Here is a 144,179-nt window from a genome sequence, read left to right on the forward strand (position 1 = left end):
TTGAACAAGTGGAAAACTGGGCAAAATGCATAAAACGATAGATTTCAGATGTTGGCCAACATTGCTAAGAGATGGCAAATAAGACGGATCACAAGGTCAGGAGATCGAGACCATCCTGGCTAACATGGTGAAACCCCGTCTCTACTAAAAATACAAAAAACTAGCCGGGCGAGGTGGCGGGCGCCTGTAGTCCCAGCTACTCGGGAGGCTGAGGCAGGAGAATGGCGTGAACCCGGGAGGCGGAGCTTGCAGTGAGCTGAGACCCGGCCACTGCACTCCAGTCTGGGCGACAGAGCGAGACTCCGTCTCAAAAAAAAAAAAAAAAAAAAAAAAAAAAAACAAGGCTTAGAAGTGCCGTGTGCTTCCTGGAGAGTTTCTGGTCTGCAGCACAGGAGGATCCAAAGAGAGTCCAGTGAGCTCCCTGACTTGGGGAAACTGAGTTCAGAACTAGAGGAGCCGCAGTGTCTGGAATTTGCAGGACAAAATGCTGGAGAGGGAAAGAGGTCTGGAGATTTGTAGAGTGCTCTCCTCTGGTCTTTGATTTAGCACTGGATGAGCATGGATGGGTGGGATCTACTGAGAGTCTGGAAAGAGCCATCAGAAAGGAGCGGCCAAACAATCCCCACAGCTCACACCGTGTGTGTGATACAGCATGTGCAATTACACAATGTGTGTTATACAGTGTGTGCAATTGTGATACAGTATGTGTGCAGTCACACTGTGTGATACAGTGTGTGCAATTGCAGTGTGGTACAGTGTGTATGGTTATGCTGTGTGTGTGAGATACAGGGTGTGCAATGACACAGTGTGTGGTACAGTGTGTGTAATCACACCGTGTGTGATGCAGCGTGTGCAATTACAGTGTGTGATTGTGTGTAATCACACTGTAATGCAGTGTGTACAATTACACCGTGTGTGTGATACAGTGTGTGCAATTCACAGTGTGTGTGGAATTACAGTCTGTGATACATTGTGTGTAATTACACTGTGTGTAACAGTGTGACCATACAAATGCATTCATGCAGGTTCACACGAAATGGAGAGCACAGACCTCCTAACACATGGGCCACTGAATAGAATCTCAGAACGGTATTGCTTTAATGGGGCTACCGAAGTAGCCCCATACTACAGGCTGCTGGTTCTAACCAAACAAATCTTTTTTTTTTTTTTTTTTTTTTTTTTTTGAGACGGAGTCTCGCTGCGTCGCCCAGGCTGGAGTGCAGTGGCGCGATCTCAGCTCACTGCAAGCTCCGCCTCCCGGGTTCCCGCCATTCTCCTGCCTCAGCCTCCCGAGTAGCTGGGACTACAGGCGCCCACAACCGCGCCTGGCTAATTTTTTGTATTTTTAGTAGAGACGGGGTTTCACCGTGGTCTCGATCTCCTGACCTTGTGATCCGCCCGCCTCGGCCTCCCAAAGTGCTGGGATTACAGGCGTGAGCCACCGCGCCCGGCACCAAACAAATCTTAATAGCATACCTAAAAGACAAAAATGATTCTAAGTAACTTAATCGTGGCTCAGAAAAAGAGTTCAATATTTAAAAGAATATGAAAAATTTAGCAACCACACAGTAAAAAAAACACAAAAAACAAAAAAACTAGTGCCCAACATCCAATTAAAAATTACCAAGCAATCAAAGAAGCAGGAAAGTACGATCTACAGCCAGGAGATAAACTAACCCAGTAGAAGCAGACACATAAATAATTCAGGTGATGTCACCGTCAGAAAACAACGTTAAAACAACTACTATAAACATACTCGTGTTTAAGAAGGTGGAAGAAATGTTAACATGATGATCAAAGAACTGGACTATATAATGAAGCCAGAGATCAAACTTCTAGAGATGAAAAATATAATGTCTCAAGTAAAAAATGCTGATATAATTAAAGGCAGGTCACTGTGGAAGCAAAGATTAATTAACTTTTATGCATAATAATAGAAGCCATGCACTGTGAGAAGCAGACAACGCCTGGAAAAGCATGAAGTGTGTGCGTGAACTCAAAGACAACAGCAAACAGCTTAGTAAAACTGGAGTCCAGAAAAGAGGAGGGATACAAGGTGAAAGAAAAAAAATGTGAAGAAATCATAAGCCATGTTTTTCCAAGTTTGATGAAAACCCAGAACACCACAGATCCAAGATACCCAACAAAGCACAAGAAACACGGAGAAAACTGAACAAACCCTACGACATCCAGGAAAAAAGTACATACACAGGAACATATATAAAAATAAGAACACGCTCTGAGTAAAAAACTACCAAGTCAGCCGGGCGCAGTGGCTCAGGCCTGTAATCCCAGCACTCTGGGAGGCCGAGGCGGGCGGATCACGAGGTCAGGAGATCGAGACCATCCTGGCTAACATGGTGAAACCCCGTCTCTACTAAAAATACAAAAAATTAGCCGGGCGTGGTGATGGCGCCTGTAGTCCCAGCTACTCGGGAGGCTGAGGCAGGAGAATTACTTGAGCCTGGGAGGTGGAGGTTGCAGTGAGCTGAGATCACACCACTGCACTACAGCCTGGGTCACAGAGTGAGACTCTTTCTCAAAAACAAGCAAACAAACAAGCAAAAAAAGAGTACTAGAAATGATAAATATGTAGGTAAATACGGCTTTTCCCTTTGTATTTGGAATCTCTTTAAACGATCATTGCTATTAAAAATAATATATTGGGGGTTTGTAATATATATAAAAGTGGAATCTGTAACAAAGAAATATAACTAGTAACATAAAATGTAATTATTAATATTATTCAAATCCCTAAGAAGGTAAAGAAAAAGGGGGAAAAGGACAATGACCCTATAGGGCAAGCAGAAAATATGTAGCAAGATAATAGCTTAAACCCAACCCTAATAATGCATGCATTAATCATTGTAAGTGGTCAAAATGAGAAAAAAAAAAAAAAAGACCACCCGCTTCACATAATTCGAAGTAACCCATGAGGCAAAGAAGAAATTTCAGGACAAAATGCCTAAGCTTCTAGGCCCTCTTAGAGAATTCTGCACAAAGGACAATGACATAAATGACGCCGAATGAAGTACAGGACAAAATCAATATGCATAATTATTAATCGCATATAATGAGAGAGCACAAAATCAGAGTGGAAAATATTCAAAATAATCACACAAAGAAAAATGTATATGCAGATGAAAAAAGCCTCGAGGGTTTGGCGTGGGAATGACTTTGGTGGAGCACGGACAGGGATAGTGTAATAGTCAGCGTTCTCTAGAGGGACAGATCTAATAGTATATGTATTATATAAAATATATATAATATAAACTATATTATTAATACTTAAACTCCCCTTTATATTATATTCTCTCTATATATATGTATGTGGCAGCAGACAGGGAGGTGTTTAGATCAAACTAGCTCTGCCACACATGCGAGAGTGCCTGTATATATATAATGTATATTTTCCTCCATAACTGTAGGAAATAAATTCTCTTTCTTTATAAATTACCCAGTTGCAGGTATTCTGTTATAAGCTGTTACAAGCAACAGAACATGGACTGAGACAAAAGAAGTTTCCAGAAACATTTAGCTTTAGTTCTTTATAAACACAATTACCTAATTTTTAAAATGCATTTTCCTTCACCTTCTCACCTCTCACTTTTTTTGCTATGTGTTTTATTTTCCTGGCACAATTTTTGAGGGGGAGAGATGGCAGTCAACAACACAGACACTGCTCCTGCCCTCCTGCAGCTTGCGGTCCTATGGGGGAGTCAGACAGTGATGAAGAATTACAATTACGGTGAGGGCCTCCTCCCTGATGCTTGCAAGGCTCTTAAGCCATTACAAATTAGCATGTTGTTAGTACAAATGGGGTTTCACCGTGTTAGTCGGGATGATCTGGATCTCCTGGCCTCTTGATCCACCCGCCTCGGCCTGTTAAAGTGCTGGGATTACAGGCGTGAGCCACCACGCCCGGCCGCAAACTTGCAAACTTCTCGAAAGGACTTGCAAACTTCTTTTAAGGGTTACTTTTAGGTTATTGGAGTTGCTTCCTCTGTTGCACCAAGAGCCGGAAGTGTCTGGCAGTTCCATTTCCTTCCAGGTAGCCCATTTCCAATGGCTGACTGCTGAAAGGGGATGAAAGCCCAGCTTCTTTGCCTCAACATGCACCAAACTCCACAGTGAAATATATGTTCTGAGGCTTCTCGTGGGATCAGGCTGAGCCTTGAACTTTACCTTGTTTGGCTTATGTCCCCTCCTTTTCCTGCTTCTTCTACTTCCTACTACTAGGCATAACGTGTTAATAAATTACTTGCATAGAAATCCTTATTTTAGAATCTGCTTCTGGGGAATCTGAGCTAAGACTATAAAAATGTTTTGCTAACACATGTAGGTAATGTAGAATATCTATTTAGAAGAAAATCAAATTATATCTCCATTTTTCCCCATACAGAGGAATTTCTAATAAAGAACTGAATACCATATTTTAAAAATCAAATATAAGTAAATAATTTCATATAATCTTAGGATAGTCGTCTTTTCTAGGCATCAAATCAATGTCCAAGAGAAAAAATAGGAAATAGAACCACAAACTAATATAAAGTTTTCTAACAAGTAAAAGATGTTTTATGTTAAAAAAGATGAAAGACAGATTTTAAAAATATACACAAGGCTTTAAAACAGGTTACATAAATTATATACAAAAAAACCCCCTAAAAATAAAAAATAAACCAAGTAACCCAAAATGAGAAAAGATTTGTACATTTAATTCACAAATGGAATGTACTATACCACATTAATGAAAAAATGCAAATTAAAACTAAATATTCTGTGAATAGAATATTAGAAAAAATTATGATTTGCAAGAGGATGTAAAAATACATACTTATATCCACTTCTGCATAGAGAGAATTATATTGGTCAGTATCCATCAATATTTTAAATGTGCAAACCTATACCTCAGGAATGCCTCTTGTAAGAATTTATCTTACAGAAATATTTGCAAGATTGAAAAGATCTATAAATACACAGAAAAAATTGCAAAACCAATTGGAAATTAATTAAATGCAATATTGAGTAACTGATTGGATGTAATTTAAAGTTTCATTAATTGAGGAAATGCTGAAAAATATACAGTGATATACTTTACAGAGATCAAAGGAATGATAGGATTTACATAGGCTGATTTTGAAAGGTCTTTGATTCCTGAGCAAAAAATAGGCACGTTACAGAACAATGTGTAGTGTATGGGTCCGTTTGTATAGCAGCACCATCAACGACAAGACTTGCGTGTGCGAATGTGTGTGTGCACTTGCTTATGTATATACTGTAAGTTACCAGCTTGTGTCTTGGGTTGATGTGTGTCTTCTACTCCTCAATCACTGATCTGTGCTCCATAATTTGTATTAAGACCACCACACACATTTGTGATATTCAATGTCCCTTGCCTTTCTATTGTAGGAGCTATGAATATGGGTTTTGTAGTCAGCTTTATTAGGACGACAGCTCCACCACCTGAAAGCCATTGATCTTGGGCAAGTTCTTCAACTCCCTAAGCTTCAATTACCTCATTAGCTAAAAGTAGATTAAGAAGAATATCTCTACTTCTTTAGTGAGGTGAAATAAGAAATAAGATAAGGTCTGCAAATTGTCCTCCGAAAGCAACAGATATTTATCATCTCTACAGGAATTCGTTACTCCAGATTCTGTGGGGGAAAGAGGGGGATTTTGAATGAAGTCAGTATTCCCAAACATTTCTGAGGGAAAATAAAAGTTGAAGCCTTCCATTTCTAAAATATCTATTCAAGGTATAATGCAAAATTTTAGAGTAGTTTAATTCAAAACTCTGAAAAAATGGCAGTCACAATTGACCCGTTATTGGTCTCTTTTAGTTTCACCAACTCTGTTTAGCAAACCTCTTTAATCCTGTCATAGGAATACAAATAAGAGTTTCTTCTTAAGAACCAAGAAATTTCAATGCAATACTATATGAAAGAAAATAAGTAAATGTTGAAATAAGAGTTTGTAAGTTAGAGTAATAAACTAAAAGCACACAGCAAACATGCTAAATAGAAAAACTAACTAAATATCCAGGGAAGACAATGGTGTTGAATTACATAAATTGTGTAAAACCTTCACTTAACAATTGTTTAGCATTTAAGATTAATTATTGAAATTGCATTGCTACTTTTACAAAATTTTGTCTTCCTTTTACAACGTTATGACATTTAAATTATTTTATCAACTACGTAATCTGGTTACATAGCTCAGAAAGCAAAACGAAGATAAAAAAGCATGACTGTGGTTTTAGGAAGACCTGATACTAGCTGTGTGATTTTGGCCAAGTGCTTAACTCCTTTCCATCCCCTTTCTTCATCTCCAAGAGGTTTATCAATACCTCAACTTTGAGGGTTTTAATGAAGAGTAGATAAAATAAATGAGGAGCAGGTACACAAAACATGGTAGCTGATGCTCTTGAGAATCTTGGCATGCGTATTTTGAGACCTACTTTTTCCCTCAAAGAGCTGATAATGTTAGGGTAAAAAGAAATGTAAGCATGTAATAATAAAATTCCAGAATTCAGGCTTATGCAAACTCTCAAGGTCACCTAAGGAAATTGGTATTGTTTTCAGATGCCTGGGCTATCCTCCTCCCAATTTTTTTTTTAAGTATCTCAAAGATAAAACCCAGAAACTTCTTGCTTCGAGAGAATCTCAGCAACCCTAGGAATCTACTTCTATTCTGCTACTATCATTGGTCTAGTTCTAATTTTTCACATAGCAGTTCTCCCCATTTCATATCTTGTTTCCTGAATAAACATTCTCTCAATTCTCCCTCCTGTATGTTTTTTCCTCATCTACCATTAGAGCAGGCAATTGCCTCACACTTTTCTTCATTCAAGTCTCTCCACAGGGTAGTCCATATATATTTGTAAACAAATTTGGTCACTTGTCTGGTCATGGCTGAAATATTTCTTTTCTTTCTCTGATGCAGCCCCAATAGGCTTGGTACTTGTCTATTAGATCATACCACGTCAATGCTTCCTGTGGTGATTCTTGAAGGCCACTGCTATCATAGTCACTGCCAGCTAGCACCGCTGCTATTTCTGATTCCACAGTTTTATCATCCTCTATTCATGCAGCACTTTCTTGAAACCAAATGCATGTATTTATTTCTCCTAAAGTTCATCTCTTTACATTTGATCAATTTTTCTAACTTAAAAAAAAATTCCATCATCCAGGCACTCATGATCTTTTCAGCTGCAGCATCTGAATAAAACATGTAAAGTATCTGCTATATGTTCACTCACATCACTGGCTAACGTGTTGCCTGGTTTTCCCTCTGGTTCTCTGTGTTTTATACCTTCCCGGGTGGGTTAAGACCCATTGTATATTCATGTTATAATTCAAATATAAGCTTAACATTTTCTAACCAAATCATAACTCTTCCAGAATGAAGAGTGTGTGGGAGTGATAGGTAGATAGACAGGTGCAGATAGATAGGTTGGTGTCCTTGACACAAATTGAAAATGCTCAATAAATATTAGCTAAATGAATGGAAGAGCTGGCTGGTTGAACCAGATGACCGTGGACCATGTAGGAAATGGTCAAACCACAACTGTAATGTGATGTTTTTTCCAGTTAGGATCATCATTAGCTACAAAATGCTACAATTAACTAGTAAACGCAAATTTAAAATTTAGATGCAAAACAGGAGATGCTACCATTTAAACATATTTGGTTTTTACTGTGCTTTATTTGTACCTTTAAGTAGTAATTCTACCTTAAAAGAGTAGATCAAATATAATTATTCCTTATTATTATAAATAATTTTGAGGGTTACAATTAGCAAGGATAAATGGATAAATGTTATAGAACAGGCAGAAAAAATTATTGTACAAAAAGCTTTAAAAAGAATTCAGAAGCTGGGGATATATTTTATGGACTGATAGAGTTTGGATGTCTCCTTCAAATCGCGTGTTGAAATGGTGGGAGAAACACCTCCTACCAGGCCCCAGTGTTATAGAGATGGGGTCTGGTGGGAGGTGTTGAGATCATGGGGGTGTACCCCTCATGAATGGTTTAGTGCCATCCCCTTGGTGATGAGTGAGTTCATGCAAGATGTGGTTATTTAAAAGTGTGTGGGCCAGGCATATTGGCTCACGCCTGTAATCCCAGCACTTTGGGAGGCTGAGGTGGGAGGATCACAAGGTCAGGAGTTCAAGACCAGTCTGACCTATATGATGAAATCCCGTCTCTGTTAAAAATACAAAAAATTAGCTGGGTGTGGTGGCGCACACCTATAATCCAAGCTACTCAGGGGGCTGAGGCAGGAGAATTGCTTGAACCTGTGAGGTGGAGGTTGCAGTGAGCCAAGATCAAGCCACTGTACTCCAGCCTGGGCAACAGAGCAAGACTCCATCTCAAAAAAAAAAAAAAAATTGTGTGCACCTCCCATCCCCTCTCTTGCTTCAGCTCTCGCCATGTGATGTGTAAGCTCAGGCTTCTGCCATGAGTCGAAGCTCCCTGAGGCCTCCCCAGAAGCCAAGCAGACGCTGGCGCCATGCTTCCTCTACAGCCTGCAGAACGATGGGCCAATTAAAACTCTTTTCTTTATAAATTACCCAGCCTCAGATATTTCTTTATAGCAACATTAGAACAGACTGACACAAGGATAGTAAAGGAGTTTTTCTGAAGAAATTAAAACAACGTATAACCAGTTGATGATAAAGGTCTTTCTGTGGAGAAGAAATGTTTCTAGAGGTTTACATTTTTATGTTTTAATTTTCACTCCACCGCCCTCTCCTGTGAAAGCCCCAACCTCTCTAGACTCAAGTTATCGAATATATAAAATAATTTTCCAAGGTGACTTACTGAAATATCTTAGAAATCTGAGAGCTCTAAAATCTACCCAAATGCATTTAACTACTACTTATTCTATGTTTTTAAAAAGCCTTTGTCTTCACTTGAGGAATTTTGCTGCTAATTTCTCAAAATTTGGTGTTATTAGTTTTCAGCCAAAGTTTTGTTATTTATGGGAAAAAGTACAAGGTTGCAGCTGTAAGGATGAATAGGTCCAGGGACGTAACGTATACCATGAAGGCTATCATTAATAATATTGTATTGTATGCTGGAAATTTGCTAAGACAGTAGATTTTGGGTACTTTTATGACACACACAAAAAGGCAAGTATTGGGGAGGATAGATATGTTAATTTGCTTGACATTTCACTATGTATAGGTATATCAAAACATCATATTGTACACTTTAAATATATACAATAAAAATGTTTTGGAAGATAGTGAACAGTATAAAAAGAGTACAAATTCATTTTCAAGGAAATTTTATAGTTAAAGCTGGAAGTCAATGAAGGATTTCTCATATTTATAATCAGATACATGTAACACAGTTTCTTTTTCTACCATTTGTACCAAAATCACAACGTGATGTTTTTCTCTTTATTGCTCTTACTTGGTTGTTTACACCATGCTGTGACTTTACCCCTGATTGTGTGCTTCAGGAAGAGCTAAGAGGCAAATGAAACTTATATTCTGCGGTAGCTAAAGTGCCCATTTTATATTGTGTTGAGCAAGCCTTCTGAGCACAGGATTTCTAACAGAAGGGAGTACAAAAACGTGAGACCAAGTGAATTGTTTGTGCCTAAGAGAAATAAATGTGAAATATAGAGGCCATGATGACTAAATTGCACAAACCAACCTTTCTTCAATGTGAGGGTTTCTTGGGAACATTGTAATGGGAAATAGATGTGAGTCCTAAAACAAAAGTGTTTACTTCATGAAGAAAACAGCTGAGAAAGTGTGAGGTCAAAGACAGTCTACAGAGCTATTTCCGTACAATTAATGCCAGCTCAATAAGCGAGGCTTTGATTTGCTACCCAGGCAAGAAGGGAAGCCCAGAGATGCTGACCTCCCCTAGTTGGCAACATCTCAAAGACGAGTCACTGGCAAAGGCATTTGGAGTCCTCATCTTTCTTCTTTAAGTGTCTGTGTTTGAAGTTTACACACAGTCTATTCACCTTGGCCACATTTATAAATGTGCTTAACAGCATCTGTAAATCACTAAGTTTCTAAAGTATTTCACTTTAATATTTTTTTTCCATCAGTTCTCTCACACTCTCATTTCTAGACAAGTAATTATGCCTTTTGCAGTAAAAAGCAGCCTTATGAGGTACCTGCTGAGTTTCATAAAACTGAATATTGTCTTCACAAACAAGCTTCCTCTCTGTAGCTTCAGTGGAAGTGGTCATAAATCATATATAATTAGGTAAGTAGATTGTGCCATATTCAGCATTTGAGAAGAATACCATGAAATGGGAGGCAATTTTCTGTCTTTTTCCCTCAGTGAAAACATACCAAGTTTCAGTCCTCATTTTGAATGTCTTTAGATATACTAATTGGTTTTTATTTGTTTTTGTTTTTTCCTTCCAAGAGAAGAAAAGTAATCAAACATCATCTGGTGGCTGAGGGCATTTAAGCTGGCTGTGGGTAATGGTCATTGGCCAGGTGTTTGCAATCAACTGAAGGTCCCATGTAAAAGGCAGGGAAAAACCTCTGTGAAACATTTGGTTCCCTTCACTAAAAAGCTTGCAAAAGGACTGAAGGGTTCCTGATATAAATGTAAGGGCATCTGTGTCTATGTGTGTGTGCATGTGTCTGTGTGTTTGTGTGTTATTTTGGGTTTGAGTTCCTGTTATGAATATATATTTTTATTTGTGGATATTACCATAAATATTATTTAACTATGTATTTCTAATGATGTATATTTACTTATTTATAAATATATCCAATGTGTATACATTGATGTGTGTAAATATACACAATGTGTACACATTGATGTGATATATTATTTAACTATGCATTTCTAATAATATATAATAGTTTTTTTATATATAAATATACCCAATATATATACATTGTGTGTGTGTATATATACACATGCACACACACATATATATACACACACGTATATTTTTTCTCTTGCATGCCTGGCGAAAGACTACCAGAGCCTGGCATACAATGCTACAAGTTAATGTATATTAATATGTAAATTTTAATATTTTTCATAAATATCTTTCTGTATAAATTTGCATGTTATATATTTTTTATGTATTTTTATATGTGCAGCTTTAGTCACATGTGTGTATTTTCAGCTATGCCTTTACTTGTGTCTGTATGTGAACCACTGCATAGTGACAGACAGCAATGTGTGAATGTGTCTGTGGTTTTTATTTATAGATAGTATTTATATGTATTTTCTACATATATATTTTATTTATAGGTATTACATGTATATGCATACATGTAATCATATATGTATAATATGTTTTATTTCTGAATATATATAATATGCCTACACTAATGTGTGTCTATCAATCTGTATGTTTTCTTCTCACCTGCCTGAATAAAACTGCTCTAGATTGGCCAACAGCACTTCCAGTTCATATATACATATTTTAAGTACATTTTTACCTATTTGTAGATGTGTAAGTAAATGTGTAAAGTATTCCTTTACATATTTAAAGTACACAGCTGTGTTCATGTGTGTAGCTATAGTTTTAGTTATGTCTTTACTTGTGTCTGTACGTGTAAAGTACTCCAGAGTGACAGTGCTATGCTGTTTCTGGAGAGCAGCAGTTCTAAAACTCTGAGACCCCAAAGAGATTTGTCCCACCGATCTAGTGTGAGGACGCAGAAGTTCATTGGAATCCTGACTGCTGAGTCATTTGTTTTCTCAGTGTTTCAGTGCGGTCTAGCTCCAACTCTAGGAGAAAGCAGGGGACATTTGGGGGGTGTTTTGGGACAAATAAGGTCTCCTGAGCCTAACAGACCCAGTGACAACAAGTAGCCTTTCACTCAAATTCTATCTAATTGCAACCTCTCTGAGCTTTTAAGCAGAGAAGAAATATGGCTGTATTTTCTAGTGATGTCATACACTATTCAGCTTGGGTTGGAGACCAAAAGTTCTGGTCTATAGATCACAGTGCCTCTGGCCCAAGGCCAGATGGCTGACCCAGGGTCTCATGGTACCTTTTAGTTCTGTCACCTGCACAAACACTGACTCTATTTTCCAAGAGAAAATAACGGCCTCCTTCCCAGGTTTGTGGTTCATCACTAGTGTCAGTTCTCCGATGTGAAATCTAGTAGGAGGTTCTGCATAGTTACGGTATGACTGGTATCTCTTTAGTGTTAGAACATTAACATTGACTCGAAAGTAAACGATACCTGAAGACTTCCCTTCAGTCTTGACACTGAGAGGGATTTTCCCAGGGTGAAGGCTTACATGTGCCATCGCTATTGCTCTAAAAATAAAAGATTTATCATAATGTTTTGAATAACTTTTCAACTAAGAAATATTTGATATTTATCAAGAGGTTCCCAGTAAGACTTTCCTCTCATTTCCTGTTTGACAAGTTATTCCTTAATAAGTTTTCTTGTGCACGAGAAGGCTGGTGCTGGGCTGAATGTTTGTTTAAAGTGATTCTAGACCTAGATGTTCTACCAAGTGGAGTTTTTCTCATGTTGCTGAAGAATGAATTATAAATAAAGACACTGTCATACTGATGATAGAACTGAAGGTTCTCCTTCCTGATTCCCTAGTGTGTTTGCAGTTTTGATTTGTAGTTAAAGACTTACATTCATTATGTTAGCAGTTTGCATTTTCTCATGTCATTTATGATCAGACCACTTGTGTTAGTCTATTCTCACATTGCTATCAAGAACCATGTGAGACTGGGTAATTTATAAAAAGTAAAGTTTTGCTTGGCTCTGGGTTCCACAGGCTGTATAGGAAGCATGGCTGGGGAGACCTCATGAAACTTACAATCATGGCAGATGGCAAGGATGAAGGAGCCCCGTTTTACATGGCTGGAAAAGGAGGAAGAGAGAGAGAGAGAGAGAGTGGGAGAGGTGCTGCACACTTTTAAACAGCCAGGTCTCATGAGAACTCACTCACTGTCACAGGAGGAAATCTGCCCCTGTGATCTAATCACCTCCCATGAGGTCCCTCCTCTACATTGGAGATTACAATTTAACATGAGATTTTGGTGGGGACACAGATCCAAACCACATCATCACTTAATAAAGGCTTTGGTGCATAGTTTAAGTATGAATGAATGTGTTTATGTCAACTCAGGAGTAGGGATAACTGAAAAAATTTCCACACTGACTGTAGACAGTGTTTCTTCAATGTTGTAGTTTTCCACTGTGGTTAACTATTAAAACTATGGCTGAATTTTCATCCACACTAATTACATTTCTAACGCTATGTCATCGAAGTTCAGAATATTTTCTGAAGATATTTCTAATTGTCTCTTTGGTGTTGAGTTCTCTCATGCCATTTAAGGAAAGAATGGTGACTGGAGGATTTTCCACATAGACGACATCTACAAGGCTGCTCTCCAGTGTGAATTCTCTCATGTCATTCCAGGACCCAACTTTCACTGAAGCCTTTCCCACATAGCTTAATTCATATAGTTTCTCTCCTGTGTGAGTTTTCTCATGTTGTGTAAGGTGAGAACATTGAATGAAGGTTTTCCCACATGGAAGGTGTTCGTATGGTTTCTCTCCTGTGTGAGTTCTCTCAGGTTGCCTAATAACAACACACTGACTAAAGCCTTTCCCATATTGTTGACATTCATATGGTTTTCTCCAGTGTGAATTTCAGTGTGGTTTCTAAGAACAGAACTGTGACTGGAGGCTTTCCCACATAGATGCCATTCATATGGTTTCACCCTGGTGAGATTTCTCTCATGGCCTCTAAAATAAGAATGACTAAAGGCTTTCTCACATAGAAGGCATGAATGTTATATCACTGCAGTGTGAATTATCTTGTGCTTTCTAAGGCCAGAGTGTGACTACAGAATTTTCCACATTAATGGAATTCATGAAATGTATCTCCAGAGTGAGTTCTTTCTTCTTGCCTAAGGTTAGAATGTTGACTAAAGGCTTTTCCACACGGATACCATTGACATAATTGAACTTTAGTGTGAATTTGCTTATATTGATCGAAATGATTGGCCACTATAAGAATTTCCACTCTCTTTTCTGATACAAGCTTTCCTTCCTTCCTCCCTCCCTCCTTCCTTCCTTCCTTCGTCTTTCTTTCTTTCCTTCCTTCCTTCCTTCCTTCCTTCCTTCCTTCCTTCCTTCCTTCCTTCCTTCTTTCTTTCTTTCTTTCTTTCTTTCTTTCTTTCTTTCTTTCTTTCTTTCTTTCTTTCTTTCTTTCTTTCTCTCTCTCTCTCTTTCTTTCTTTCTTTCTTTCTTTCTTTCTTTCTTTCTTTCTTTCTTTCTTTCTCTCTCTCTCTCTCTCTTTCTCTCTCTCTCTCTCTTTCTTGTGTTAATAAAGTTTGAGTCAATATGGAGCTGTGAGTAAAATCTTCTCTCAAATCATGGCCTACAAAAGAATACTTTAGTGTGTAGTATTTCTGGTTTTGCATAGAGAGTGAAAAGTTATGAATGGTTTGCACACCTACATTCCATACATTCATTTATCTAAATATGAGTTCTAGAGTCATCATTCAGTGACAGGGCACAGTCAAAATTTTTTTCATGTTACTTGCAAATACATGTTGTGCTACTCGTTTGTAGGCATGGAGATGTTCTCTTTTGTAGCATGCCAACTACAGAGGTAGCAGATTAATTGGGAGGCCTTCAATACATTTCAAAGACTAGGAATATAAACAACGTTTACAGAATTCTCCCTTTTTTAAGATCTTAGGTTATAGTTTTGAGCACAGGTTAGTTTCTTCACTGTATTTAAACTGTGAAAAACTGTTGTTCAGAAAGCTCTTAATCCCAGCATAATAAAGCTTAAGCCATGTGCTCAGTTCCTAACTTCTTCTATTCCCAAGTCTTTAATTTGGATAACCAGTGTTCATTCCTATACAGCTTGGACGAGTCTTTCCTGCTGATATGATACATGAATGTAATTCCTTGTTTTTAAGCATATTTTCCCTTTCCCAAATTGAAAAAAAACATGAATAGTTAGAATGGCAACATGGGGATAAAAATGTTTGAAAAGCACCAAGGACTTTGTAGGTGTATTTCAAAAATTACACTTAGATGTGGCAAGGGTGTTAAATGAAGGAATACTTTAGGTGGAAACAGGTTATAGACTTAATAATTAGAACAGATTTTCAAGATTTTAACATAAAAAAAATTCACCAAGGATAATTGTCTTCAGCTCTGTCCATGTTGCTGCAAAGGACATGATTTTGTTCTCTTCATGGCTACATGCTATTCCACAGTGCATATGTATTAATACTACATTTTCTTTATCCAGTCCACCATTGATGGACTTCTAGGTTGATTCTATGACTTTGCTATAGTGAATAGTGCTGTAATGATCATACATGTGTATGTCTTTTCAGTAGAACAATCTCTATTCCTTTGAGTATACCCAGTAATAGGAATGCTGGGTTAAATGGTAGCTCTATTATTTAAGTACTCTGAAAAATCTCCAAACTGGTTTTCACAGTGGCTAAACTAACTTACATTCCCATGAACTGTGTATATGTGTTTCCTTTTCTCTGCAACCTTGCTGGTATCTGTTATTTTCTGACTTTTTAATAATAGCTATTCTGACTGTTGTGAGATGGTATTTCATTGTGGTTTTGATTTGCATTTCTCTAATGAGAGTGATGTTGAACATTTTTTCATATGCTTCTTGGCCATGTGTATGTCTTCTTTTGAGAAGTGTCTGTTCATGTCCTTTGCCCTTTTTAAAAAATGGTTTTTTTTTTTTTTGCTTATTGATTTAAGTTTCTTAGATTCTGGATATTAGACTTTTGTTGGATGCATGGCTTGCAAATATTTTTTCTCATGTGTAGATTGTCTGTTTACACTGTTGAGAGTTTCTTTTGCTGTGCAGAAGCTATTTTGTTTAACACAGGAACAGAAAACCAAATATTGCATATTCTCACGTATAAGTGGTAGCAAAACACTGAGTATCCATGGGCACAAAGAAGGAAACGATAGACACTGGGGCCTTCTTGGGGATGGAGGGTGGGAGGAGGGTGAGGATTAAAAACTACCAATTGGGTACTACACTCATTACCTGGGTAACAAAATAGTCTGTACACCAACCCTCTGCAACTTGTAGTTTACCTGTGTAACCTGCACATGTACCCCCTGAACCTAGAACAAAAGTTTGAAAGAAAAAAAGCTAGATCAACATAATAAAATCTTATGCACATAAAAATTTAAAAATTAAGGTGAAGGCAATATTTCAAATTAATAGGAAAAGAATGTAATGTTCAATAAATGATGTAAGAATTAGTTGGATTTTTGGAAAATTTAATAAACATTTCTGCCACATACAATGTACAAAAATATTCCAGGTTGATTAGACATTTTAATATTAAAAATAAAATATACTCTAAACAAAGAAAAAAATTAAAATGGAGATGATGTGTTGGGTAGGAGAAGTGAAGGAAAATATCCAATGGGAAGATCTGGATGAGAGGTAACTATGTGTTAGTTTAACTTCAATGGGTACAGGAATATTTTCTTTGCCAAAGCCAAAGCCAATGGCAAGAAGATACATAAAGATCAGCATATCAATAGAATAGTGATCACATTTCAAAAATTTTGATTGAATATTCTCTTATATGTTAGAAATTGTCTTACTTAAAATCATGAGTTAATATTTTTAAGAACATGTTCATTCACTGACAAAGTACCTCCTTGCATTGAAGCACGTGTCTCTTTTGTTCATCTAGAATGTAGCCTTGAGAAACCCTATTTCTTCCCGCCCAAGCTCTTCACTTTGCACAAACTGCAAAATCACATTTATTTGCATAGGTGGCATCATGTTTATGGAAAAAAGATATGTGGATTTTGAGTTCACTGTTAATAAATGTCCATCATCATCAAATCTAGGGCAATGAAGAATAAAAGAATTGTAGGTTAGTCCAGGCAAAAACACCTAGAACAAAGAAAACATTGAAGATCTGTCTTCAGACTAGAAGCAAATCCAGACCAAAGATCCCTCCTCAGATCAGGAATAAATCCCTCAAAGAAACAGCGAGAACCTATGGATGCTGATGTTAATAACCAATTTTAAAAGAGAATGCAGAATTCAGTCTTTTCAAATAGAAATGTCTTCTCAGTATCTTTAATACAGTTTTCAAAAGAAATGAATAAACATAAGCTTCCCAAGAATAATCTATGGTCTATGTGGACAAAGTCATGTCTATTATTTTTACTAATTTGGTCTCAGCCTTAGCATAGTGACTATAGTAGAATAGTTATTCAGAAAGTACTTTATTTTATACACTGAAAATATTAATTACCTTCCCAGCTTTGCTCTGTCAGAGATTGAGTAGCAAGGAAAACATGAAAATATTGTCAAGATTACATTCTGAGAGGCAAACTAAAAAAAGTAAAATATGCCCTACATGTTTTAGATTCTCTTTTATAACCCTGATGAAGATGTTGCTTCCATATCATTTTAACAACTTTGTTGCTGATGATGGGGTGGGGATGACGATTGTGTGTGTGGATATATATTTTATGTGTAAATGGTAAATGTCTGTGTAGTGTGAAGAAGAATCAGTAATTGTAGAGTGGAAATAATAAGCTTTTAATGTAAATACTTTTGACTATGTTAATGATGGAGAAATGAATCAGAGAGAGGGGAAGAGCAGAAGCACAGAAAAGGAAGGAGAGCAAAACAAGGGGCAGGAACAAGAGGAAGTTTTGTAAAAGGTAAGGGAAGAAGAGAGTTAGAAAACGGAGAAAAATTAGACTGACTCCCAGGATTGTAAAACCTCACTTTACATGGTTCATGATACAACGTCACAGGCATCTATACATAGACACACAAAAATGATAGTGTTTACTTTGAATAGAAGTCAGTATTTGGATTTTTATAATATCAGAGTAGATTTGGAGCTTAAGGCAATAATTATACAGCATCCTTTTGACATAATGTTTCTAAACCATTGTCAAAGACTGTATATATTCTGGTCCATTGTTCCAGAAATAGACATAGATTTTCACACCATCCATGCCAGTTGTCTGGTCCCCTGTTGTCACTAATGACCTACACCACCAAGATGGAAAACTGGAGTTGGGGTTTAGTACAAATCTATGCGACAAAACAAACCAATTGGCTTATCCACTGGCCAAACTCAGATATTATAAGTCTGTACCTGTCCATCCATTCCAGTGGTGCCACCACAGTCAGCAAGGAGTTCTGACATGTCATAGTAGCTGATAAACGCCCCATAAGCAGGCCTCTATGTTCTGGTTTCAGTAGAAGCATAAAGTATGGGAACTTCTGATAGGTGAGCTGTACTGGTAAGGCTATTTCCCTCCAATTATTTCTGGATTTTTTGTGGCATCAGTCAAGAAATCATGATGGGTCTTCACTTCAGTATAATCCAGGAGGTTGGAGCACTTGTGGTTTCCAAGTCTTGTGCTATCAGGGCTGAGGGTGAGCTCAAAGTTGGAAAGCTCTCTAGTGAACATCACGGGGAGCATGCCTATGATAAATCGAAATCATTGTTAACATTCAGGTAGCCAAGAATTTCAAACACTTTAAAATGCCTTTATCTCTTGAGAAAACAAGTGTGATAGAATATACTGCACAGCAGTGATGATCGAAGTGCTAAGGAGCCTAAGAACCCTGGGATTCCCTAGGAAGTTTTCAAGAGAACCATAAAAGCTATTTTCATAATGATACTAAGTTATTATTTGACTTTGCCACCCATATTCTCTCACAAGTGCAGTTTCTCAGAGGCTACAGGATATGATAAATTGGAATTGATTGACTGCAGAAGCAGAGAATCCAGTTATCTTCTGTTAAGTCAGACGTTAACAATACCTTCAAAAATATAAAAGTGCCACTCTTACTATTTTTTGTTTCATATCATAGTTTTTTAAAAAAGATGTATTTCATGTTAATATGTAATGTATTTATTTTTGTTATTTTTAGATAAGTGAATATTTAACAATTCCTCAGTTTTAACTTAAAATCCAGTAAATATTTATAGATATCACCCACATAAACAAAATGTCTTTGAGATTTTTCAATAATTTCTAAGATGTCCTGGACCATAAAAGTTGAAAACTGGTCATGCGTGGTGGCTGACGCCTGTAATCCCAGCACTTTGGGAGGTCGAGGTGGGCAGATCAGTTGAGGTCAGGTGTTGGAGACCAGCCTGGTCAACATAATGAAACCTTGTCTCTACTAAAAATACAAAAGTTAGCTGGGCATGGTGGAGCACACCTGTAATCCCAGCTGCTTGGGAGGCTGAGGCATGATAATCACTTAAACTTAGGAGGTGGAGGTTGCAACAAGCTGAGATCACACCACTGCACTCCAACCTGGGTAACAGAGCAAGACTGCCCCCTCAAAAGAAAAAAAAAAAAAGTTGAAAACTATCACCACTATATTGTACAAGCTAAGGACTGAAAATTTGTTCTGTAAAGGACCAAATAGTAAATATTTTAGGATTGTGGGCCTTGAGGTCTGTGTTGACTGTTCAGGGCTGCCATTCAGCATTCAGAGTGAAAGCCAGCACTGTGTGAAGGAATGAACGTAACTGTGTGCAATAAAACTTTATTCTGGGCAATGGATTTGAATTTCATACCATCTTCATGTGTCAAAAATAGTCTTCTATTGTTTTGTCTTTTTTTCCCAAACATTCAAAATATAAAACCCATTCCTAGCTTGCAAGCATCATCATACATCCACAAGGACACAATTTGAGGGACAGAAGGAAAAGTGACATCTGCCGTGCTGCTCATTTCTTCTATATACACAATGGCTTTGGTCACCTAGAAGGAAAATATATTTATCATTGATTAGTGAAACATGAGACTTTTGATGCTTCTACCATACGGGACAATACTCACGACGCCTGGCAAACCCGCGGCCTCATTATGATTAAACTTTTCATACTCAGAGCCCCTGGAGAGCAACGGGCCCGACGTGGCCTGCTGCTCATCACCCTGGCACCTTGTTCACATCTCTTGGTTCCAGGGGAGGGCACCCGAGCCCAGGGCAGGCAATCCAAAGGTTGGCCAGGGGCCCACTTGGTGTTTGGCTTCTAATTTTTTTTTCTTTAATTGTGATGACAGTAGCTAAACCTGTTCTGGGGTTGAGAAGGGAAATTTTATGAAGAAGTCAACTCGTTGATAGTGGGAGGAAAGCTGGAGGACATTCTGAGAAAAGGAAGACCACAGAGGGCATGGGACAGTGTGAGCCCTGATGAAGCAGATGCCAGTGATTAGCAACTCCTTAAAGCAGCCGGGGGCAGAAGGCACCGCCTGAAACCAGGCAGAGGAGAAGTTGAGTTCCAGGCAGAAGAGGAATCTGTGAACATCTGCTGCTGGGCACGGTGACAAGAACACTTTGCTGTGAACTTGCCCTGGCTCCAGAATGACCTTCCAATATCTGACTATATATCATAGTTTCCTGAACTATCTTTACATGTATTTACCTTTTTTTTTTTTTTTTTTTTTTTTTTAAGATGGAGTTTCACTCTTGTCACCTAGGCAAGCACAGTATCAACTCACTGCAACCTTCGCCTCCCAGGTTCAAGCGATTCTCCTGCCTCGGCCTCCTGAGTAGCTGGGATTACAGGCCTGCACCACAACGCCCGGCTGATTTTTAATAGAGACAGGGTTTCACCATGTTGGCCAGGCTTGTCTCAAACTCCTGTGCATGAATATTCTTAAAAGAAGCTTTCATCACTGGAAGTAATTTGAATGAATCTTTATTCTTTTTACTTAAAAGGATTTCAGATGCTACTCCATAAAAATATATATATATATAAAAGGTTCATCTTATGTGATCAAGATATAACACTACATTTGATAAAGATTTTCTGCCCATACTTGAATTTTAAATGACTTGATAAAAAGCAAGGCGCTGAAGTAGACAAACGATCAAGCAGTAAAGATTTAAAAAGTGATAGAAATATTTAAGGGAAAAAATTTCCCAGCTTGAACTCATACTAATAATGAAACAAATAAAGTAATATAATAAATTTAAGCAAATAAAACACCTTTTGCAGGACCCAGCTCTCAGTGCTATTGTTACTGACCCCAGGTTCTTGACCCTCCTGTAATACAAATTGACATGAGTCCGGAGAAAGTTTCCTAGACAAAGCTTTTATTTAGGGCCTTAGGTTCAAACATAAGGGAGGCAGCACAAGAGAGAATTCTCTGGCTGGCTCCCTGAAGACAGTCAGAAGGAGAGTGGGTGGGTTTTTTTGTTTGTTTGTTTGTTTGTTTTAGACAAGGTTTGGCTCTGTTGCCCAGGCTGGAGTGCGGTGGCACAATCTTGGCTCACTGCAACCTCCTGGGCTCAAGCCATCCTCCCACCTCAGTCTCCTAACTAGCTGGGGCTAGCACACACAACCATGACAGGCTAATTTTCATATTTTTTGTAGAGATGAAGTTGTGCCATGTTGCCCAGACCAGCCTCAGACCCCTCAAAGTGCTGGGATTATAGGCATGAGCCACCACACCCAACTCAGTATATTCTTATTAAATTTCAGTAATCAGTTGTGCCATTATCCCACTGGAAAAGTTAAATCAGAGAGAGACATGATGAACCTTCAGTTTGTAAATGAGTATTTTTCCATTCTCAAGTTGAGATGACCAGTGGTGGGCAGGTGGATTTGTGCTCCTGCTGCTGGGTTGCACTGAGGCGAGCACGGCATCAGCCTGGGGTGTTTCCACTAGGAATGCAGGATCTGCATCTGCTCTGGAGGAAACACGGGGCAGACCCAGTTTGGAAGTCATTTGCCAAAGCTGTGAAATTGAGGGGCAGCTCAAGTACATTCCAGAAAAAAGAAAACTGAATCCAAATAGAGATATTTTTCTCCCAGTTGGGGCAGGTGGTGAACTGAAATGAATCTGTGGATTAGATTGTCAGGTAGAAGCCTTGTGTTTCCTGATTTGGGAGTTATGTGGTGGTTAGCTGGGAGAGCTTCCTTGCTTTGGGTAAAATACACTGGAGTATTTTGCATGGAGTTGCAGTAACTGCTGGCAATCTGAGAGAAGGGATAAGTTATACTTTGCACTGCTAGTGCAAGAGTCCCAGAAGTATGAAATGACCGGAGAGTAAATTATAAACAATCACATCAATACCATGTCAGTAAAGCAGAGACAACATCAAACTTCATTACAGAAGCCAAGCCCGACCCAAGTCAAGGTCAGTGGAAGCTGTGTACCAAGCGCCCTGGTGAGAGTCTGGATGCTGTATCAGTGTTGCAGCTGACATGTTAATATTGCAGGCGTCACGTCAGTCTTGCAGGTGTCAGTATTATGGGTGTCATAAGAGTCTTAGGGTGTCACAGCAGTCTCGCAAGTGTCATAGCGGTATTGTAGATATCAGTATTGCCGGTGTCATATCTGTATTGCGAGTGTCATATCAGTATTGCGGGGGTCATATCTGTATTGCGGGGGTCATATCAGTATTGCGGGTGTCATATCTGTATTGCGGGTGTCATATCTGTATTGCGGGGGTCATATCTGTATTGCGGGTGTCATATCAGTATTGGGGGTGTCATATCTGTATGGTGGGGGTCATATCAGTATTGCGGGTGTCAGATCAGTCTTACAGGTGTCATCAGCATTGCAGGCATCATATCAGTCTTATGGGGGTGATATGAGTCTTAGGAGTGTCACAGGAATCTTGTGGGTGTCGTATCTGTATTGCGGGCATCACATCCGTCTTACGGGTGTCATGGCACTCCTGTGGGTGTCATCTGTATTGTGGGTGTCATATCAGTCTTGTGGGTGTCGTTCTGTATTGCGGGAATCACATCCGTCTTACGGGCGTCATGGCACTCCTGTGGGTGTCATCTGTATTGTGGATGTCCCATCAGTGTTGTGGGTGTCCCATCAGTGTTGTGGGTGTCCCGCCAGTCTTGTTGGTGTCACGGATGTCTTGTGAGTGTCACATCTGTGTTGCAGGTGTCACATTTGTATTGGGGTGTCACATCTGTATTGCAGGTGTTCTATCAGTCTTTGGATGTCACATCAGTATTGTGGGCATCATATCAGTCTTATGGGTGTCATATCAGTATGACAGTATGTCATGATATGTCACAGCAGTATGATACCTCTTCTGAAGACACCCTCACAGACATACCCAGACATAGTGCTTTAACAGCTCTCTGTGTATCCTTTATCCAGTCATGTTGACACCTAGACTTAACTATCACAGTAATTCATGGCAAAAATTTTAGAATTTAAAAAAATTGTATAATGAAATCTGGGCAACATAGCCAGACGCTGTCCCTACAAAAATATTTTTAACAATTAGCTGGTCGTGGTGGCACGCATGTGTAGTTCCAGTTACTCTGGAGGCTGAGGTGGGTGGATCTTTGGAGCCCAGGAGATTGAGGGCTGCAGAGCTAGTATCGTGCCACTGCATTCCAGCCTGGGCAACAGTGTGAGGCTCTCTCAGAAAATAATCAGCAATACTAATATTCTTAGGAATAAATTTAACCAAGGTACAAGGCTGGAACATGGAAAATGTCAAAACATTGCTGAAATAAATTCAAGAAAGCATAAATAAATGGAAAGACACCTCATGTTCATCAACTAGAAGACTTAATTTTTAAGATGACAGTACTACACAAAGCAACCTACAAATTTATTGTAATTCCTGTTAAAACCCCAAAGTCCTTCTGACAGAAATTCACAAGCTGATCTTAACATTTATATGAAATTTCAAGGGATCCAGAATAGTCAAAATAATGTCAGAAAAATGACCAACTCAGAGGCGCACATTTCCAAATTTCAAATCTTACTACAAAGCAACAGCAATAAAAACAGCATGACGCTGGCATAAGGACACATGTATAGATCAATGGAACCGAATGTTGAGTCCAGAAATAAACCCATACTGATTTTTTTTTTTTTTTTTTTTTTTTTGAGGCAGGGAGACTCACTCTGTCTCCCAGGCTGGAGTACACTGGCACGTTTATGGCTCACTGCAGCATCTGTCTCCTGGGCTCAAGTGATCCTCCTGCTTCAGCCTACCAAGTAGCTGGGACTACAGGTATGCACCACCACACGTGGCAAATTTTTTTATTTTTTTGTAGAGGTGGAATCTTGCTATCTTGCCCAGGCTGGCCTCGAACTCCTGGCCTCAAGTGATACTCCTCTCTTGGCCTCCCAAAGCATTGAGATGATGGGTGTTCTGGCCTGTTGATTTTTAAAAGTGGATTTTCTTTTCTTTTCTTTTCTTCTTTCTCTCCTCTCCTCTTTTTTTTTTTTTTTTTTTTTTTTTTTTTTTTTTTTTTTTTTTGAGGCAGGGATTCACTCTGTTGCCCAGGTTGGAGTGCAGTGGTGTGAACACGGCTTACTGCAGCCTCGACCTCCCAGGCTCAAGCAATCCTAACCTCCTCTGTCTCCTGAGTAACTAGTACTACAGACATGAACCACCACACTCAGCTAATTTTTAAATTATTTGTACAGACAGGGTTTTCTTGCGTTGCCCAGACTGACCTCAAACTCCTGGGTTCAAGCAAGCCTCCAACCTCAGCCTCTCAAAGTGCTGGGATTACAGGCATGAGCCACCACCTCCAGCCGGGAATTGTTTTCATAATTACATTCTCATGTTTGTTGCTAGTGTCTAGAAATACAACAGATTACCATGTGTTGACATTTTGTGCTGTAACTTGGCTGAATTTGTTCACTGGTTTAAATAATATTTTGGACGTTCCTCGTGATTTTCTGTACATAAGATAGATTGTGTGGTCTGTGAATGGACAGTTTTACTGCTTCCTTACAGGTATGAATGCTCTTTACTTCTTTTTCTCTCCTATTTGTTCTGGATGGAACTTCCAGTACAGTGTTGAATGCAGTGATGAAAATGAACATTGATGCCCTGTTCCTGATCTCAGGAGTAAGGCATTGGGCCCTAACAATGGAGATGGTGCTAGCTACGGGTTTGGCACAAAGGCCGATTGCTGTGTTAAGAAAATTCCTATCCCTAGTTTGTCAGGTGTTTTTATGATGAAATGGTGTTGACTTTGTTGAAAGTACTTCCTGCATCTATGGAGATGATTATGTGGATTTCTTCATTCTGTTTATTTGGTGTTTATTTGCAGGGATGGCTTTAGTATGCAAAACGAGCTTGATTTTCTGAGAAAAGTATTTAGTGATCATGGTGTGTAATTCTTTAAATATGTGCTAGTATCGATTATAATTATTTTGTTGAGCATTATTAATTGTATAATTATACCAGACATTGATCTATACTTTTCTGCTCTTGTGATGTCCTAGTGTGATTTAGTCTTAAATTGGGATGAGATTGAAAATGGGTTGGTTTAGTATTTAGAGTATTAAGGGTTAGAAGTTTGCAAGATAAAATTTAGCAGAAATGGGACGTACCTAAGGGATTGTGGGGAAGCGTGGGATGACGTCAGGGTCAGAGTCTGGGTGTAGGGGTGGGTAGCAAGACAGTGCCTGTAGCCTTCACCAACAGTAAATTGTAGCAGTCCTTTTTAATCTTGCAAATCAGGCAGGCACAGATGTTGCAGTGTTGTTTTAATTGTCACCTCCTTGAGTTTCTTGTTGAGGCTCAAACTCAACAGGAGTGCCTGGGAAGAAATTAGCATGCAAGAAGTGAGAAGACTGGAGTGCAACTTTGCGACAGTGCACCAGCCAGTGTCTGAACGGCAGGGGCTCCCAGCTTATCTTAAATTTAGAGGAAAAATAACATCTTTTATACTGTTATCACACAAAGAAGCTGGACTTTTTCAAATTTGTATGACTAATTTATATACTTTCGTTATTATATCATGTAACTAAAAGTTGGGTTTTTTTTTCCTGCTTGGGAAGTTGGCAGAGGGCATGTCTTTGCTGGTGAGTCTGCTCCATGTAAGACTTTCTGTATACTTTTTCATTCTTGTTTGATTTTAAGATTTTTATATAAATGCTGCTTCTTAGTGTCCTAAGATGTCATAAAATTATCTCACATAAAATTTGAAGAAACAGAGTTGTTAGAGGATTACGTAGAAGGCAAAAAGAATGTCGTTACTGAAAAGATTTTATAAAACATTTATTTCTAAAAAGTGAGATGTTACTACTAGGCTGTGCTTCTAACTATCCCTAATCATAAATTTTGTTTTATCCACTTTTGTTCACTCTGAAAATCAATTATATTATTAACGTTATATTTAAGAAGTTACATGTGATACCAATGCAATATTTTGAATTTCTGTTTAACTTTGAGGAAATATATCTTAAATCAAAATAGGTAAAACTGATTTGGTCTGAGTTTGACCTGAATCATAAAACAGTGGGAAAAAAAATTTTTACCAGGACTTTCAAACTGTCTCCTATTTCCTGTGTGCCTAAGTACATGAATTCATGTACATAATGGGTAAATTTGATGCCCTGTAAGGTGGTGAGAATGTGAAGGTCCCAGTGATTTAAATTATGACACAGAACTGAAGAGCAAATGTCTTGAGGCAAGATGGTGAAGTTGAAGTGTTGTCCTTATCAAATAAGAGTAGAAAGTTTGTGGTACTTATGGTTGCTTTGTGAACTGATTATATTCCTTGCTCATGTATCAGTTCTTTTATTGTAAAAACACAAGTGTTTTATTATTTATGTATGTTAATAAGTTTTCCAATAAGGTCAGTATATCAATATTGTCTTTTGTAATTCCTGTTGTTTTCTTTGAAGAATCTTCTACCACTTATCCATAAATGTTAATCTATATTTTCTTCTGAAATGTTTATTTGTATAATGGTTTCATTTAAAAGACTGAACACTTTTGTTAGTCTAAAGTGCTTTTTCCCGGAAGTTAGTTTATATTAACACTGTTTTACAAATGAGAAACCAAAACAGTGAAATTCAGAAATATTACAAATCTGTTAAGAGGTGGAATAGGCTTTGGTCTCAGTCAATATACCTTTAGTCCCAGGCTGTGCTCTTAGCCATGAGGCTTAGCCCCAATAATCTTTTTATTTGTGAAGTTAACAGAGCTGCACTGCAGAATTTTAAAAAATTTTTTTAAACTTTAGTTTTAAGTTCAGAGGCACATGTGCAGGTTTGTTACGTAGGTAAACTCATGTTATGGGTGTTCGTTCTACACACTGCAGAATTTTAGTCTTCAAACTTTAGTTCATTTGAAATAGGGCCTGAATACCATGACTATAAAACTATTATAAAACAAGACTTTTGTGGCTTAAGTTACAGATGCTATACATTTTTCAGATACATTTTTCAGTGACAGAATAGACAATATTAAGGCTTAATATATAGCATTAGGACCAGACATTCATTTTATTTTTTCTCTTTACTGAGACTTTACCGATATTCCTGCGCCAGAGAGCATAGCATAAGAAATCAGAGCTGTGAAATTCCAGAGTCCTTAGATATTCATCCTAAAACATTCCTGCTCAGCTATTTTACTATCTGTTTTGGAGTTTATTTTGGTATATGTGTTGTGACGTGTGTAGTCATGCCTTCTTCTTAGTTGATTTTTTCCTGAGCCATTTGTTTAATAATTCCTATTGAATCTCATTGGTTTGTATAGCTTCTGCTATGTTAGTAAGTTCTCGGCCTCCACATTGTTTTCCGTTGTTACCTAGTCTGTTGGCAACTTCTGAAACCATGGAGATCTTCTGGGGCCAGGGATGTGCAGCGATCAATAGGGGGATAAGGAGACAGAGCGAGACTGCGTCTCCAAAAAAATAAAATAAAATAAGATGGAGTCTCGCTCTGTCGCACAGGCTGGAGTGCAGTGGCTCAGTCTCGTCTCACTTCAACCTCTGCCTCCCGGGTTCAAGCGACTCTCTTGCCTCAGATTCCTGAGTAGTTGGGGACTACAGGCGTCCGCTACCACACGCAGCTATTTTGTATTTTTAGTAGAAACGGGGTTTCACCATGTTGCTCAGGCTGGTCTCGAACTCCGGACCTCAAATGATCCGCCCGCCTCGGCCTCCCAAAGGGTTGAGAAGACAGGCGTGAGCCACTGCGCCCGGCCCCACTTTCCACTCTTGGACCAAAGCGCCCACAGTCCGGGTGAAGCAGCCTCCGGGGCTGCGTGGCAGGAGGGTGGCGGCCCTGCTGTGGGTCCTGCGCCTGGAGCCGGGTCTGGCCTCGCAGCACTGGCAGAGTTCTGGGTCCCAGAACTTCCACACCCGGCTCCTTCTTCCTGCCGCCTCCTGCAGGTGCTCCTCCTCGGAGCTCACCGCCGGCCTGCTTAGAGGGTGGGCGGCAACTCCGCCCCTATGGCGCGCACGAAGCGCAGACCCCGGGCCGAAGCCCAGGCCGTGGCCCAGCCGGGTAGTTGGCCCCGCGGCAGCGGCACCAGGCGGGAACCAACCGCCCAGCCCCGACTTGGTGACCTCCGAGTGCCCAGCGCCCACGACCCCTGTGGTCTGGGCGGGGACCAAGGAAGAGCGGGCCCTCAGGCCGGGCGGGCTGCGCACCCCTGAATCTGAGGCTGGCTGAGGCGAGCCCTGCCCGCCAGTGACGCGGGAATGGCAGCCTCGCTGGCACGCAGAGCCACCGCCAGAGGGTCTGGCTTTCTCCAGAGGAGGCCTCGGCATTCTCAGGTTCCAGCCGCTCTAGCCCCGTCCTGCGTCGAGACAGCTTTCCCACAGGCCGCCTGTCCTTCTCCATGGCCCAAACGCTGGGCCAGCTCCCACGAGCTTTGGCAGAACGCAGGGCCGGTGACAAGCTGTCGCTGACACGGGTGACGCCAGAGCCTCGCGCGGGCACGCTCAGTTGCCGTTGACCGGCTCCGAGAGCCGTTGACCACCCACCGGAAGTTGCCGCCACGTGCAGTGAGGCCCCAGAGGCGCGCGCGCCGCTCGCTTGTAACTGCTGGGTTTGGTGCTACTCTTCGGCCGGTGTGGAAACTGCGTTTCCGGCTTGGAGGTGGTGGCTGAGGGGATGCATTCGATAGGAGGCTCCCGAGGCTGGGAAAAGCAGATGGGGACTGAGGTTTCTCAGAAGCCGACAACGTCTGCCTTGAAGACCTCTGGCTTTGGGAGCGGCGTGGGCAGGTGGTGCTGCCGCTGCTTCCCCTGCTGCGGGAGCTGCAGCCAGGACGGCGCGGGCGGCGGCGTGGAGCACTGTGACAGCGCCTTCCTGGAGCCTGGGTACGACGTCTGCCCGGAAGATCTCGACGATCTCCACAGAGCTGCCTGGTGGGGCACAGTCCCCAGAGTGGAGCTCATCCTCATGCTCAGGGACCCTGGCTTGGACAAGAGAGACAAGAAGAAGAGGTAACGGGCCGGGCGGGGGCTGGGAGGGTGGGGAACTGGGAGAAGCCCTCCCCTGGGGACGGGGTCAGGGAGCCCTCCTGTCACCGGCCCAGCTTCGTCGCCTCCGCAGGCCCCGCAGCACCGGGGATGTGGGAGCCTTGGAGGGGTCAGGGCCCGGGCCTCTTCATGAGCCCCAGAACGAAAACCACACGCTGCCATGGTTTCCCTGTAGTGCACTTCAGAGACGGCTTTAAAGTGATTTAACTTCCAAAATTAAGTCTATGTATTTTATTTTTTGTTTATTTTTTGAGACGGAATCTGGCTTTTGTCACCCAGGCTGGAGTGCAGTGGCCTGATTTCGGCCTCCCGGGTTCAAGCGATTCTCCTGCCTCAGCCTCCCAAGTACCTTTGACTACAGGCGCTCACCAACATGATTTTTTCCTCTTTTTAGAAGAGACGGGTTTTCACCATGTTGGCCAGGCTGGTCTCGAACTCCTGGCCTTCAGATGATCCCCGGCCCCCGCCCTCAGCCTCCTAAAGTGCTGGGATTACAGGCGCACACCAACCCGCCTGGCTATAACTTTTTCCTGCTTTTAGTAGAGACGAGGTTTTGCCATGTTGGCCAGGCTGGTCTCGTGCTCCTGACCTTCAGATGATCCGCTCCCCCTTGGCCTCCCAAAGTGCTGGGATTACAGGCGTGAGCCATTGCACCTGGCCCGATATTTTATTTTTCAAGTGCACACTTTAAAACATGTTATTCACATTATAGAAAAGTGTATGTAATGAGAGAAACAGTTCCCATAATATATTAACTTCTGGGCTAAAAATTCTTTGGATAAAATCCAATATCCATTTTATATCCATGTACCCCTACTGAGGAACCTTAGAAGGAAACATTAAAGTGGGAAGATGGTTCGTGTTCTTGAATAGGAAGAATTATTTCTTTCAAGATGGGAGCTCTTTCTGTGTTTATCAATGTCACCTACCCCAAAGAAAAACACCAAAGCTTTAACATTTAAAAATTGCACATGCTATATTTTATTGTTATGATGACATTAAAATTTTTTTGTAATGCAGTGAAAACCAATTTGCCTTCGCAGATATCAAAATGTGCTTTTAATTTCTACAAATGGTTTACTAACAGCTGGAAGACGTACATAAATGGAATAGAATACAAAATCCAGAAACACCCAAATATAAAAAAGAATATAGCACTTGATAATGGTGGCATTTCATATTAGTAGAAAAAGATGAATTATTTGTAAATGGAGTGCCTGCTGTTTGGCGAAAACTAGCTAAATATGTCACAAAAATAGGTTCTGGATGGAATGTAGATTAAAAAATGTTTCATATACAAAAAGAAAACTACTAGAAGAAAACACAAGTGGCCTGTTTATACAGACACATTTTTATGTTGACAAAGACCTTCCTAAGGAACTCACAAGCAAGCATTTTGAAGGTTGGTTTAGCAAAATAGAAATGGAAACACCCCATATATTAAAAAAAAATTGATAAAACGCAACATATTTGCAATGTATTTACAACGTACATGTATATACACATATCAGATGAACCATGTATTTTCATTTTACAGAGAATTCTTTGAAATCAACAAGGAAATAAGCTTAAAATTGGGCAAAGTACTTTTCTGCAGCTCTGCAGTTGACCTACACACATAGGAAAACACAGCTCTATAATTGACCTATGCACATATTTAGTGTTTCTAGTAAGAGAAGAAATTTAAGTTAAAAGAAGAATAAAATACTGTTTTTTATCTACAAAGTTGTGAGGATGAAGAGCATTGGTACTTATAAGGCTGAGTAAAAAGCGTTGCTGATGGCTTTTCAAATAGACAATTTGGTGGTAAGTGCTACATTAAAAATGTATATGCCCTTTGTGCACCAATTCCATGATACTGAAGTATCTTTAGGAAATTATTAGATACATGTAATTTGTTTTCCTTAGTACTGCTGAAAATAGCAATGTTTTAAGAAGAACTCATATAGTGGATTTTATCAACAAATTTCAGTGCACGCATAGGGTGGAATAATATGTAGCCATTGAAGGTGCCAATAGATACAGACATATTGAGGGAGAAGAAAAGGAAGAAATAGATAAACAGTTAAAGCTGGTCCTCAGGAATGCTGTCTGCCTGAAAAATCACAGCTACAGTGCACAGCTGCAAAATAGAGCAGCTTGGAGAAAAACTCAGACTGCAGAAGCTGCCTGCCTGTAGAATGACAGCCTGCAGTGCACCTGCCCAGATAAGCAGACAAGGCAGGCAAAGTCCCTTTGTTCTTTGTGTGATTAGCGAGGTCCCAGGAAAAAGTTTCCTCCACTTTTCAGGCATACACACGGTGGGAACCTGCACAGGGAGGCGGGGTGCCTACCTAAAACAAACCCACGGTTGTACAAACAAAAGAAGCAGTGCTTTATGCTTGTCTAGAGACATACCCACACCTACGTAGATGAGGGGGAGTTCTGAAGACAGTTTTATAGTTAAGAAAAGTTACTCAAGCAGTTACAGAAATGAGAGCAGTTTTTTATAAAATCTTTTTACTTCAACTGTAACCTGGCAGTCCACTCAGACACGCCTCTCCACTACAGAGAGCTTTATTCTTTGGCTTATTAAACTTTTGCCCCAACCTCACCCTTTGTGTCCGTGCTCCTTAATTTTCCTGGTCGTGGACCATAAGCTCTACTACTGTCAGGACCTTCCATCCTTAAAAACTTTGTGTGTACCTGCCTAGGCTGAGCAAGCTGAAGAGACTTAACATTGCAGTATGAGGAGTTCGTCCCAGTGGAAGCTTTTCCTCCCTCCTTTCGTACAAAAGCATTTCTGAAGGTAGAAAATAGTAAAAGAGAACCTTCAATTGCCATTTTGAAAATTTAAATCCTAGTATTTACATACATTCTGTAAATCTAAGTACCGAATTAAATAAGCCATAACTATTCATTTGAATCCAGAGTTTCTGTTGGCTTAAATATTTTTGAAAATAAAAATAGGAATTACTTTTTTTTTTCTTTTTTTTTAAATTTATTTATTATTATTATACTTCAAGTTGTAGGGTACATGTGCGTAACGTGCAGGTTTGTTACATATGTATACTTGTGCCATGTTGGTGTGCTGCACCCATCAACTCGTCATTTACATCAGGTATAACTCCCAATGCAATCCCTCGGAATTACTTGTTTAAAAAATTTGTTGTTGTTTTAACTCCAGCCCTCTTTTGCTATAGTACTTTTTAGAACTAAAATTTATTTAAATGCCAGTCATCTTGGTAGAACTGTCCTAGACCTATTGTATATATCATACTCTACTTAATGTGAGGTACCATGAATTGTATGATGCCCCATTAGTCTTATGTATTATTAATAAGGGAAATTTTTAAGTATTGCCAATTATAGTTATAATAAGTTATGAATTATAAGTGGCATACCAATGTGAGAAGTGTTGAAAATGAGCATGTTAGAATTATTGACATACAGCGTCAGCTCTAATCTTTAAAACATACCTCAAAATGTAGGTATAATTGTATTATTTTACTTAATTAAACTGTCTTTGTTAAGTAGTAGTAATGTAGCAGGATGAGTCGCAGACAAAACTCCTCAGACACTGAGTTAAAGAAGGAGGGGGTTTATTCGGCTGGGAGCATTGGTAAGACTCCTGTCTCAAGAGCCGAGCTCCCTGAGTGAGCAATTCCTGTCCCTTTTAAGGGCTCACAACTCTAAGAGGGTCCACGAGAGAGGGTCGTGATCGATTGAGCAAGCAGAGGGTACATGACTGGGGACTGCATGTACCGGTAATCAGATCAGAAGAGAACAGGACAGGGATTTTTACAGTGCTTCTCCATATAATGTGTGGAATTTATAGATAATATAACTGGTTAGGTCAGGGGTTGATCTTTAACTACTAGGCCCAGGGTGCAGCGCTGGGCTGTCTGCCTGTGGATTTCATTTCTGCCTTTGTAGTTTTTACTTCTTCTTTCTTTGGAGGCAGAAATTGGGCATAAGACAATATGAGGGGTGGTCTCCTCCCTTAGTAATAGCAAAAATTATAATATCTAATAATCATTGAGCTGTTACTTGTGCTGGGAACTGTTCTAATGCTTTGCATAAAGTCTCGTTTAGGCATCATAGTGGTTTTCAATGAGAGCGCTACTATTTTCATTCTCATTTTATTGATGAGGAAATTCAGGCACAAAATAGCTAAGCGATAGCTAGGAAGTAACAGAGTTTAATTTAAAGTAGGACTGCAGCCCAAGTTGAATGGAATCTGAGGGCCACAATCTTTCCGTTCAAATTGGCTGCTCTTTTATTAATGTAGTGAGTAGTAAAAGCTAATAAATGCTGTGCTTTTTTCACAAGAAAATTAAATATTTGTTTTGAAGGCAGAGGAATAGCAAGCTATTCAGTGTTTACAATGAATCATTGTATGTTTTTAGATCATGCACTATGACTAAAAAGTCTTCCCACTCTCAGGACGGCTCTACATTTGGCCTGTGCCAATGGCCATCCAGAAGTGGTAAAACTCCTGCTGCACAGACACTGTCAACTTCACGTCTTGGACGGGGAAAAGAGGACAGCTCTCATAAAGGTATATACTAGCCAACTATTTCAGCATGAGATGGATTTGAATTCAGTATATAGAATAAAAATGTATTTATCTCATATGAGTATAACTAGTTGGTCAAACCTGTGGAATGTTTGTTTTCACTTCCTAGAATTTACGATGTATTTCTTGGTCTAATACTGACAGGCTGTCCAATGTCAGGAAGAGGAATGTGCAAATATTTTGCTAGAACATGGCGCTGATCCAAATATCCCAGATGTCTATGGCAACACTACTCTACATTATGCCATCTATAATGAGGATAAATCAATGACAAAAATACTACTTTCTTATGGTGCAAATATTGAATCAGAAAACAAGGTATAGATCAACTAGTTTTGTTTTCAAAATATTTGAAATGCATTTATTTATTTTTAAACTTTTAATTTCCATGGATTTTCGGGGAACAGGTGGTATTTGGTTACATGAGTAAGTTCTTAGTAGTGGTGATGTGTGAGATTTTGGTGCACCCATCTCCCGAGCAGTATATACTGAACCCAATTTGTGGTCTTTTATCCCTCACTCCCTTCCCAGCCTTCCCCGCTGAGTCTCCAAAGTCCATTGTGTCATTCTTATGCCTCTGCATTCTCATAGCTTAGCTCCCATTATGACTGAGAACATAAGATGTATGATTTTCCAGTTCTGAGTTACTTCACTAAGAAAATAGTCTGCAATCCCATCCAGGTTGTGGCAAATGCCATTAATTCATTCCTTTTATGGCTGAGTAGTATTCCATTGTATATATATATATCACAGTTTCTTTATCCACTCATTGATTGATGGGCATTTCTTTTAACATTGACCTATGTTGAGGGTCAGCTTTATATATTTGGAAGCAAAACCTGAATAAAAATATTTAGAAATAATTAAGATTTTACTTTAAATATTGATATTTTTATTTTACTTATTTATTTTTGTACATGAATAAGTTATTTAGTGGTGATTTCTGCGATTTTAGTGCAGCCATCATAGCTTAGCTCCTACTTGTGAGTGAGAACATGTAATGTTTGGTTTACCATTCCTGAGTTACTTCAGTTAGAATAATGCTCTCAAATTCCATCCAGCATGAATGCCTTTATTTCATTCCTTCTTATGACTGAGTAGCAATCAGTGGTGTGTGTATGTGTATATATTTGCTTGTTGATTAATGGACATGTGGGCTGGTTTCGTATTTTTACAATTGTGAATTGTGCTGATATAAACATGAATGTACAAGTATCTTTTTTGTTTTTGCTTTTTCACAGGGTGGACTTACACCATTTTTACTTGCCGTACTTGAACAAAAACAGCAAATGGTAGAATTTTTAGTGAAGAAGAAAGCAAATTTAAATGCTGTTGACAACTTTAAAAGGTACACTATGTTGACAAAGAGAGTCAAACTGTAAACTATTTGAAGAAATTTATTCTGAGCCACATGTGAGTGACCATGACATAGCCCTTAGGAGGTCCTGAGAACATGGGCCCAAGGTGATGGAAGCACGGCTTGGTTTTATACATTTTAGGGAGGCATGAGCCATCAATCAAATATGTTTAAGAAATACATTGGTTTGATCCAGAAAGGCAGAACAATTCAAAGGGCAGGGGGTTCCAGGGTATAGGTAAATTTAAACATTTTCTGGTTGACAGTTGGTTAATTGGTTGAGTTTGTGTAAAGACCTGGGAAATGTTCAGGTTAAGATAAAAGATTGTAGAGACCAAGGTTCTTTTGATATCTTATATTGGTTGCCCTTAGAGACAATAGATGACAAATGTTTCCTATTCAGATCTTTTATTTTTATTTTTATTTTTTGAGACAGAATCTCACTCTGTCGCCCAGTCTGGAGTGCAGTGGCACGATCTGGGCTCACTGCGAGCTCCGCCTCCTGGGTTCACGCCCTTCTCGTGCCTCAGCCTCCCAAGTAGCTGGGACTACAGGCACCCACCACCACGCCCGGCTAATTTTTTTGTATTTTTAGGAGAGGCGGGGTTTCACTGTGTTAGTCAGGATGGTCTCGATCTTCTGATCTCATGATCCTCCCTTCTCAGCCTCCCAAAGTGCTGGAATTACAGGCGTGAGCCACACTGCACCCGGCCCAGATCTTTAAAAGATGGTAGACTATTAGTTAATCTCTTTAGCGTTGGGAGGGCCTGGAAGAAAAAGATCTTGCTGTGTTAATAGAGATTCTTTACAGATGCAAATTTTCCCCCACAAAGGACAGCTTTGCAGGGCCGTTTCAAGCTACGGCAAAGAAATGTTTTTGGGAATAAAATATTTTGATTTTTTCCCTTGTCTCATAGTGTTATGCCAGAGTCAGGTTGGAAAGTAAGTCCTGATATATAGGATTCAATAAAGCCCATCTGATGAGAATTTATGGTTTGTAAGGCATGACTCACCAGACCCCTTAGATAGGAATTTGGGAAAGAAAAAAAAAAATCAGAGCTTAGTCCTCAACTAGTTGTTGTTGTTGTTTTTAAACTTGTATTGCTCTAGAGTAGTAACAGTCACTCAAGTCAGAAATAAGAAATTAATAAGAAGATTAACTTATTGGGATATAGTAAAAAATACCAACACAAATTATCGGTTAAATAGACAATTATTTGGACTGGGGAGTGTGAAGAAGGGCATATATAGGACTCATCTTCTCTTATTATGTTGACTGATGTTTATTATTTGTGATGTGATGTTTTTGTCATATGAACTTATATTAGCTAAAGGGATTTCATATTAGTTTTGTTAGTTTTCTGAAGTGCGAACTTTTACTTTCTGACTCAGTATTGAACGGATTCATAACGCTTTTATAGTGGCTTTTAACTTCTTCTTATATTCTTTTCCATTAAATATTCTCTATTAAACATAAATAGGAGGGGAAAATCATTTTGCCTTTTGGAGGACTCTGCGCTAAGTTGCATTCTTTGAAGAATATTGATGACAAGTTATTTCTACATGATGGTTAATTGCTATTACCAGATACTGTGGGTTCATCTTTTTTTTTTCTTTTTTATCTCTAGTGTATTTTGATGTTTTTATTTTTAGTTTGTGTGGGCAGAGGGAGTGAAGATAGTTTTAAGTGGATACACTTTTCCTTTAATGAAGGAAAATTGTAGGTGGGTGATAAAGAGAATAGAGCTAAGCTTTAGATTCTTACAAGACTGGGTTTAATTCCCAGCTTTCCCACTTGCTAGGTGTGTGACGTTGCTGTTTGCATGCTGCTAATAAAGACATACCTGAGACTGTGTAATTTATAAAGGAAAGAGGTTTAATTTACTCACCATTCTGCACGGCTAGGGAGGCCTCACAATCATGGTGGAAGGTGAATGAGGAGCAAAGTCTTACATGGCAGCAGGCAAGAGAGCTTGTGCAGGGGGGCTTCCATTTATAAAACCATCAGATCTCATGAGACTTACTGTCTACCATGAGACAAGTATAGGGGAAAGTGCCCCCATGATTTAATTATCTCCACCTGGTCCTGCCCTTGACATGTGGGGATTACTACAATTCAAGGTGAGATTTGGGTGGGGACACAGCCAAGCCATATCACCTTGGAAACATTACTTATCACCAAATATGTTGTCCTGTATGAAGAGGATAATAAAGGAGGATAATATATCCTTCATGGGTGGCCGTGTGTAAGAAAGAAAGATTATATATATAGCATGTAATGTGGTTCCTAGCACATGCTAGGTTACCATCATCATTAACTGAAAATCCTATGACTACTATTATTACCATAATTATTAACGTTACTGCTTTCACCTTCCAAACAGCTCTTACTGATAGGTCCCTTAGTTTATTTTTAATTACAACATGTAAGTCCAGGAAAGCAGTGGAGAAATCTTTACTTAAAACTTTGCCTACTTTAGATAAGTGACCACAGCATGGTTTCTTGCCCATCAAAGGACTTTATTTAGCAACTTCTATTATGTAATAGTTGACTGGGACAAGAGGCTTCCTCTTTGTCCCTTCGTTTTAGCCTTGGTGGTAATTTACAAAGACAAAGGCTTCTGCACCTCTTATGCTTATGTATGTTAACACATGTAAATGTTTAATTCTACATGGACAGGTAAGATATTAAATTGGTAAGGCATACCAAATTAGCTTTTAAAATTTAGAGTCCCTAAGAGTGAAGTTTATCTCTGTTATTTTAGAACAGCCCTCATACTTGCTGTATGTTGTGGATCAGAAATTATGGTCAGCATTCTTCTTCAGCTAAATATTGATGTCTTTTCTCAAGATATATATGGACGAACAGCAGAAGACTATGCTGTTTCTAGGCATTATATTAAGTAAGTGTTTACATTAAAAGGCTATTAACACAAAATGTTAAGGTTTAAAATACTTATAACTATCAAATCTTGTATGATATTTCTTAGTTCAGTTCAGGAGAGGCAGTGATTTAGTCTACTTCATCAGCCAGAAATCAAGCAAAAGGCTAGACTACATAGAAGTGGCAATTGATGCAGGATTCTTTATCTCAGGACTTTTAACCTTTATCTTTAGGAATCTCAATGTTGTCCATTTTATTCCAAGAGTAACCCTTGTACAAGGGATACAAATAGTGTAACATTTTTTATTTTTCTAATTAGTTATTTGGGTCTTGAAATGGACAGTTTAGCAGAAAGTCTTGTACTGTCTTCTGTGGGCTATCTCCTATATCCTCCCCTTTGATTTTTTCAAGAACCGAAGGGGTTCCCTAATTACAAGGTAGAAAATCTTTTTACAAGTCAGAAGGAGGAGAGAAAAAGGACATTCTAGTCAGTCTGTTCTTTTTGTCGATCCTGTTGCTGCATTGATGCCATTGAAACTGGTCTTGCAGTCTATTAATGATTGACCTTTGCCACCAGGATGCCTTTACTGGATTCAGAACCCTCAGTCCTCATGGTGATACATGCATAGACTTCAAAGTTACAGCTGTTTTAGTTCACATACCTAAGCTTATGTGTTCCCATTGTTCCTACACCATTGTTCCCAAAGCACCAGCACCCTGTTCTGGCAGCTGGACCTTCTAGCTTTAACCACAAACAGCACATGACCCTTCCCCCGACATGTAAAACCTATGTGGAGCCCACATCTTAGCCTAGACATAGCTAAGACCTTCATGGTATGTTATCCTTTGAAGCCCTTGTTGACCTTTTCTTTAGTGTGAATATTAGTTAGGGTTGTTCTAAACTGTCAGAGAGGTTCAAATCATGTTGTAGAAAGAGATCAGAGTTTCTTTTCTTTGCTACCAGATCTGTATCTTGAAGCTCCTTTTTATCCTTATAATGTCTTTTCTTGGGTGGTAAAAAGTCTCATATCACCCTTATGCAGAGCAGTGGGCCCCTCAAGACAGTTGTTTTCCACAGTATTGAAAATCTCCCAAACTGCTTGCATCTCTACCTGAAGTTTTAAAAATATTTTCAAATTTTACCTCATAGGAATCCATTCAGTAGAATTCTTGGAATCTCAGTAGGTTAGTTGGATTTATCAGAGTCAAGGCTCATCTGTGACTCATCACTATCCATATACAAAAATAGGGCTTTGTGCTTCCTTTGGCAGCACATATCCTAAAATTGGAACAATACAGAGAAAATTTGCATGGCCCCTGCATAAGGATGACACATAAATTTTGAAAGTGCTACATATCTTGCACAGTCACTGGGAGATCATTTGACTATTTGCTGGCTAACCCTGAGGAGACAGTGTGAGTCTTTGTGATTTACACTACAAAAATATTCATGTAAGGTGATCTGTAAGATGAGAACGAAGCTGAGTAACACTTGAGATGTTGTGTGGAAATGTATTGTGAGTATGTCCCTCAGAAATAAGAAAATGTCGACATACATCTCCTTGACAAATACATTTTGTCTTCCATGTCAGTTGGAAATGAATGTGGAGATTAAGCATCACTGTAATAAAGGTCTGCTTGTTCAGAGTTTGAGTCTGTAGAGAAGGAATAGTAGTGTAATTCAGGTTTTGACATTCAGAGTTTCTTTTCTTTGCTACCAGATCTGTACCCTTCAGCTCCTTTTTATCCTTATAATGTCTTTTCTCAGGTGGTAAAAAGTCTCAATTCTCTCTTATGCAGAGGGTGATATTGAGAATCCCTGAATTACAAACCACAAAGAATAAGACAACTAATAAGCAAAATTAGGACTCTTATTTTTTTGTAAAATTAGGACTTAAAAACATTTTCTGAAGATTACAATATTAGAACCTAATATTGTATTAATTAGGATTAATATTAGAATATTCTAATATTAGAATATTAGAACCTATGAAAAAACACACATTGGGTTTTATTTGGAATTCCAAGATAGTTTCAGCAATAAAGCTTAAGAACAGATTATTTTATTGCTTCAAATTTAAAAAATGTTAATCTCATTCAGTCTCTGTAATCGCCTACCAAAATAAGGCAACAAAATCCTCACTTTTTAGAAGAATTTAATATATGTGGTAAATATTTTATATTGGTATTAAAATATTAATAGTAATTTTATTTATTTTTTATACTTAGAATTTGCCAACAACTTTCTGACTACAAAGAAAAAAATATACCAAGAAACACTTCTCAAAATAGCGATCTAGGTAAGACTTCTGATAGTGAATTACTCTTGGTGGTTGTACCACAGATAAAAAAGTAAGAGAAGTTTGAGAAATTCCTTTGTAAATTGCACATTCTTAATTTTTTCCTCAGTAGATTTCAGAAATATTTAAGAACTTCATTGTAGGTAATTTATAATGGCAAACAGTATTGTCTGAAAAAAATTATTTAATTATGGTTCCTAAAATTCTGTATAATATCTCTGTATAAATAAGAAAAAAATACTTTTAGGATGTTGTGTATTTTCTTTATAGTCATATTATAAATTGAAGTTGTTATAAAATTAAATATTCGATTTAATTTGTAAAATAAGTGGTTTGCATTTAGTAAATGAATATTATAGTTGGTCCTTGAACAGTGTGGGATTTAGGGTTGCCAATCCCTTGTGAAGTTGAAAATTTGTGTATGATTTTTTATTTTCCCCAAAACTTAGCTACTAATAGTCTACTGTTGCCCAGAAACCTTACTGATAACATAGTTAGTTAAGACATATTTGGTATGCTATATATATTATATACTGTATTCTTAAGATAAAGTAAACTAGAGAAGATAAACTGTTATTAAGATAATCATATGGAAGAAAATGTGTCCTATTCATTAAGTGGAAGTGGATCATGATAAATAAGTCTTTATCCTCATAGTTTTCAAGTTGGTCAAGCTGAGGAAAAGGAGAAAGAGCAGTATTGGTCTTGCTGTCTGAGGTGCCAGAAGTGGAAGACAATCTGTGTATAAGTAGACCCCTGCAGTTCAAATTACAAACATTCTCCAACACACTGGGTTTTTATTCAGCCACAATTCACCATTCAGCCCCTGACTCAAACCTGTTCACAATCTAATATCTAGCTTCACTAGATAGAGAAGCTATTGAAACTGTGGAAAACAGTGTTTTCTGTCACTAAAAAAGTAACTGTCTTTAAAATTGAAAACCCAACAATGCCTTTTTGTTACCATAAGCAAATGGTAATAAGAACTGCAAAACTTAGCCAGTGTGCACCAATACCAATAGGAAATTATTTTTCAAAGATACCTGCTGAGTCCAGAAGTCAGAAAAGCAATTCCTCGTTAAGAAGCATAGGCCATGTTACATATTCTTCTAGCAACAAGGTCACACCATTATTGACTTCATTACTCCTAATTTAAAATTGAATGCCATATATTAACTTTCTTAGAACAAGATGTGTTCTTCTACCTGCTGGTCAATTGTCATGGTAAAAGTAATTTTGTTTGAACAAGATACTGGTATCATTAGCCAAAAGATTATCATAATCAGTATTCAAATTGCCCAACTATAGGCTCAACAAATTATAACAAAAGTACAAAAATGTTTCACAATAACAAAAATGCTACTTTGCTATCTGCATGTAACACCTAATACACTATACAATCTGAACAGTGTCAGTATACCTTTAATTTCTTGCATATTTATCAAGGTACTTCTGTAAGTTAGATTTTGCATGTTGCAGAAGACAAAGATGGGGTAGACATAGTTTTGGTGTTTAAGGTGCTCATAATGGAATAGAGCTGTCTCTATTTCATTTGTGTTTTTCAACAGAATTTCCCAAAAAACAGTGTTTTTATTTGTTTATGGAGCTGTCCACTTAAGAAATAACTGTCAAGTGTCTTTCAGATGTTAAGCATTTTTCTAATGTCACAGAATACAAACATTTAAAAATACAGTCAGGGCCAGGCATGGTGGCTCACACCTGTAATTCCAGCACTTTGGGAGGCTGATGCAGGTGGATCACTTGAGGCCAGGAGTTTGAGACCAGCCTGGCCAACATGGTGAAATGCCGTCTCTACTGAAAATACAAAAATTACCCGGGCATGGTGGTCCATGCCTGTAATCCCAGCTACTTGGGAGGCTGAGGCACAAGAATCGTTTGAATCTGGGAGGCAGAGGTTGCCATCAGCTGAGATTATGCCACTGCTCTCCAGCCTGGGTGACCCAGCAAGACTCTGTTTCAAAACAGAAACAAAAACTACATGCAGGAGCTTGTTATTATCATCTAATAATGTTATCAAGTAATCAAGTAATAACTTGCTACTTTATTAAGTGCTTACTGTGTGCTAAGATGCCCTCTGGAAGCTTATAATTGTCCTTTATTACATATTTATTGTTGAATATGTGCCAGACACTTTACGTGGTGAGAAATGAGAGCTTTAAGTGGGTAGGATTTAAGGTAAGAAGGCAGGGCTAGTTGAACTTTTATAGGTCAGGAAGCAGAGAATGGTGTTTAAAGAAGGAATATCTAACAAGACTGTATGGCAGAACTAACATCTAATGAGATTGCACTTTTGGCAGAAGGAACATCTTACAAGATTGTGTGTTTGGCAGAAGGAACATCTAATGACGTTGTGGCAGAAGGAGCAGCAAGTGTAAAAGGTAATATGCTTAAGTGAACTTTGCGGGGTTTACGAGCACTTCCCTTTTGCTAATGTGAAAAGTGTGAGATGTGAGTGGTTGGGAATAAAGTGAATACCTAGCTAAGGCAAATTTATGACTGCCTTTTTTATACTATAGAGGTGAGTAGATCTTATCCTGTAGACCATGAGAAATTTACCAGGTAGAATGCTTTGGGCTGCAAATACTAGATGAGATAAATAAAAGTGGCTAAAACAGTAGGGACTAGAGTTGTTTTGGTGGTTTGGTGATATCATCAGATCCCACTTGTCCCTCTTTCAGCTATGCTGTTGTCCGTGTATTGTTCATGTCCCCTTTCGAGATTGGCTAATTAGCAACAGCTCCAAAAATCGTGTTCTCACAATACAATATCCAAAGGTTAGAAGGGCTGATTTTCTTCACGTTTTTTTGAAATAGAGAGAAATCTCAGAATTATGCAGTGGACTTCCTGCAACATTTGCTGAGTAACATCTCAGCAAATGCTGAGTAACATCACATGTTCTTTCCTAACCAGGCACTGGGAAAGCAAATGGAGTTACTGTGATAAGCTTAGGATAACTGTTTCTCTTTTTGGAGCTGGGGAAGCATATTAGTATGATAAATATCCTGATACTTTTGTGTCCTCTGTATATTCTCAAATAGCCCATCTTCAAGCTCACAATTTTTTTCTTCTGCTTGATTTATTATTTTACTAAAAGACTCTGATGCATTCTATAGTATGCCAGTTGCATTTTTCTATTTCAGAATTTCTGCTTGATTCTGAGTTAATCTTTGTGTTATTGTGAATTTTTTTGCTATTTGAGTTTGATACTGTTCACTTACAATACAGGTTTTGCTAATAATACCAGTCAATTTGACAGAGTTCAGTTAGGATTATGATTATTGAACATAGCAGTTCACTTGTAGGTATCACATTTTTATAAATCCCATTCTCTATTGAATTTGATAGATGCAAAGAAGGGAAAGTAAGAATTCTTAAATTATTAATTGGCTGTCAATAATGTAATTAATATTAATTTTAGTATAGTCTCCAGGTATAATCTGAAAAAGAATACTTGGTAAGAAAGCATTAATCTTATGCTTTAAAAAACATTAAAAAACAAGGTCTAAAGCATTCATCAAAGTGTGCATAACTTTTAAAAATGAAGATGGCAGAGTCTTGTTATATTATCCACTTTGGTCTCAAACTCCTGGGCTCCTCAAGCAATCTTTCAGCCTCAGCCTCCTGAGTAGCTGAGATTACAAGCAGGTACCACCAGGCCCTTTTAGGCTTTCAATATTCTATGTTTTTCTATTGTTGATTAAAATTCATTTTACTTTTTTTTAAAAATAGTGGATGGGCGTTCTGAAGACTCTGCTGTCAGGTAGGATTCACAGATTTTTAAAAATTATATGTTAACTAAGGTAATACAGAGAAAAGAAACTAACATCTGTTGAGTGTTGTACTCTGGGCTAGAAACCATATTATATGCTTAACTCATACAGTCATCATAACAGCTTTGCAAACTATCCAGGCTATTATAACCAACTTTTTACTAATTAAGCAACTGTGGTTCAGAGAAGTTAACTGGCCATGATCCGATAATTAACAAGCAGCTGACCTATGATTTGACCATCAGCTTGCTGGACTCCCAAGTTCCTACTCTGTCCCTCAGCATAGACTGATAGATACCGTGCAGCCCTGGGATCAAGGTACAGGTACAAATTAGATGAATTCAGAAAGTCAGATCTAGTTATATATTAACTCTGGCTTACATACTTTTCCTTAGAAGCCTGTTTAATTCAAGAGTTTGTCCTAATATACTGAACAATTTCGGTGGTAACCAGTGCCTCATTTTTACCCTCAAAGGTTTCAGGGCAGGTCTCATTTAGCTATAGCCACAGGACCATGGGTTTTACATAAGCAAGACCAGGCAAATCCTGAAGAGGAATTATTTTCTTGTAAGTGAAGGGTATCTACATATAGACCATGTTATGATAAGTATATTTCACATCTAGTTAGAGGCTGTTTCTAATCGATTTCTCTACTTACTGACTTCCCAGTTTAGTTTTCTCTTTAGTTTGCCCTGCCTAGTTCCATGAATCTTTTTCCTCAAAATCTGATTTTTCTATAATCTTTTCTTGAGTTTTAACCTTCCTCTCTGCTTTTCTTGGTGTTTTTTTTTTCTGTTATTTTTTTTCCATTTCTTCCAGCTAAGTATTCCCCCTTTCTTTAGAGACAGAATCAAAAGCACATAGAATTTCAGGATTTTAAGGAATCTTAGTGAGAAATTGAAATATCCTCTAGTACTTCAATCTGTGTTTAACACCCTGGTCAATTGGTTGCTCAGATGGAGAACCTGAAACTGAAAGAGGTTAAAGTTACTTAATTGTTTATAGGAAGTGGCAGAAATGAGAGTGGAACTCCTGAACTCCTTTGAAAGCTCAGTGCTCTTCCTTTTTTTTATCATCCTGTTGGTGGGTTTTTTTTAATAATGGAAAGGGAAAGTGCGAATAGGGAAAACAGTGGAAGAAGAAAAGATGGAATTAACTGGTGAACGTAATGGTAGAGGATAAGTATGAAATTAGCAGAGAAAGGCCTAGTTTGAAGAGAAACAACACGGAGTTAGGTAGGAATAAGGGTTATAGAAAAGAGATCAGAATATTAGGGTTTATGACAAATTTGATAAAGATAAGTTACAGGAATGAAGCATACAGGACATTGGGAGTTATCTAGAAAGGCATATTAAAATAGGTTCAAAGGAGTCCTGGACAAGTTGCTGCCTTTTTGTTTGTTAAATTGGAGCAAGTGACACACTTCAAGGTTTCACCACAACTTGCAGAGGGTGTCTCAGAGCCCCTCCAGTACCAGGGGCCTGGAGGTTGCTGAACTACATAGATCTGTGGCCCAGGACAGGTGTCCTCTCACCTGCCTCTTTTTCTAATCCACTGACATCCTTCCCATGCCCATGTAGGCTAGGGCAGGGGTGGGATTGGCTGGCAAATAAGTCATGGAGCTTCAGTTGAGTAGTTGTTACCGCATCTATGCTGGGGCAGATGATAGATTCCCTTTAGCTTGTTTTCCAGGAAATAGAGAACTCCTGGTTTTGGTAATTGGAACCCACCCCTTTAGGAGTTTGTACTTCCACTGGCTGAATATTTAAAGGTGGAGGTTGCCACAGAGCCTTGCAGAAGAGGAATCTACAAGTGGGAGCCCATAGGAAGGAAGATAGATAGTCCTTAGGGAAACAGAGGTACAACTACCAGGACTGTGTTTTTCCAGCAATCTCTCTCCTCGGTTATCTGAGAGCCTCTGAAAGTTTTTAAAGGGCTTGCTAGTTTATGTGAACCTGAATAGGGCAGGACTTACACAGGGAAAGTAATTGGATTTTATAATTTTTACTGTTCTAATCCTTCTGGGAATAGTGTTTTTAATAACAACATACATTTGTCCTCTGACTTTTGTATATTTAGTGTTTAGACTCCTTGTACTGTTTCAGGGTAAAGGGAAGCAATAAGGCCTTCTGAATTGATTTTCACACCGAAGAACCGAGACTGCCACTTTCAAGTGACATAGATTAATCTTTGAACAAGAGATAATGGAGAAAAGACAGTTTTTTCTTTTTTCTTTCCTTTTTTTTTCTTTCTTTGTTCCCTCCCTCCCTCCATTTTTCCTTCCTTCCTTCCTCCCTTCCCTTTCTTCCCCTCCCCTCCCTTTCTGTTCCTTTTTTCCTTCTTTTCCCTCCCTTTCTTTTTTCTTTCTTTCTTCCTCAGAGTCTCACTCTGTTGCCCAGGCTGGAGTACAGTGGTGTGATCTTGGCTCACTGCGGCCTCCACCTCCTGGGTTCAAACTGTCCTCTCACAACAGCTTCCCAAGTAATTGTGACTACAGGTATGTGTGTCACCATGCCTGGCTATTTTTTTTCAGGGCTGGGTTCTCGTCATGTTGCCCAGGCTGGTCTCTAACTCCTGGTCTCAAGCAATCCACCCACCTCAGCCTCTCAAATTGCTGGGATTACAGGCATGAACTACTGTGCCTGGCTGAGACACTGTATCTTTCTACCTTTTTTAAGGTTATCAGATTTGTTACAGTTCAGGTAACAAAAATTATGTAAGCTGTTAATTGGATTTTCAGTTCAGCCTCCAGGACATACAGTTTGTGAAGACCTATTATTCTCAGGCTCTGCCAGTAGCTCTGGCTGTCATGATTTGTTCTGGAACTGAAGGTGTCTTCATTGACTATATTTGATATGTTGGGAGAGGTGGAAGGAGGTAACTAAAATCTTTTATAACAGGTTAAATTTTAATTGTATTAAGAAATATTATTTAATACACAGATAGCTGACCTCTCACCTGTTTTTTTTTTTTTTTTTTTTTGAGGAGACATCCAGATATGATCTTGGAAATTATTTTTAAAGAAATGAATGCACTAATTTTTATGTATATTTTTGCTCCAAAGGTTTTCTGGCAAACAAACTATTGATTATTTATTGCCTACATCAGATTATGAAGACATTGATTCTGATATCAAGGTAAAAATGCTCTAATGAAATTAATTTTCTCATTCTGAATCTAGGTTTCTATATTTACTTTTAAAATTTAGCAGTGGTCTACTTATTGTTTTATGTTTGTAATGAATAGTTGGTTAGAGAAAGCCTTTTTAAGAAATATAACTAGTTGAGTTAATTTTTTTTTTTTTTTTTTTTTTTTTTTTTACTTTGGTAAATAACAAATGATCGTTAAATACTAACAGGGTGAGGGTAAAACAAGAATGACCTGGAAAATACAATGTAGCAGGAAAATTAGGTTAAGCTTTCTTACCATAGAGGAAATTTGACACATGGTCAAGGTTTGTTTTGATAAGTATTCTTACTGTGGCTTTTAAATCATACACACCTTTATGATACTTATGGCTAATGAAATCTTTAATGGATCCAATTACTTATTATAGTAATCATGGAATCTCCCGGATGCCTTTCATTGTCAAACCTATACAGAAGAGAGCATGTCATTTCTTTTTTTCCTTGGACACTTACTAATTTGGTATCATGTACTTGTTAAGAGAAAGCTTTTTCTCTGTTTCTATCCTTGATTGAGTAGTTAAGACTAAAATAATATTAGAAATTACAGAAATTTGGCCAGGCGCAGTGGCTCACGCCTGTGATCCCAGCACTTTGGGAGGCTGAGGCAGGCGGATCACTTGAGACCAGGAGTTTGAGACCTGCAAAATATAGCCACACTTGGTGACATACACACCTGTAGTCCCAGCTACTTGGGAGACTGAGGTGGGAGGATAGCTTGAGCCCAGGAGGTGAGCCAAGATCACACCAGCCTGGCCTACATGTTGAAACCCTGTGTCTACAAAAAATACACAAACTAGCCAGGTATGGTGGTACACGTCTGTAATCCCAGCTACTCGAGAAGCTGAGGCAGGAGAATCACTTGAACCCAGGAGGCGGAGGTTGCAGTGAGCTGAGATCATAGCCCTGCACCCCAGACTGGTGACAGAGTGAGACTCTGTCTCAAAAAAAAAAAAAAATGTGGAAATTTAGTTGAGTATTGTGGCACATGCCTACAGTCCCAGCTATTAGAGAGGTTGAGGTTGAGGTAGGAGAATTTATTGAGCCCAGGAGTTAAAGACCAGGCTGGCCAACATAGCAAGACCTTTTCTCTAATTAAAAACAATTGTGGAAAATTAGAAATGTACATTTTCTTCTCAAAATCTGTATTACAAAGAGATTCCACTGCGTTTTCCAAGTCATTTCATTAAGAATACACTTCTAAAACTCTTCATCTAAATGAAGAATACATATTTTGCCCAATATAACAGCCAGTTCTAGAAGCAGAGACTCTTAATAACCATAGAATACTTTAATTTCATTTTTTTTGCATTGTAGTTTGTGAAAATATCAACTCAAAATCCTTGTATTATGTACTTAAATTTTAAGTTTCAGAAGTTTTTGTATTTAGCTACTTAAGTAATCATTTAAAAACTCCTGCATTAGTATGAGCTATTGGAGGTTAGGAAAAATATTTGTTTGTATCCCGGAGTACCTAGAATAACATCTTGCATGTAACAAGCTTCTAATATTTTGGAATGTAAATAAATTCATGGACAAATGGATTTCTATACAATAAAGGGTTACAAGTAACATAATATACATAACTAATAAATCTATTACATTTCTAAAATATGGCTTATATTTGTATTTCCCTTTTTTTGTGTGAGACGGCGTCTCACTGCGTCAATCAGGCTGGAGTGCGGAGTGGTACAATCTCGGCTCACTGCACCTCCACCTCCTTAGTTTAAGTGATTTTCCTGCTTCCACCTCCTGAGTATCTGGGATTACAGGCATACACCCGCCATGCTGTCCAGGCTGGTTTCAAATTCCTGACTTCAAGTGATCTACCCGCCTTCGACTCCCAATGTGCTGTGATTACAGGCATGAGCCACCATGCCCGGCCTGTATTTCCTTTTAATGTATATGATGCATACATTCAGATGTGTTATATTGTAAACATATGCCATAAATAAGAAGGAAATGAATTAGAAATATGCTATCACTGGAAAAGATGATCACAGTATATTTTCTAGTATCTTTCAACTCTAAGCTTAGATTAGAATTTTAGATTAAAAAATTTAAACTTTCTTGAGCCCCAACTCATGTTCTAGCAAATCTATCTTTTCAAGCCATACGTTACTCTGTAGAATTCCAATTACTAATTCTTTGTCCAAGTGGAGCGTTTCTGTTTCCATTTTTCTCTCTCTATAGTAATACTGTTCCAGCTTTCAGGTAGTGGTAGCTGATCATGTTTAACTAATTTAATATATCGTTTTATAGTATAAAATTAAATTCTTTATTACAGCAATATTTACGACACACTGATTTTGGAGTAGATACTGATCAGTATTGTTAGGGATATACTATGAACAGGGGTCTCTATGATATGTCTGCATTTTTCCATGAACCTTCCTGTACTTGATGCTATTTCCTTGGTTCCTGCTTGAAAATTATAGATGTATTTGAAAACTTAAATCATCAGCTTGGATAATCTTAGCCTAATTTTTTATGCTAGATCCTTTCTCCAATTTTTAGGTACCATTCTATATGGTGTAAATAGGAGATTAGAATTATTAGTATGTTGTTTACAGGGGAGTAAGAAAGCTATGCAATTTTAAAAACAGGGCTTTACATTTCTCTCTTATGTTATACTAGTGCTGAAAAATGCCTCATCATTCTGTAATCACAGAAGCATTTCTCTTCTACAGTTTCAAACTTCAGAATTTTTAAAAAGGGATGTTCTGGCAGCATTTTGAATTGATGTTTTAAAATTAAAATTTTTGACTCAATTTGAAGTGCATGTTACCACAATATTCCAGAAATAAATGCTTGCATGTATTAATAAAAGTGTATCTTATATTTTTGAAAAAAATGTTGAAATATGTAATTGCAAAATTGAATCTCATAATTTATTTTTTGTACTTATTTTCATTTTCAAAATTTCAGAGTTCTCTATAGGCTTGCATGATTTAATTCTACTGATTTTGACCCTTTTGACTTTTTGTGACCTACTATCATCTGGTTTTTCTATCCTAGTAAATAATACCTAGTAAGTAGCACTGAAATGTCGAAGTGGAAGAAATTTTGGGTTTCAGCCCTCCCTCAAATCACCAGTCCAGTCACTCACCAACCTCCATATTTTCCATGAGCTTACTATTTTTATATCTTACTACTGTAATTCACTCTCTGACCCATAATTTTGAAATACTCTTGTCTAGTTTTGTCCCCCTCACCATGTTCTGTTCGTGTAACTTTACATTGCTGCCAAGGTGACCTTTCTAACATATTTTTATTATGATCTAACTCATCTGCTTTTGCGTGGATCCTTATTACATCCTGGGGAAAGCTCACAGTGTAGCAGGATACACAGGATACATATTTTTGTGTTTTGGCCTGATTCTCCCATTTTATCTCTTTATCTCATTCACTCTGTGTTCCAGTTTTATCATTACTTTGGTAGCCCTCATTCGCCATGCCTCTTTTTTTTTTATTTTTTATTTTTTTTACTTTTTTTTCTCATGCTGTCCTGTATAGGAACCCTAATGTCCTCACTCTACACTTTGTCTCTCTTTCAAAATAGTCCCTATCTTTGCAGCATTTCCTGAACTTCTCAGGTAGAACTGACTGTTAGCCCTTTTGTGCCCTTACTGTACTTGGTTCACTTCAGTTGTAGAACTAGTGAATTATGCTTTTCTGTTTTTATTTGTTTTCATATATTTCTACCCTCAATCAACTATAAGGCAGAATCTATCTTGTATATACATATTCAACTTCTCGCAGGATATTGCCTATGATTTGATAGACACAGTGAATGTTTGAGGTCTTACTGGTTGAATGATTGAGTGGTAGAGTGAATAAACACAATGTTTCCTGAAGTTTGTTGTTGTTGTTGTTTTTTAATAGGATGGACCAATTAAGCCAGCAAATGGACAAAGACAAAATGATACTGGTGTTATTGCAAGTGCCCCACAAGAATACACAAATAATGACAGTTTAATTTTTGTTGACAAAAACAACAGAAGTGGTAAGTTAGTGAATATCTGTAAGAATTTTTTAATGCTTACATGCTATTATTAAAACACATTAAAGTATGTGAGACTCAAATACAATATTCAGCTCTTTGAAATATTTTTACGGTCTTTCTTCATATTACCAATTTCTTCCTAAATCTACTTTAATCCTCTGAATTTCTATTTTGCTGTTCTACTTTATTGAGATATTTGTGAATGCGTGCAGCCTTGTTTATGTATTTAAAATTCAGGGTGGTAAGTATTCTCATAACTCTCTTTGTTCATAATGTTTTACAGATACAACAGCCACATCAGGATCCGGACAAGACAGAAATATGGAATCACTTTTGGATTCTGAGGTATTGTCTATTGTTTTTGTTGTTACCATTTTAAAATATAAGCATTAGTGATGTTAAAACGTTAAAGAAGATACTTTCACTTTGCTTTCTCACCGCTGTTTGTGCTTATAAGGAATTATTTTCTTACGTTTTCAGCCCCTAACTAATAAAGCAGTTATGGACTGAGTATATTGCTACTGCATAGTACAATTTGGCTAATTTGCAGAATTCATTTAAGAAGCCAGTGTAGTACAGTTCAAAAACAAAGCTCAGAAGTCACAAGGAATGAGTTTGGATTCTTAAGTAAAAGGATTGGTAAATACTAAGAGGGAGTAGAGATGAAAATAATGGGCTTTTAAATACATTGTGATACAATAATTATAGTAGGCTAAGCTTTCTTACCATAGAAGAAATATGAAATGTGGCCAAGGTTTATTTGGATAAGTATTTTTACTGTGACTTTTAATTCATGCAAACAGGCCCAGTGTGGTGGCTCACACCTGTAATCCTTGCACTTAAGAGAGGCCGAGGTAGGCAGATCACCTGAGGTCAGGAGTTCGAGACCAGCCTGACCAACATGGTGAAACCCTGTCTCTACTAAAAGTACAAAAATTAACCAGGTGTGGTGGCGGGTACCTGTAATCCCAGCTACTCGGGAGGCTGAGGCAGGAGAATCACTTGAATCCAGGAAGCAGAGGTTGCAGTGAGCCAAGATGGCGCCACTGCACTCCAGCCTGGGCATCAGAATGAGACTCTATCTCAAAATCAATCAATCAATCATGCTAACATGACTTATAAAACTTACCATTAACTAAATCTTTAATGGACACAGTTACTTACAGTAATCATGGAATCTCTCTGGTGCTTTTCATTTCTAAAACTGAACAGTAGATAGCATATTCTTTTTTTCTTGAACACTTATTATTTTGGTATCATACATTTTCAAAATGTTTTTATTTTAATTTTTGTTGAGTACATAGTAAGTGTATATATTTATGAGTTACTTGAGCTATTTTAATACAGACATGCAATATGTAATAATCACATCAGGATAAACTGTATTGATCACCTTGATCATTCATCCTTTGTGCTTCACATAATCCAATTATATTCTTTTAGCTATTTTAAAATGTACAATTAAGTTGTCTTTTACTGTAGTCGTCCTGTTGTGCTAGCAAATCCCAGGCCTTATACCTTCTGGTTTTTTGGTACACATCAATCGTCCGCCAACCCCACACTCTACAACTATACTTCCCATCCTCTGATAACGATCCTTATTCTCCCTATCTCAATATATTGAATTGTTTTGATTTTTTGAACCCATAGATAAGTGGGCAATATTTTTCTTTCTGTGTCTGATTTATTTGACTTAACATAATGATCTCTAGTTTAATCCTGTTATTGCAAATGACATTTTCCTTACATTTGAAAAACAAATTTCAATAGTTTTTGGAGTACAGGTTGGTTTTGGTTACATGGATAAGTTCTTACATGGTGATTTCGGAGATGTTAGTGCATCCGTCACCTGAGCAGTGTACACTGTACCCAATGTGCAGTCTTTTATCTTCCAACACCTTCCCACCCTTCCTCCCCACCTCCCCAGAGGCCATTATATTATTCTTATGCCTTTGTGTCCTCCTAGCTTAGCTCCCACAGAACATACAGTATTTAGTTTTCCTGAGTTAACTTTACTTAGAATAATGGCCTCCGGCTCCATTCAAGTTGCTGCAAAAGACATTATTTCCTTCATTTTTATGTATGAGTGTATTCCATGGTGTCTATATACCAGATTTTCTTTATCCACTCATTGGTTAGTGGGCACTTAGGTTGGTTCCGTATCTTTGCAGAAGTGCTATCTGGGAGTCAGGGACTAGAGTGAAAAACCTCAGAATTTTACTTGGTGTTCTGTTGTACTGTGGCTGAGCTGGGCCTCACACCGCAAGGTGCAGTGCTTCCCACTCTTACCTCTCCTATCGGATGGCCGAAGAGACTCGCCCTGTGGCCAGTGCTACCACAGGTTCTTAGGGAGCACTGCCAGGCTACCGCTGATGTCCACAGGTTCTTAGGGAGCACTGCCAGGCTACCGCTGATGTCCACAGGTTCTTAGGGAGCACTGCCAGGCTACCGCTGATGTCCACAGGTTCTTAGGGAGCACTGCCAGGCTACCGCTGATGTCCACAGGTTCTTAGGGAGCACTGCCAGGCTACCGCTGATGTCCACAGGTTCTTAGGGAGCACTGCCAGGCTACTGCTGATGTTCTGGTAAGGCCTGAGGGCTCTTCAGTTAGCTCGTGGTGAATGTTGCCTGGCCTGGCACCCTTCAGGGGAGTGGGCTCCCATTTGGCCCAGGGATGGTCCAGAAATGCTGTCCAAGAGCCAAGGACTGGAATTGGGGACCCCAGGGGCCTGCTTGGTGCTCTAGCCTTCGTGGTCCAGCTGGTACCTAAGATGCAAGTCAAAGACCCCTTTACTTTTCCCTCTGCCTTTCTCAAGCAGAAGGAGTCTTTCCTTCTAGCCATTACAGCTGGAAATATCCTGTCTCACCTGAGGCTAGTGTCAGTGTTTCACCCAGGACCTCAACGTAATACCTGTGTGTCACTGCTGGTTATTCAGGGTCCATGGGCTCTTCAGTTAATAGGCGATGAATATTGCCACGAATGAGTTCTTCCCCTCTCCAGGGAGTTCCCTGTGGCCCAGGGAGTATCTAGAAACACCATATCAGAACTAAGGCCTGTAAGGGGGGACTCATGACTCTGACCAGTATCCTACTCTGTTGTAGCTGAGCTGGTATTTAAGATACAAGACAAAGTCTACTCACTGTTTCCTTTCCACTCCTCAAGCGGAAGGAAGGTGTCTCTTTTGGTGCCCCAAGCTGTTCAGCCTGGGATTGGAGGAGGAGTAGCACCAGCACTTTTGTACATGCCCCGCCCCATCGTCCTCTGGCTTATAGCACAGTTCAGCACTTGGACCCACCTGGGAATTGGAGTCCTTGTGGCTTAGACTGCCTTTCAAGTTTTAAGTAGGGCCCTGGGACAATTTAGCATGCTGGTGACAAGGCTTGTGGGAACTCAAGTTGTGGTTACTGGGATGGGTGATTCCCCTTTGGCCAGGGCTGGTTTAAATGCTCTCCCTGTGGGTGAGCATCAGCTAAGTTTATTCCAGTTTTGCTTTTTGCTGTAATAGGGCAACACTGAGTTTAATGCAACATCTCACAATTGCTTTACCCTCTCCCAAGTGCTCAGATTCTCTCTGTACCATGCTACCACTGCTGGGGGATGTGGGAGTGTTAACATCGATTATTCAAGACTGTTTTTCCTACCTCTTCAGTGCCTCTTGTAGTCGTCAGAAGTTAAAACCAGGCGCTTTCAGTGTTCACCTGATTTTTGGTTCTTACAAAGGAGTTTTATTTCTGTAGGTAGTTGTTAGATTGGTGTCCTTGTTGGGAAATAATTGATGGAGCCTTTTATTCTGCCATTTTGCTTGCCTCCTTTTTTTGGTATCATACACTTCTTAGAAGAGAAGTTTATTTTCTGTTTCTATCCTTGGTTCTGTAATTAGAATAAAATCATATTAGAAATTATGGAAATTTAGTTGGGAATTGTGGCACACGCTTGCAGCTGCAACTATTGAGGAGGCTGACGTGGGAGAATTTCTTGAACCCAGTAGTTAAAGACCAGGCTGATTAACAGAGTGAGACCTTTTTACTAATTAAAAAAAATGTGGAATTTTAGAAATGTAAACTTCCTCTCTCAAAATCTGTATTACAAAGGTATTCCACTGTGTTTTCTAAGTCATTTCATTAAGAATATACTCAAAATTCTTCATCTAATTGAATAATACATATTTTGCCCAAAATAACAATTCTAGAAGCAGACTCTTTGATAATCATATATAAGACTTTAATTTCAGTTTTTTTGTATTGTAGTTTGTGAAAATATCAACTCAAAATTCTTGTATTCTTAAATTTTAAATTTCAGAAGTTTTTGTATTTCACTATTTAAATAATCATTTAAACACTCTTGCATTAGTATGAACTACTGGAGGTTAGGAAACATATTTGTTTGTATCCTGGAGTACGTAGAATACATCTTGCATGTAACAAGCATTATAATATTTTGAATGTAAATACATAAATGGACAAATGGATTTTTATGTAGTGGAGTATTAGAGGTAACATAATATGCATAACTTACTCAATAATTAAATCTCTTGCATTTCTAAAATATGGCTTAATCTGATATAGCCTTTTAATGTTTAAGATGTATAAATTCAGATGTGTTATGCTGTAAAAATATGTCATAAATAAGAAGGACGTGAATTAGAAATCTACTATCAATAGAAAAGATGGTTACAGTGTGTTTCCTAGTATCTTTCAACTCTTAAGCTTAGAATTTTAGATTAAAAAATTTAAACTTTCTTGAGCCCCAACTCATGTTCTAGCAAATCGATCTTTTCAAGCCATACATTACTCCGTAGAATTCCAATTACTAATTCTTTGTCCAAGTGGAGAGTCGATGGAACATTTCTTTTTCCATTTTTCTCTCTCTGTAGTAATAATGTTCCAGCTTTCAGGTAGTGGTAGCTGATCATGTTTAACTAATGTATCATTTTAGAGTGTAAAATTAAACTCTTTATTACAGCAATATTTACAAAACACTGATTGTGAATACTGAACAGTATTATCTAGGTGATAGTATAGACAGAAGTCTCTTTTGTGTATGTGTTTCTCCATGAACCATGCTGTACTTGATTATTTTGTCTTAGGGCTTGCTTGATAATTACAGATGTATTTGAAAACTGTTCTGTTTTAGAAACTTTTATTTTAAGTTTAGGGGGTACATGTGCAGGTTAGATAGAGAGGAAAACTAGTGTCACGAGGGCTTGTTTTACATATTATCACCCAGGTATTAAACCTAATAATCATTAGTATTTTTCCTGATCCTTTCCTTCCTCCTACCCACAGTACATTCCAGTGTCGGCTGTTCCCCTCTCTGTGTCCATCTACTCTCATTATTTAGCTCTGACTTATAAGTAAGAATATGCGGTATTTGGCTTTCTGCTCCTGTGTTAGTTTGCTAAAGATGATGTCCTCTAACTCCATTCACGTTCCTGCAAAGAACATACATAATCTCACAATTTTGTATGGCTGCATAGTATTTCATGGTGTGTATATGTACCACATTTTCTTAAATCATCAACTTGGATAATCACAGCTTTATTTTTATGCTAGATTCCTTCAGTTTTTATTTTGATTATTTTGGGGGGAACAGGTATTGTTTGGTTACATGAATTAATTATTTAGTGGTGATTTCTGAGATTTTGGGGTACCCATCACCCAAGCAGTGTACATTGTACCAAGAATGTAGTCTTCTGTCACCCTCTGCTTTCTCCTGAGTTTCAAAGTCCATTGTATTATTCTTGTGCTTTTGAGTCCTCATAGCTTAGCTCCCACTTCTGAGTGAGAACATACAATGTTTGGTTTTCCATTTCTGGGTTACTTCACTTAAAATAATGGTCTCCAACTCCATCCAGGTTGCTGGGAATACCATTATTTCATTCCTTTTTATGGATGAGTATTATTCCATGGTATATATGTGCCACATTTTCTTTGTCTACTCATTGATTGATGGGCATTTGGGTTGGTTCTGTATTTTTGCAGCTGTGAGTTGTGCTGCTATAAACATGTGTGCAAGTGTCTTTTTTAACATAATGAGTTCTTTTTCTCTGGGTAGACACCTAGTAGTGGGATTGCTGGATAAAATGGTAGATCTACTTTTAGTACTTTAAGGAATCTCCATGCTATTTTCCATGGCGATTGTATTAGTTTACATTCCCAGCAGAAGTGTAAAGATGTTCCCCTTTCACCACATTCACTTCAACATCTATTTTTTTTTTTTTTAATTTTTAGATTATGGCCACTCTTGCAGGAGTAAGGTAGCATCGCATTGTGGTTTTGATTTGCATTTTCCTGATAATTAGTGATGTTGAGCATTGTTTCATTTGTTTGTCAGCCGTTTGTGTATCTTCTTTGGAGAAATGTGTATTCCTGTCCTTTGCCCACTTTTTGGTGGGATTATTTGATTTTTTTTCTTGCTGCTTTGAGTTCCTTGTAGATGCTGGATATTAGTCCTTCATTGGGTTCATAGTTTGTGAAGATTTTCTCCCACTCTGTAGGTTGTCTGTTTACTCCGCTGATTATTATTATTATTGGTTTTTTTTGCTGTGCAGAAGCTTTTTATTTTTGCTCATGCTGCCCTGTCTAGGAACCTTCCTACCCTCACTCTGCACTTTGTCTCCCTTTCAAAATAGGGCCTATATTCGCAGCAGTTTTTCAGCTTCTCGGGCAGAACCGACTGTTGTCCCTTTTGTGCCCTTACTGTACTTTATTCACTTCTCTTTTATTACTAGTGAATTAGACTTTTGTTTCTGTTTTTTTATATATTTTTATTCTCACTCAAATATAAGGCAGAATCTGTCTTTTATATGTATTTTCAGCTTTTCCCAGGATATTGCCTGTGATTTGATAGACACAATGAATGTTTATTGTCTTAACTGGTTGACTGAGTGGGGGAGTGAGTGAATACATCCCTGAAGTTCTTTTTTTTCTTTTCTTTTTTTTTTTTTTTTTGCTTTGTTTTTAATAGGATGGAGCAGCTAAGCCAGCAAATGGAAAAAGACAAAATGGTACTGATATTATTGAACGCACCCCATGAGAGCACACAAATAGTAAGAATTTAAATTTAATTTACTGAATATCTCTGATAATTTTTTAATGCTTAAATGCTATTTTAAAAAACTGACTTAAATATGTAGACTCAAATATAAAATCCATTTCTTCTAGATTTTTTTCATGCCTTTCTTCATAGTGCCAACTTCTTTTTCATAAATCTACTTCAACCCTCTGAATTTCTTTGTTGCTCTTTCATTTTATTGAAATATTTATGAATGGATATAGCATTGCATATGTATTTAAAATTCAGAGTGATAAATGTTCTCTCATGAATGTATCTGTGAATAACATCTTATAACATTTTACAGCTGCAGTGTCCTCATCAGGATCAGGACAAGAGGGCAATATAGAATCACTTTTGGATTATGAAGTATTAGCTGTTGTTTTTTTGTTGTTATATAAAAAAATAAAACCATTCTGTGATGTTAAATCATAAAAGAGGATGCTTTGACTTTACTTTCTCGCCTCATAGTAGAATTCTTCTAATTTGCGGGGTTCATTTAAAAAGCCAGGGTAATACAGTGAAAAAATAAAGGCTTAAAAGTCAGAAGGAATCAATTTGGGTTATGAAGTTAAGTTTGTGTAAAAGCTAAAGAATTATTCCAGGTCAATGCAGGGCCACATGTATGACTGTATGGTATATCTGGATGTGTGTGGTATATCTCATCTCTAATGAGATTCAGAGAAAAACCGTTTGGACTGTAGTTTTTCACAACTTCGAACTTGAAGAGGTAATTCCTGGGACTTGAAAGCATTAGTGAATTTGGATTATCCAGTATAGATCTGCAAGGAATATTTCAGGAGAAAGAAAAGCATGGAGAATAGTAAATACTTCGTGCTATAATAATAACAATTTGGTTTAATGTTGTTTTAATAAGTAGAAATCTTTTTAAAAAATAGAACGCATTGGGTATCTTTGTGGCAAATGATGACGTTCTAAGGTGACACCCATGGAAAGACATGGGAAAGGCTCGACCTCTTAGACAGAAGCAGCTGCTACCCAGCACCAAGCTGAAGTCAAAACATGTTACTGTCTTTGTTCTTTTTCTTAGTATCAGTGGATTCTTGTAAAAAAATTATTTAACCTATTTGAACATCAGTTACTGCCTTTATAAAAACAATACTGGAATGTACCCTTTAGGTATGTGTAATGAGCAAATATGGTAAGAAATAGAAAAACATTTTGTTAACTGGTAAGTATGTATACAAATGTAAGATAAAATGGTCCCAGTGGCATTCAGTGACTTGATAAATATTGGAGATGTTTTGTGTAAACCTGAAGGACAGTAAATTGGCAGCAGTGTCAAGAAAGAATGGAAAGTTAGAATGCGCAAGTGGATTTCTAATTCGGGGTATTATAAGTTTCAGCAGACTATGGCTAGAGATATTATATAGCAATATAGTGATTTAGCACTTAAGATCTTCCCAAGAGATTTTAAAATCTTTTGAGATTGAATACCTTTCTGTTTCTGAGTACCAACTATGTGCTAGGCAGTTAGACACAGAATATACAGGGTGAGGGCTCATGCTATAGTACTAAGAGAAAAACAAGCAAACAGCTAACAATTGTAAGTTACTGTACATGCTTTCTATAAGGAAAACAGAATTTTAGGTTAGATGTTATTGAAGCCGTTTATAGTTAGGATGGGAGTGGGAGTGAAATTCTGTAGTCAGAGAAGATCTTTATGCATGTGAAATGTAATCTATCAATTAAAAATTGAGAAAGAGCCGGCTATGTGAAAGCCTAGGAAAAGGAAATCTGGACAGAGAGAAGAATGGATCATATCTGTTCATTATTTTATTCTTACATCATTGAATGACCAGGAAGTGGGGTAACCATCATTATAATCATTTTTATTATAATGTTTAGGAAAGAAAATATGCAAATAAGTGCCTAGTGGATTTTTGATGATTCATAAATAAATGTTCTTACTCTTCCTTTCTTAAAATGAAGGCTTACTCAGGAGATCGAGACCATCCTAGCTAACACGGAGAAACTCCGTCTCTACTAAAAATACAAAAAATTAGCCGGGCGCGGTGGCGGGCGCCTGTAGTCCCAGCTACTCAGGAGTCTGAGGCAGGAGAATGGCGTGAACCTGGGAGGTGGAGCTTGCTGTGAGCCTAGATTGCACCACTGCACTCCAGCACTGGGCAACAGAGCGAGACTCCGTCTCAAAAAAAAAAAAAAATTAAGGCTTACTATATTTTTGAGGTGATTTCTTATTTTGGAAAGTGTTGCTTAGTATTGCTAATATTTGCTTCCTTTTATTTAAACATAATCTAAGGAAATGTTTACTACTACTTTGTCATTTTATTCAAGCACTTTTTCTGTCAGTAAATATTTTTTACCAAAAAGTATTTAGATTTTTCCAACTCCTTGTATGCCTAAATGAAGCAGCTTCGATAATCTTCTGTTTATACTCAACATGGCAAATGCTGAAGTTTCCTGTCATGCTAAGTATCTTATTTTAACACTAAAAATTCTATAGTTAGAAACATTTTAAATGTTTAATGCTGTAACTATTATAGTAAGTGTATTATATTTTTTAAATGTCTTATTTTTGGTGGGGAATGCAAAGTAGAGTGAGGTATTTTGAAGTCAGGTTTTTTTTTTTTTTTTTAGCTGAAATGAGCACATAAGCTAATATTTGACTGTGAATGTGTTTCCTTTGGCCTTCCATGCTTGGTTTACAGAGTCAGTAGCCATATAAAGATAAAAAATAAGCTTGATTTGTGAGCATATATGAGGTTCTCTATTGAAATGTTTGAGTTTTCAATATATGCTTCTCTTATTTTTTAGCCTTTTAAAATAGGAAATTCAATTGTTTCAAGAAAGTTATTAGAAAATTTTTGTGGAACTTGTATTATCTTTTAATTGAAACTCCTTGTTGATATTAATTTGAACAGAGTATCTCTGAGAATCTTTCACAGAAGTATTTGGTGAATTATCTGGGGCTGCAGAACAGAAAGGAAAAATTACACTAAATGAACAGCTAAGAGGTAAAAACCGTATTTCACTTAAAAATCATTTACAGAATACTTGTTTTAAAACATCATCACTGATATATTCCAATAGCCGAAGAAAATCACCTATTAAATGCATAGTAAGAAAAAAGAGAGGCGAAATGTTAAGTTATATATCTTATTAGGTGTCAGCAACAAATTAAATTGAGAGTGCTAATAAAGGAGCTGAACTATTAGTTTCATTTCAAGAAGCTGTAAACACTAAGGAAAGTAAGGAAAGAAGAAAGAGAAAAGGACTAAAAGAGAAAATGTTGAATGAGGAAGGCAGAGAGTACAGGGAGTAAGGGGAAAAGAATGAAGGGAAAAGAAGCAGATATATATTATAGAGGGTGGTAAAATGAAATAATTTTTCAGAGCAAGAAAGTGTGGGGTATTAAAAAGGCAGAAACAATACAAGGTGAGTTTTCGCTACCGAAACTTGTCAAGGAAGGGGCACAAAATTTTCATCTCTTGCTGTCTTCCTCACCATTTTGGCAGTATTAAGGATCCAGGTTCCCGATCATGCAGAGCTCTGCATCTACCATAGATGAACATAAGCATATATGGTCAGCCATACATGTCTATAATTTAATGTCATAAAATGTTACTTTTAGGCTGGGCGCGATGGCTCATGCCTGTAATCCCAGCACTTTGGGAGGCTGAAGCAGGCAGATCACCTGAGGTCAGGAGTTTGAGACCAGCCTGGCCAACATGGTGAAACACTGTCTCTTTTACTAAAAATACAAAAATTAGCTGGGCATGGTGGCAGGCACCTGTAATCCCAGATACTTGGAAGGCTGAGGCACGAGAATCATTTGAACCCAGGAGGCAGAGGTTGCAGTGAGCCAAGTTTGTGCCACTGTACTCCACCTTGGGTGACAGAGCAAGACAGTCTCAAAAAAAAAAAAAAAAGTTTTTTCATAGGATACCATCATATAAGCCAAAAGAAGAAAACTGGAAAGAAGAGCATAGTGTTAGTTATGGAGAATTCAAGGAAGTTATAGCCACGTAAAGAGTCCATTAGCAATTGTATGACTTGTAACGTCTCAACTTAAGGAACATATTAGGGAAGGACGAGTTGATGGGTGCAGCACACCAACATGGCACAAGTATACATATGTAACAAACCTGCACGTTATGCACATGTACCCTAGAACTTAAAGTATAATAATAATAAATAAATTAAAAATAAATAAATAAATAAAAGGTTAAGATAGAAGGAAAGGAAAAAAAAAATAGAATCCAAAAAGGTAAAAGGAATGTGGAAGCACATTCAGTGTAGACCAGAGCATCTCTCTCAAATTGTAATCAGTCAGCTGGGGACCTTGTTAAGAATGCACAATCTGTTTCAGCAGGTCTGGGATTCTCCATCTCTTAAGTTTTCAGGTGATGCCAATGCTGCTGGTCCTTGGACCACACACTGAGTAGCAAGGGTATAGCTTCCCTTTAGAGAAATTTGGGAGAAGGGGCATTGACTAGCAGTTCAAGACATAACAGGATCAATGGAAAGCATTATTTTGCATTTATTTCTGAATGTATTTGTATTCAGAGGGGAAGAATCAAAGAGATAAAGAAATAGAAACCATAGATGTAAGATCCTACCACTAAATTAAGAGGAAACTTGTCATGGGAATAGTCCATAAAAAGAATATAGAAGGGAAGAAATCATAACCACAGATCTAGGGATTACTTTTGAAAAGGAAGAGGAATTGTGAGGGTGGTAGAAAGGAGGAAAGAAATAAGGTAGCCTGGTAATTTTGAAGTAAATGAAGAGGGAACTTGAGAAAACTCACTTCCAATGGCTTCAGTGTATTCACACTTAAACAGATAATGAGATTTTTGCTACTGCATACATTACTGAAGGCAAGAGGGAGTGCTCAGATTGTAGTAAAACATAGTGACTCATCTCTTCCTCCATAACTTATCAGGAATGAACAATATATGTTGCATTGATGTTACTTAATCAAATGAGATTAATCTAAATACAGAAACATTGGCCGTTAGGTGATTTTTTGATAAGATAGCTGTTTCATAAACATTCTTTAAATACTAACATGATATACCAAACAAAGCTAATTTTAGAAACACAAATTATAGAGTTAATCCTTTGAACATTAAAATTATTATTTTCAAGGAATATTGCACTGAATTTGAAATTCAAAAGGTTATTAATATCTAATAATTTTGTAACAATTTTTTTCTTTCTGGAGAAATATATCTCTGTTGTTTTTTTATATACCTTCTTACATTAGTTAATCAAGAAATTTAAAAATGGCTCAACTGGAGGATACAAGAAACATAGGCATACCAGTAGCGCATATGGGTATGGAAATAAATGAACTTTTAAAATTAACTGTTATTCTATATGTATATCCAGGCTGACCAATTCAGAACACTTTCTTTGATGATGAATTATACATTCAACTGAACTGTCATTACAACTGTGTCCTTTCTAAATCACAGGGGAAATTAAAGAATACAATAAATACTTGTAGTATAATGATATAAATTATTCTAATGTGTTGCATGAAAGGCATGCTGTTCCATTCCATTATCAACTTTGACATTTAATCTTCTCAGGATCATTATTTGCTCCTCTGGTTAAAGATAATTTTTCTTCTTATTAATTATCAGATTCCTGTTGACATATGTACACTTTTCTATTTTAGTTGCAGTCATTGGAAACCTAATCTCCCTTTTGATATGTTATCTGCATGTTTTATGAAACCTAAATTTATATTTTTTCTCAGTATATTTCTGTCATGTTGCTGCCATAACAAAAAGCGCATCTCCAGACCAAAAGTCATCAAAGTTAACTCTGAGGATTTAGCCCAATACTAATTCTGCATGAGTATATGGCTAGTTTTTTCATATTTGCATATAATTTTATTATATGTCTCATTTGCTTTTTAGAGTCTCCTGAGAAATATCTTCATTTGAAGGTAATAACTTCTATATTTTCATCTTGAATTATTAACTAAATATTGTATGACATACACATCATACATTAATTATTTTGTTTCAAAGCCCATTCAGCCTACCATTGAAATGAAACATTCTGCTTCTAATAAAGCAGTAGAAATGAAGGATGTAGGGACCTCCACATCAGGAAAATTTTTCAATATAAATTTAACTCTGGAAAGAAATGTGCGCGTGTGTGTGTGTGTGTGTGTGTGTGTGTGTGTGTGTGTTTTATTACAGAGCGTTTGAAAGATATACAAAATAGTGGAGTAGAACTGACACCCAGCCTTAACAACTATCATCATGTGCCAGTTTTGTTTTATCTATACTTCAACCCATTGCCCCCCCCCCAACTTTATTATTCCTTTTACTAATTTTTTGGTGAGGTAAGATGTGTATGCATTGAGACATACAATCTTAACTGTATCTTTTTGACAAATCAGTATACCCGTGTAATCTTTTCCCCTTTTAAGACTAGAATTCCTTCACTTAACAATCATTAATGTGCATGTGAATCAGCTGGAAATATTTAAAATCCAGATTTTGATAAAATAGATTTAGGTTTTGCCTCAGAATTTGTAGCAGCTAAACGTTCTCTTTTATCTAAAGTAAATAAAATTTGATGAATACAATTAAGGAAAGTTGACCTCAGGTCAAAGGACAAATCAAAACAGGTGCACAATATCATGTCTGTGGGAGCCTTTAGTTAACAATGATACAAACCAGCTAACAGTTTTATGATGATTTTAATCCCAAGTTAGCAAAAGGGCAGGGTGCAGGAGCTAGGAGTCAGGGCAGGGGTGCTGCTGTGCTGAGGACAGTGGGGAGGGTCGGGGGCTCCGTTTTGGGGGCAGAAGTGCTGCTGTGTTTCCTTGTCCAGGACAGAGTCCTCCTCCCATGCCCTAGCACAGCCTGGGAGAAAAGGCCGGGAACAAAGACGGAGTGGAGCGCAGCCCAGGCCCTCACATCCTCCATCTTGTGGAAGTGGCTGCGTTTCCACTGCTGCAGCCCCCTTGTGCAGGTGCAAGGAGGCCACTTCTGGTGCTGGTGCTGTGTCCCTGACCCCGGGTGTGCCCTCTCTGTGGCCCCCACTTCCTTTCCTCTCTGCATTGGTTTCCCTGTGAGTGACATCAGAGAATCTTTAACAGTAGCTGTGGGCAGCCCAGGGGGACTCCTCCGGGAGCCTCAGCTCCTGCCGGGCTGCGCTAGGGCTGGGGACGCAGTGGGAAGACTGATGCAGGGACCTCAGGAGCTGTCACATGGCAGGGAGAAGCCTCAGTCAAGACCTTGTGTCATGATTTCTTCCACACACGTGTGGCAAGGTGCGAGGGTCTAAGCGATGGCTGCCAAACAGGGAGTGCGCCCCAGCAGTGGCTGCAGCGGACCACAGCAGTGGGGCCCTCTCTCCCTGCCTGTCTTCCCCTGGGCCTGCCAGGGCCATCTTCTGTGCTCGATGGGATGGGGGTCTTCGGCCCCCAGGAGCCTGCGGGTCAGTGTGACTAGTGGAAGTTGAGATCGGGGTTCCCTGGGGGCCGTGATGCAGGAACTGCACCCTTTGGTGCTGGGAGGCGTGAGAAGGTTCCAGGCCTTCCAGAGCCCATTTGGCTCCCCCTTCAGAAAGGCAGCCAGGCTTGGGGTTGAGGGAGGTGATGCTGTGCCCCCTGAGGGAGACTTCACTTCTCCCAGGGGACCTTAGAGGATGGGCCCTGCTCTGACCCAAGCTCGATGACACTTGGCAGCCCCTGGGTTCGTGCCTTCTCTCCCAGCCTTGGTCTCCCCTCCCAGAGCTCTAGGGTCAGGCCCAGGCCTGTGGATGTCTCTGAGCAGATGATCCCTGGGCCTCCACGGACCTCTGATCTCCTAGCTGTGTGATCCTGGGAGCCTCAGGGACCTTGCTCCCCTCTGAAAAAAATGGCAGCATCTGTATTAATGCAGTTTTTGTACCTCATCAGTGCACCATTTGATTTAGTAATTCTTAAAGCTTGTGATCAATCTGCAGTGATGGAAATTTGCACTGAACCATTTCGTATCTTAATGAGTATCTGCTTTGTTTTTTGTTGTTGGTGTTGTTTGAGATGGAGTTTTGCTCTTGTTGCAATGGTGCGATCTTGGCTCACTGCAACCTCTACATCCCAGGTTTAAGTGATGTCTCCTGCCTCAGCCTCCCAAGTTGCTGGGATTACAGGTGCCCGCCACCACACCTGGCTAATATTTTGTATTTTTAGTAGAGACGGTTTTGCCATGTTGGCCAGGCTCGTCTGGAACTCCTGACCTCAGGTGATCCACCTGCCTTGCCCTCCCAAAGTCCTGGGATTACAGATGTGAGCCCCTGCGCCTGGCCTCTACTTTGTTTTAAACATGATAACGCTCTCGTTTTTATTCTCTTAATTTTCAGTTGTTCCATGTTTTGTGGGGCTTGTCAGTTGACTTCCAAGTGCTAATTCTCATGACCAGATAATAAGAATGGGTGTAACTGGGTGTTGATTGATGGGCCAGAAGACATTTAATCCTGGAGTCTGAGGTTATCAGACCTCTCCATTTAGAAAATCATTCTTTATATATTTTCAAACAGCACATTGGTGAACATGTAATGCTGCTTTTTTCTTCATCTCTGGGTGAATTGCCAGTCTTTCATGAATACATTCAGAGAAATCTCTCAGTGAACTCAAAGAGTTTCAGAAATTAGTAAGTATGCAAGCTTGGTTGCATACAGAGAAAAACAGTAGATAATATAGATAGCCGATAAGAGAAGATTTTAAACAATGACTGAGTTATATTCTTAGAGGTCGCTTAAAAATTGGATTTATACTAAGGCATTTTAAACTTTAGTCTGGAACAAATTTAAAATTCCTGAATATACAAATTTCTGATGACTCAGGAATAGTAAAAATGGATGGGAATGGTATTTCAAATCAAGGATGGAACCTCTTTTTTTTATTCTGAACGTGTTAGTTTTGACGCTCTTCACCCTGAAATGTTCACTCTCAAATGTATTTGGAAGGCAGATCTTTTTTTTTTTTTTTCCTCATGTAACATTGCTTTCATACACAGAATAATACTGTGGATCTGGGATTCAGATTTTGAAATGAAGCATGGACTCTGAGTGGACCCCTTGTCCTTGTGAAAGTGCTCTGGTCTAGACAGCGGCAGTTGGACCCCCGAGTATAGCACGTGTTCCTGTGTTCATTGGAGCATTGTGTGATGACCTATCACTGAGGTCATGTGATGATGTATATTCTGACTTCTCTCCTAGCTGCCACTGTGTTTGCACTGGCAGCTGGGAGACTCCTGGTGAAGATGGGAGGCAGCCTTTGCTGCTGCACTGAAGGCGTGTTTATTTCCATCTTTCATTGCAGTTTCTTCGGATGAGACGGGTACTTAAAATGTCATCCTGATTTTTTTTTATCTCCCAAACTCCAGTTTTTCTACAGATTTATAAATTTGTTTTAGTTTTATGACTCAAATTGCATTTTTGATTATGCTATCAAGCTTTTTGCCTTAAACGTTTTTCTCTGTTTAGAAAGATGTACTGTTTCCCAGGTCAATTTTGTACATACCCTTTCATAGAATAGATCCAGAAAAAACACACCACCACTGCCTTCATCGTATCAGGAGATCTTGATACTAAATACGGAATGAGACAGTCCATGAAAGTCAGATTACAGGCCAAAGTCTCCTGAATAGAGATGTGGAAATCTGAAATCAAATACTGGAACAGTTTAAATCTAGAGATTTTTAGAAAATAAACTGAAATTTTCTAATGGGAAACATAGCCTAGTTAAGAGGTTTTGAGGGATTGTTTTGAATTAAAGACATTTTTAAAAGGTAAATACAATCGAGTAGATATAAAAAGTTATAAACTTTTAAAAAAATTAGAGGTTATAAAAGGTTTATGAAAATCTTACTTTGCAATCAAAATGGGTTAGATAGATTTGTTTATAAGGCCTTATTAAAATTAACTATAATATAAAAACACACTAATAGCAAATTAAAATTTTGGTTTAAAAAAATTAGCTGCTCTTAAGATATTAATTTGCTCTCAATGAAATTACAAGAGTAATAATTTTTCATTCTGAAATCTATTGTTTTAAAACTTCTCAGATTTATACCTCAGAAGTTCAACTTTTACTGTGTCGGTTTACACGTAATATATAGGGCCCACATCATTGCCTTGTTTCTTTTCCCCTGGAAAAGGTGTATCTTTATACTTGGCTTGGATGATAACGCTCCTTCAAATTTTCATCAGCTCCCTTATCTTCTCCCCCTTGGTTCTAATTCTGCTGCTGTAATACTAAAATGGTTATTTTTAAAGGTCTAAAATATTGTTTGTCTCAGATGTAACATGATTTTCTACTCTTGGCTTTTTGATACATCTCAATTGTTTCAGGTGACCAGGAAACCGCCCACGCTGTTACTTAGAGCCAGCTATCCCCCTGCTTCAGTTACTAGCTCTTCTGTTTACGTTACTCTATAATACAATATTCACTCGTGTCTGAACTCACACTGTGTCTCATTAAATTCCAGTAACCTTCTCATCAAGTGTGACTTCCAGGTTACTCAGTAGACTTCATTTAGACACTGCCCACTCTCAGGCAGGCCTTAGTTGAGCCTGCTCAGATAGTTGCTCAGATGAGTAGTCAGTGAGACAGTGAGGGTCACAGGTTTAATTCACTGAGTCACTTAAGCCCCAGCCCTGATGGCCCCATTTTCAGTTAACTGCTCATGCAGGGTTGGTCAGTTGAAGGGAAGTCGATTCTTGGCACAGCCATCAGGTGGCAGTTGGCTTTGAATGTTCTGAGATCTGAGCCATCTCGGGGGCCCTTGGGGTAGTCACTGGTCATGGGCTGCTCACCGCCAGGCAGTGTGAAGCTGCTGGGGAGGATGTCCAGACATTTGAATTTGTTCATCAGAGAGGCTTTGTTTGCAGGAAAGTGCCATATTTTAGGTCAAGAATTAAAATCTAGAGACATAAGTTTTGTTTTAATGATTTGACCTCTTCTCTGGATTTAGCTACCTCCAGGCATCCACCTTCCTGAAGATCCCTTGGAGCAGGAGGATTGAGAAAGGGAGTGAAAAGAGCTCCTGGTTCAGGGTCCAGGCCATGATTTAGGTCTCGGGTGTTCAGGGACCTCTGCCCCAGAAAGCCATCTACATTCTTGTCCCAGATCCATCATTCCTGAGTGCTGTGACTCTGGTCAGGTCACTTCAAATCTCTCGTTTCACTTCCCTGAGCTGTCAACTATCAGTGGCAGCCCCTGCCCTGCCCATCCCACCAGGATGATGTGGGCATCACAGGAAATAACAAAAACTGTCCATGAGCTCTAAAGCATCAGGCCCATGTGAAGGAGAAAGAAAATTTCATCCTCCCCAAGCACTTTCTCTATGTTACCCACTACCAAGGGCCTGGCTTAATCTTTCAGACATAAAATGATTGAACACTTTATGGCACTCAGGAAGCACCCAGTTCCTTTAGGCTTTACCTCTGTTTAATTACTTTTACTCTTGTAACATAACACGGCCCATTATAAACATTTCCACACTCAGAAGAGGGAACTGAGAAACAGAAGGGTCTATAGAACTTCTCAGTTTCATGTAGCTTCCAATAAGGACTTGAGCCCAGACCTTTGTGCACCAGGCCCTGTGGTCTTGGTCACTCCCATCTGCTACGTTTCTACATTGTCTCATCTCAGTACAGGGATTTGCCTACACAGTCGGTCTGCACAGTTTTAAGTGCAACTCACAGTGCAAGTTCTTAAAATCGAACTCTTCCTGAGATCGTGTTGCCACATTTTCAAACAAATGGACATGATGTGAAACTTCTAAATGAACGTAAAAATTGAAGGGGAACAGAAAGTTTCCATATACCCTCCCCGCTCAGTATCTTTTCTTTTGATCACATCTTACATGAATGTGGTGCATTTGTTGCAGTGGCTGATCCAGTAGTGATATCTTATTAATGAAGTCTAGAGTTTGCATTAAGGCTCACCCTGTGGTGTTCAGCCAAAATTATTATGATTTTGACAAACTCATAATGTCATTAATCACCCAGACAGAAGAGTTTCACATCCAAAACATGACTGGTGCTCCACCTCTTAATCCCTTTCTTTTCTCAGGACCCCCGACTATTATAGATCATTTATTTTACTGTCTCTATAGATTTTCTTTCCCAGAATTCTATAGAATTGGAATCATATAGTATGCAGCCACTTAGGACTGATTTCTCTTAGCAATATACGTGCAAGATTTTTTATACCTTTTTGTAGTTTAATGGTCTACTAATTTTTATCAGTGAATCATATTCTGTAGAATCCACGTTAACAGTATGGGTTTGTGCACTCACTGCCTACAGAGCATCTCAGCTGCTTCCAGTTCCAGCAGTTATGAATACAGTTGCCCTCATTCTTGTGCAGATTTTGCAATGGGCATAATTTTAAAATGCAACTGGGTAAATGTTTAGAATTTTAATCAGTTGTTTATGTAATAAGACTATGTCTTCCTTTGTAAGAATTAGGTAGAATTCAGTAAAATCACCTGGGCATTTTTAAAAAGTTCTTATTGATTCAGTTTCATATAATAGACATAAGCCTAGTCAGATTATCTGAGTCTCCATTGGGTAGTTATGATAGTTTCTGCCTTTGAAGGAATTTGTCGTTTTCATCTAAGCTGTCAAATTTGTGAGCATAGATTTATTCTAAGTATTCCTTTATTATCCTCTTAATTGTTTGGGATTAGCAGGAATGATTCCTCTTTTATTTATTTTATTTGTAAATTGTATCTTCTATCTTTTCTTTGCAGTTAGATGGCTGGAGGTTTATCAATTCTATTTATCTTTCCTATGAAGCAGCTTTTGGTTTTGTTTAGTTCTGTTTCTTATTTCTATTATAATGATTTCTGCAAATATTGGTGGTTTTTTTAATTTTATTTTTGTGTCTGGTTTACATTACACTATACTTTTTTCTCTAGTTTCCTAAAATGGAAGGTAAGAAAACCGAAATAAGATTGTTTTTAGTTTCCTTTCTTTCTTTCTTTTTTTTTTTTTTTTTTTTCATTGAGACAGAATCTCACTCTGTCACCTAGGCTGCAGTGTAGTAGCGTGATCTCAGCTCACTGCAGCCTCTGCCTCCTGGGTTCAAGCAGTTCTCCTGCCTCAACCTCCCAAGAAGCTGAGATTACAGGCACCTGCCACCAGGGATTACAGGCACCTGCCGCCACGCCTGGATAATTTTTGTATTTTTAGTAGAGATGGGATTTCACCATGTTGGTCAGGCTGGTCTCAAACTCTTGACCTCAGATGATCCACCCGCCCCCAGAGTGCTTGGATTACAGGCGTGAACCACTGTGCCCGGCCTGTTTTTACTTTTCTACATAGCATTGTGAATGAAACTAATGCCACTGAAGTTTGCATTTAATAATCAATATTACATATATTGTGTATTTTTTTTACCACAATAATGATTTAAAATCCAGTAATATAGATGATACGTGCAGAAGGAGCATATGTAGATTCAAGAAAGTTAAACATTGTAACTTTTTTTAAAAGGAGAATATTTACCAGGCGTCTTTTTGTGAGGAGACCCTGTCCTGGAGTGATGTGTGCATTTGTATGCTGCCTATGTGAACACTGCCTCCTTCACAGTGATGAGGGTGGCTTAGCCTGAGACCCAAGCCCCTGTTTCCCATGGCTATCCTGATGGTCTCCTTTGCTTTCCTTCACCACCAAGGAGGGTAGCCCAGCAGCAGTTCAGCCCATATTCTTACCCCACCTCCTTCGCACATGTCAGCCCTGTGTCCTCCACACAAGGCTGCCAGAGGTCTGTCAGCAGTTCCCATGGCTGACAGTGACTTTGTGTTTCCTAGATTTCCAGGACAACCTGGTGGGGGAGTGGACCAGCAAGACTTCCTTAGAACAGGTTCCGACTGATCACTCGGTAAAGTCTTCTTTCTTTGTCTTGAGATGGGAATTTTATTTCTTTTGGCTTCTTTCTCTTTGATTTGAATTAAGATACGCACATCTTACCACGGACATTATAGATGAGTTACAGAATATCTTGGTGGGCACATGTATGTGAGAGTCCATTACCAACTTGGAGCTTGTTCCAGATGGCTCTCATAGATGACAGCTTCAGTGACAATCTGCATGGCAGAGAGCACTTTCCTCAGGAGAAACTCATTCTTCTTGAAAATAGTGGTGACTTTGCACCCAAAATCATTTGGAAAATCTTAGCGAAACAGGTTTTCTTGTGCCTTTCCACAAGTGCCTTCTAGGCTTTCTTGGGAGCCATTGCCACAAGCAACATGTTCCAGCCGGTTTTCTAAGGTCACCAAGTAAACAAAAGGCCCATGTGCGCAGGACACAGCATGGTCTGATGCTCGCAGTGTTTCCTTTCTCTCTGCAGATGGGCTCAGCAATTCAGGCAGGAGGTGCGTACTCTGAGATCATCCCTTTGCTAAGGAAAAATCTTAGTGTTGAGAAAGCTGATGCTTTCTTCCCTGCTTTTGCTTGACAGCCCTCCTAGTTTGAGCTTCCTGCTGGAAATGAGGTTTGGGAAGTTTGGTGAAAAAAAAAAAAAATGAAGAATTTAATCAACAACTGTGGCCATCCACTCTAGTTCCCAGAGGCAGTGATGTCATTTAAATAGGCATAGGGGTGCATCAGGGTGGGGAGGTATGGAAGAGAGAGTCCATGTGGAGTGACTGTGACTGTCTTTGGGAGTCTGCATCCTTTTCTCTAGAAAGCATGTTCCCCTATGCAAAGCATGACCCAAAGATTGGTGTTCTAGAAACAAAATTCCATCCCCATTGCACACTTGACATCAGTCAACCCTTTCATCCTTCACCATAGCTGTACCTGAAGGTTAGTTGAATATCCCTAGTTCTCAGATTGGAGACAGTGGAGAGATGAATTTCCCAAGCTCTCAGTTTCCTGAATGGAAAAGGCAAATATGAACTCAGGAATGGGTAAAAGGTTGGCGTGATGAACTACTACTCTGCATTCATCAGACAGCCCTGGTGAAACTTGTCACCATACCAGGGAGTTCCAGCAACTGTGTGTGCATGTGGAATATGACAGCCTAGAGAGATCCCAGACACTGCCCATTGTTATAAGTTGTTGTCAGTGATGGTGTAAGGCAGGGTAGCAATACAGTGGACCTTGGGGTGGTCATTAATGTGAAACACTCATAGGGGAGTCACAGGCTTTTGGCTGCAATGGTGGGGTCATTTCTCAGCTCCTGTTCAAAAGCAGAGAATAATCAGGGACATGTCTTACTGTATTTAAAGATATGATTGGACCCAATGCAGAGGCTCATGCCTGTAATCCCAGCACTTTGGGAGGTTGAGGCAGGAAGATCACTTGCGCCCAGGAGTTTAAGACCAGCCGAGGAACGTGGTAAAACCACGTCTCTGCAAAAAATACAAAAATTAGCCATGCGTGGTGACGTGATCCTGTAGTCCCAGTTCCTCAGGAGGCTGAGGTGGGAGGATTGCTTTGGCCTGGCAGTTTGAGGCTGCAGTGAGCCATGATTTTGCCACTGCACTCCATCTGAGTAACAGAGTGAGACCCTGTCACAAAAAACCAAACCAAAACAAAAATCATGACTACGAGCCTTAGAACTCCAGCTTAGTAACACACACACCCAAGAGACAGCACCCAATATGTGATCTCAAAAACAAGTTGGCTGTTAGCCTGGTGCCCATCTTCCCTGCTCATATCTCTAACAGCTGAGTTAGAGAGGGTCAGCGCCCCCACACGCTCCCCCATGACAGGATGTGTTGAAGCCAGTGTGAATGGCAGCAGCACTGGGCTCCACAGACACGGCAGCACCCGTCACACACTGTGTGGCAGTGAGCTTTTTCCTTAGCAGCTTGATTTAATTCTTGGAAGCAAATTACTTACTTGCCAAGCAACATGGACTTAGAGGAAGCATCCTACAAAACGAACTTGTGTCTTCAGCATGAGCTGGTTTGTCCTGTTGTTCTTTGGGTTCCTTTGACCTGAGCACTGTTTGCCATCTGGTTTTCCAGTGTCACCAAGTTAGGAAAAGACCTGCACACAGAGGACGTGGCATGGTCTGGTGCTCATAGCAATAGGTTTTCTGTTATCACAGGCAGCCCCGGGAGTGCAAGACAATGGTTGTATGGGGCAATCCCTCCTGTGTGGATGAATCATGCAGATGATGAGGAATATGGCACCATCTCACTGGCTTTCCTGTACGCAGGCAGCTGGAGTTGAGCTCCCTGTTGTGAATGAGGACCTAGGTTGTGATGGGACAAATGGTTGTTCCAGATAAGAACCAATGGGCACATTCTGCAGTCCCTGAGAGCAGCTGCATTCTTTGTATGTGGGGTGGGGTTGTGTGCACTGGACTGGTGTGTGTGTGTGTGTGTGTGTGTGCATGCATGTAGTGTGGTGCTGACTGTGCCTGGGTGTGTGTGTGTGTCTCCCCCTTATTAGTGTCCACATTATGAATTAAAAATGCCATCACTCTTGCAGCCTGATGAGAGGCATAGGTAATTATTAGTGAAAATGTAAGCTTATGATGTGTGTAGTTTATTGCATGCAGAGGACACTGCGGTTAATCCAAAGGAAATCCTGTCAACACCCAGGCACATGTTAATTGGGTAGTAATAGAACAAAACTCTCTCAGGATCCCTACTGATTGATTTTTTTTCATTGGGAATCCCCTTCTAAACCTCATTGTTCAATAAACCTCACCTGGTAACAGACCGTCCTATTTCCTCCTGGCATTGAAGTGGTCATGACACCTCACTGTTGCCACTTCCATTCTTCACAAGCCTTTTCTACAGCAGAGGTTCCATGATGTCCTCGTTGAACCCACTGTTGATAAAGGTTCTTGTTCGACTCTGAAAGCCTGTGCAAAAACTATGTCAAAGTGGTTGGTTTCAATCCGTATGTATATAAAACGAGGCAAATTGTGGTTTGAGTTTCTTGTGGAGTATGCACTTGGTGGAAGCGTATTGTATGTAATTTGAATTGGATTGCTCTGTAGGTGATGATATTTTTCCCTCTTCTCAATATGGTGAGGCTGCATGATTTTAAAATGTCCCTTGTTTGCCCCAGAACCTGTCTCCTCATAACTGAATTCCCCTAGTTGTCTTTAATTTCTAGGTCACAGTTTGTCTGTGGTTCTGAGGGGGTCCTCTGCTGTGTGCGATTAAAGGTACAAATCAGTGTTACCAACATTGAGGTTCTAAGAATTTATGGCCGGCTGCCCAGTGGGCTCTGAGGAGGGGGGTGGTGTAGGGAGAGGGAGAGGGGATTCTAAGAATTTATGGCCGGCTGCCCAGTGGTCTCAGAGAGAGATAGAGAGAGAGAACAGAGAGAGGCACAGCCTTGGCCTGGGCCTAAAAAGGAGCATGATTTCAAGGGGCAGAAGGCAGGCATGAGGGCACCCAAGTCATGGGGGGAAGCCAAGTTTGCAAGGGCTGGAGAGTCACTTCAGTGTCATGTCCTGGGTCCAGCCAGATTGTTCAGGCCCCATCTGAGGGAAAGGGAACAGAGCTTGGACTTTGTGGCTGGTCTGAGCAGTGCCTGGCAGTCTTCCTGGGCACTGAGGGAGAGGAACTTGTTTTTCCTCCATGTCTTCTTCTTTCTGTCATTGTTGGCAATGACACCATTTAAGTCTCTTGTATAATCCACAAGACATCAGGTTGAGAGTTTCTCTGAGATCATCTTGAAATCATCATTCCTAAAGTCTGTGTTTTCTCACTCCTGGCTGGAAGAATCTTGGCCATGGCTGGTCACCATGAGCACAGGGGCTGTGTCCTCCTCATTCCTTCTCATCTCAGGCACATCAGCCCTGGGCAGCTTATCTGAGCCGCAGTGACGTTATAATGCGTACAGCCCCGTGCTGAGATCTAGCACAAGCGTGAGAAGTTTCCCTGCTCACCTGTGCAGTCTGTCAAGCCCCCGCTAATCCAGAGGCCTGCGTGGGCTCTCATCTAGGATGGGCTCCTGAAGACGGTGAGGTTTTCCCCTTGCTCCTGCTGCTCTGCTCCTGTCTGGATAGTGTTGCAGCGGATGCTCTTTCTCTGTCACAAGGCAGCCCCTGCTGGGGAGCCCTCTGGACCGGGCTGCTGTCCTCCGTGTGTTAGCATCCCCAGGCCTCACAGGGGCCTGCTGCTTGTGCATGTGCCCGGGAAGTACCCATCCGTGGATGACCAGATCAGAGCAGCAAGCTACTCTGCCAGGAAGCACCAGGGCAGGGGAGTGAAGTCTTTCTCATCTTCGTCTTTAAACCTGTGTATTTCAGTGTGGGTCTCAGGAGCATTTATGCCTATTTACATTTAAACTAATTTTGATAAATAATATTAAAAATTCAAAACTTCCTCTGGAGAGCCATGCTTCGAGTTACCCAGTAGCCCAATGCTTAAACTGCAGCGAGCATTGCCGTCCTCCCAGAACGGGCCAGCTGCCATGAGCATGGCCTGGGTTCCGCTCACTGCACTCACCTAACGCAACACGTGTGCATCTGTGTTGGAAACTTGGGGTTCTCCGTTCACTGCACTCACCTAACTCAACACGTGTGCATCTATATTGGAAACTCGGGGTTCTCCGTTCACTGCACTCACCTAACGCAACACGTGTGCATCTGTGTTGGAAACTCGGGGTTCTCCGTTCACTGCACTCACCTAACGCAACACGTGTGCATCTATGTTGGAAACTCGGGGTTCTCCGCTCACTGCACTCAGCTAACTCAACACGTGTGCGTCTATGTTGGAAACTCGGGGTTCTCAGAGTGGAGCTGAGAGCCATAATGGGCCAGTGAAGGTGAATGGGTGAAAGGGGATTTTTTCAGGTTTTTTTCAGGCCCAGGGAAAGTCTGAGATCACAGAGGATAGAGCAGGGCATCTGCTGTCATCCAGTGTGGTGTGCATGGAGCAGGAGTGCTGGATGTCACTCTGAAGTCACCTTTCTCTGATGTTTGTGTGTCTGTAGCTCTGAGGACAGCTTTTCTGAAACCAATTATAACAACTCTTCAAATAGCAGAGACACTCCAGGTGGGGCCCGTGGCACAGGGTTTTTGGGGGCAGTTGGGTTACACCTGTGGCTTTGGAGCCTCAGCTGGGAGCTGTGAAGTCAGTAAATATAAAAGGAAATAGGTGTAGAGGTGTGGTTTGTTCTTTGTGCATCTTAATGAGAAAGCAGTAGGAGTTTTGTTTCCATGGGCATCACGTGTCCTCTGCTGGTCCCCACGATTCTCTCCCTGGTGTGCACAGATGACGTTTTCCAGAAGGCCAGATCTCTCCTGCCTGTGCCACAGCAAGCACCAAAGTCCTGGGTTTTGGAGGGTGGGAGCGGGTAGCATCCTTTGTGAATGGAGAATAAGAGGTGAGTATGCGGGTATGGCATTGAGTGCTGTGCGGGGAGTGGAGTGGGACACAGCCCCTCACAGACGCCATGTGACCCTGGAGACAAAGTTCTTAATGCATGTGCCGGGAGGTGGGAGGGGTCCACCCTCTCCCTCTGCACTCTCGGGACCTATAGCAGCGCCTTCCTGTCCAGCCCTCACCATCGGCTCCTGGTCACAGGGCACTCCCTTCGTCTCCTGAGGTAGAGAATCCTCCTCTGGTATTACTAAGTGTCCGCCATCCTAGAGACCCGAGGGGGGATCCCATGCTCAAGCACGGTTCTGGCCTCACTTCTCGCCCAATCCCAAATCCTTGGGCTAGGAATGGATCCTCAGTTGGCTTTCATTTGAGAATTCAGTGTCCAGCTGTCACCAAGGCCCTCCGTGGCCAGCAGGAATCCGGGTGTGTGTGGAGGCTTCTGTGTCGCTGTAGGCAGTGGCTCTTACCCTCCTTACAACCTGGTTCTTGGAGCGGCTGGGCCCAGGCTGGAGCCGCTGGGCAGCTGGCACGGGGGTCCCTTGTCATCACTCTCTCTCCTCTGGTCTGACAGGTTTGCCTTGCTGAACACACTGCAGTCAGGCCCAGCTTGTTCCCTGTTTCAGGCCTGCCAGGTGCCCTCCTGCCCAGTCCTTCCACAGCTCAGGCAAGCCCCAGCAGGGCCCCTTCATTCCTGTGCTGACAACTGTGGCCTCACCTGCGGATTAAGGCAGTGGGACAAGGGGCTTTTCCTAGAGTCCCATTACAGCGCTTCTAAGCTTTCAGAAGCTTGTGGGATTCTTGTGAGGGTTGAGTATTTTCCAAGTCCCTAAGGTCATCCTAGGCATACAGCAGTCACTTAGCCTGTGACATCGGTTGTCATCGCCTCCCACAGACCCCAACTCAGCCCCAGGCCTGTGGCAGGTGCTGCCAACCTACGGTGCAATCCGTGGACTTACAGAGGGCCTGGCAGTGCAGCCCTGCCCTTCCCTCCTATGTTCTTATGTCAGAGAGCAGTGAAATTGGTGATCAACAGGGAGGAAGGACATGGGACTCGTCAGAAGAGCAGAAACATGTCCTAAAGGAGGAGGAGGAGGGAGGGAATCGCATGTCGTGCACAGCGTCCTGTGGAGGGTAGCCACCTCGTGGAGGAACCGGATGACATGGCTTTCCCTGTCTGGACACAGTTATGAAATGTGAGGGCTGGGAAAGTGTGGGAAGTCAGAGGCCCCTCCCTATCTGCAGGGAGGAAGTGATCCAGGTTGTGGAGAAGGCCCTGGAGATGAGCACACCAGAGGCTGTGGGGTTCCATAGCCCCAGGACAACAGGATCCAAGTGCCTTCTCCACTCTAACTCTCCCCTTTCCTTCCCATGGCTGACCCATCACCGCCGCCGCTCTGGACACCCTGAAGCTTCTGGAGCAGATGTGGAGGAGTCCCACCATGCAGACGACCATCGGCGTGTAACTGATCTGCTTCCTTCTCTCTCTCACCCTCTGACTAATGAGCTCCTCCTCTAGCTCTGGCCCCCTCTCTCTTTCCGTCTTATCATCAGCCCCCTGAAGCACCTGGTCTCATCATGGCAGTGGATGTCCTGGGTCTTCAGTGTCTGTGAAGTCCCGCTGCAGCCCTCCTGCCTGCTCTCCCAGCATTGCCCTGATTCCTGGCCCCCAGGCTGCAGCATTGAATCCTGTTGAGCAACACTGCAGGATCCAGGCAGGGAGCTGGGCTGAGATCAAAAGAGCTTGTCCCTATCCTGCTGGAGAGGTTCCCAGTGACATCCAGGTCTGCTCTGGGCAAACCGCTCCTCCCCCCTCAAAAAAAAAAAAAAAAAAAAAAAAGGCTTTTGCTGCCCTGGGGTCTGTGGACCTGTGCAGTTGTTTTCTTCCTTCCAGATGCCAACAAGTCCTCTCCCAGCACCTACGGAAAAAGCAATAGAGACAAAGCCTGAACGGCAGAAGAAATGTGAGTGTGCAGGTGCAGCATGACCCGGGGAAGGCAGACAAGAGCCCGTGTTCCCATGGCTGCCCTCACTCTCTTGTCCCATCAGGAAACCCAGCGAGTTCAGTGAGGATGAGGATGCTGAAGAGCCTGATCTGACCTATTGTGACTTTTGTTTGTTTGTGTGTGTGTGTGTGTGTGTGTGTGTGTTTGTTTTGTTGTTTGTTTTTTTGAGACGGAGTCTCACTCTGTCGCTCAGGCTGGAATGCAGTGGCACCATCTCGGCTCACTGCAAGCTCCACCTCGCATGTTCACGCCATTCTTCCACTTCTGCCTCCTGAGTAGCTGGGACTACAAGCGCCCATCACCACACCCAGCTAATTTTTTGTATTTTTAGTAGAGATGGGGTTTCACCAGATTAGCCAGGATGGTCTCGATCTCCTGACCTCGTGATCCACCTGCCTCGGCCTCCCAAAGTCCTGTGATCACAGGCGTGAGCCACTGCGCCCGGCTGTGAACTTTCTTTTAAATGCTAGAAATCCCTTCAGGCAAGTAAAGGATGCCTTGGAGGAGAACATCCTCCAAGGAACAGACACCCTCTTCATAGCAGCCCCTGAGTCTACAGGCAAGTGAAGATGCCCTGGGCCTGCTGGGCCTAGCCCTCCACAGGCTGCTTTAATGAGGGAAAGATTGAGGTGCTGGTCAGGCTGCCATGTGCAGGATTCCAAGGGCCATGCCCTGTGTTCTTGTCTGCAATGCCACTTGAGCTCATTTGAGGGGACCCAGCCCTGCCCTCCCAGCCCCCAGAAGCAACAGGGAGCATCACTAGTTCATCATGAGGAGACACATGAATCCCCATTTCATGCTTCCTGGGAAAGTGTGAGAGGGAGGGAGGCGTCCCCAGGCTTCTTGCGACACAAACAACCTGTGCAGCCCAGCATGGCACCCCTGCGGGCACTCAGTAGGTCCTGGCATCAAGTAGGGGAAAGGCCAGAATCCAGGATCTGCTGGCATGTGCCCAGTCCCAGGGACCCCTCAGCCTCCTTGGAGACCTGGGGGCCCAAGGTGGCCTCATGGCCCCATTTCTCAAGATGAAGTTGGAGGCTTCTGTGTGTAGACAGCACGGGCTCGGGCATCGATAGTTTTGTGTCTGTGTCAGATGCCAACAAAACAAATCCCTGAAGACAAGTCAGGGCCAGGCTAACTTGGGAGGAGTTGAGGGGTAGGATTCAGAGAGCCGCTGTTTTAAATGTATTTTCCAATATGAAATTAACACATATATGAATGTGTGTTTATGTGTATTATATATATATATACACACACACATCCTGTTTTTTACTCTTTAAAACATAAGTGTTTTCTGTAATCCTTTTATGCTGGAATGTTTTAAGTGAGAAATGTGTATTTTACCAAAACAATGATTTTTAAAATTAAAATGCATAGACAGGGTTGGTGGGGATGTTGGAAAGGTCAAGTCTCATTAGACAATAATAATGACGTGCTCCAGGAAGCTGCACACATTTAACGTGCAGCTCCTCTGTCTGCATGGCATGGAGGGACCAGGTGGAGGGGCAGGTCCCCATCTCGCCATGTGTCGACAGACTAGCTGCTCCTCCCAGGGCCCGGGGCCATGGGACTCTGCTTGTTGATCCTTGAGCTTCCCAGTCCCTCTACATCTGTTTCAGTATCCAGGATCCAGCCCCCTGAAGGTGCCCTTGTGCGTACCTGGGTTCAGTGCCTCCTGTAGAACATTTATAGACACTCTGTGCCAGTCAACCCGCTCAGCAGAGAGGAGCACACAGGCCCCAGTGCCCTGTGGATGGACTCTGGGGAGGCCAGGGGCCCAAGGCCACCTTGCAGGGCTTGAGGAGCCCTCTGAGACCTGCACACCCACTCAAGGGAGCCCCTCCTCCCTCCTCGTCTGTGTCACCCTCCCCTCCCCGCCCCGCCCCAGGGACTCTAGAACTCGTGTCTGTGTTGCAGATTTTTTGAACATCTAGAAGGGCTGGGACACAAGACCTAACCCTGGCCCAGTGACCATCTGGATTGTGAGAGTTTTGGGGATTGTGCTACTCTCTCCAGACTTCCTCATTCCTTTAATTTTTAAAAAAGTATTCTTTCTTTAACCTGTTTATTTTTATTTTTATTTATTTTTTTTTATTTTGTTAGTTGGAGTCTCAATCTGTCGCCAGGCTGGAGTGCAGTGGCACAATCTCAGCTCACTGCAATTTCTGCGTCCTGGGTTCAAGCAATTCTCCTGCCTCAGCCTCCTGAGTAGCTGGGACTACAGATGCACGCCACCACACCCAGCTAATTTTTGTATTTTTAGTAGACGGGGTTTCACCATGTTCACCAGGATGGTCTCAATCTCTTGACCTCATGATCCACCCACCTCAGCCTTGCAAAGTGCTGGAATTACAGGCATGAGCCACCGCACCAGGCCTAACCTTTTTCTTGAGACGGAATCTCACTCTGTCACCAGGCTGGAGTGCAGTGGCACGATCTTGGCTCACTGCAACATCCACTTCCTGGGTTCAAGCAATTTTCCTGCCTCAGCCTCCTGGGTAGCTGGGACTACAGGTGTGCACCACCATGCCCAGCTAATTTTTGTATTTTTAAGTAGAGATGGGGTTTCACCATGTTGGCCAGGATGGTCTCTATCTCCTGACCTCATGATCCACCTGCCTCAACCTCCCAAAGTGCTGGGATTACAGGCATGAGCCACCGCACCCGGCCTAAAATTATATTTGAACCATCATATAAAGTAAGTCATAATTGTTCATCTAATAGCAAATCTCATTTAATCCAAGAAAATAACAGTAACATATTGTTGGATTATATGTATCTTCTAGAAAATGCCTACACCACTATATTCTGAATGAGCTAAAATAATAAAAACACATAATTCTATATAATATCCAAAAAGTCTTGTTTTTGATTGTTTAACATTGCTTCATTATATTGTTCTTTAAATATACCCTGGAATGGCTGGGCGCGGTGGCTCACCCCTGTAATCCCAGCACTTTGGAAGGCCAAGGCAGGTGGATCACAAGGTCAAGAGTTCGAGACCATCCTGCCTAATATGGTGAAACCCCATTTCTACTAAAAATACAAAAAAATTAGCCGGGCATGGTGGTGGGCACCTGTAGTCCCAGCTACTTGGGAGGCTGAGGCAGGAGAATGGCATGAACCCGGGAGGCAGAGCTTGCAGTGAGCCGAGATTGCACCGCTGTACTCCAGCCTGGGCAACAGAGCAAGACTCCATCTCAAAAAAAAATAAAAAGAAAGAAAAGAAAAAAATAAGCGGGGCACAGTGGCTCAAGCCTGTAATCCCAGCACTTTGGGAGGCCGAGATGGGCGGATCATGAGGTCAGGAGATCGAGACCATCCTGGCTAACACGGTGAAACCCCGTCTCTACTAAAAAATACAAAAAACTAGCTGGGCGAGGTGGCGGGCACCTGTAGTCCCAGCTTCTCGGGAGGCTGAGGCAGGAGAATGACGTAAACCCGGGAGGCGGAGCTTGCAGTGAGCTGAGATCTGGCCACTGCCCTCCAGTCTGGGCGACAGAGCGAGACTCTGTCTCAAAAAAAAAAAAAAGAAAAGAAAAAAATATACCCTGGAATAAGTACAATATATTTCACTTTTATTTTTAAAGAGGAGGTTATACACTTTCTTGCTATAAAATTCAGTAACTTCCCAATTTCCAAGTTATGGTATTTTTATGAGTAATTTTTGATATTTAATCAGAAATGACATTTGAGAGTTTCTTAATTTTATGAGCATGGAAGTGACAGAAATCATGTATATTAATCTGATAAGTTCTTAGAGACATTCCTTCAGTGTTACTTATAAATCTAAAAAGTGCTTATTTAAAAATCTGAGGCTGGGTGCAAGAATAGCTAAAATCTCTTATACAATTATTGATATTTTGTTAGACTATGGTATGTTTGAAATAATACTATAAATACAGTATTTCATTGTATACATTAAAATTTAACTGTATTGGTCTTTTTTCTGCTATAGAACTTAACTGCAAAAAAAAAATTGTTTTTTTTAAAGTTCTGGAAATACTTTAATTGGGCCCTTAATGTTAAACATCCATTTAAGTGAACAGATTTCGTGGTACTGGACAGAATACAGATTTTTAAAAATTATTTTTTTAATTTAACTTTTAAGTTCAGGGGTACATGTGCAGGTTTGTGATATAGGTAAATTCTGTCGTGGGGGGTTTGTTGTACAGATTATTTCATAAGCCAGGTATTAAGCCTAGTACTCATTCATTACTTTTCTTGATCCTCTTACTCCTCTCACCCTCCACCCTCTGATAGTCCCCAGTGTGTCTTGTTTCCCTCTATTAAGGGAGGAGACCGCCCTTCATATTGTCTTATGTACAATTTCTGCCTCCAAAGAAAGAAGTAAAAACTAAAAGGCAGAAATGAAATCCACAGGCAGACAGCAGGGCACTGCACCCTGGGCCTGGTAGTTAAAGATCGACCCCTGACCTAACCGACTATGTTATCTATACATTCCAGACATTGTATGGAAAAGCACCGTGAAAATCCCTGTCCTGTTCTGATCTGATTACCAGTGCATGCAGCCCCCAGTCACGTACCCCCTGCTTGCTCAATCGATCACGACCCTCTCATGCAGACCCCCTTAGAGTTGTGAGCCCTTAAAAGCGACAGGAATTGCTCACTCAGGGAGCTCAGCTCTTGAGAGAGGAGTCTTGCCGATGCTCCCAGCCGAATAAACCCCTTCCTTCTTTAACTCGGTGTCTGAGCAGTTTTGTCTGCATCTAGTCCTGCTACATTTCTTGGTTCCCTGACCAGGAAGCAAGGTGATTGGTGGATGGTCGAGGCAGCTCCTTAGGCGGCTTAAGCCTGCCCTGTGGAACATCCCTGCAGGGGACTCCAACCAGCCTGAGCCACGCAGATCCTGAGAGCGTGCCTGCGTAGGCATTTGCCCCGGTAGGACGCCTTGCCAGAGCAGTGTGTGGCAGGCCCCTGTGGAGGATAAACACGGGCTGAACCCCAGGAAGGAACCGGCACTTAGAGTCTGGACATCTGAAATTTTGGTAAGACTAGTCTCGGGAACTTGCCTACTCCATTTGAGTGGAAGCGTGGCCTGATCACCCACGGCGTGCCTTTATCGGCACTTTGGTTTTGGTTTTGGTTTTGACTTGGTTTGAATTGCTTGACAGGACTGGTCTTGGGAACTTGCCCACTCCATCTGAGTGGAAGCGTGGCCTGATCACCCACGGTGTGCCTGTATCAGCACTTTGGTTTCGGTTTTTGACTTGACTTGGATTGCTTGATGCTTTGGTTTTGGTTTTGACCTGGCTGGGATTTCTGGATACTCTGATTTTGGTTTTGATTTTGGTTTGGTGTAAACTGCAAAAGTGTATATGTGCCCTTTTTACCGTTCTTTGTTTTGGGTGTGCATCTGGTGTGAGCTTGGTGTTTTGTCTCGAAGAAGCGTGGGTCAGGCACAAATAAGCCCACCCTACTAGGAACTATGTTGAAAAATCTTAAGAAGGGATTTAAGGGAGACTGTGAAGTACTATGACACCAGGAAAACTTAAAACTTCGTGTAAAATAGACTGGCCAGCATTAGAGGTGGGTTGGTCATCAGAAGGAAACCTGGACAGGTCCCTTGTTTCAAAGGTAACCTATAAAGCCAAGGCACTCAGACCAGTTCCCATACATAGACTCTCAGTTACAGCTGGTTTTAGATCTCTCCACAGTGGTTGAGAGAATTGCAGCATAAGCAAGGCAGAGAAGAGAGAGAGGAAGAGACAGAGGCAAAAGGAAAGTCAAAGAGAGAGAGACAAAGTCAAAGAGAGAAAGAGAGAGAAAGAGAAATATATACAAGTAGTTAAAAAAAAATGTGTACCCTATTCCTTTAAAAGCCAAGGTAAATTTAAAACCTGTAATTGATAATTGAAGGTATTCTCCATAACCTTGTAATGCTCCAATACTGCTTTGCTGTCAGTGTAAACAAGGGCATATCCCGAAAGCACTGAGGCCTTCCTATAAAAAAACCTTAACCCAGTAACCTGCGGATGGCCCAAATGCATTCAATCTGTAGCAGCAACTGATTTGCTAACAGAAAAAGAGTAAAAAAAATAACTTTTAGAGGAAACCTCATTGTAAGCACACCTCACTAGTTCAGTTCAGAACTATCCTAAATCAGAAAAGCAAAAAAGTAGCTTACTAACTCAAAAATCTTAAAGTATGGGGCTATTCTGTTAAAACAAAAGGAAAAAAAGGGGGGGCAGAATTTATATAAAAAGAGTACTATATGGTAAATTCTTGTCTTGAAATAAATTAACTGGTTGTTTAAAGAAAGAAATATTTGTAACAAGTCAGAAAGTTAAAGCATGTTGAAGAATTGTCTGCAAAAGTCATGAAAGAGAAAAATGTTATAAAAAAAGAATTTATGCCAGAAATGTTGTATAATTTAAAAGTAACTAGGCCTCCTGAATGTAAAACTAAAACAAACAAACAAAAACAGTTTATGTGCAAGGTGTATAAGGAAAATAAAATATGCCTTTGGTAAAATAATTATAAGGAGGCATAAGAATATAAATTTTTACCTATATTAAAAGGTTTAAAATATGTATATTTTGTTTTAAAGGTTTAATCAAGTTTTAAAATGTTAATTGGAAAGAAATTCTGTGTGTAAACATTGGCTAAAGTTAAAGAGCTATCATCCAGTTTTTCTGTAAACTGGATATTAAAATAAAAGCATAACAGGTTTTCCTTAAAGCACCAACCTGCTCTTTAGCAAAAATTGTAAAAGGTTAAAAAGAGTCTATTAAATCTTACCTTATGGTCAAACATTAAAAATTGGATAAATATGTCTACAAGGTTTTATTAAAATTAGGTTTAACATTAATAACACACTAATATAAAGATAAAATTTAGCTTATCTGGTATAAAAATCATACAAAAAGCATTGTTAAATGTAAAATGATATTTGGCTTTCTTTGGTTTAAAAACTAATAAAAATAGGTGCTAAAGGAAATTTCTTAGTAAAAAGGCACTAAGGACTATAAAGTCCACTGCCAAGGTCCCCACATTTAAAACAAAAGGTCAGTTTCTTAAAAATTATATACTTGGTTTATCTTCCACTTTCCTTTCTCTCAAAAACTAGAAGTCTTTTAGCACATGTACCACCCCTAGAATTTCTGGTAAACCAGCACCAGCCTGAAGATCACATTCTCATCAAAGGGTGGAAAGAAGAAAAACTCGAGCCAGCCTGGGAAGGACCTTACCTTGTGCTGCTAACCACTAAGACTGCTGTTCATACGGCAAAAAAGGATGGACTCATCACACCCGAGTCAAGAAAGCGCCACCCCCTGCAGAGTCGTGGGCCATAGTCCCAGGGGAAAACCCTATGAAACTAAAGCTAAGAAAAATTTAACTCTTTTCATCTATTCTATTACTCTTCTTTCCTCTTTTTATTGCTAACCTTATCTGGTTATTAACATAACCTAGTCAATTTTGCCTCAAACTATTGCATTTAATGCTTGCCTTGTTATATCCTGTGGACACTTGCCAAGTCAAAGACAGCCCTCTACTCCAGAAAAGTACTTCTGTGCCTCCTGACTCTCCTCAGACTGGGCATTAGTAAACTAGGACCATTTAATCCAGGGAGATTTTGATAAAGAGCCCAGTGCCCACCAGGAGTCTTGCCCCCTAATGTAGAGCTTTTATGCCGTAGTTGGTCTAACATTCTGTGGACACTAAAGAGCAAGGATGGACTGCCCAAACTGGTTTTTGTGATTTCCTAAAATCATACATTCATTTTACTAGAGGATCATAGAAGTTAAAGACTTAAACTTTAGCAATAAAGACAGGATACCAAGATGCAAATGTCTGGTTAAGATGGATCAAATATTCCATCTGCACGTTAAACAAAAGCAATTGTTATGCTTGTGCACATGGCAGGCCAGAGGCCCAAATTGTCCCCCTTCCACTAAGGTGGTCCTCCAGTTGACCAGGCATAGGCTGCATGGTAGCTCTTTTCCAGGATTGTACATCCTGGAGTAATAAGTCATGCCAAGCTCTCTCTGCTATATCTCAAAAGTCTGGCACCTTGTGGGTCAGCCCCTGAGGGCCATCCAGCTTCCATCTCCCAACACTAAGTTCATTTCATATCTCTCACAACAGGGAGGAAACAACATTCCTTGGAGACCTGAAGGGATGTGATGAGCTTAAGAATTTTCAAAAGCTTATCAATCAGTCAGCCCTTGCTCATCCCCAAGTGGATGTGTGGTGGTATTGTGGTGGAACTTTACTGGGCACTCTGCCAAATAACTGGGGTGGCACTTGTGCTTTAGTCCATTTGGCCATCCCTTTCACCCTGGCATTTCATCAACCAGAGGGAGAAAAAATAAGACATCATAAAGCGAGAGAAGCCCCTTATGGGTCTTTCAACTCTCACATCTATTTAGATGCAATTGGAGCCCCACAAGGAACACCAGATCAATTTAAAGCTTGAAATCAAATAGCTACAGAATTTGAGACAGTATTTTAGTGGGTGACAGTTAATAAAAATGTAGATTGGATAAACTACACCTATTACAACCAACAGCAACAAACTTTTCATGAGTTAAAAGAAAAACTCATGTCGGCCCCAGCCCTAGGGCTACCTGACCTGACAAAACCCTTTACACCCTATGTGTCAGGAAAAGAAAAATGGCAGTTGGAGTTTTAACCCAGACTGTAGGGCCCTGGCCAAGGCCAGTGGCCTATCTCTCAAAACAACTAGATGGGGTTTCCAAAAACTGGCTCCCATGTCTAAGGGCCCTGGCAGCAATGGCCCTGTTAGCACAAAAAGCAGATAAGCTAACTCTTGGCAAAACCTACACATAAAGTCCCCCAGTGCTGTGGTGACTTTAATAAATACCAAAGGACATCATTAGCTAACAAATGCTAGACTAACTAGATACCAAAGCTTGCTCTGTGAAAATGCCCACATAACCATTGACGTTTATAACACCCTAAACCCTGCCACCTTGCTCCCAGTATCAGAGAGCCCAGTTAAACATAACTATGTAGAGGTGTTGGACTCAGTTTATTCCAGTGGGCCCAACCTCCGAGACCGACCTGAAACATCAGTAGACTGGGAGCTGTACATGGATGGGAGCAGCTTCACCAACCCCTGCAAAGTGACTCCGAAGAAGATGACAAGCCCTGCTGTGGTCACACCCAGAAGCTGACTGGTCCACACATGGCTAAAACATGAGGAAACTCATTGCGGGACTCATTTTCCTTAAAATTTGGACTTGTACAGTAACTACTCCAACTGACCTTTCTCAGACTGAGAGCTGTCCCCAGGGTATACATCAAGTCACTGAGGTAAGATAAAAGGTTGCTATGGTCCTATTATTTTATGGTTATTTTAAGTGTACTAGAACTCTAAAAAGAACTTGTTTATATAATGTTATTCTATACAAGGTATGCAGCCCAGGAAATGACCAACCTGATGTGTGTTATGACTCTTCTGAGCCTCCCATGGCCACAGTGTTTAAAATAAGATTAAGAACTGAAGACTGGTGGGGGCTCATAAATGATACGAGTAAAGTGTTAGCCAAAACAGAAAAAAAAAAAAAAGAGGTACCCAAACAAGTCACCTTAAAATTTAATGCCTGTGCTGTCATTAATAATAATAAGTTAAAAATAGGATATGGTTCTCTTAATTAGAAAAGAGACTATATGGCAAAAAATAAGTACATTTATCATGAATTAGGACTGTGTAGAAATAAATGTAGATATTGGTCTTGTGTCATTTAGGCTACCTGAATTAAAAAAAAAAAATGAAAAAAATCCTATCCACCTTCAGCACGGGAAAAGTGGCCCTTTGTGTACCAGTGGTCAGTGTAACCTCTTAGAACTAATAATAACCCACCCCCTTAATCCTCACTAGAAAAAAAGGGAACATGTAACCCTAAAAATTGATGGAGCTGGACTGGATCTTCAAGTAAATATCGTGGTTTGAGAAAAAGTTTATAAATGCTCTCCTGAGCCAGTATTTCAAACCTATGATAAACTAAATGTGCCAGTACCAGAAATTCCCAAAAAACCAAGAAATTTGTTTTTGCAATTAGCCAAGCATGTAGCCCAGTCTTTTGATGTCACTTCATGTTATATATGTGGAGGAACTGTAATAGGAGATCAATGGCCATAGGAAGCCCAAGAATTAGTACCTACAGACCCAGTTCCTGATGAATTCCCGGCTCAAAAGAATCACCCTGATCACTTTGAGGTCCTAAAAGCCTCAATCATTAGACAATACTGTATAGCAAGAGTGGGAAAGGACTTCACCCTTCCTGTAGGAAGACTACATGGTGGAGTTCAAACCACACAAAGAAAAATCCATTCAGTAAATTTTCAAAGTTGCAGACCATTTGGGCCCACCCAGAATCCCACCGGGACTGAATGGCCCCCACTGAGCTATACTGGACATGTGGACATAAAGCCTACGCTAAGCTGTCTGACCAGTGGACAGGTAGTTGTGTTATTGGCACTATTAAACCTCCTTTCTTCCTACTGCCCGTAAAAACAGGCGAACTCATAGGCTTCCCTGTCTGTGGTTCCTGCGAAAAGCGAAGCATAGCCATAGATAATTAAAAAGATGATAAACGGCCTCCTGAAAAAATTATACAAAACTATGGGCCTGCCACTTGGGCACAAGACGGCTCTTGGGGATACCAGACCCCCATTTACATGCCCAACTGAATCATACAGTTGCAAGCTGTCTTGGAGATCCATCACTAATAAAAGCGGTAAAGCCCTGACTGTTCTGGCCCGGCAAGAAACTCAGATGAGAAATGCTATCTATCAAAACAGATTGGCTCTCGACTACTCGCTAGCAGCTGAAGGAGAAGTCTGTGGAAATTTAACCTCATCAACTGCTGCCTGCACACAGATGATCAGGGGCAAATAGTCAAAGATATAGTTAAAGACATGATGAAACTGGCGCATGTGCCTGTACAAGTGTGGCACGGATCTGACCCTGAGGCCATGTTTGAAAATGGTTCCCAGTGCTAAGAGGATTTAAAACTCTTATAATAAAAATTATAGTAGTAATAGGAATCTGCTTACTAATCCGTTATTTACTACCTGTACTCATTCAAATAGTAAAAGGTTTCATCGCTACTCTAGTTCACCAGAATGCTTCAGCACAAGTGTACGACATAAATCACTATCGATCTGTCATGCAGAAAGACATAGGCAGTGAAAATGAAGGTGAGAACTCCCACTAATAAAATGAGTGAGAGTCTCAAAATGGGGGAATAAGGGAGGAGACCACCCCTCGAATTGTCTTATGCCCAGTTTCTGCCTCCAAAGAAAGAAGAAGTGAAAACTAAAAGGCAGAAATGAAATCCATAGGCAGACAGCCCGGCAGTGCGCCCTGGGCCTGGTAGTTAAAGATCGACCCCTGACCTAACCGGCTATGTTATCTATACATTCCAGACATTGTATGGAAAAGCACGTGAAAATCCTTGTCCTGTTCTGTTCCGATATGGTTACCAGTGCACGCAGCCCCCAGTCACGTTCCCCCTGCTTGCTCAATAGATCACAATCCTCTCACGCAGATCCCCTTAGAGTTGTGAGTCCTTAAAAGGGACAGGAATTGCTCACTCAGGGAGCTCAGCTCTTGAGACAGGAGTCTTGCCGATGTTACCAGCCGAGTAAACCCCTTCCTTCTTTAACTCAGTGTCTGAGGAGTTTTGTCTGCAGCTCGTCCTGCTACACTATGTGTCCATGTGTTCTCATCATTGAGCTCCTACTTATAAATGACAACATGCAGTATTTGATTTTCTCTTCCTGCATTAGTCTGCTAAGGATAATGGCCTCCAGATCCATCTGTGTACCTCAAATGAACATAAGCTTGGTTTTTTTATGGCTGCATGGCATTCCATGGTATACATGTACCACATGTTCTTTACCTAGTCTACCACTGATGGAGGCCATTATCCTCAGCAGACACTGCTCTCACAGGAAACCAGAGCATGACAATCCCTTATGGTTTTGTCTTGGGACCACACACAAGGGCCTTTGAAGCCTGTATTTTTGGTAAGGATTTTATGTTAGCTATTTCTTCCTCCTTTCTTTTCCTTCTTTCCCCTTGTGAGAAAAGTGGGGGCACACATATGTGAGGACAGTACACCTATTAGAACATCAATGTAAAAATAACATCTGAAACAATATTTCTGATGGTTAATTGTATGCATCAACATGACAGGGCTAAGGAATGCCCAGATAGCGGGTGAAATATTATTCTGGGTGTGTGTGAGAGTGTTTCCAGAAGAGATTAGCACTTGAATCATAGACTGCGTATGGACTATCCGCCCTCACCAATGTGGGTGGTCATCATCCAGTCCATTCAAAGTATAAATAGAACAAAAAGTCAGAGGAAGGGTGAATTAACTCTCTCTGCTTGAACTGGCACATCCAGTTTCTCTTTCCCTCAGACATTGGAGCTTCTGGTTCTTGGCCCTTGGATCTCAGACTGTCACTACACCACCAGCCTTCCTGGTTTCCAGCTTGCAGACAGAAGATCTTGGGACTTCTCAGCCCCCAAAATCATCTGAACCATGTCCGCACAATACATCACTTTCTGGGCCGGGCATGGTGGCTCACGCCTGTAATCCCAGTGCTTTGGGAGGCTGAGGCGGGCAGATCACGAGGTCAAGAGATGGAAACCATCCTGGCTAACACAGTGAAACCCCATGTCTACTAAAAAAAAAGAAAAAAAATTACTTTCTGTATATCTATATATATCCTGTTGGCTGTGTTTCTCTGGGGAATCCTAACCAGTATAATATTTCTCTAGATCTCAGAGGAAAAGTCTACAAGATATTTTATTTTTTTCTTTTTTTTTTTTTTTTTTTTTTGAGACACAGTCTCGCTCTGTTGCCTAGGCTGGAGTGCAATAGCATGATCTCAGCTCACTGCAAGCTCCACCTCCCAGGTTCCCGCCATTCTCCTGCCTCAGCCTCCCGAGTAGCTGGGACTACAGGTGCCCGCTGCCAAGCCTGGCTAATTTTTTTGTATTTTTTAGTAGAGACAGGGTTTCACCGTGTCAGCCAGGATGGTCTCGATCTCCTGACCTCATGGTCGGCCCGCCTCAGCCTCCCAAAGTGCTGGGATTACAGGCGTGAGCCACCACGCCTGGCCTCTAGAAGGTATTTTCTTAAGAGAATGAAGTAAAGAAGGTGTAATCAGGAGCAGGGCAGAGTTGGGGATAGAGAAATTGGGGCAATTGTGCTGCCGAGAAAGTTAATGCCGGGTGGAGGCAGTAGCTGGAGCAGAGAGAGAGGAGGGGGGGGACTTTTCCTTCCCCTTTCCTCTCCTTGCCATTGTGATGACCTCTGTTGCTGTCATGGAAACCTTCTCCACTGACTTGGGAAAATGAAAGGAGGGAGGTAGAAGGACGACAAAAGGCAGTGCAGATCCCGGGTAACTGCAAAAGTTAAAGATGTAAAGAAAATAATAGAGGCAAATCCTACAGGACAGATTTGGGAGGTATAAAAAATTTCTCTACCGGTTTTTCTGGGGCAGTTATTTCTGGGGCAATGCACACACACCAACATAGATTGCATAGGCGTCCATGAAGACCTGTGTCTTTGTTCTACCCACTTGAAATTCAGTGTGCCAAATCCTTCTTTAAAAGCAATTAACCAGGCTGGGCACAGTGGCTCATGCCTGTAATCCCAGCACTTTGGGAGGCCGAGGTGGATGGATCATGAGGTCCGGAGTTCAAGATCAGCCTGGACAATATGGTGAAACTCCGTCTCTACTAAAAATACAAAAATTAGCCAGACGTGGTGGCGGGAGCCTGTAATCCCAGCTACTCGGGAGGCTGAGGCAGGGAACTGCTTGAACCCGGGAGGCGGAGGTTGCAGTGGAGCTGAGATCACACCATTGCACTCCAGTCTGGATAACAGAGGGAGACTCTGTCTCAAAAAAAAAAAAAAAAAGGCCATTAACCATTTCCCAAACTGTTTTATAAATCTGCGTTTTCTTCTACCAGTTGAAATGAGTTGTATTTTGGTGGTCCATCTGGGCCTTTGCAATATTTAATAAACCATATCAACAAAGCAGCAGAAGGATAGAAAAACTGCACGATGCTGTCTAGAATTGTTGGTATTTGAACAATCAGTCATATGCTTATATTCCAGCAAATATTTTCACTGGATGCATCCAAATTTATACTTGACAGCTTGGTTTGATAAGACTTGGAGGGCATCTTTATTAAAAACAAATGTAAGGAAAGGAATTTTGAAAAGAGACAATCTGGGCCTCCTGAGCAATGGTTAGAATGCAAGAGGAGATGGTAGAATTGGATGAGGTCGTGTTGGGAAAATGTGATTCCCCTCCCACTGGTTGGGTCATTTTCTCCGTGAGGGTAAGGGTGGGGGTTGTACTGCTGGAGCAATGCCTGCCAGGCCTGCTGCCAGAGCAGTGTGGGTTGCCTGCTGGAAGCTCACATAAACAGTTCCACCCATGAGCACTGGCTACTTCTTCCAGATTTGCTGTTGATAGTAAAATACTGTGTGTGTGTGTGTGTGTGTGTGTGTGTGCACTTTCTTTAAATTGTGCTGTAATTTTTAAATAATAAAACATGATTTGAAAATCAGGAGAGATCACATAGGAGCTAATTTTTTTTTTTTTTTTTTTTTTTTTTTTTTTTTTTTGAGACGGAATCTCGCTGTGTCACCCAGGCTGGAGTGCAAGGAGCTAATTTTATAGCGGTTTTGAGATAATAGGATGGTGATAATGAAGTTCTTTTCTGCTTCAGTGAATTCTTTTGCTTATGGTGCATATTGTCAATACTAATTTTGCAGATGCTCAATGGCACAAGAAACAGAGTGCTTACTGTCCTTGGGTTTTATTTTTGTTGCTTTATAGAATCGTCAGGAATGAGTAATATTATCTTTGAACACAGACGGCAGCCATATACATCTTTTCCCGTAAGAACTATAAGAAGCACTACTGAATATCACTTTAGTTACAGGTTTTTATAATGGTACTAAAAATTAGTTGACAGATACAATTTATGTAGGTGCATCTATCTATACAGGGGACACACGCAAAGTGACACACAATACAGTGGGCCACTGTGTCTGGTTCTCTGACTTAGTCACGTTGCTAATGAGACCACAGAGGCAGCTTCACTTTCAGTGGCAGCTATTGATCTTGTGTATTTTATTGTCATCAGCTACCTAAGTTGAGCCTTCAGCCTCACAAATGCATCCCATCAAATCATCAGGTTTTGGACCTTGAGGGAATCTTAGTAATAATTGATCATTTTATAAATGGGAAATGGAGGTTTAGACCATAGCCCATGGTCAGAGTAAGGTCAGAATTCATGAGTGTCTGGGTTATGGCGTGGGAAGGAAGTGGCCTTCGTGGACTGCCATTCGCTAAACAGCTCAGAGGCTATGCCCCGATTATGTTGTTTTGTCTGAATATGGACGATAGGCTATTGTTTAAAAGATTCAGGCTGATACAGACATATTCAAATTCAGCAGCATATTTATTTTGTAATTGACAGTTAAAGATTGTATATGTTTATGGTGTACAACATGATTTTATTTTGGGGGGGTGTACAGAGTCTCTCTCACCCAGGCTGGAGTGCAGTGGTGTGATCTTGGCTCACTGCAGCCTTGACCTCCAGGTCTTAAGCAATCCTCCTACCTCAGCCTCCCAAGTAGCTGGGGCTATAGGTGCATACCACCATGCCTGGCTATTTTTTATATTTTTTGTAGAGACAAAGTCTTGCCATGTTGCCCAGGCTGGTCCTGAACTCTCGGACTTAAGGAATCTGCCCGCCTCAGCCTCTCAAAAGTGCTTGGATTACAGGCATGAGCCACAGGGCTTGGTCCAGCGTGACATTTTGATACGTGTATACCTTGTGAAATGGCTGTCAAGCTAATTAACATATGCATTACCTTGCGTACTTTTTTTGTACCTTACGTACTTTTTTTTTTTTTGTGGTGAAAACATTTAAAATCTTCTCTTAGCAATTTTCCAGAATACAATAAATTGTTATTCACCGTGGTCACTATGATGAACATTAGACTTCAAACTTACGCCTCCTTCTCACTGAAATTTTGTACCCTTAGACGATCATTTCCGGAATCCACTGCCACCCCATCCCTGGTAACCACCATTCCACTCTCCACGTCTGAGTTTGACTGTTTTAGATTCCACATGTAATATTTCACATGTCTGTCTTTCTCTTCCTGGCTTATTTCGCTTAACACAACGTCCTCCAGGTTCATCCACGCTGTTGCAAATCATCTGCATATCTCTGAGTTGTTCTTACCCTTATTCCCCACTCCAAACACTATACACAGAAATGAATGGAAATGAAGCACATGAAACATTTGACTGCTATAGACAGTCCGAGAATATCATCTATAATAATTACTGGATCCATGGCTGGATTTTCCCAGATGGCATTTGGATGCTTGCTTGGTGGTCTGAAGGTAAACTGGAAAGTAGTACAGCAACTGCCATTAAGTGCCAAATAATCTCATACCTAATGCCACCTCTGAAGCTGCACATGACTGTGAGCAAAGACCAAGAATCATGCCCATGAGTCATCATCCTGGCCTGCCATCAATCCTTATCTTGCTGACTCTTAGGAGCCACTTGTCCAGGCATGGTGGCTTATGTCTATAATCCCAGCACGTGGGAGGCTGAGGTAGAAGGATTACTTAAGCCCAGGAGTTCAAGACCAGCCTGAGCAGCATAGCAAGACCCTGTCTCTAGAAAAAAAAAAAATTTTTTTAATTAGCCAGGCATAGTGGTACATGCCCGTGGTCCCAGATACTTAGGAAGCTGAGACAGGAGGATCATTTGAGTCCGGGAGGTTGAGGCTACAGTGAGCCATGATCACATCAGTGCATTCTAGCCTGGGCAACACAGTGAGACCCTATTTCAAATAGTTAAAAAAAAAAATTCACTTGAAAAGATTTATTATTAAGATGTGATATTCTTATCCAGGTTTCTTTTTTTATCTCCTCCTCTTCCTTCTTTTCTCCCTCCTCATCCCCATCTTCCTCCTTCTGAGCGCATACTATACGTCAGGCTTTTTTTTTTTTTTTGAGACAGAGTCGCACTCTGTTGCCCTGGCTGGAGTACAGTGGCACGATCTCGGCTCACTGTAGCCTCTGTCTCCCTGCAGCCTCCACCTCCCAGGTTCAAGTGATTCTTCTGCCTCAGCCTCCTGAGTAGCTGGGATTACAGGTTCCTACTACCACGCCTGGCTAATTTTTGTATTTTTAGTAGACACGGGGTTTCACCATGTTGGCCATGCTGGTCTCGAACTCCTGATCTCAGGTGATCCACCTGCCTTGGCCTCCCAAAGTGCTGGGATTATAGGCATAAGCCACTGCACCCAGCCTCCATGATTGACTGTCTGATTCTCCATAATTTGTTGAAGTCTTTGCCCTTTATTGTTTCCTAAGGAAACCCCGAAAGAGGCTGTGGTCTGAACCTTCCCCTAATTCCTCTCTTCTGCCTCCTGATCACCCTGGTGCTTCCCCGTGTGGCCTGCATGGCATGTCCACTTCCTGTCCCTAGGACCTGTGAGTGCAATAAACCCTGTCTGCCTGAACCTCTCCTGTGCTTCCTTTTGTGGCTGTACCTGACTGACCATCTCATAAAAAGTACAAAACACCTTGTCTCCTAGCCCTGCGTGACCAAAGCAGCCTATGTGCACAACATGCAGCTGAACATTCCACTGGATTCCGAGAGGAACTCAGGCGTTGGTCATAGATACCGATGAGGCCATGGCAACCTTGCGCCTGATTTGGCAGTATAGCCCACTGCCCAAACTCTGTTGTTAATTTCTAGGCAGTGTTCCCTGCTGTTATTCTTGCAGCCCCTTCTCTCTTGTTCTTGTTAGTCTGGAGGTCCTTCCTTTGAGCTTGACATCTTTCCATACTCTCAGCCATCCTCTTTTCCCTTTATTATTTTACCAGTATAAAATATTAATTCCATAAACAATCCGCTATCAACCTGCTCTTGTCTTCCCTAAGTTTTCACAAATGTTATGAAACATGTCTGTATAATTTAGGGCAAAATCAGAACTAGAAATATAAATTTTGGAGATACCAGATACATATTTTTATAGCTACATGTTTTGATGAAATAATCTGCAGAAGAGGGACTGATACAGGTTTTGTGATACTTAAAACTTTTATGCATTTGAGGGTTTTCTGCAAGACAATATATAATTATCAATCAAATTCAAGCATAAAAGTGGATTTTACTTAGGGTAAATTTAGAGTATTAGAATGAACATTTATTTAGAATCTACATGACTTATAATTTTTAACTGTTGAATAAAATACCACAAACATCATAAAATCCAGAAAAATAGTATTTGCATTAATTTACCACCTGATATACTCCTATAATATTTCCCCACCTGTTTTGGTTATATATTCTTTAGTCATATCTTTATACAACAATAATTTTGTAATATTTCCCATGAGGGAATAGGAAATTCAGTCTGTCCTCTAACAGGCTTATGGAACTTAACAACAACAACAAAAAAAAATAGTTAAAAATGTTTCTTCTAACATCACCAGTTTTTATTGGCAATGTGCAAATTTTTAGGATTGTTTTCAAATGTGGGAAAATCTCCTTGAGTATTTCTTAAATATATAAACTATAAAATATCAGAGTATTTGAAGTTTTCATTCTCAGTGATTATTTTTTTCCCTGATATTTGTTTATGTATTCATTTAGTTCTAGAATAGTTCAGCAAACCACAGATCACAAACCACATCTGCTGCTTGATTTTAAATGGCTCATAAGATAAAAATATATTTTACATTTTTAAATGGTTAAAGAAATCAAAAGAATAATATTTTGTGACACACAAAAGCTGTAGGATAGTCAAATTTCAGTGTTGGTAGGTAAAGTTTTATTGGAACACAGTCAAATTTATTTGCATAGCGTCTATAGTTGCTTTCACATTACAATGGCCATATCATTCATGAAACATGAAATATTTACTTTCTTGCCCTCTACAGAAAGTTTGCTGACCCATTGCCTAGAATATATGCATAAACAAAAACAACCAATTAACTAACAATTATCAAATCCTTGCCACAATATCAAATCCAACTATTTTTAAAGGAGTTTATAGTAGTTTATCTATTTTTTAAATTATCACATACTCCAGTGGTCCATTTTATTCAAACTTTGTTGGCCAGCATCTCCAGCCAGCCAGTTACTGCTGTGGGTGGAACGTCAATCTTGAGACCCTTGGACCAACATCCACTGATTACCCTTGTGCAGTGACTAATTTTAAATACTCTGGATTGACAAAGTTTCATTAACCAATTGGTTGTTGATGGATGTACTTACTGTAAGCAGTGTATCATGCATTTTATGTTATTATTAATTAGATTATTCATGAAAAGCCAACTCTTTACTCTTCCCGAAATTTTTTACTCAAGGAATTATTGCTTTTAATATGATCTGAACAATTTCTTGTTGCAATTCACTTCTTAAAGTCAAAATAATCTCTACTGATTTCACTGACCATCTTTGCTGATTTTGTTTCACATTCTATTCATTTCTTGTGAATTTTATGACCTTTAAAATAAACAAATTTAAATAGTACAAAAACTGTCCTTCGTGTAAATTCAAATCAGGAATCTGTAATTTCTCACTTGTGTTATTGAAATAGTCAATGTGTATTTATGTTGCGGGTAAATGGCATTTTCCCAGCTCACTTTTTCCTTAGCTGGGTTTTATTCTCCCACCATTGTCAACAAAATATAAATTTGAAAACTAAAATTAATATCACTAATATCAGTCCGGTTTCACTTAGCTGGATTCCCAAAGAAGTGCTTGGCTACTCCAGTAACCTCTGATAGAAGGAATTATGGAGGAAGCCATAGTGGAAAAAGACAAGGATTATCTGGTAATGATTAAAATATCTAATTTTTTCTTAATATTTTACAAATACCGTATGGTGATATGAACACATTTTGAGGGCTTTTGCTCCTCATGTAACATAAAGTCCCCTCCCAAAATGAGGCATTGTATATAAAAAAGTCCTACAATAATACTCCAGGGTATTTCTACTGTTTAGAGATAGTTTAGAGGAGATGTAACAAAAATAAAAATAAAAAGACTGAGAAGAAGATAAAAATATCCATCCAGTGGGATAAAAGTAAGATGAAGGTATTAATTGCATTTGGGGCAGGCTACAGACATGGGTAGTATTTAAAATAGGTTTAAGGGAGTGGATAGAGTACATAAAAACTCACTTAAATTATGGAACATTTTTTATTTGTTTCTTGTGCTTAACCGTACATCCTTTCAACTTTACATTAGTCTATCTAACCCTTTATACATTAACAAAGGAAAGTTCTTAGCACACTTGATACATTTATAAATTTGAGTATTAAACTAATTCAGAGAAGTCATACAACGTTTCACATCAAAGCATATTATTTATCTATAATTAATTATAATAAAACCACAAAGCATTAGGTATTGAAGCAGATTCTTAGGTATATAAGGTATTATTAATGGTTATCAAACGCATTATAGAGAACCATAAGTAGATGATGACGATCAAGTCTCAGGGAAGCCATTGCAATTTGTTACACTGAAGACACTCTTTAGTAAATTTTTACTTGTAGAGATCACACACTAGATATTAATTCCTCTACTACTGTCCGTGGAATATAATGTTTAAATATTGTAATCAATTTCTAATACTATTTGCTATTTCAGCCTTCCTATAATTATTATTAAATAGAGAAAAAAGATTGTAAACAAGAGAGAACTGTGAACACTTGAATCCACATACATTAACGATCAAGGCTGAGACTTAATCATTTGTTTTAGGGAATTGTTGCCCAAAAAGATAAGACTTAAAGTCAGCAAAAAAAAAAAAAAAAACCTTACTGTTTGCTTCAAGAAATTCCTGAAAACCAATTTATCTGAGTAAACAATTTGCTCATCTGGGCAAATAACTTTCCTATCAGCAAAATATGTGCTCACCTGCGCAAAGAGCTTGCTTAGCAAGCAACAGTTTAGTGATCAAGACTCACTTGAGGCTGGGCACCGGTGGTTCAGGACTGTCATCCCAGCACTTTGGGAGGCCTAAATGGGCTCAGGTTGTGGGTACCAGATAAAATGCACCTTAAACAACTGTAAACTGCTCAGGAAATTCTTGTACTCTCAGGCTCTTCTCTGCACTTGGTATTCTCTGCTCCTGTTTCCTTCCCATTCCCTCTTGCCTAGATCCTGCATTCGGAGTGATGAGTTAGTCAGTTGTGTACCTGACTTGGACTTCACTCCTTCCCCCTGCATTCAGCTGCTTAGACTATGGTCCTTGATATCAGCAGTTCGAGACCAGCCTGGCTAACATGGTGAAACCCCATCTCTACTAAAAATGCAAAAGTTAGCCGGGCGTGGTGGCGCATGCCTGTAATCCCAACTACTCGGGAGGCTGAGGCAGGAGAATCACTTGAACCCGGGAGGCGGACGCTGCAGTGAGCTAGGATCTCGCCACTGCACTCCAGCCTGGGCGACAGAGCGAGACTCTGTCTCAAACAAACAAAAAAAAACAGACTCACTTGAGAGGCAGTGAGCAGGAGAGGGGAAAAGGCGATAGGGAAGAGTTTTGGGGTAGACTGAGAGGGGAAAAAGGGTAGCGAGAGGGAGGGAGAGATGGGGAAAAGAGGGTGGCAAAAAGACGAAAAGTTTTTGGATAGATGGAGGCGGAAAAGAGGGTGGTGGGAGGGGGAAAAGACATTGGGGAAAAGACTACAGGAAACTCTTCTTGGATAGATGGAGGAGAAAAGACGGTGTGGAGAAAAATTTGGGTAGATGGAGGGGAAAGAGGCTGGCAAGAAGGAGCTGGGAAAAGGCATTCAGGAAAGACAGTGGGTAGATGGAGGCAAAAAGACTGATGAGCGGGAAGGGAGAAAACAGGATGGTGAGAGGGAGAGGGGAGAAGGCTTTGGGAAAAGACAGAGGAGAAAAGACAGTGGGGGAAAAGGGTTTTGGGTAGATGGAGGGGAAAAGAGGGTGGCGAGAAGGAGAGGGGAAAAGGCATCAGGAAAAGACAGCAGGACGGAAAGAGACTAGCTCAAAGACATTGCCTTATCCACCAGACTACTCTCTCACACATTTTCCAGTGCCAGTCAGTTCCCCCTTGTTAAGAACTGCATGTTTGTGTCACCCCGAAATTAATGTCACAGTCCTAACCCCCACTAGGTTGGTGTTAGGAGGGGGAGCCTTTGGGAAATGATTAGGTCTTGAGGGTAGAGCACCCCCATGGATTAGTGCCCTCTGTAAAAGGGACACTCTTATAAGAGAGATTGCTTCCTCTGTCTCTGCTCTCTGTCCTGTGAGGCCACGGCAAGGAGGTGGCCAACTGCAGGAAGAAGGCCCTCCCTGGAAACCAGCCATGCCGCATGCTGGCGCTCTGCTTGCAGACTTCTAGCCTCCAGAACAATTGGAAATAAATGTGTATTGTGTAAGACACCCAGTCGATGGTAACTTATAGCTGCCTGAGCTCACTAAAACACTCACCTTGAGCTGTCTACCTTAATCTACTGTATTAAGTTTTCAAGACTTCATACATTTCTTCCGTGGCCTTCACCCCTTTGCTAAGAAGCACTCTTGTCTCTTATTGCCCACCCACCTCTCTCGGCACCTGGGAATAGGAAGCTGTCTGCTCAAACCCACCTGGGCCCCCAGGCACAGAACCCCGTCAGTGTTCCTGGGGCAGTGCCAAGGTGGCTGGGGGCAAGCTAAGGCCCAGCCTTCCTCCCTGATGTCGGGCGTGTCTGGAAGCTGTTTCAGCATTCATCAGCCCTTCGACTGCCCCCTCGGTGGCTCTGAGGTAACTGTCTCTAGGTTGATTTGCGTTCTCCGCCCTTAGGAGAACCTGGAGTCTGAGGCGACTCTCAGACTGTCGGGCAAACGATGCTGTCAGAGGCGTCAGACCCTCTCTCGGTGATGAGGTGCACACCTGGTCAGTTGCCACCCTGGAGTCAGGTCTGGCCCTGCCTTTTCTGCAAAGTGTGGACAAACCTCAGAAAGCCTGGAGAGAGGGGCAGCCAGGGACAGAGGAGGGGATGAGAGAGGAACTGGCGTTGGTGGATCTGAGGGAGGAGAACGGGGCTCCTGGCTCTGTGACTTCCCACTAGCTCAAGATGGTCCCCTTGGTCCCATATTCAAGTCTCACAAAACTCCAAGGAGCTGTACATCAGCATCAAAAAGACAAACCACCCAACCGGGAACTGGGCATTAGAGTTTAAAAGACGTTTCTCTGAAGAAGACCTGCAAATGGCCATCAAGCACATGAAAAGACTCAACGCCATTAGTCACTAGAGAATCCACCAAAACCACAGCGAGATGCCACTTCTCACTCCTCAGGATGGTGAGGAAGAGTAGAAGGGGAAGGAGGGGAAAGAGGGAATGAAGGAGACAGGGAGGGAGAGAAGAAAGGAAAGAAGGAAGGAAGAAGGGAAGGAAGGAGGGGAAAAAAGGAGGGTGGGAAGGGAAGGAGGGTGGGAGGGAGAGAGGAAGAAGGGAGAGAGGAAGGGAGGGAGGGTGGGAAGGAAGGAGGAGGGAGAGAAGGAAGGTAGAAGGGAGGGAAGGAGGGATAAAAGAAGGGAGGGAGGGGGGAAGAAGGAAGGAAGGAGGGATGGAGGACAGAGGGAAGGAAGGGAGGGAGGGAGGGAGGGAGGCAGGAAAGAAGGAAGGAAGGAAGGAAGGAAGGAAGGAAGGAAGGAAGGAAGGAAGGAGGGAGGGAGGGAGGGAGGAAGGGAAGGAAGGAAGGAGCAAAGGGTCACAGGAGGAACTCCAAGGCCCTGGGCTCCCATTAGGGGCTGCTGGGCAGGCAGGTTGTGCTGGAAATGCAGGTGGAAACAGGCATGGGGACCCCGGAGGCAGGCGATGGTCACAGTCTCAGCTGCTCTCTGTAGAAAATAGTGAGTGTTGGCGAGGACACACACGGAGGAATTGGAGCCTCGCCTGCGGCCGGTGGGAATGTAGAACGATGCAGCCACTGGGTGGAACCCAGCAGGAACCTGGGAGGCCCTCAGTGTGATCTGGCAACCAGCGGAGTGAGGCACCCACCACATGCTAACAGGCTGAGCACGACACGCTGGGTGAAGGGAGCCAGGCACAAAGGCCACACAGCAAATGGCCTCTTCTATATGAAATGCCTAGAGCAGGCAAAGCTGTTGAAGACAGAAAGTAGCTTTGTGGTCTCCAGGGGCTGGGGGTGGGGCAGATGGGAAGTGGCTGAGACGGACATGGGGGTTTATTTATTTTTGAGACAGAGTCTCTCTCTGTCGCCTGGGCTGGAGTGCAGTGGCCCGACATTGGCTCACTGCAAGCTCTGCCTCCCGGGTTCACACCATTCTCCTGCCTCAGCCTCCTGAGCAGCTGGGACTACAGGCGCCGCCACCTCGCCCAGCTCATTTTTTTGTATTTTTAGTAGAGACGGGGTTTCACCGTGTTCGCCAGGATGGTCTCTATCTCCTGACCTCCTGATCCACCTGCCTCGGCCTCCGAAAGTGCTGGGATTCCAGGCGTGAGCCACTGTGCATGGGGGTTTCTTTTGGGGGTGGTGAAAAGGTTCTAACATCAGATGATAGTAATGGTTTGATTGTCAGCTTTGTAGATATACTAAAAACCACTGACATTTGCATTGGCAAAAAGCCTGGGAGGTGTGAGACAGTAGAATCAACATCTTACAGAGGAGGAAACGGAGGCCTGGGCGTATTAAATAAAAGTTGTCTTTTATTTATCTGCTGTGCCTGATGCCTTGAAAAGCCGACTAAGACTTCTTATGGGAACTGTCTCCTCCACAGGCCCCCGGCTGGCCCCTCTCCAGCCCTTCCCCAGGGAACCTTCCCTGCCAGAGCCTGCCCTGACCCCCTGCCCACAGGCAGCCCTCACCAGGAGCAGGTCTGGGGACAGTAGTGGGTGGCGCATATCCAGCTGCCATGGCTCCTTCAGCTTTGTCCTGAGAAGGGAAGGGAGGTGGCGCTACAGGGGAGAGGAGGCGGCTGAGCAGATGCTGCTGGCAGCAGGAGAGGGCCACAGCCCAGCTACTCTCTCAGGAGTGCAGAGCGGCTGAGCCCCCACACCAACGGCCCTGCAAGCCTGGTCCAGAAGCAAAGGTCTCACTAGCACAGGACTGGTGTCACAGGGGAGAGGACCTCTCCAGCAACAGCGTTTCAGAATTCCTCCTCCCTCGGGGCCCAGGGTCTTCCTCTGCCTCCGAGGAGTTCTCAGGCCAGTCCCTGAGACAAGACGGGTTGGAGGGAGGCATGCTGAGCGGGCAGGCCCCATGTGGGACCCTCGGCGGGAATGGCGGGAGCCCAGTCTGGAGAAGGCAAAGGGGTGGGAGCTCCGTGGAGTGGACCCTCTAGTCCGCCTCTCTTGCTCCCCTCCTGTGCCCCGAGACCCCCTGCAGCTCTCCCCAAGCCGCCTGCCTCTCACCCATAATGTAGGTCTACAGCAGGTCAGTCTGCTGGGGGCGGGGGTGTGGACCTGGGTTCTCCTGGGGCCACCAATGACTTGAAGGGTGGCCTCAGGCGGGGCGGGTGACCCCTCCCTAGTCTGAGTTTTGGCTTCTAGGAGACCAGAAGTCCCTGGGGTCCCCCAGGTGTTAAAAGTCTGGGGAGGAGAGACTCTGCCTAGTGCCTCATGTGGGACGTCCTGAAGGCCAGGCCCAGCCCAGAAGCCTTCCTGGGGATTTGGAGTCACTGCTGGAGGATACTTACCCCTGCAGGGAGCTGTCCAGTGGAGGTGGGGCCTCTCTGGGGCAGTGGCCTCAGAGGCTGGGCCACCACCTGGGAGCCCCAGGACCTTAGGCATGTCTAGCTCACCTTGCAGAAACATCTCTGACTCACGTGGTGGGTCTGGTTGCAGAATTGCCATCCGTCTGCACGCTCAGCAGAGAGCGCACAGCAGAACTGCTGCCCCACAGCCTGGCGGGTCCCTCCTGACTCTGGATGAGGCAGGCTCCTCCTCCCTGGGCACCGGGTGCTCCTGGCATGCGGGTTTGCACGCTGCTGCATGAGACGTGTTTCATCATCACTCCGTACAGTAATTAGATATTAAAAATCTCACTGTGCCTTCATAAAATAACGTGGCACGAATAATAAAGTATCACAGTTAGAAAGTCATCAAAATGTAATAAAACGGTATTACAAAGGCTTACATTTTAGTGATGTTTTTTAGTATGTCACTTATTGTGTAATTACATTTACAAAATTCGAGTAATTAAACGGAGACTTGGGGCCTTGCAGGGGGCTGGGGCTGGGAGGCTCCCGACTCTACCCAGAGTGGGCACCAGTGAGGGAGCAGCCGGCCTTCTGGTGGCAGGGCCTTGGCTGGGGGTGTGGCCAGGCGTGGGCTGAGCTTCTGCTGTCCTGGAGGTGAGGGGCTCGGGAGGACAAGGGCTTGGTACTTGTAGGCCCCGCCCCGTATCGCTGCCAATGCCCACAGCTCCTTGCCAAATGCCCTGGGACCTCCTGCTGTCTCTGTCACAGGGCGGAAGTGCCATGAAGTTAGCCTCCTCGGGAGCTGGCCTGGAACAGGGAGCCTGGGATGCGCGGCTGGAGGTCCCAGCTCCCAGGCTGTCAGGAGGATCATGCTGCTGCTCCCCTTCCTGCAGGGAGCCCTTCTTGGCTGCCCTCCCCTCCCCCAGGGAGCCCTTCTTGGCTGCCTTCCCTCCTTGTCTCACTTTGTCTCAAGCAAGCCCCTCACCTGACTCATGGTCCCCAGTGACCCACGGGTGCTCAGTGGACACCCGGGGAGTCTGCTGTGTGCCAGCCATGCTGGACGCAGGGTTCACAGGGGACCGGTGTTCACGCAGACTACAGGCAGGGTGTGCTGAGAAAAGGAGGTGATGACCTATGGGTTGCCTCCACCCGGCCCAGGAAGAGTGACCTGGCAAGGGGAACAGTTACAGAGCTCAGAGGAGCAAGCTCAGGAAGGACGAGTCATTCTAGGAGGGCAGAGGCAGGGGTTCCTGAATTAAATGACAGCTAGGTCACTTCACACTGAGGAAAGCTATCCTGTGCACAGATTGAAACTGAGACCTCCCAATTAACTAAGGGTGGGCCCTGGTCTCAGGCCGAGCCTGAATCCTGATTATCCAGAAGATAATCAGTCAGATTATCCAGAAGATAAGCAGCCCAGACTTGAGTTTCTAGATGAATACAACCAGGTGCACGTCCGAGGCACAGAGAGGGATATTTATAACCCACGGTAACAATAAACGCAGTGTCTCCTTCTCCTGGTTGAGCAGGGCAACCGTCATCTGTAGCTCCAGGCATCCACACACTATTGTTAGTGTAGATTTCCGCAGGAGCGTCCATCCAGGTGAGAGGTCGAATAAATGGAGGAAAAGGCACATAAGCCCAATAAGAATAAGTATGTGTAGCAGGTGAATCAGTGTGAGAGGAAACTGGTGAGACAGAAAGTATAAAGAGGAGAATCAGGAAATAAAACCTATTGTAAGCGAGATTGAGTGCTGAAGGAGGAAGAGAAAAACAGGGATGTTATTTTCAGGCTAATAGAAATGGTGAGATTTTTAGGTTTGTAAGGAGAAAAAGAAAGGTAATTAGAAGTGGGATTAGTTAGATGGGTCTCCGTTGGCATCAGAGAGGATTGAATTAGACCCATGTACCAGCTTCTAAGAGTTGGCACAGATCTCACCACGTCTGAGGGCAGTCTCTGACACAGACGTTTTTTCTCTGTGGTTTTCTTTTGATGATCTCCTGGTGAAACACAAGCACATCCTCTTTCCCATGTTAAGTAGAATTACAGGCAATATTTAAAGGTTTAGGGAAATCCTGTAATCACAGCAATTAATTCTGCCTTTTGAGCAGAAGTATAAGAGGTAGAAGTAAGCTTGTCTGTAGGACCTACATAGCCAGCATTGCCATTACTGGAGCCATCGGTGAACACTGTAACAGCCTCAGGAATGGGCTGATCTGTGGTTAATCATCATTTTTATAAAATCAACACGTCATTTTTATAAAATCAAACAATTTGTTTTTTGGGTAATGATTGTCAATAATGCCAATAAAATCACTCAAGTGAATTTGCCACAGCACCGAATGTTGAAAGGCAGCCGGAACTTCGAGCCGATTTAAAGGAACTACAATTAAATTAAATTCGGATAAAATCCAGAAATTTGAAGTATTCTACACCGAGCCTGTCCAATTTAAAGTTTTAAAAGAATCTCTCCTAATCTGAACTTTTTGAGGTTGGATGCATTGTTCGTCGACCACCATTCCTAAATATTGAACGGGAGTGGTCTGTTGCATTTTATCCTGAGCGATGTGTAATCCAGCTTCTGTAACACGGCGACTCACAATTCGATAACAGTCAATTAATTCTTTATCAGTGGGGGCAGCAATTAAAATGTCATCCATAGAATGAAGAATATAGGCCTGGGGAAACTGGGCTCGAACCGGTGAAAGCACTTGTCCAACATAAAGCTGGCAGATTGTCCGGCTATTCAGGATTCCCCGAGGAAGTACTTTCCATTGATAACGAGCTGCAAGCTCCTGATTATTGATAGATGATACAGTAAAAGCAAATTTTTCACAATCCGATTTATGTAAAGCAATATGAAAAAAAAAATCTTTAAGATCAACAACTATGAGAGGCAATGTTTAGGTGTTAACAGCAGGGGCAGGCACGCCAGGTTGGACGACCCCCATAGGTTTAATTACAGCCTTATTGGCTCTTACATCAGTTACCATCGGCCACTTGCCTGATTTCTTTTTTACCAGAAACACAGGAGAATTCCAGGGGGAAAGAGAGGGTTCCACATTTCCAAGTCGTAACTGTTCAGAAACCAATTGAGTTAATGTCTCCAGTTTTTCTTTAGAAAGCGGCCATTGCTGAATCCAAATGGGTGTGTCAGATTTCCGTGGTAAAGGGATAGGATCAGGAGGCCTGGCAGCGGCTGCCACTAGAAAGGATAACCTAAAACATTACTGTGTTATTTGATAGTAATTGGGAGGGGTTTAGTAATCCCTTCATGCTTTGGACCGACACTGAGACTAAGAACAAACCCCATGTTTTCCATCGTATGCTGACTGGGAGCGCTTTAAGAGTTATGTGGAATATTACTTTCAGCCTCAGTATCTACTAGGCCCTCAAAACGTTTTTCCTGGAATGTATACGGTGCAGGTGGGCCTTGTTTAGACATTACATTCATCCAATAAGCGGCCTTTTCAACGCCAGAGCCCATCCCGGGACCACGTGTCTTATCTCCTTTGTTTAAAACGATATTAAAAGCAACTGAGCTTGTTTAACAGTAGTAAAAGAAACACGAGCTTGGCCAGGGGCGCGTAATTTACCCCGAGCTCTCATACACACATTCGTTACTTGTTCCATGGTAAAAGCGTCAAAGCCTAATTGGGCGTAAGTATCAGAGAAACTATGGGAACCTGTGAGCCGAGCCTGCGTAACTAGAATGCCCTGAGTCCAATGGAGCTGAGCCTGTAAACAGACCTCTTCGACCACCAAGGACGAAACTGTAAATGCTGAGCTGGGGTCACAACAGCTTTTGCCAAAAGGTCCCAGTCTCAAGGAAGTAAAATGACCTCCCTACAAAAAGTTTGTCATACCATTTTAACCTAAGGAGAAGTAGGACCATACTGAGTACAAGTAGCCTTCCATACTTTTAAAAAAGTAAGGTTGAGCGGGCGCATATGGACGCAGACCGGTTGAGAGTGTGAGAAAGGGGAATTGAAGGAGTAGAAGCAGCAGAAGTACACTGGTGATTACTGGCGTCCATGTGCGAAGAAGGGTACAGAGAAGCAGGCTGAGTGGATGGCAAAGTGACCCGTTGAGGAACCGAAACGACAGGAGGGTGAGGGGCTGAAGTGGAAGGGGGAAGGCCTCCAGAATTACAGGTAAATTGTAGTTTGGTCCCGGAGCCATTAGGTGACACCCAGAGGCAAATGCTGCAAAGGTTTGAAGAGGGAGGAATTAGCTCATCTCTGGTCCTGGGCTGTGTGAATCGGGCCGCAGGAGCTGCAAGTACCAGCTCTTTGTGAAAAGATACAGTGGATAGAAGGCCTCTACCAGGTATGTGATTTGAAAATATTTTCTCCAATTCTCTGGTGCTGTAGTTTTGCTTTCTTGGTGGTATGATTTGTAGCATAAAAGTTTAAATTTTGATATGGCCCCAGTTTATCTGTTTTTGGTGGATGTTTTTGTTTGTGCTCTTGGCGTCCTATTTAAGAAACCATTGCCTAACCCAAGGTCCTGAAGATTGACTTTTATGTTTTCTTCTAAGAGTTTTGTAGTTTTAAGTCTTTTATCTCATAGACATTGAGGTCTATGGTCCATTTGGAGTTTTAATTTTTGTGTATGGTATGAGTTAGAAGTTATTCTTTTGTATATGGAAATATAGCTGTTCCAATGCCATTTATTGAAAAGACACTTCTTTTCCCCACTTAACTGTCTCAGCACCTTGTTGAAAACCAATTGACGATGAATGAAAAGGTTAATTTCTGGACTCTCAATTCTATTCTATTGATTTGTATGTCTGTCTTCATGACAGTATCACATTGTCTCGATTACTGTCACTTTGTAGTAAGTTTTGAAATCAGGAAGTGTGAGTCTTTCAACTTTATCCTTTCTTTTCAATTTCTTTTCCTTGCTATTCCAAGTCCCTTGTGTTTCCATATGAATTTTGGAGTCAGTTTGTCAATTTCTATAAAACAGTCAGCTGGGATTTTGATAGGAATTGAGATGACTCTGTAGGTCGATTTGGGCAGTACTGTCATTTTAACAATATTAAATCTTCTGACCCATGAAGATGGTATGTCGCCATTAATTTTGATTGTTTTCAGTTTCTTTCAATAATGCTTATAGTTTTCAGTGTACAAGGTTTACACTTATTTTGCTTAATTTATACTTAAGTATCTTATGTTTTGAATGCAATTATAAACTTATTTTTCTCCCAATTTTATTTTCAGAGTGTTCATTTCTAGTGTACAGAAATACACTGATTTTTGTCTTAATATGTTAATCTTATATCCTTCAAATTTAAGCCATTTATTAGCTCAAATGATTTTTATAAGCTTTTATTTATAAGTTTTTATTTACGTTTTATCTACGTTTGTTGAAGTCTACAGCGTTCCCTCATCAAAAGAGACTAAAGCCCTAGAATTGAAATGGCAAACAGGTGTCATTCATGTGCCAGCACTAATATGGTTAGCAACAGTCTGGAACACTGACTGGAAGGATTGGATGCTTCTTGCAAGCTGAACATAAAAGTTCATCCACTGACTAAAGGCATTCACCATGAGTGTGGAATTAAACCACATATTTGTCAACCTAGAGCAAGAGTGACAGTCTCTAAGCTGGGCTCTGGAGCATAGCTTAGAATTAGCTCATTTTTGAAACTTAGCACACCTGGGAAATGCATCTGTTAGCGCTTTTATTCACTCTAGGTAATGGCTTGTTTTCTGGCTGGTGAACTGTTGAATGACCTTTAGGGGATCATCACTTCAACTTCTCATTGTCTGCAGTTTTATCCAAAGTGCCACAACTACCAAGGTTATTCTGATAGCCATTCAAATGGCATGTGATACTGAGACTAAACTTCTTAGGTGGAAAATCAAATAATTTGATTAGGGTGATTAAAATATATGACAACCTATAGCATTCTCTGCCTTTAAATACTTTTCCAAAATTCTCCAAACACCCTAAGAAATAGATTTAGGTCTTGTGGCCATTTTCCAAATTGAGGAAAGTGATAAGGAAGCTTAGATATTGTCTGAGATTATATACTTAGGAAGTAATAGAACTGAGGTTACAACTCAGGACTTTAGAACTTTAAACCTGTTTTTCTAGAAAGTGCGTTTGAGGCCAGGCACGGTGACTCATGCCTGTAATTCCAGCACTTTGGGAGGCTGAGGTGGGCAGATCACGAGGTCAGGAGATCAAGACTATCCCGGCTAACATGGTAAAATCCCGTCTCTACTAAAAATACAAAAAATTAACCTGCTGTGGTGGCAGGCGCCTGTAGTCCCAGCTATTTGGGAGGTTGAGGCAGGGGAATTGCTTGAACCAGGGAGTTGGAGGTTGCAGTGAGCCGAGATCACGCCACTGCACTCCCACCTGGGTGACAGAGTGAGACTCCGTCAAAACAAACAAACAAACAAACAAAAGAGAGTTTGATCTTGATAGGGGTTAGAATGAATAAAGATGTTGACAGAAGGACATCAAGTTTTCAGTGGTTCCACGAGTCATTCCAATCACTTCTCGTTTGTTTAATTTGGACAGGAGTATCCCCAGCTCATTAAACGAAATTTGACTTTTTAGGACATTGTCTTTGTTAATTTTACAGAAACAATAAACTAGAAACAGATGCTAAAGCAGATTTCCCGAATAAAATTTTTCAGAATTCTCAACCTTAGTGTAGTCAATTTTATGTCACATAGAATTTATTGACAGGGAGGTGTGAAAAATGTGCCTCAATCCAAATGGGTTCTCAGGTTTAACCCGAGAGCTCTATCTCCGAATAGTGAATGATGGAGATGCCACATGTGATGGGCAATATATCCATCCTGACCTCTGAGCAGATTTCATCGTGGATAATGTCATTCCTAAGCTTTGCCCTTGAATATGTCACATGGAGGAATTATGTGTTATCCACCAAGGAAACATCTACTTCTGACGTGCTTAATGAAATCTGACCTGAAGTTTATTTCATGAAGAATGAGCTCTTGTCCAGGCAGGAGTCCTGACTATAGTTCTGTTTCTCCCCAGCTATAGTATTAGTAAAGGTACAATGGCATGAAAAACAAAAAATCGGCCAGGTACCGTGGCTCACGCCTGTAATCCCAGCACTTTGGGAGGCCGAGGCAGGTGGATCACGAAGTCAGGAGATCGAGACCATCCTGGCTAACAGTGAAACCCTGTCTCTACTGGAAAAAAAACAAAAAACAAAAAACTAGCCGGGCGTGGTGGCGGGTGCTTGTAGTCCCAGCTACTTGGGAGGCTGAGGCAGGAGAACGGCGTGAACCCGGGAGGCGGAGGTTGCAGTGAGACGAGATCCCGCCCCTGCACTCTAGCCTGGGTGACAGAGCAAGACTCGGTCTCAGAAAAAAAAAAAATCTAACCCATCTTTCTGTGACCAATTCTCCTGACATTTCATATCAAGAGTCTGGGGATAGTCTGGAGAGATGAGCAGAATGTTCTGATGTTGAATCGCTATAGAAAAGGAAGTTTTTACTCCTACATTTTAATGTACAGTCCTCCCTTGGTATCCATGAGGGATCGATTCCAGGGTCCCTACAAATACCAAAATTCACAGGTGCTCAAATGGAGTACTATTTGCACATTACCTGTTCTGTATACTTTCCACACCTCTAGATTAGTTATAGTACCCGATGCAATGTAAATGCTAGGTAAATAGCCGTTATACTATATTGTATTTTGTCTTATTTTTTGTTGTATTGTTATTTTTAATTTTTTTCCCCCCAAATATTTTGGATACTTGGTTGGTACAGTACTAGCGCTATTCATTGACAAATGTCATTTGTCAATGACAAATGATGTTGAAATGTCAAACGTTATTTGACATTTCAGACAAAGAAAAACACATATACACACACACGTGTGTATATGTATGTTGCATTTCAGACAAAAATATATACACACATGTGTCTGTATATGTATATTGCATATATGTATGGATATACACATGTATCTTGCATATAATATCTTGTTAATAACATATATAATTGTTTTTATATATAATATCTTGTTCATCTTATATAGTCATGCACCATAGGATGATGTTTTGGTCAACAACAGACCGCATATATGACAGTGGTCCTATAAATTAATGTTGCGTTTCTACTATACTTTTTCTATGTTTAGATATATTTAGATACACACTTACCATTATGCTACCGTTGCCTACAGTATTCAGTAGTCACATGCCATACAGGTTTGTTAAGAGCAATCGGTTGCATCATATAGCCTAGGTGTGTAGCAGGCCATACCGTCTAGGTTTGTGAAAGTACACAAGGATGTTCACATGATGGAATTGGCTAACAGTGCGTTTCTCAGACTATGTCCCCATCATTAATTGACACATGACTGTGTGTGTGTGTGTTTGGTCCATCGTTCTCAGGCTTTTGCTACTATATAAAAATATAAGCTTTACAAAAGCAGGAATTTTTATATCTCCAACCCCCAGAATGCCTGGTGCCTGATAGGCACTCTGAAATTAGTTAATACAATGAGAGAGGCTGGGTGCGGTGGCTCACACCTGTAGTCCCAGCACTTTGGGAGGCCAAGGAGGGCAGATCATGAGGTCAGGAGATCAAGACCATCCTGGCTAACACGGTGAAACCCCATCTCTACTAAAAATACAAAAAATTAGCCGAGCGAGGTGGCGGCGCCTGTAGTCCCAGCTACTCAGGAGTCTGAGGCAGGAGAATGGCGTGAACCTGGGAGGTGGAGCTTGCTGTGAGCCTAGATTGCACCACTGCGCTCCAGCCTGGGCGACAGAGCGAGACTCCGTCTCAAAAAAAAAAAAAAAAAAGAAAATATTAAATAGTCTGTGTATTACAAGTCCTTGAAATTAGCGTTAGGATCACTATTGGAATGCAGTTTTCTCTGATAGCACTTATCAAAGTGGGATTTTGGAATTTTTTTGCAATTGCTTATTAATTGCTGTTGCTTCTTATACAGTATAAGATCCATGATGGTAGGTATCATTCCTACTTATTTTCTTTCTTTCTCTACTATTTGGCCATCGAGTAATACTGAATAAGTGTTTGCTGAATAAATAAGTGAATCTTCCTCAGGGTGGGGTATGTGTTTGATTTGTGTCTACGTCCTTGGTGCCTGGCTTAGTGTGTTCCACATTACTGATGCTCTCATTCTGCCTAGCGTCTATCTGTGTATCTATGTATCTATCTATCTTACTTTTTTTGACACGAAATCTGAATAGCACCAACAGCCCATTTACCAGTTCTGCTGGGTCTACCCTGTAGTATCCTAGAGAAGATGAATTTTCTACACATCAGTTATTCAAAGAATAACCGTAAATACGATCCGGGATCCCTAACTTTCCTTTGAAGGCTAATTCACAGAAGCACAGAGGACCGGAAAATTTCAAATAGTGTTGTCTCTCTTTTTTTTTTTTTTATTTTTGAGATGGAGTCTTGCTCTGTCGCCCAGGCTGGAGTGCAGTGGTGCGATCTCAGCTGACTGCAACCTCCGCCTCCTGGGTTCAAGTGATTCTCCTGCCTCAGCCTCCCGAGTAGCTGGGACCACAGGCACCACCACCACGCCCGGCTAAGTTTTTGTATTTTTAGTAGAGACGGGGTTTCACCGTGTTAGCCGGGATGGTCTCAATCTCCTGACCGCATGATCCGCCCGCCTCAGCCTCCCGAAGCGCTAGGATTACAGGCCTGAGTCACTGCACCCAGCCCTGGAAAACGTTTAAGTATGATTCCCTTGGGGTCCAGAAACATAAGAACTGCCTTGCCGATCACATCACGAGCTTTAACATAGCATTATTTTTAAGAGACTCATCTTTTCCAGTCAAATACCACTGTAGTATTGTAAAAGGATTCTACTTACACCAGAAAGAGTACAGGACTCAAAAGCTCAAATACATTGTAACTACTTATTAGAGAATAATACCAAAAGGATGGGTGAAAGTCTAGTACTGCTATATAAAATTGCAACAACCACCAAAAATTAAGCTTCTCTACTGAGAGGATGCTCTGCTGTTTTGGACTGAATTGTGTCCCCAGAGTTCACATACTGATTCCAGCCCTCTGTGTGACTCTTTGGAAATAGGGCCTATAAGGAAGTAACTATGGTTGAATGAGGTTGTAAGAGTAGGAGCCTGATATGGTAGGTCTAGTGTTCCATAAGAAGAGAAGCCAGAGGCTCGCAATCTCTGAATGCACACAAGGAAGAGGTTATGTGAGCACTCAGCAAGAAGGTGCGACCTGCAACCCCAGGGGAGCCCTCAGTGGAATCCAACCATACTGGCACGATTTCCCCGAGTCTAGAATTGTGGAGAAACTAAAGCTCCCTTGTTGAAGCCACTCTAGTCTATGTTATGGGATCCCAAGCAAAGACATTTTCCATACACCAAGGCTAGAAATATGGAATTCATCCTTTTTCTCTTACCTTCACCTGTTCTGTACATAAATCACTTGTTTAACACTTTTACAGTTTACTCGTCGAAAAGCAGGTTCCTCCATCCCACAGATCTTAATTTAGAATCTCTTACCCAGATAATTAGTTTTCCTCTCATCTCCATTATCCATGCTCTACATTGTATTATCAGAGGGGTCTTTTTAAAATACAACACTGGGGCCAGGCCTGGTGGCTTACACCTGTAATCCCAGAAATGTGGGAGGCCCAGGCAGGGGTGAAATGGGAATGTTCCTTTGTCCCCTCGGGAGCGTGCGATGGGGGTGCGGCTCGCTTCTTCAGCGCCCGGTTGCTCAAACCTCTAGGGGAGAACACAAGGGCGGGCTGTGGGGTTTCAACCCCATGGCAGTGTCTAAGGGTGAATGTTTACAGCTCCTGAAACTGCAGTGGGCGTGTGTGACAGGGTGCTCTTTTAGTTTTGCCGTCTTAGGCGTTAACCAGCTCAGTTGGACCCTCTACCTTGTTGTAAGGATGGAGGGCTTTCTGTATCTTGGGTTCTTGTCTTGATGTACCTGAAGAGTCAGACCACAAGTGGACTTGGAGAATGAGTGCAAGATTTCATTGAGTGGAAGTAGCTCTCAGCAGATGGGGGGAGCCAGAAGGGAGGTGATTTTCCCTCAACTCTTCTCCCGCTGCTCCCGCCAAACTCTGCCTCGTTCCGCCCATCGATGGCCTGCGGGCCTGCTGGTGTCTGTCCGCGTACTCTTCCACCTGTGTGCTCCTCTCTACTCAGGAGACTGAGGCAGGAGGATTGCTTGAGCCCGGGAGTTCGAGGCTGCAGTGAGCCAAGATTGCACCACTGCACTCCAGCCTTGGCAACAGAGTGAGGACCTTTCTCAAAAAAAAAAAAAAAAAAAAAAAGGTCCAGCACTGGTCATGTTCACCTCTTGCGTGACATTCATAAACACAAACCCTCTGTCAGAAGGATGAAGCCCACTTCTCTCGTGTCGTGGAAAGGGCCTGGCCGGGAGGCGCCCTGCTCTGCCTCTGACGGGTCTCTTGCCCTGTTTCTGATGCTTCAGACTCAGTATTTCAACCCTGATGAACTACGTAAAGTTTCTCAGAACGTATGTTTGTTTCCAAACTCTAATTTTTATTAAGTAGTTGAACAGTCACTTGCTAGTAATTTCCTTTTCCTCTTCTTGTTCATTGAAAATATTTTTCTGAAAACTGAGCTTAATTGTAGTCTCCTTTATGAAACCACTTTCCTGGACATCTCTGTCCCCATCCAGGTAAAACTGTCCACTCCTCATCTGTGTGTGTCCCTCCACAACAACTGGAATGCCACATGATCACAGCATCTCGAATTATCTTATTCTCATTTATTTATATATTTATTCATTTATTCTCCATTAATATTTTCTTATATTCTTATTCATTTATTCATGTGATGAAATAAAAGTTATTGATAGGCGTCAGCGCTAAGACTTGACTTTGCTTTCAGAATACAAAAAGAAATTTTGAATTTGCCATGCCAGTTCTCCTTTACCTGTCATAGCCTCTGAAACTCTTGAAGTCAGTAGGAGAGGCTGTGTAGGTCTACATAATAACGTGCTAAGAGACAGTCACGGGGAGAGAAAGATGAAAGACAGCCATTATTTTCTCTTGCTACATATTCTGTGGCAGTGTCTTCCATTAGCCAAAATCATCCCCAAACAAGAGATCTGGGGAGTGTACATGAAGCAATCCACAGAAGATAGTTTTCAAGACATAAAGCCTAGAGGGGCAGGGTGGAGAATGGGTGTGGACAGGCAGATGGAGAATGCCCCACCCAGGACAGCACCCCGTCTATACCCTGGCTAGAAACGGCACACAGAAGCACTCTCCTGAGTCACATTGATCTCATTTGTGTCATCACCTTTTCCTAAGTCAACCCCTACAGCCAACCTCCGAGCTTGGGGTGGGCACCTTTCCCTGGACATGCAGAGGCTATACCGTAGAAAGGTTAATGCCTGACTAATAAATCAGGGTACTTTTGGAAAGAGCGAGGGATGGGTGACAGGTAGTCAAGAACACGAGGTGTCCACCATAGAACTGGGTGCATGAAAGCAAATGATTTTCTTCAATAGAAACATAAATTAGCAGCTAGTTTATTAGAACACATGCTCTATACAACTATAGGATTTAAAAGCGTGTTATGACAGAAGGTAAAACCCCCTAATATCTATTCCACGTTTCCTGTGTACTTTTAGCATTATGTGTCACATAATTTAATGTCAACAAGAGCCAGAGAATTGAGATATCTTATCCAAGATCACTCAGTTGGTAAGTGGCAAACCTGGATTTCCATTTCTCAGTTGTCTTTTTTTTTTTTTTTTTTTTTTTTGATATGGAGTTTTGCTGTTGTTGCCCAGGCTGGAGTACAGTGATGTGATCTCGGCTCACTGCAATCTCAGTTTCTCGAGTTCAAATGATTCTCCTGCCTCAGCCTCCCAAGTAGCTGGGATTACAGGTGTGTGCCACCAAACCCGGCTAATTTTTTGTATTTTTAGTACAGATGGAGTTTCACCATGTTGGCCAGGCTGGTCATGAACTCCAGACCTCAGGTGATCTGCCTGCCTCAGCCTCCCAAAGTGTTGGGATTACAGGCGTGAGCCACTGTGCCCGTCAGTATTTTTTTTTTTTTTTTTTTTGAGACAGAGTCTTGCAGTATCTGAGATGGAGTCTCATTCTGTTGCCAGGCTGGAGTGCAGTGGTACAATCTCGGCTCACTGAAACCTTCGCCTCCTGGGTTCAAGCGATTCTCCTGCCTCAGCCTCCTGAGTAGTTGGGACTACAGGTGCCCGCCACCACGCCCAGCTAATTTTTGTATTTTTAGTGGAGACGGTATTTCACCACGTTGGCCAGGATGGTCTTGATCTCCTGACCTCGTGATCTGCCTGCCTTGGCCTCTCAAAGTGCTGGAATTACAGGCCTGAGCCACCGTGCCTGGCCTTTATGGTCTTACAGATTAGCAACAGTGTATTAAAAAATTTCCATCAGGTCTCTTTATTCCAGAATTTCTCAAAGCTCTTAAATAATAATGTTCACTGTGAATCTTTAGGAAGGAGATATGTTAGGCAGGCTTTTCTATACTTTTCTGATCACCAAATCAGTTTTTTTCCGGTGGTGAACCCCCTAATCTTTTCCTGGAGTAGTGGTCTGAAGAGCAGTTTTTGAGACAATAGTTTCAGTGTATCTGGAGAGAACTTTATCTCCTACCTTTCTCATTTAATCACCACCAGAAGCCAATAAGGAAGGCTCATGTATGTTGATAATATGGCCCCATGTTTAACCCAAATTAAAGTTTCCTAAAGCACAAATATTCCATTTAACAGAAGATCACAGACACATGCTTTTAGAGCTACAGCGACAGATGCCCACTTTGCCGTGATAGCATGTCTTCTGTTATTTTAAATCATACAATTCGCGTTTCTTTCATATAAACTATTGACATTTTCTTGTGTCTCTTTCACAATTTTACTCCCCCTACCAGAAACAAAACCCAAATACAGAAGCTTTTAATTTTTAAAGGAATGCCTATGAGGAAAATAGTCAATAGATTATTGGATTATTTCTTCAGAGCCAGTACAGGAAGAGCTGTAATAAGGAGTATTTTCTACCCATTTTAATTTCAAGTCATAGCTTTCAAAACTAGCAGTGAATTATTTTGTATATCTTGAGGGGTAGCTCATATTTATCACATGAGACTGTATTTATAGCTATAATAAAATGTTACTCAGGTAATGCCTTCTGACTAAGCTTGATAAGCACACTGGTAATACCACACTTGACCAAACACAAAGTTTGATCATACAGACACAATATTGTATTGTTAGTCACTTCAGAAAACGGAGTACGAAGCATTTATTACACAATGGAAACACTAGTGCATATTTTATCTAATTATAATCATTCAAAGAATGAAGAAACTCTAGTATGTTTACTCGTTTGGGGAGCCTGAGCATATAAGCTTTATTTTAAAAACATCATCATGGTTATAAAAGAGAACACAATCGCACAGTCCAATTTCACGCACACAGACATTATTCATATTTTGTATCACTGAAGCAGTATTTTCTGACTGGTGCATTCTGAAGATGTTGGTATAAAATAATAGACAATTAGATCTGAAAGTACTCTTAGATATTATTTATGGAGTCATAGATGAGAAAAGGGGAAAGATAGGCATAAATGTGTATTCAATAAAAGAATGGCATAATTCTGAAACAATATTCAAAGACCCGTCGGCAAATCTCAAGATTCATAAATAGGATGAACGTAGACTTTTACACTAACCCTAGCTTAAAGTAACAAAACACACAAATTATTAGCACAAACATCTCATGAGAATCAGCAAATAGATGGCATATAAACTTACCTAAGTAAAACATAATTAACATTGAAGCACCAGGATCAATTTTTAGCAAAACTATTTAAACATTTTTATGTTAGGATGTTTAAAAACACAATTTTAAAATGTTTTCATAATTGATTTTTAAATCCAGAACTAGAATGAAAGAATATTCCAGATTTGGTTTAAATTATCCTTGCTATTATTTGTCACCCCTAAAATGAGGGATTAATGAAAAAGTGACATATAAAGATTAAGGCAGTACCATGGTGCTCTCTGGTGGCAACATCTTTGTATCTGCTTGAAGAAAACAGAAAAAAGACCAGCTAACTTCCAGAGGTAATTCATGCTGTAAGCAATGATTTTAAAAGACTCTTTCATTCAACAGTATTTGCCTGTAATTTGAATGTATTTCGTTAAGCATAGCTTCATTATTTAGAGTCCAGCGTACATGTATAAACTGAGAAGGTATGGGAAATTCAGTTCTATCTGGGGATTAGAGCTAGACTTCTGTCCATACTTCTGTGCCCTCTGACGTGTATAAATATTAGGAAGCAGGGCATGCATGGGCAGAAGCTGAAGAACTGAAACCACTGGGCACTAAAATGCGGAAGCTGGGGCTATGCCCATGCCTGAATTCGGGCACCGTCTGGGAGGGCAATGGCGTGTGCGTGGCTGGTTACTCAATGGAGAACACATGTAGGAAGAGCATGAGAACACTGGACAGAGGATTGCAAAGTGCTCCTAGCCCCACAGCCCCCATGCCCAACGATACAAATTTTAAGCTCATAAAAAAAATTCAGGAGCTCAAACAACTCTATAGAAAAAAAACAACCTGATCAAAAAAAAAGGGCAAAGGACATGAACAGATATTTCTCAAAAGAAGACACATAGCCAACGGATATATGAAAAAATGCCCATCGCGAATCATCAGGCAACTGCAGATAAAACCCACCGTGAGATAGTAACTCATACCTCACACTTGTTAGGTTGGCTATTGTCAAAAAGACAAAACATAGCAAATGTTGCCAAGTATATGGAGAAAAGAACCAATGTACACTGTCAGTGGGAATTTAAATTAGTACAGTCATTATGGAAAACAGTGTGGTATTTCCTCAAAAAATTAAAAATAGACCTACCATATGATCCAGCAATCTCACTACTGGGTATATATCCAAAGAAATTGAAATTCATTTGTCAAAGAAATATCTGTACTGCCATATTCATAATACAATAGCGAAGATAGGGAAAAAAGTGCCCAATGGATGAAAGGGTAAAGAAAATGTGGTACACACAATGCAATGGTATTTGGACCTTAAAAGAAGGTAATTTTGTCATTTGCAACAACATGAATGAAACTGGAAACCATTACAGTAAGTGAAATAAGCCAGCCAAAGACAGACAAATACCACATGGTCTCACTTATATGTGGAATCTAAAAACGTTGAACTCAATAGAATCAGAGTAGAATGGTGATTACCAGGGGCTGGAGTAGGGGAGGTTGTGGATGGGGAAAAAAGAGATGTTGGCCAAATGATACGAAGTTTAACAGGAAGGATAAGTTTCAGTGATCTATTGCACAACCTGGTGACTACAGTTAATAATAATGTTTGTATATTTCAAAATTGCTTAAAGAGAAGATTTAATAATTTCAACTTTTTAAATTTTAGATTCAGGGGTACATGTGCAAGTTTGTTATATGGGCATATTGTGTGATGTTAAGGTTTGGGGTATGATGGATCCTGTCACCCAGTTAGTGAGCATAGTACCCAACAGTTAATTTTTCAACTCTTCCCCTCTTTCACCTCCTCCCCCAGAAGCAGCTTCCAGTGTCCATTGTTGGACACTTTACATCTGCCAGTACCTAATGTTTAGCTTCCATCTTTAAGTAAGAACATGTGGTATTTGCATTTCTGTTCCTACCTTAATTAGCTCAGGATAGTGGCCTCCAGCTGCATCTATGTTGCTGCAAAAGACATGATTTCATTCTTTTTGTGGCTATGTAGTATTCCATGGTGTATTTGTACCACATTTTCTTTATCCAGTCCACCCTCGATGGACACCTAGGTTGACTCCATGATTTTGCTATTGCGAATAGTGCTGCAGTGAACATGTCTGTGACAAACATAGGAGGGCATGTGTCTTTTGGGTAGAACAACTTACTTTCTTTTGGATATATACCCAGTAGTGGGAATCCTGGATTGAATGGTGGCTCTGTTTTAAGTTCTTCGAGAAATCTGAAAGAATAGATTTTAAATATTCTTACCACACACACAAAAAAGTAGATGAGGTGTTAATTAGCTTGACAATCATTTCACGGTCTATATTTGGATCTACTTATCTATCTCTTTATCTATTCCTGAAACATCATGTTCCTCATGTCACCCTACTCCATTCTGCTTGTGAGGTGATGATCCCTTTGTGCAGGGGATCCATGCTGTATATGCTACCTGCCTGTGGCTGTACAGGAAAAAACATAGGGCATGAAGGGTTCAGTGCTACCACAGTTTCAGGTGTTCATGGGGGTATCCGTGTCAAATAGAAGGGAACGGAATCATTTTGCATTCCCACCAGCAATGAATGAGAGTTCCTGTTCTTTCAGACCTTCACGAGCATGTGGAGTTGTCAGTATATTGGATTTTAGTTATTCTAGTAGGTGTGTTGTGGTATCTCATTGTTGCGTTAATTTACAATTCCCTAGTAACACATGATGTCGAGCATCTTTTCATGTGTTTATGCCTGTGTGCCATTGGTCTATTTTCTTTGGGGAGGTGTCTGTTCAGATCTTTTTCCCATTGCACTTACTTTTCAGTCACCTTTTCTTGGACATTCTTCTCTTTTGCTGAAAATTGTGTTTGTTTACATCGACCTTCCTGTTTCCCAGAATCTTTGCTCACTTTCAGTTTTGAAATTCACGTAGTTTTTCTGGATGTGATTTTGTTCTTTCTGGAGTACATCCTTCAGAAGTTCATTTCATGATATGCCCTCATGACATTTTTTCAGTGTGTCTGAAAACTATTTATTTCTCTCTTGTTCTTCAATGAGAGATTAACTGAATACAAATCTCTGGATTTATAGCAGTTCCTTTTGGCACTTGGAAGATGTTATTCTGGTATTTTCTAGCTTATCATTTTTAATCCATTTTATAGGTAATTTGGAGTTTAATTTTTGAGGGGAGGGATTTTATAGTTCTAAAATTTGTCTGAAACGGGAGATATTTGAACATTTATTTCTCTTGGTATTTATTTTGTTTTTGAAGCTGAGGATTCATTTATTCCATTTAATTTGGAAAACTCTTAGTCATTATGTCTTGAAATATTGCTGTACTGCTGTTTCTCAGTTCTTTTGTTAAAGGTCCTGTAAACCATATCCTGGACCTTATTTTGTACTTCATGTGTCTTAACCTCTCCTCCATGTTTTCCATCTCTATGTATGCTGTGCATTACAGTTAGTTTCTTCTACATGTTGTTCAGCTCCTTGTTTCGATCTTCAACAGTGTCTGATTAAGATGCCCACTGTTTGCCAAGTTTTAAATTTCAGTGGTGATATATTTTACATCGAGATGTTAATTTTGTTTCTTTATAAAATTTTGCTGATTTTTAATAGCATTTTTCCTTTTCATTTTCCAATTCCAGGTTTTAATCCTTAAATATATCTTTCTTGAAGTTCAAACAAAAACATAAACCTCTCACATTGCAACTCCATTGCACTTTCTGTGTATTAAACTTCTCTCTGTTCATTATTGTTGAATCAATTTATGCCCAACAAAATAGGGGCTATAATGTGTTTGACTCAAAAATAATAACCCAAATACTAATAAAAGCAAGATTCTCCCTGATGCTGCTCACTGATTCTTTCCACAAACATTTGTAGAGATCTACTATGTGCCTGGCAGTATGCTGTGTGAGAATATGAAGTAACCAAGCCCTTTATCCTTAAAGAGCTTAGAGTTAACAAAGGGGAAGTTGTATAAGTAAAGGCAATAATAAACCAGTTGTGTCAGGAGAATGTAGATCTGGCTTTTCTTGTTAATTGACTAGCCAAGATAATTATCCCAGATGTATATTCTTTGCAATATTTTGTATATAAAAATAGAGGGCTACGAGAACAGAAACCTACATATTTATACTTGCTTGACTGTGGCAGGCGTAATGAAAGTGGCTCATCTCACACCCAGTGCAAAGCACACTTCAAAATATGTTGAGCCTAGCAAAGATGTAGAGCAAAAACTCCATTTATCATCTGGGTAGGGAGGAAGTCCTGTTTAAATGTTTAATTTTTTTTTAAACGAGTGCATATAAAATATCCCTTTATTTCAAGCACATAAAAATTGTCAAAAAGGAATCACGTTTGATTCCATTCCAACAGATATAAAAATGCATTTTAAAATAGTAGTTAATCAAGATAAAACTGTTAGAACATTTGGAAGGGAAGGGAATTTTCTTAACCTGCTAAATTGTATGCATAATAAACAATAGCAAACATTACACACCATGGTGTAATAGAAACAACCCTTTAACATCAAGAACACAATAGGAAGCTTTCTGCTTTCACCTCATTGATTCAACCTTGTAGCTGAGGTGTTTTAATGGCTACAAAGGCATTAGAAAGACAGACAGGAGCATAAGGTTTGGAAAGCAATTTCATGCCAAGGTCTTAACCCCAGAGGAAACCCATACACTGTGACATGTAAAAGAATGTTCTTTGCAGTGTAATTTATTATATTGAGCAAATGGAATCAACTTCACTATCCTGTTCAAAGAGATGTATTAATACTATACTGTTGTTAAAAAAGAACTAGAACTACAAATATAAATAGATAAAACTTCAAAACCTACCATTGAATGAATACCACAGATTGCAAGGGAATATGTATACATACACATGCGTATATCTGCCAATGTGTGTCTCAATAGAATGATGCCATATGTGTTGTAGACATTTCAAATGATAAAATAATGGTTCATAGTAATTATACATATTTACATAAGAAACAAAACTAATACTCAGAAGTCAGTAGTTACCTCCAAGAATGGAGAGATGGAATAGTGTCTGTGTATTTGTGAAGATTATTTATTTAATTTAGAGAAATATATAAAGTAATATCATAAACTTGGGTACACAAATATTTGTTATTATTTCTGTACCTTTTAGTGCATTTTAAGTATTTCATAAGTAAAAAATATATATATTTTTAGACAGAGTCTTGGCCTGTTGCCCAGGCTGGAGTGCAATGGCATGATCTTGGCTCACTGCAACCTCAGCCTCACGGATTCAAGCAATTCTCCTGCTCAGCCTCCCAAGTAGCTGGGATTACAGGTGCGCACCACCATGTCCCGCTAATTTTTTTTATCTTGAGTAGAGACGGGGTTTCACCATGTTGGCCAGGCTGGTCTCGAACTCCTGACCTCATGATCCGGCCGCCTTGGCCTCCCAAAGTGCTGGCGATTACAGGCTTGAGCCACTGTGCCCAGCCAGTAAAAAATAATTTTTTAAAATGATGTCATATTACCACACGATGGCGCCATAATCTCATTAATATAACTATAAGGCCTCAGCCATCAGAAAAAATATTCATTACATCCCATTGATTTATAAAGACAACGAAAAGTCTACAGTTCCCTACTCATGGGTGCTAATGTGGGCCTGCCTGCCTATGTGTGTGTGTCTGTGTGCACGCGCGTGTGTGAGAGGGGCAAGGCAGAGTTTCTCTCTTCTTGTACTTTACTAAAAGCAATTAAAAGAAGCCATTCTGAGGCTGAGCACGGTGGCTCACACCTGTAATCCCAGCACTTTGGGAGGCTGAGGCAGGCAGATCACTTGAGGTCAGGAGTTCAAGACCAGCCTGGCCAACATGGTGAAACCCCATCTCTACCAAAAATATAAAAAATTAGCCGAGTGTGGTGGCGCATGCCTGTAATCCCAGCTACTTGGGAAGCTGAGGCAGGCAAATCACTTGAATCCAGGAGGCAGAGGTTGCAGTAAGCGGAGATTGTGCCACTGCACTCCAGCCTGGGGCAACAGAGCGAGACCCTATCTCAAAAAAGAAAGAAAAAAAGAATAACTGTCTCCTTAGGATTGGAAAGAAACCCAGTTTGCAATAAGGTAGAATCTCAGTAACAATAAAGTAAAAGCTTATTAATTTAAAATCTACTACATATAAATTCAGATTATTTGGATAGAAAGTTGTCCTTTGCATTAATATAGATGGTTTGCTAGAGGCTTCTTTTCTGATCAGCAGAAATAGGACGATGTGGTTAACTTGGCTACAGATGGCTGCAACTAGATTTGGGATATGAAATTCAGCTCCTTTATCTAGAAAAGGGGTAAAACAACCCGTATCCACAAACTTGTTTTGAGATGAATTTCTCTTTACATTCTCATCGATAAAGGACTCTTAACTGATGAAAGGTTAATTAACCTCCCTGCCACCTCTCCCTTTGAAGGAATAGACGATTGTCATACACCATAAGAGTCACATCCCATTCAATATGATGCTGTCACCAACCATCTATAAAATGGCCACTTCCTATTAACTATGACACTTACATATAAAAATGCTTAATTAAAAACAGAGTTCTACACTATTAACTATGCTTTCGAATAACCAATTAATAATATTTTGTTTTTTATGAGAACCTGCTTTGTGCTTGGTGGATGAAAGAGCGAAATATATTGTTTATTTTAATTAAACAATACATATTGTTTTAAAAATATATTTATAATTTTTATCAAAGCTAAGATTGAGAAGAACTTACTGTTTTCTCTTGAATTACTAAGAGGTATGAAAATGACAATAGAGTTTTACTTCATGGCAAAATATTAATATTTTTATGAATTTTGCATTTCACTGCTATAGTAATGACAGAAAAAAAAAACAGAAATGTTACTCACAGATATATTCCTTGAACCAAGTTAGCGGTCTTATCTCAAAAATATGCACAACATTTTTTCCCAAGTTGACATGTGATAAAGTTTCAATAACATTTAGATAACAGTATTTAAGACATGCTGGTAACACCATTAGCCTGGTGCAGGGCTTACCAGGGTGAGCTGCAGATTCTAAGGTTATAATGGAGTGTTTGGTTGTTTAATTAGGTGGTTAGTGGTTTTATGAAAAAATTGAATTTGAAATTGTAAGTTTGAGTAGTAAAGTTATAAAAGGCGAGAATATAAATGCAGTTGACGAATAATCTGATATTGATGGTAGAGAACGAGGAGTACACTGAAATAAGAACCAGATAGGCTTTATGGATGGGAATTAATAAAACAACTTAGGCTACAGTCTAGAAGCGTGAAATCTAAAAATGATTCGAGTTGTGGCCTTGTAAACATGATTGTATAAGACATCGTGGTTAACATCAAATCACAATACTGTCTGAAGCTTTAAGATGACAGTCTTAGGGTAAAGGGGAAAATAATATCAATGTGGTATATAGTCCAGTTGTGGAAATTTCATATTTAAGAGGTCTATAGGAAAGGCTTAAAGATATGGCCAAAAATCCTAAGGATTTACCTGTTAATGTCACACACAGTCTCCTACCCAGATAAAAGCCCAGGAAGTTTAGTGATAAGAAGGGATGAGGTGAGGGAAGGGATTGGGTCACCCCTCCTCACCTTTCTGATAAATATTTTCAATGCAGCTGCTTTTAGAAACTTTGAACTGGAAATGATCTTGCAACCTAACCACCATATGAGGAAATTGAGGACAATGATATTAGTTCACTTATTTCAGGCAGGGTTGAAACCTAAAATCTTAAGAGCCAAATATGGACAGGCTAGGTTCTTTGAAGAGGCTGAAAGTTGCTGGTGTAATTTGAGTCTCAGGGCACTGGGGTGTGGGCCTGGGTTGGTGAGTACACACGGGGTGACCTGCCCATCCAGGAACCTCTGAGAATCAGGAAGCAAAGATCAAAGAAAATGAAAAATGTCAGGCTCGGGAGAGGGTGTATGACTGAAGGTTAGAATATAACGTTTGCTTTGCACGGCACAGGGATTGTACAGTTTCCTGGAGTCGGCACCACAAAGGACGGCAAACTGAGCCACTAAAACAACAGAAATGTATTGACTCACTGTTCTGGAAGCCAGAAGTGTAAGGTCTAGCAGTCCGCAGGGCTCTGCTTCCTCTGGAGGTGCAGCAGAAGGATCTGTTGCAGGCTCTTTCCTGGCTTCCACCGATTCCTTGGCAGCAGAACTCCAACCCCCTTGCAGCGTTCTCCTGTGTCTGCTGCTTCACCTGGCCTTCTTTTTATAAGGACACAGTCATGTTAGATTCGGGGCCCATCCTACTCCGGTGTGACGTCATCTTGACTGATTACATCTCTTAGCCTCTTTCCAAACAGGGCCCCATTCTGAGGTGTTGGGGGTTAGGACTTCAACCTAGGATGTTTGATGGGGGAAACAAATTCAACCAAGGAGAGGGGTGGCAGAAGCTTTATTAATACTGACAGATTTTCGGAATGGCCCAGCACCTCTGTATGGTAAAGGGCTTCACCCACGTCTGAGGCGGGGCTTTCATTCTTCATTCCTACTGCTTTGCTCATCCTATACTCTTTTGCTGGAAGCAGCCATTCTCAAGACGTAAACTGCCCCCTCTACATGGACAGCTCGCTAATGTATATGACCAGGCCATAGTCCCTTCCTGAAATTGAGACCTTCTTAACCCACTGCCTGTCGACACATCACCAGGTATCACCCAGATACAGACACCTCGATGGAAGCCAAGCCTGGCCGCTTCTTCCTCAACCTCCACCTACGGGAGTTCCCGCCCCAGGTAAAGGTGCCTCCCGTGGTCCCCAGCTCAGCTTAGCTCCTGCATGACAATCTTGGGTGCTTCCCTCACTCTCTCCCTCCACACTCTCAGCTTCACAGATAAATCGCCTTCACATCTCTAGAGGGCCACCTCTTCCTCTTTATTCCTCTGGTTTAGGCAAAAAGTGCATTTTCTCTATGTAGTCTTACCTTTGTTCTTCTCCAACCCATCTTCAACACTGAGACAAGAGAATGCCTTCCGAAACCCAAACCCAATCACTCCGCTCTCCTATGTTAATCCTAGGGCTTGCAGAATAAGTTCCTGTCTCCAGCTTCAGCTTTCCTCCTCCTTTTTGGAGTTCATGAGTTTTAAAGACATTTATTGAGAAACTGCTGTGTGCCTGGCACTAGTCTAGGCACGCACAGGGTACGAGGAAGGAGTGACTGACACATTCACAAACTGCATGTAATTTTTACCATTGAGAATGCTTTTTAAGTTGTATGTCCCAAGTCCCTAAGATCGTCTTGTAAAATTGTGCTTCACTAAAAACGAAAAGCAGTGGGGACTCACTGATCTGATCAGGAAGAGGTTAAACCGTGGATGAGATGGACCGATGGAATTTATCCATTTCTGCTCTCTGCAGAGGCACCTCCTTACCTTATTTCTCTGAGTACTCTAGCAAAACAGGCCTGTTTATAGTTTCCAGCATACAATTATTCCTCCCTTTTCTTCCTGAACTTGGAACGCCCTGGCCCTGAGGTAGACATAAGGAGAAAGCAGAGTCATTGGAATGCAATCTTTAAGAAGCATGCAGCCTGGCTCAAGTAACACAAAGGCAGGTAGAGCAATGGTTGTGAGAAACAAGGTGAAAATAAGCAAGAAATGAAAAACGTTTAGGCAACTTAGATGTCTTCAGAGCTTGCTGACTTGGTGACCTACTAGGGCACTAAAATGAAGAGGGGAGCTCTCTGAAGATGAAGAATGTAACTCTGGCTAAAATATCAAAGACAAAGTACTCTCATCGAAACAACAATAATAGTAACATGCGTCTTTCTGTTGCCATATTTAATGACACCATTCTACTTAATAATGGCTGATGAGGGCTTTTTCAGAAAATAGAAATTCTACTTTAATGATGATTCCCTGATGATATTTAAAATCAAAGCCAAAACAAGCAAGAGAAAAAGCTGTTTGTTCTTCAAGAAACTGATAATTGACACCAGCCTATGATATCACAATATACCCCTCCAAAGCTTCCCTGAAACATATTCTGTCACATGGGATATTTGGTAAGTTGCATAGAATTTAGACATATCCAATTTTATATTAGAAATACGTTTGTAAAAATGGCGTGTAAAATAAACGTTCACTAATGTGCATGATGTTGCTACAAACATTCATGTACATGTCTTCATTTGGACGTACGTTTTCTTATCTCTTGAACATACACTGGGAGTGGAGTTGAGGATGGTGTGGTAATTGGATAGGTAACATTTTGAAGAACTGCTATACTGTTTTACAAAGAGGCTATATATATATATATATGCTATAGCAAGTCTTTTTAAATATAATCATTTGGTCGATATGTAGTGTTATCTCATGGTTTTGTTTGCGCTTCTTCAGCGGCTAAAATTTCAACTGATGGATGGATAAACAAATGTGGTACATCCACACAACGGAATATTATTTGGTAATTTAAAGGAATTAAGTACTAATACCTGCTGCAACATGAATGAAACTCAAAGACATTGTGATAAGGGAAAGAAGCCCTTCGTACAGTGTCCTTGAGTTCATACAGCATGTGGTCGTTTTGAAAAAAGTCCATTTACATGAAATACTCAATTATTTAGAGGCAGAAAGTATATTAGTTGTTGCTGAGGGCTGGCATCAGGGAGAATGAGGAGTGACTGCTAATTGGTACATTTCTTTCTGGGATAATAAAAATGTTCTAAAATCAGATCATCGTGATGGTTGGAAACTTTGTAAATATATTAAAACCCATTAAATTGTACATTTAAATGAGTGAACTTTATGGTATGTAAATTGTATCTCAATAAAATTGTTAAAAAATAACTATAGTTTATAACTAAAGCTGTGTTTTGATGGTAAATAAATCTGTTTTGAACAAATATTCTCGAATATGCCATTTAAAAAAGTATATGTTTTGAAATATTTTCTTAATATTAATTTTCTTAAATTGGAGTTTTTTATCAGCTTTAGAAAGCTACATATTTTGCTTTAGGTAATAACTCATCTGTTTTTGTTTGAAATTGAGGCCTCGATTTTAAATTTTTAAATGCTTATTGACCTGTTCAAATATATACTTTTGGTCTCAGTTAAAAATTGTTTCAGATTGAGAGCTTCTGAATCAAATGATATTCCAGGACAGAATGTCCTCAGAAATCAGCTTTTCTACCATGTAGTCCAGTGATTTATTTGTTAAAGAAAACTGGGAACAGAATGGAGAACAAAATTTTAGATTAAATTTACACTCCTTATTGGTAAGATATACTCTCAAATTAACCCGAAGATGGGTTCATTAAGGTCCAATCTTACTTTGAAGATTAATCTGAAATCTTCTCCAAACCAATTCACATGCATTTGTCTTATTTGGTCCTGAAAAATAAAAAGAACTGTGGCAGGCACAAAAGTATTTACTATTAACTTTCGACCTTAGAGATCCTTAATAGCAAGACTTAATACACAGTGTGGTATCGGATTGTGGAGCTGAGATTGGAAACCAAATTCTCTGATAGGCTGCCATTGTCATCGCCCTGCCATCTGCCCTCAGGTGAGACTTGAGATTACACATAGAAAGAAAGCAGACCACTGAAATGGAAACTAATGGTTCACTCAGGGCGGCTCGGGGAAAAGAATTCCTTCCTGGAATCCAAAGGTATTTTAGGAACAAAAAAGCTTTAACCTCATGCTAGTTTGACCAATTAATCATTTGAGGTATTTAAGTCCAACTTTGTTGACACTTAAGATTCCTGTCCTCCCCATGCTGGTCTTCCAGAAGCGACTTTCAGAACCTTTCAATTTTTATTTAGAACAGATCATTTCCCTTTCTCTGATGAAACCTTATCTGACTTCCCGGGATGCTTAGCTCCAAAGCCGGTGACAACTGTCCCAGAGATACGCTTTTAATTCATAATTCCACACTTTTTTCAATAACGAGTGGCCGATTTTAAAGCTTGTAATTTAATAAGTCTAAAGTCATAAAATAACTAGAAATACAAGACGAGCTTTTCTACTGAGTGCATTGTTCCCTTCTAATCCTTCCTCCTTATAACGGCCATTATGTATAGAGGTCTTTGTGAGGCTTCAGAAATGGCTGAAGATCCCTTCAAAGCAAAGCTGATTTTACAAAACTCTGATCCTCCCCCTCTCCTCTCACCACAGGATCAGGTCATGTACTGACTCATACAAACAGGTAATCCACCAAGCTGCACTCCATGCCGTTAAGTGGCTCTAACATAAACTCTTACTGCAAAGGGGGCGGGGGACTGAGAGATAAAAGCACCATTTAGCTTTTGCACGCTCGCTGAAAATCTACCCATTATACAGTGTAGACCTGGATGAGGGCTGCTGGGGCTTTTTTGATGAGGGAGAGTTTGCTTCGTCCCAGAGCAGTAGTCAATGGTCCAGCTTTTCTTCTCCCTTGGCAGAATGTGGGTATTTACTTGCTGCACATTCCAGAACTTTGATAGATCGCTGAGCTGAACTTGGCCTGCGCTGAGCTGAGGAGATCAAGACTTGGACAGATTCTTTGTTCTGTCCTCTGGTGTCAGCGACTTGGAGTACTCAGCCTGTCGACTCTGGGGCCTTTGAATGGGAGGACAGATCCTTGAGTTCACAGCTAGAGCAACAAAGGTTTGCTTATGGGGAAGTGGCCTCCTCTGAAAAATAGCTTTTTTGTGTCAGGATATTTATCATGTGCTCATGTCATCGTTTCAGAGTTTACTGTGGCAGTCTTAGCTCAGACCGTGCACGAAGCTTTTTATCTGTTAATGTGAATATCGCTTTGAAGCCCAGGCAGGGAATATGTTATAAGTTTAGTGATAGAGAAGCTCAAATCGTTGAGTAAGAAGTGAGAGAGGATGGAGAAAGATAGAGGGTTGCTAATGGAGGGAAAAATTAATCTAATCATCCTTTAGTTAGAGAAACAGATCTTTGTTTCCCACCTTACTCAAAAATCTCAGGTATTCAGGGTCATGTCAGTGGCTTTGTCTTATTCCTCAGTGGTTTCGTCTTATTCCTCATCTGGGTGCTGATTTGCAATAAAGGAAATATTTCAAAGCATTAAACTGAATTAGATTATCTTTATGCTTATAGAGTGCTAGAATTAGAGGACCTGGAACAAATGGAGAGATTATCTCGTCAATACTTGTTTTGTGGAAGACCCATCTCCAGACTCATGTTTACATTTTATTTCCATTTTCTTCATTCAGAAAGGCCATGAGACAGATTTTCCTGGAGTCCTGTTTTATCAAAATTAAATTCCCTTGAGTTTATTTATTTGTTTAGATTTAAAATAATCTCAGAGAGAAGTGCTTTCACTTCTGATTTACTTTAGTTAGTTATAAAAACAAAACCCCCAAACAACCACAGATTTTCTATACACCTGGGCAAAATGACTACTGACATTGTTAAAAGCCTCAGATAGATTTCTAAGTGAAGGTACTTAAGAAATCTACGCACTTAGTGGTGGTGGATGAAACTTAGAAAAAAAAAAAAAGATAGGCTATGTGCCCTTTCATGGCACTACATAAACTTTAAGTCAAAAATCAAATAAAACCGCTTGGAGAGAAAACCTGCTAAGATACCATGTGATTTTGCCACTAAGTGTAGTTAAATATCTGGTGATTTTTACCCACAGAAAATTATGACCAAACTTGCTGGTGTTATATTTTTCATGATTATTGAAGAAAAGAAAGTTTGGTTTGTGGGCACTACATATATTTACTTAAAGATAACATGAATGAAGCATGCTCTTAGCCGTTTGCTAAAGTATAATTTTAGTAGAGACTCATATTTATGTCTCTTTATAATTGTATTCTATGTAGCTTACCTTGTGAGCATTTAGTGAGAAGCAGGACATGACTTTACTTGAGTTAACTGACACTTACATTTCTTTCTGTTCTGATTATCCCCCTACTTTGAAAATAGATTATGGCCTGTCAGGTGTGAGTGAGCTACCGTCTCTCAGCTGAAACCCACACCAACTACAAATATTTATTTACGTATATATTTTACTTCCTTAAACTGATTATTTCTATGTATACAGATTTTGTTGTCTATTTGCCCCTCTTACAAATCTTATTGTATATGTGAAAAAAGCTTAATTACTCTTTTGAATGATCTAGTTACATAGACTAATCCATAAACCTTTTAAAAGAGCACTATGGTTTTAAAAGGAAAAATACTCTGTCAATCTTAAGACTTCATATTACAGTCGGCTCTTAAAACTATGAGAAAATGTTGTCCTTGTGTCAGTGGGTTTAAATATAAATTCAAAATTGTTTTCATAATAGCATAAAGTGTTTGCAGTGAGCTGAGATCGTGCCACTGCACTCCAGCCTAGGCAACAGAGTGAGACTCCGTCTCAAATAATAATAATAATAATAGTAAATAAAAAAGAATTAGCATAAAGTGTAGTAGAATTAGGGGTATTGATATTAATGTATTCAACTGCAAGTAACAACCAAAAGCAAAGCTGTTTGTTATTTATTTAGCACGTGTTCCAGCAGTATGCCATTCTAAAATTTTTCAGCTGTTTGTTCCACTATTCAAAGTATCTTGATTTTTGGTGTTTATAATTATCACTTATTTTCTTTTTGTAATAAAAAAAGTGTAAGGAAAGATCCAGTATAATTCCATCACCCAGATTCAATAATTTCAAGATTTTGTTTATTCTTTGCCTTTTCTCATTCTCTCTTTATTTTTTGAAGAATTATCTCAAGATGGAGTTGCGGCTCATGTCTGTAATCCTAGCACTTTGGGAGGCTGAGGCAGGAGGATCACGAGGTCTGCAGATCGAGACCATCCTGGCTAACACGGGGAAACCCCATCTTTACTAAAAATACAAAAAAGTTGGCCAGGCATGGTGGCAGGCGCCTGTAGTCCCAGCTACTCGGGAGGCTGAGGCAGGAGAATGGTGTGAACCTGGGAGGTGGAGTTTGCAGTGAGCTGAGATTGCCCCACTGCACTCCAGCCTGGGCGACAGAGTGAGACTCCATATCGAAAAAAAAAAGAAAAAGAAAAATTATCTCAAAAAGCAGACCTGTTGGGTGTGGTGGCTTACGCCTGTAATCTCAACACTTTTAGAGACTGAGGCAGGAGAATCCTTTGAGCCTAGGAGTTCATGACGACCCTGGGCAACCTAGTGAGACTGCGTCTTTATCAAAAAAAAAAGAAAGAAAGAAAGAAAGAAAAAAGCCAGGCATGGTGGCGCACACCTGTAGTCCAAGCTACTCAGGAGGCTGAGATGGGAGATGGGAGGATCTGAAGCCCGGAAAGTCAAGGCTGTAGTGAACCCTGCTGTCGCCACTGCACTCCAGCCTGAGCAACAGAGGGAGACCCTGTCTAAAAACAAAACAAAAAGCAGACCAACTTTACATATGCCTCACCCAAAATTATAGACATTTTCTTACACTGAAAAAAATAACAATAATTCCTTTGTCTTTATTCAAATTTTCTGAAAGTAAGTCCGTAGCAGAAAGCACAAATATTTGCCTTTCTCATTCATGCAGGTTTAGAGGAGTTACCTCTTCTGATGTAAGGGATCTCCTTTCACAGGTTCTTCTGAACCAAGCCTACAGCCTGCAAGCAGGAATTTTTAAAAACCTGTAAAGGCGCTAACAAGTTGCAAGAGGTATTTGTGAGGTGGATTATCAGTTCATAACAAATAGGCATTGAATCTATATTTTCTTTGTTTTTTGCAATAGAGTCTCGCTCTATTTGTTTTCATTTGTTTTGGGTATGTGCCTAGGAATTGCTGAGTCATGAGGTAATTACATGTTTAACAGTTTAATAAACTAGCAAACTACTTCCAAAATGACTATATCATCTTATATTCTCACTGGCAGTGTATGAGGATTTCAGCTATTTCTCCACATCCCACCATTACTTGTCATTGTCTTTTTTCTTACAATCATTTCATTGGGTATGAAGTGGTATCTCATTTGATTTTGATTTGCATTTCCCTAATGTATAAAGATGTTGAGCATTTCTTCATATCCATATTGGCTGTTTGTTTTTCTTTCTTTCATAAAGGTCTATTCAAATCATTTATTTTAATTTTTAAAAAATAGAATTTGTTTTTTAAAATCAGTTTTAGATTTACAGAAAATTAAGTAGAAAGTATAGAGAATTATTATACACCCCTTTCCCCGCCTCTCTCTCTCTCTCTCTGTTTCTCACACACACACACACAAACACACACATGAACACACACACACAGTTTCCTCATTAATAATATTTTAATTAGTGTGGTCCTTTTGATACAATTGATAAGATAATGTTGATACATTATTATTAAAGTCCAAAGTTTACATCAGGGTTCATACTTTGTGTTGTACATTCTATGGGTTTTTACACGTGTATAAGGACATGTAGTTTCACTGCTCAAAATCCTCTATACCCTACCTATTCCCTGTCCCCTTTCTCTTTGAAATCCCTTGGTACTACTCATCCTCTTAATATCTCCATAGTGTTGCCTTTTCCAGAATGACAGATAATTGGATGTGGGTATGACATAAAATATGTAGCCTTTACAGAGTGCTTTTTTTTTTTAACTTAAGACTATGAATTTACTATTCCTCTGTGTCTTCTCATGGCTTAATAGCCAATTTCTTTTAATCACTGAATAGTACTGTGTTGTCTGAATGTACTACCATTTGTTTATCTATTCACCTACAGAAGGACGCCTTGGTTCCTTGTAAGCTTGGGAATTATGTATAAAGCTGCTGTAAACATTTGTATGCAAGTTTTCGTGTGGGCATAAATTTTCTGCTCATTCAGGTCAAGACCAAGGGGGCATAATTTCTGGACTGAATGGTAAGAGTGTGTTTAGTTTTGGAAAAAAAACATACGACTGCTAAGCTGTCTTCTAAGGTGGCAGTATTAGTTTGCATTTCCACCAGCAATGAATGAGAGTTCCTGTTGCTCCACATCCTCACTAGGATTTGGTGTTGTCAGTGCTTGGAATTTTAGTCATTCTAATAAGTATGCAGTAGTACATCAAAGTTGTTTTAATTACTCTGCCCTAAGGATATATGATTAGTATCTTATTGTATTAGTCTGTTCTCACACTGCTTATAAAGACATACCAGAGACTGGGTAATTTACAAAGGAATGAGGTTTGATTGACTCACAGTTCAGCATGGCTGGGAGGCCTCAGGAAACTTACAGTCATGGTGCAAGAGGAAGCAAACACGTCCTTCTTCACATGGTGGCAGCAAGGAGAAGTGCAGTGCGAAGAGGGGAGAAGCCCCACATAAAACCATCAGCTCTCATGACAACTCACTCATTGTCATGAAAACAGCATGAGGGTAACTGCTCCAGTGCTTCAGTTACCTCCCACCAGGTCCCTCTCACAACACGTGGAGATTACGGGAACTATAATTCAAGATGAGGTTTGGGTGGGGACACAGCTAAACCATGTCACTTATCATATGCTTGTTGGTCATCTGTATATCTTCTTTGTCAAACTATCTGTCCAGATCTTTTGCCCACTTTTAAAAATTGGGTTATCTATTCTCTCATTGTTCAGTCTGTATGCTTCAGATACCTGTCTTTTATCAAAGATGTGTTTTGCAAAAAAAAAAGTTCTACAAGTCTATGACTTGTCATTTTGTTCTACTAAGTGTCTTTGGCACAGCAGGAGTCCTTAAGTTGATTGAAACCTGATTTAATAATTTCTTCTTTCATGGATTGTGCTTTTGGTGTGGTATCTAAAAACACTGCCAAAACCAAGGTCAACTAGATTCTCTCCTATGTTATTTTCCAGAAGTTTTACAATTATTGCATTTTACATCTAGGTCTATGACTCATTTTGAATTAAATTTTGTGAAAAGCATAGTTTATGCCTAGATTCTGTTTTTCTTTTTTGCATGTGGATGTGTAGTTGTTCCAGCACCATTTGTTTTAAAGTCTGGGTCCTTTCTCCATTGCATTGTCTTTGGTTTTTGTCAAAGGTAAGCTGACTACATCTGTGTGGACCTATTTCTGTGCTCTTTCTCCTGTTCAGTTATCTATTTGTTTATTCTTTTCCAATATCACATTGTCCTGGTTGCTGTAGCTTTATGGTAAGTTTTCAGTAGGTCAGTCCTTATGCTTTGCTCTTCTCCTTCAGTGTTGTTTTGAATATGCTGGGTCTTTTGTCCTTCCACATAAACTTTAAAATCGCTTTGTCAGTATTTACAAAATAACTGGCTGTTATGTGGAAAGAATGGACATATTAACAATATTGTCTCCCTATCCATGAACATGGAATCTCTTGATTTATTTGGATCTTTGATTTTTATTATCAGAGTTTTGTAGTTTTCCTTATATAGCTCTTACATGTATTTTTTAAGATTTGTACCTAAGTGTGGTTTTTTTTGGTGCTAATGTAAATGGCATATGTGGCAGAAAAATGGTTTTTTGCGGGTATCATCTGGAAAAAGGGTCTTTGCAGATGGAATTAAAGATCTTGAGATGAACTTATTCTGGATTATCCTGGTGGGTTTTGCGTCCTATGGTAAGTGTCATTATAAGAAGACACGAAGCTTTCCAGGGAGAAGGCCAAGTGAAGGTGGAGGCAAGATTGAAATTATACCAGAGTCTGCAGAGAGTATGGCCGTGATGCAATTTCTGGAAAATAATTGTGACCTTTCATTCTACAGCAAATATTCTAAAGTGTATGTGTGGCCTACGTGCAAGGGTTTGCTCAAGGCAATAGCACATTTATAAAAATATTTTCTCAGCATGAAACTACTAGGGGCCCTTTGTTGGTTTAAAGTGAACTCTTCTCTTTCCAACCTAGTTGTGAACATGTCCCCTTTTAGACACATACACACTTGTGCACGCACACACACACACACACACACACACACACACCAGGCTGGAGATCTTGAGGTATCTAGCCAAACGTAAGCTCTTATTTCTTCACTTAAAGCAGTAATCCTTAAAGTAGCAATAGGCATTAATATTTTAGATGGCTTTCAGTCATCTTAGGGTTTAATTCAGTTAACTCTGAATAGAGAGCTCTGCATCAAGACTCAGAATCATTGATTTCTATAGGAATGCGCATAAGCTCTCTGGACCTTCCCACATCATGGTCCCAGAGGAACTGCTCATCATCTCTGATCTGGCAACCAAAGGAGGGGCTTGAGTCCCTTAAATTTACCTTCCCTGCATTCATGGTCGAGCTCCAGGAAAAAATTAGCGGCAAGACAGACATGCACATCAATGTTAAGATGAGCAGAAAGCACCATGAGCACATCCATTTTCCAGATGAAACCTTTCCAATGGGCTGGGCGTGGTGGCTCATGCCTGTGATCCCAGCACTTTGGGAGGCCGAGGTGGGTGGATCACTTGAGGTCGGGAGTTCAAGACCAGCTTGACCAACATGGTGAAACCCTGTGTCTATTAAAAATGCAAAATTAGCCAAGCATGGTGGCAGGTGCCTATAATCCCAGCTACTGAGGATGCTAAGGCGGGAGAATCGCTTGAACCCAGGAGACGGAGGTTGCAGTGAGCCAAGATCGCACCATTGCACTCCAGCCTGGGTGAAAGAGAAAAACTCCATCTCAAAAAAAAAAAAAAAAAAAAAAATTAAATAAGGAAAAAGAAATCTTTCTTTCAATATTGCCCCTCACCATGTTGGCCCCTTGTTAAATACGCTTGATATTAAAAGGCACTGTAGTCATTCTGTTTCCAGTAGTCTATTATTTATTTAAAATGGAAGGAAACAGGAAAACTTGCTGTGAGATATTCAGCATGGGCTTCCCTTATTACAATTTTGGAGGAACCAGATTATTCAGGTTGGGGACAAAAGACAGCTCGTTGCTCAATTAAGGGAACACAGTAGCAATCTGCACCCTCATCAACTTCTTCCAAATGTGGGCTCAACAGCCCAACTGTTGATCTTGATTCAATGCATGAGGGAAATATGGGTTTCTCCATGCAGCATTGTGCTTGCTTTATGGGTTATGCTACTGGGTGGAATAGAATGTGAGATTGTGCAGAAGACAGTACGAAAATCACACGGACTTAGAACTGCTTTTCTATTCAACAGATACCAGAAGACCTTTGCCAGAATTTCTTTAGGACTAAAATACAACTACAAAATGTCTATGGATTTAAATGAGCGTCTGTGAACTTGCATGTATTTTAAGTCTCATTCTTTACAGGCTTCCCCGAAGGGGTGAAGCAGAAGCTCTGTTGGTGATTCTGGTATGTTCTAGCTCATGACCCGAGGCCATCGAATTAGAAAGTCACTTCACAAAAGCAGAACTCAGGCAGTGGCTTTGTCACATCTTGCTTTCTTTTGTCTTTTCTTTTTCTAAGTTTTACGTCACAGGTTTGTTTCTTTTGCCTTTTCTGTGTCTAAGTTTTATGTCACAGATTTGAAAGCACACCATTGATGCATTCACCATGTGGAAAATTAATCACAGAGTTCTCTCTCAGTAATTTAAGAGTGTGCAGACCACGTGATGTGTGTGTGTGTTTTGTTTATTTGGTTGGTTTGGTGTGCTTCAAACAAACTGATGCTCTCTATTATTTCTTCTATTATCTTTGGGTGACAGAACACTAAGTTGTTTTTCCAGAGCTCAGTGTCTCAGCGTTGTGACAGACAATGGAGGCAGTCGTGTGTGGCCTCACCAAGCGACCTTGCCTAATGGGGGCCTTTCCTGTGTGGACGCTGCTGGGAGGCTCATGGGAAATAAGCCAGAGGTCTTGGTGAGACGTCATGTGTCTCTTCACAGCAAAGAAAATTATCATTTCCAGTGGCTGATGTCACTTGGGATGTGGGAGAATGGCCTAAGGAAGTGACATTTGTTTGCCATGTCTACCTGGGATACTGGTTTAACTACACTAAGACGTTCTTTTACTTTGTTTTTCCTCATGATAATTTTTTTTTCCTTTTTCACATACACAGAAAATAGAAATACTCACAGATGTTTTGTGTAATTGAACGACAGTGTCAATCAGTCCTACGGTCCATTCCGAGCCTTTGTTTCACTCTGTTCTCGCTCTTCCTTTAGCGCCTTGTTCAGTCACCTTCTGGGATATCACAGACTCTCGGTTCTTCCTCCTGACTGGCAGCCCCTTGTAGATTCCTTTCTGGTTCCTCTGTGTCTCCTATTGCAGAACCAGGACATACCTTGGGGCTCCAGCCTCAAACTCCTTCTCTTCTTGGCCTGCACCTACGGTCCCATGATTTCCGTTTATCTTCTGGCATTTAATCTACTCTGTAGAAACTGCTAATTCCTAAATGTGCCTTGTTAGCCCAGGCTTCTCCCTGGACTCCAGCCTGTGTCTCTAACTGCCTTCGCAACATCTCTATTTGTGTATCCAAGGGGCAGCCACTTGCGTCTTCCACAATCTCTTCTGTTTTTATAAGTGGCCGCTGAGACCTGTCGTTTCTCAAGCTACAGCTTTCCCTGGGTACCTTTTCCTCTCACCCCTCAACTTGAATCCATCAGCACATCTCATGAATTCTTCCTCCAAAATATAGATTTAAAAATCTGCGTATTTCTCATCATCTGTGACTTCCACACGATGCCCCACTTTCATCTGGATGTATAAGTGACCTTCTAATTGCCAGCGTGATCCTACTAAGATGGAGTAAATTATGCCACATCTCTGCTCAAATGCCTGCTGTCATCTGGCTCAGGACAAGAGTCGAGGCCCTCTGTGTGGCGGCATTTGCTCCTCTGTCCTCACCACACGGACTGTCCACGCTTCCTCTCATATCCCGCCAGGGCTCCTGTTGGCTGGCCTCACCTCAGAGCTGCCTCTTCCAGCCTCACACGACTCATCCCCTTTTCAGAGAGACCTCTCAGTCATTCCAAACAAAACATCCACCGCCGCGCCACACGCTGTCTTCCCCCTCACTCTCATTTAATTTTTATCACCTGTATCTACTTACATTTTTACTTATTTATTTATTTGATATTGTCCGCCTTTCCCATCACTAGAAGCTTTACTGGGCAGGGAATTGCTACTTTGTGCTCACTGTAGCCTCCTGGGAGCCTAGAAGTACTCAATCATTGTTGAATGTGTTAGAAGCACGAACGCTGGGGAAAATCATATAAAATAATAGGAGCTTGGGCCGGGCGCGGTGGCTCACGCCTGTAATCCCAGCACTTTGGGAGGCTGAGGCGGGTGGATCACGAGGTCAGGAGATCGAGACCATCCTGGCTAACACAGTGAAACCCCGTCTCTACTAAAAATGCAAAAAATTAGCCGGGCGCGGTGGCGGGCGCCTGTAGTCCCAGCTACTCGGGAGGCTGAGGCAGGAGAATGGCGGGAACCCGGGAGGCGGAGCTTGCAGTGAGCCGAGATCGCGCCGCTCACTCCAGCCTGGGCAACAGCGTGAGACTCCGTCTCAAAAAAAAAAAAAAAAAAGCTTATAAACATGCATGTTCACACATGAAATGATGTGCCAAGCATCCAGGCGGCCAGGGTTGTTTGTTTCGTTTCTGTTTGTGGGGAGGAGAGAGATTTTAAGTTAGTATAGTTTCAACATTGCTGAGGGGCCTCCCAAGCAGTCCCACTCTCGCGAAGTCTGTGTTCAAGGGTGTGTGGGGGCTGCTGGCCAGTCCCTACCCTTCCTGGTGGAAGCTCTGGTACGTCTTCCTTCTACAAACAACTAGGGTGGGAATTGCAATTTTCATGTCCAGGAGATCAACCTGAACTAGTTTGAAACATTTATTTTTGGCTAAATGCAGAGGTAGCTATGACCATATCATTAAATTCTCAAGTCAAATAATAACTTCTATTGGGTCCAGCATTAAAAACATAGAATTGATGAAAAGTATTTCCTTTGCATTTTCCCAGAAATTAACTTTTTTTTTTTTTTTAGATTCTCAGGACTCATGTTATATCCAAATTAGTCATAATAATTTATATTAATTTGATAAGATGAATTATCCTCACAATTACCTCAAAGAAAAAAATAACCTGTGTATATAATCATACAATTATTTTAGGGGTATGAAGGTCATATATGGAAAATATTGACCTATGAAACATCCTTTTTCTTTAACTTGCACATGAATAAAATATATGCCATCATGCCATTGCACGTGTGCTCCTATATTTAGTGCTATACAAGATTGTCTCACCTTCAAAATAGAACAGATGCTCTTTTGTGAAACTTTCAAAACAGGTAGTTATCTATACTCATTCAGTCCCAAAAAAGAAATTTATATAGGTCAAGGATGTGACAGGAGAGTGCTGCCACTTCCCACCTGACTTTCTCACTTTTTTTTGCCTCGCCATTCCTCCCCAGCTCTCTCCTTACCCACACACCTGTGAAAATACCAGTTTCTCTAATGATCAGCCACAGGTCACCATAACCGCTCATAACCGACTAGGGAAGAATGCGAATACAGTCACACTGGAAAGACAAGAGAGCTTCCTGATGCTTTCCTTTCCTGTCTTAGCTAAAGATGATCAAAGTACCCGTTTATTGCCCCTTTCAGCTAAATGGAAGATGATTATTATTCCGAAATTTCAGCCAAGAAGAAACTCCCTAATAAGAGAATGGAGAATATAAATGTCAGAAAGTCAAAGCGTGAGGATGATAAAAACTGTATGTTGAATTTAATTAACTGTTGACCATGACTAGACTTCATCAATCCAGACTTGTCTGCTGTACCAGCTGCCATTTCATTCAGCTATTCTTGGTTTTATAACATTTGTGTTATGGGAAATTAGAGCAATTTCTACAATGCTTTTGATTTTCCTCCTCATAAATGAAGTACAGTTTTCTGAGGACACAAGCCTTTCTTGTTGATATCTACTGTTGGCTGCCTTTTTCCCGGACCCTTACCCTGCATCAAGAATCTCTCGGCGTTCTCATCACAACAGCCATTTGTTTCTGTCTCTCCACTTGTTCCATTGTGTATTGTCCAATATCCTATATGTTCCTTTCAGAGTTTGAGGGCGGGGGTTGGCAGAGGGGATGCCAGCACGCCATGGTAAAGACCTTTGGAGAGTTAACCTAGATTAAATGAATAT

At 40.6% G+C, this 144,179-nt stretch overlaps 1 long non-coding RNA gene and 1 other non-coding gene across 14 annotated transcripts; both read left to right on the plus strand.

Moving 5' to 3' along the window:
- The first annotated feature begins 28,549 nt into the window (after positions 1-28,549).
- On the plus strand, positions 28,550-92,505 carry LOC105490261 (putative ankyrin repeat domain-containing protein 26-like protein). 13 transcript variants are annotated; one of them, XR_011614979.1, is made up of 18 exons: positions 28,703-29,184; positions 33,646-33,760; positions 33,923-34,096; positions 35,020-35,126; positions 37,901-38,038; positions 40,249-40,319; positions 42,638-42,718; positions 44,070-44,100; positions 47,175-47,247; positions 51,181-51,301; positions 51,585-51,646; positions 58,269-58,350; positions 61,262-61,354; positions 64,271-64,299; positions 72,176-72,246; positions 72,715-72,739; positions 79,078-79,127; positions 79,560-90,681. It is a non-coding gene; the product is annotated as a putative ankyrin repeat domain-containing protein 26-like protein (long non-coding RNA). The 13 variants fall into 13 exon arrangements; XR_011614978.1 differs by having other exon boundaries at positions 72,176-72,739; XR_011614977.1 differs by having other exon boundaries at positions 79,078-90,681.
- On the plus strand, positions 39,275-39,381 carry LOC112428100 (U6 spliceosomal RNA). The gene has a single exon (XR_003019995.1). It is a non-coding gene; the product is annotated as a U6 spliceosomal RNA (small nuclear RNA).
- Positions 92,506-144,179: the final 51,674 nt, after the last annotated feature.

This window comes from Macaca nemestrina, chromosome 16, assembly GCF_043159975.1.
Source record: "Macaca nemestrina isolate mMacNem1 chromosome 16, mMacNem.hap1, whole genome shotgun sequence".
In the NCBI taxonomy this organism is placed as follows: domain Eukaryota; kingdom Metazoa; phylum Chordata; class Mammalia; order Primates; family Cercopithecidae; genus Macaca; species Macaca nemestrina.